The 144179-nt window shown below is 41.7% G+C and overlaps 1 long non-coding RNA gene across 1 annotated transcript; it reads right to left on the reverse strand.

Annotated features, from left to right (window-relative positions):
- Window positions 1–3004: 3004 nt before the first annotated feature.
- Window positions 3005–5751, reverse strand: LOC311041099. Its single transcript, XR_014600347.1, has 4 exons — window positions 5699–5751; window positions 4306–4335; window positions 3415–3475; window positions 3005–3140 (listed from the first exon to the last, which is right to left on the reverse strand). It is a non-coding gene; the product is annotated as an uncharacterized lncRNA (long non-coding RNA).
- Window positions 5752–144179: the final 138428 nt, after the last annotated feature.

Here is a 144179-nt window from a genome sequence, read left to right on the forward strand (position 1 = left end):
AGTTCATCACAGAATGAAATTAAAAAACTAAAAAACCTTTAACATTATCAGTCTTTCATTTTTCATTGATCGCAAAGCGGCTTATTTCTGAACGTTGTGTCAGTGAAGGGAACGCGTTTCAATAACACACAACCAAACAGCACAAGGTCAAGCTCGTCTTCAGGCGAGGTAGAGAGAAGCGCTGTTAAAAAGAAGTTCTGGCCTGCATTGAAGGAGGCATGAGCTTCAGCTTGGGATCTCCCTATAGGCTGACAGAGGGAGAGTAACGCCCAGGATAAAGGATAATTCCTTTTAACAGGTCGTTCATGAAAGTCCTTGTGGTCTTGTTTCCAATGAGAACCTGTGAGCAATTAGGGGTCAAGAGTCTTGCTCAGGGACAAATTTCATTTCATCGACACATATGCTGGCCTGGCCGGGAATCGAACCTGGGGCAATCAGGGCCTCTGGCTCCCTAGGCGGGCTCACTAACCACTCAGCTATGGCCACCCCTAATTACATAGGCAATTGGGCACTGGGTGAAAAAAAATATGGGTTACAAAATCGTGGGATAAGAATTATAAGAGTAAAAAGAAGTTCTCAGGTTTTGGTCTTGAGTAAAGGTACAGTAGCAATACCGCAGGGTACGAATACTTTCTAAAAGTAAAGACGGATTAGCATCAAAATATACCTAAACTAGCTAAAGTTTGACGACCTTGCGGGCTTATGAAAAGGTTAAAATGTAATTTAGATAGTATGTTACGTAGACCGTTGGTTCTCAAAGTGGGGTCCGGGGACCCCCAGGGGTCCTTGGGGGGGGTTCCCAGCAAAAAGTGTCAATATAGCATCTCAATAATTGTAACCACTTTAACCTTTTTATACTTTGGCTATTCAAAAATAGCAGATCTACAAGCTCATAGTAAAAAAATAAAATATGCAAGCTATTTTTCATATTTGCCAAGTGCACCTTTGGTTTACCAAGCCTAAAAGCCAAACGAAAATATGTAATTTGTATCCATAGTGTTCATTATGTTCAACGACAGAAACACAATGAAATTGTTCATTGCAATTATTTGTGCAATTATGTGTACTTAAACCAGCTAAAGTACTCATTATGCAGAATCATGTCATGTTATTGAACTATAATCATTGATCAATAACCACTTAAGCCCTAGCTTGTACTTATGTCAGCTTGTAGATTGGTTAATAGATAATAATATATATTTTAATAAGATTATAATTTGATTAAATATTAAGCTCTAGTAGTTTGTACTTATGTCAGCTTGTAGATTGGCAAATAGATAATGACAATTTGTTTTTATTAAATATTAATGTATTAAGCCCTATACTGTACTTCTGTCAGCTTGCAGGTTGGCTAATAGGTAGTAATATTTTGTATACGATTATAATTTGATTAAATATTAATAATCTAAATCTGCAAACTAACTAATAACTAATGATTTAAAATATTTGTAGTGGAGTAAAAAAGTACAACGTTTTCGTCTATTGATGTAGTGGAGTACAGGCATAACATATCAAGGAATTGAAATACTCAAGTATAATAACAGCCAGTAGCCTACCTCAAGTACTGTACTCAAGTACAGCAGAGTATAAATACTTAGCTACTTTCCACCACGGGCGCGGAGGTGAAAACAGGCACAAGGTTAAGCCGGTCTTCAAGGCGGCGTTTTGACACTAAGCCAATCACAGCGCTGGATACGGGCGCCCGCGTGGCGCCGGCCTCCGCGGTCGTTTGGCAGAGAGATGATGACTGACAGGCGGAGCCGTCTCGCGGGGCCCCCAGATAAGAGCCGTCTCTTGTCTGTCAAGGTGTCAGAAATGTAGGACACCCAGCCACGCTAATGTGGGCTAGATCAGGGGTCTTCAACAGGGGGACCGGGACCCCTAGGGGGTCCTCAGAGTTACTGCAGGGGGTCTGCCAAATCTTTGTGCAATATGATTTTTTATTTTACCTTAACCACTTGAACCCTAGCATCCCTTTCCTGAGGAGAACTTTAGCCAAAAATAGCAGATCTACAAGCTGACAACTTGTAGATCTGCTATTTTTTTGGCAAAGAGGTATAGGTGTAGAGGGAAAAAAAGACTAGACCACGTAAACAAAAAAATGTTGAATCTGAAACACAATTTTATACAATATCGAGGGGGTCCCTGCTTCATCTCTCTCTCTCTCTCAACTAGGGGGTCCTTGGCCTCAAAACGTTGAAGACCCCCTGGGCTAGATGGTGGGGGCGGAGGGGGAGGATACCAAGCGGGTTCCGGTATGCTGTATGTTTTGTAATAATAATAATAATAAAAATGTACAATGTAACTTGTATCTAACGTTTTCAAATAATTATTGTGGGAGTAAAAAGTACAATATTTGTAAAAGCATTGAAAATTGGAAATACTCCAGTAAAGTAAACCTCAAAATTTGACTCAAGCGCAGTACTTGAGTAAATGTACACCACTGGCAGTGGTGGAAAGTAACGAAGTACATTTACTTAAGTACTGTACTTAAGTACAATTTTGAGGTATTTGTACTTTACTTGAGTATTTCCAATTTCCAATACTTTTACTTCAACTCCACTACATCTCAGAGGCAAATATTGTACTTTTACTCCACTACAATTATTTGAAAACTTTAGTCACTAGTTACTTTTCAGATATAAATTATGATATAATTAAACATACATTAACCACTCTAACCCTATTTTATACACAGGCTATTTGAAAATAGCAGATCTACAAGCTCACAACGCGTCGCATCGCGACGCGTTGTGAACTTGTAGATCTGCTATTTTCAAATATTTAGTACTTTTACTTTTGGTACTTTAAGTACATTTTGATGCCAACACTTTTTTACTTTTACTCAAGTACATTTTGAATTCTTGACTTTTACTTTTACTGGACTTTTATATTGCAGTATTGGTACTTTTACTTAAGTAGAGAATTTGAGTACTTTTTCCACCACTGACCACTGGCTACAGGTTGCATGAAACAAAAAAAACACACACATGGGTTCCCGAGGCACCAGGTTGCATGAGATGACTTTTATTTGAGGCTCACAGATTAATATTACAGACAACATGGTGCTGCATTATTAATGACTATGATGATGACAGGAGGATTTGGAGGCTGATCCTCCCAGTGTCTTCGTCAAGGAGCTGCGGAAGAGGCGCGCGCGCGCACACACACACACACACACACACACACACACACACACACACACACACACACACACACACACACACACACACACACACACACACACACACACACACACACACACCATTTACTCACTTCAACACTTTACGTCAAGGATTCAACAGTTGATATTATTCAAGAGAGCATATTGTAATGTGTATTAGAAACAAAGCATCTAAATAAAGCATCAAATGCCATAGAACTGTTGGTATATATTATGTTTTTAAAACATACATTATTTAGGCATTACACATCTGGTTTTGAGGTTGATCTTCCCAGTGTCTTTATCAAGGAGCTGTGGAAGAAGCGCACACACACACACACACACACACACACACACACACACACACACACACACACACACACACACACACACACACACACACACACACACACACACACACACACACACACACACACACACACACACACACAAACACACGTTTATATTAATTCTATAACGTCTTCCTTTACATGATGGAAAATGTCCGAAATCTATACACATCTTTTCATCAAAGTGATTTTATGGAATAAATGTCCACTTGGTTTCTACTTAAGGTTGAATTAAATTGAAGAAGGGTGATTATGTCCAGTTTTCAACCTGTTGAAACCAGTGTTAATTTTGTTGACTACGTTTTTTCACTGACAAAAACGAAATAAAAACTAAGCTATGATGACTAAAACTAAGACTAGATATATAATTTCGTCAACAAATAAAAACTAGACTAAAATGTTTGGGAGGGACTATAGCGGAGAAGAGTTCTGGTAGAAGTAAAAGAGAAGCCATTTCATGTTTGGTTGTGCTCGGGTGTTGCACTCAACTCAAATAGCAGATCTACACGCTCACAACGCGTCGCAGCGCAACACGATGAGCTTGTAGATCAGCTATTTTCAGCATGCAACCAAGTGTAAAATCAGGCCTCGACACCATCAAGGCCTGCAAAAAAATACAGTTTTTGTCGACAAAATAAACTGTAGATTTAGTCGACTAAAACCAGACTAAGACTAAAACATGTCAGATGACTAAAATATGACTAAAACGCGTTTTTATTCAGAAGACTATGACTAAACTAAATCAAAATTTGCTGTAAAAATGAACACTGGTTGAAACACATGTGTACTTACAGTTAGCCTCCCAGCAAACAGCAGCCAACACTGAAACATACACAACACAGTGATATGTCAAATATTAAAAAGATGTAAATACAAAATAAATAACAGCAGTCACAAACACAAAATGAAGATTAGTTTTAAATCAATCAATAGGCAGACGATGTCACTTGTTCCATCCTGTAAGTAGATGCATAAATAAAACAGAAAAGTGTGCTCCTCGGAGCACAGGAGCCAGTTGCACCACCTCACACTAAGTTAAAACTTAGCCTAGTTATAGCTTAAATGGCTTTTAAAAAAAAGCTATTTAACCCATTTAGCCGGGAAAGTGTCTCTGTCATTTTTAGATTTATTTGGCTATTCAAAAATAGCAGATATACAAGCTCATAGCGCGGCACCGAGTGCCGCGCTATGAGCTTGTAGATCTGCTATTTTTAGTTTTTTACATGGGGTGCCAGTTTTTTTTTTAAGACAGAGTACACTGAGTGCCAGGATTTTTAACCATTTTTGATGAGCCGAGATACAGGCTTTTGAAGTCATAAGTTAACCAGGAAGTGGATTGGAGTCTAAATCTTCGGAAAATGATATCTCCTGGTGCTGTGAAGAACAAAACAAAAAAAATATTTATTTTTTTTCAAAAAAAAAAATATATTTTTTTTTTTTTTCCAAAATCCATGATTGTATTCCCTATGTGTTAAAATGTGTGCAAATCTTTAAATATATATATATATATATATATATATATATATATATTTAAAATATATATTCAAAGATTTGCACTCATTTTCACGATTTTTCAAAAATTAGCAGATCTACAAGCTCATAGCGCGGCACTCGGTGCCGCGCTATGAGCTTGTATATCTGCTATTTTTGAATAGCCAAAGAAATCTAAAATGACAGAGACACTTTCCCAGATTGAATATGTTTAAGCTATAACTAGGCTAAGTTTGAACTTAGCCTGAGGTGGTGCAACTGGCTCCCGGGTGTCTGCCAGGCCGGGTTGCCTGTCCAGGGCCCACAAATCTTGGAACGTTTTAAAAATTTAACGTGTACATCTTGATCACATGACCCCAGAGATAATGTTTACCAATTTGTGTGAGATTTGAAAACAATCTGTAGGAGCAGTATCAAAACGTGTGTGTTTTGAAGAAAACACAAAATGGCGGAGAATGTAATCTGGCACTAATGGCCCGGGAATATATTATGGAGAGTGAGGATCAAAGGAATACAGGGGAATATAAATAAATAGTAGATAAACATGACTTTTTTTTTTTTTTTGCCTAAGTAAACATTTTTTTTTTTACCTAAGTACATTTTTAATTTCTTATTTCCTGAAATCCTTAAAAATTATGCTGTGAGGCTGTGAGGCTACGTTACTGTAAATACGCTTTGAAGAGTCTATACTTACCGATGAGGACACACAGGAGTCGGAGGTTGGTCATGTTGTCAGATCGAAGATGATCAACCGATGTGCATCCTGCTTCAACCCATGCTCTTATATAGCCCTGGTTATGGTAAATACAGTTCACATTCACTCATGCAATACTGTTTGATCATCATCAATCATTTTTCATTGTCAACATAGTGTCAATGTGTGGCCGGATATGGTCTGTTTGCATATAGGAGTGGGCAGGGTGTACAGGACGCTACTGTCACCTTGCGTGATCTTTTATTCAAAATCATGCCAAGATGTTTGTTGATTTTCCCTCATCTTTCAACCCCGCCTGTTTGTTTATGAACTCTGTAAACGACTTTGGTGTTGACCCTAGTTGTGTTGATTGGATCCTCTCCAATAGATGACGGTGGGGCTGAATGAGAGCATGTCATGTGAGCTCTGTTCATCTACTGCTGCACCCTAGGGCTGTGTTCTGTAATTACTCATTTGTATTATATCTCTGCTGTCCGGCAGGAACCAGCTAACTCCAAAATGTTAATTTTTAAGGAAATTAAAAAAACAAAACTGAAAAAAAAAAACACAAACAAAAGTGGAGTTAGAAGGTTTTGTTCATCATTGATAAGAACAGCTGAATGGACCTCCAAGCTCACAATGAGGTTGGAGGTCAAAAGGGGGTGGAGGCTGGAGTCAGCAAAACCAGCTAACTCCACCCCCCCTTTGGTGGAGTTAGCTGGTTTAGCAGAAAGTTTGAGGATCCAATGGAGTTAGCTGCTTTTGTCAAAAGCACTTTTTAGCACTTTTTAATACTTTTCATTTTACTGAATACTTTTTTTTTTCTTTTTTTTTTTCTTTCAATATTTTTGGGGCGGTGTAACCGACCCCTATAAGTCAGGTTTGGACACTGACCAATCCTGCACCGTGATTGGCCAATAGTCTACAACGCAGTCTACAACGCTAACCCTTCCACAGTCAATGCAAATCTATACTTTTGCAAAGTCAGCCAATCACATTACAGCTAGTGTCATCACCACTAGCTGTAATGTGATTGGCTGACTTTGCAAATTCAGGACTGTGATTGGCTAGCGAAACACATGACACATGTGCAGCCCTATGAATAGCAGTATGGACTTAAAAAAAAACATAATTATGCGAAACACAAAAAAAAACATAATTATGTTTTTTTTTAAGTGAGTCATGTTGTGATGACCACACACCGCCCACTTCACACTGGGTGTGATTTTTTGGGCGGTGTAGCCGCCCCCTATAAGTGAGTTTTGGACACCGACCAAAAGATTTGTATACCCCCTAACCCTTCCATTGTTTATGCAAATCGATACTTTTGCAAAGTCAGCCAATCACGTTACAGCTAGTGTCATCACCACTAACTGTAATGTGATTGGCTGACTTTGCAAATTCAGGACTGTGATTGGCTAGCGAAACACATGACACATGTGCAGCCCTATGAATAGCAGTATGGACTTTAAAAAAAGTCATTTATCCTTTTTTTAAAGTGAGTCATGTTGTGATGACCACACACCGCCCACTTCACACTGGGTGTGATTTTTGGGGCGGTGTAGCCGCCCCCTATAAGTGAGTTTTGGACACCGACCAAAAAATTTGTGTACCCCCTAACCCTTCCATTGTTAATGCAAATCGATACTGTTTTCATATCAGCCAATCACATTACAGCTAGTGTCATCACCACTAACTGTAATGTGATTGGCTGACTTTGCAAATTCAGGACTGTGATTGGCTAGCGAAACACATGACACATGTGCAGCCCTATGAATAGCAGTATGGACTTTAAAAAAAGTAATTTATCCTTTTTTTTAAGTGAGTCATGTTGTGATGACCACACACCGCCCACTTCACACAGGGTGTGATTTTTTACCAACAAATGAACTTCTCGGGGACGCGCTTGACGACCAGCTGGCAGCCGTCCAGATTAATCATGACCCTACACCTGTGATCCGCACGTTTGAGGAATTTACACCAACCTTTGTGAATTGCACGTTAGTTTTAGCTTACAGAAAATACACCATCCTTTAGGAACTTGATGTACACCTTATTTACGACCATCAGCTTAGTGAATCCGGGCCCCCCTCTCTCCCTCTCCATCTCTCTGTATGTGTTTGATCTAAAAAGCATTATTTTACACTTTGGCTATTCAAAAATAGCAGATATACAATACAAGCTCATAGCGCCGCGCGAACATTTTGCCGCTCAAATCTTTGCTTCTGGGGGGGTCCCTGAAACCAAATATTTTGAGATGGGGGTCGGTGGCCAAATACATATCATTTTGGGGGTCCTTGACATTAAAAAGTTTGAGCACCACTGATATAGAAACATACGACCTTTTTTTCAGAATACTGCTGGGATTTAGAAGACATTTGTAGAATCGGCTTCAGGTCTCAATGGGTTAAACAATGAATTGAGTGGTGGTGGTGTGGGTTGATAGCTGACCTCCAGACGGCCATTTCCTCACATGAATGGGCCAGGAGACCAGGGATGGGGGACAATGACAAACATACCGTAGATGAGGGACATGAATAGGGCCAGGATGGAGAAGAAGGACAATGACAAAAGTACTGCAGAGATGCAGGGACATGCGGGGAACGGAGCAAACACTGGAATACACAATCAGCAGCAACATAATAGCGCTTTGATGAACAAAACACTTCTAAAGTATACACATGCTTCTCAAGGATGTGCTCCTCAAGGGTTTGTCTCATAGACCGTAGGAAAAAAATATGGACAGCGTCATGCCATTGGTTTCTACAGACCGTAAACGAAGGCTATTTTAGCAGCGATTTGAAATCCGCCATCTTTCTATATCCGGTTGATATCCGGGCCAAAAGGGAAATTAATGCTATTGGCCGAAACCGCAGCGAGGGCGGGTCTTCAATCGGTAGAACTAGTAGAAACCCTAGAAAAATACCTTACTTTATCATTGTTGGGGCGGTGTAGCCGCCCCCTATAAGTGAGTTTTGGACACCGACCAAAACATTTGTGTACCCTCTAACCCTTCCATTGTTAATGCATATCGATACTTTTTTCATATCAGCCAATCACATTACAGCTAGTGTCATCACCACTAACTGTAATGTGATTGGCTGACTTTGCAAATTCAGGACTGTGATTGGCTAGCGAAACACATGACACATGTGCAGCCCTGTGAATAGCAGTATGGCCTTTAAAAAAAGTCATTTATCCTTTTTTTAAAGTGAGTCATGTTGTGATGACCACACACCGCCCACTTCACACTGGGTGTGATTTTTTTTTAAATAAGTGGGATCATAATTTACTAAATGCACATCATGGTGATTGAAAGAAGACTTTAAACTAGTGACTGGAAGCATATATGTATGACAATGTTTATTAACTAAGGTAATAAAATCAAGTGTAAAGTTTGGCCAAAACCCCATCCGCTTATATGAACTGTCACACTTTTAGGAAGTAACCTTGGTTTGAAGACAAACCAAGGGGCCAGCATCCGGATTATTGTAAATTCAGGGGGTGTCAGAGTAGCCCTGCCTGAAGGTAACAAATATGCAGGTTTCAATTTTCAGCTGGGTTGTGTTATGCACATTTCCAACAAAAAAAATGTAAACACTAAGAAGTAACCTTACAAGGCACAATTAAGTCAAAAGCGTACCTTGTTCATAGGATAAGGATAGGATAATTCCTTTTAACAGGTCGTTCATGAAAGTCCTTGCGGTCTTGTTTCCAATGAGAACCTGTGAGCAATTAGGGGTTAAGAGTCTTGCTCAGGGACACATTTCATTTCATCGACACATATGCTGGCCTGGCCGGGAATCGAACCTGCGGCAACCAGGGCCTCTGGCTCCCTAGGCGGACTCACTAACCACTCAGCTATGGCCGCCCCTTCAGGAGAACACTTGAACCAGTGCACATGAAGGAGATGAAGTGAGACTGTAATTGCTCTTGTCCTAATTGAACGGTATATCTATGGAGGCTTGTGATCCAGTACTGTACATGAGTAGGAACGGGGTTAGTCTATATGGGGAGAAGGAGTCGCTGCTGAAATTGCTTCCATAATCTCGGAATGGTTAATGGAATAACTGTCCCCCGTCATACGTCCTAATCATATGAATTGATCATAATTGTGTGATTAAGTGTCTTCATTCTCGGTGAAAGTTGTCACTCGGCACTTCAGATGAGCGCTGGCTTCTCCCTAATAGCCATGTCGCATTTTCATAGTGTCGCCACGTGTGTCGGGGAGACATCTCCATTGCTCTTCAAGCTTGTATGTGCTTCCTAGTCTATATGGCGGCCACAGTGGCGGCCATTTTGTGTTTCCACTCAAATTCACCCCACTCATTTTTCCCATAGAGATTTCCAATAATATGTATCGTTTTAACCCATTAAGACCTGAGGCCGCTTCTAAACATTTTCAAAATCCTAAAAAAAAAAATCGTGAAAAAATATAAAAAAATACAATTTTCACGATTTTTCAAAAATAGCAGATCTACAAGCTCATAGCGCGGCACTCGGTGCCGCGCTATGAGCTTGTATATCTGCTATTTTTGAATAGCCAAAGACATCTAAAGTGACACAGATGCGTTCCAGGTATCAATGGGTTAAGCCTAGAATCACGCCATCCAGGCTCCTGGTTAACTCCATCTTGTGTTATTTTGTTCTGTGCATTCCTGTTATATTGCGAAGTGGGGGCTGCAACTATGAATTATGTTCTGAGTGATTCCTCTATTGATTACTTTTTTTTGATTAATCAAATATTCAAGACAATTCAAATATATTTTTGTATAATCGACTTAATTGATTTGTCTGATTAACAACTTAAGACTCACGTTATATTGTGTTGTAAAAAAAAAAAAATCTAAAATAGCTGATCTACAAGCTCACAAATGTGTGAGCTCGTATGTCCATTTTTCAATGTACTTCATTGAAAGATCTCAGAGGCAAATATTTCACTTTTTACTTCACTACAATTATATGACAGCGTTAGTTATGTTCCTTAGCATGTATAAAAAAAACGAAGATATACAAGTGCACAACACGTCACATCGCAGTGATGGTCTTTTTCTTTTTTTTCTCTACAGGTATTAAAATGGCTTAAAAGTCCTTAAATTACTCTGTGTTACCCTACTCTGTGTGGAGTTTGCATGTTCTCCCCGTGTCTCCCAGGGTAGTTAATACCCTCACAAAAACATGTAGTAATCCTGGTCGCTATACCGCCTCCCCCATGACAGCCGGGGCGCCTGATGGAGGGGAAGGGAACTGGTTGGAATAACGTGTTCCTTCCACACGCTACGTCCTACCAGGGAAACTCCCCCCTGTCAGGTGACAAGAAGGTCAGTTGGCTCTCATGCATTGAAGGAAGCATGAGCTCGGCCCTGGCCTCCCCAGGCTGTGGGGGACTGGTGTAGCGCTGGTGTAGGGCTGGTGTAGCGCCCAGGATCACTCAGGAAATTGGCACCGGGTGAAAAAAAGGGTTACAAAAATCGCGGGATAAAAAATGTAAATTAAAAAAAAAAAAAAGTCCTTAAATTGTCACTTCACTGTCATTTGGTGAACCCCCCAAAATCATGTGGGGACCCCTCTGGGGATCCAGACTCACAGGTTGAGAACCACCGAGTTAAACAACAACATTTGAATAGACTCTGTCTTACTTTGCTGCTGTACCATTATGGATTCATCCTAAACTATCCCCCAAAAATAAATGGAGAACTTATTCTGTCTCCCTGTTTCCCTCTTGGCTGTGTCAGAAAATCGCTCAACTGTCCCGTTTATTTCCACAACGGACAGACAGCTACCATGCATGTCGCTCAACTTCCCCTTGACAGACCGGAAACTTTTCCAGCTCCATATTCCATAGTGGAAGTGTTCTATGCTAAACTTTTATACTTGGACGTTCTCATTTGAATTCATCAATTATTACAGTTGCAGCAGCTTTTCATTTAGTCCATATAGAAGCCTGTTTCATTGCTGAGAGCTGGCTGATGTCACGTGTTAAATGGAGGCAGCACACAGGTGTTTCTGGTTAATCCTTTAGGCCGGGAACGCATCTGTGTAATTTTTTGTCTTTGGCTATTCAAAAATAGCAGATCTACAAGCTCGTAGTGTGGCACCGAGTGCCGCGCTATGAGCTTGTATATCTGTTATTTTTGAAAAATCTTTGAATAATGTATACAGTATATATATTTTAAAGCCAACATTTGTAACTCAAATCTTTGGTTCTGGGGGGTCCCTGGAACAAAACATTTTGAGATGGGGGGTCCGTGGCCAAATACATTTTGGGGGTCCTTGACATGAAAATGTTTGAGAACAACTGATATTATAGCAACATAAGTAAAACAAAAGAGAAAAAAAACTATTAGGATTTAGAAGACATTTGTAGAATCCCCAGAAGAAAATATGTTCGCTTTGAAAAATATACATTCAAAGATTTGCACACATTTTCATCATTAAAAAAAATAGCAGATCTACAGTAGAAGCTCGTAGCGCGGCACATCTGCTGTTTTTGAATAGCCAAAAGACATCTAAAAATGACACACAGATGCACACTGAGACCCTCTATATACTTATAAATTACAATGCTGGTGCATTCTTTTTCAATCTACACCAAAAAACGCTTGTAGATCGGCTATTTTTGGCGAACGTTCCCCCAAGAATAGGGATACTGGGGTTCAAGTGGTTAAACGTCGAGTTATTTTCAATCTCCTAATGGAATTAATTTAAAATCCTAATCCTAATGAAACAGAATGATATTCTCTCAGGTTTTCCTCGTGACATGCTGTATTTTAGGGGGAAATGTTTGCATCTTTACGTACCTTAATAAGACATATATGTAAGATGCTGTAAAATAACGTAATGTAATTCATGCGGGTGCGGTGGATGAAAACGTTATTTACAGGGGTGCCCTCAGACAAAAATGTTTGAGAACCACTGTATAAGTATCTTTAGTATGTTTACTTGTTTTGTCATTTTTGATAGTGTTTGGTTGATTTGGTTGTTGTCTTTTTTTTTAAGATATTTTCTTGCCTTTTTTTCTGCCTTTAGAATACAGTAGACTTACAGGAAATGGGGAGTGACGCGCAGCAAAGGTCATCGCGAACGGGATTCGAACCCCCGACACGCTGTCAGGCTTGCATTAGCAGCCCAGGTGGCCGTACCGCTATGCCAGCCGTCCTGGCCTGGTTGTTGTTTTCTGCGTGTGTATGCATTGTATCATTGTGTTTAGGACCCCTTCAAAAACAAGATGCTACACCTCACGGGGTTTTTCCTAATGAAGAATTTCAATCATCATCTCCATACACCATGCATTTCTTAGATTTGTCCTTATAAGGTCCTTCAAACGTTTTTTTTTAAACGGTTTAGCCTAAATAACCACTCAGAGAAAGAATGGTCGACACAAGGATGCAACCATTACACTAATTCAAAGGCACCACTCTCTTCACACTGGGTGTGATTTTTTTTTTAGCTGCAATGAAACAAACACTCAGGGGGGTGCCGTTTTCAGTGAAGGCATTTCATTCTTTTTTGGTAAGCTTTCGCTACACTGCAGGGATATCTTTACCCAAACACGCTAAATCTTTCCCCACAATGTGCCTGACCTCATTGAATTTACATGAATCATTAGGAGGATGAGCGACGACGAGACAAAATCATTACGATAATCACGGCGGCGAGGGCGGCGACGACGAGGGTGGCCTTCATGACCGTCTTCTTGTCGGCCTCCGCACGCACCAGCTTGAGGCACTCCGCCTTGGCGTGCTCGTCTTCGCCGTCGCCAATCCGGTCGATGTCGTCGTCACCACCGTTTTGTTCCTGCTGCACCTGTCGGCCCGGGGCGGCGTTGGTGCATGGGGCTGTTGCAGATGTGCTGGGGCTCTTCGACGTGGCGACTCCGGTCACGTTGGGCACACTCTGGTCCTCCACCCGCAGGCTTTCCATGCGTGAGGTCAACACCTGGTCTCCTCCTTCTCCGCCGTGTGAGGAGGAGGACTGTCGTGCGGCGGGAGCGTTCGCCGCCTCGTAGAAGCGCCTCTCGGCGTCATCGTAGAGATGCTTGTCGAACCATACTTTCTCCGCGGCGAGGCCCTGCGGTCCACTCATGTTGGTATGACGTGTAAAGTTCGGAAAAGTCGATGGGTTTGGTTGTCCAAGGACGCCGATGACTTGATCTCCCTTTAATGCAGCAAATAGATCACCAGCAAGATCACAGTCCAGCCAGGGTCTGAAAATCTACCGCGCTACACAGCAGACAATCTGTTCAGTGTTGAAAACGAATTTCCCGGCGGAAGTCGCTACAGCCAGATGCATATGTCGGTAAAAACCTGCTAAATGAATGTTGAGTTCGTTTGATTCATTTTAAAGGACATGGTTGTAATGACGGCCTTGTGATGTCATTGCGTTGTGATGTCATTATGTTGTGATGTCATTGCGTTGACATGTCAGCATTAACACGTTAACCCTGACCTTCCTGTTTTGGGGCGTGTCATTATATATTTTTTTTTTATAACACTTTTTTATTGGGGATAATTCAGTAGTGTTACAGTAATCATTGCATACACAATCATTGCGTATAGTCACCCCCATTGTTTTCTTTTTTTTTAACACATAACAAGACAAGCCAAAAGACAACATGCAATCCCCCCCAAACAAAAAACAACAAATAAGCAACAAAAAAAAAAAAACAACGACGTAACTGAGATTAAGTACTACAAAAAATAAAAGTGCAAGCAAGGTCATGGGTCACATCATGGGTCACAGCCATTGTCATTGTGTCACATACACCCAACGGAGATACACCGAAATCCACTGACCGCTATACTTGCTGCCTACGGAGCTTTCTACTCTCGAGAGGTCTGATTATTAAAGTATTCAATGAAAGGTCTCCATGATTCATAGAAGCCTTCAGTGGTTCCTCTAAGAGAGAATTTAATTTTTTCTAGGCTTAAAAAGTACATCACATCGTTTAGCCAAATTGAGTGAGAGGGTGGCTTTGGAGATTTCCAAGCTAGTAGTATTCTTCTTCTTGCCAAGAGAGTTGCAAAGGCAATAATATCTAACTTTCGATTCGAAAATTGTAAGGAATTTGCTGGTGTGCCAAATATAGCTAGCAGTGGACAGGGTTGCAGTGCAGTTTCTAAGACCTCCGAAAGGGTGTCAAACACAAGTGACCAGAACAGTTGTAAGTGTGGGCAGGACCAGTACATGTGTGTAAGGTGTGCTTGTGTCTGAGCACAGCGGTCACATTTTGAGTCGGCATCAGGGTACATTTCAGCCACCCTGGCTTTACTAAGATGAGATCTATGTACTACTTTCAGTTGGATTAGGCTGAGCCGTGCACAGGAGGTAGTTGCGTTCACTCTATACAACGCATCAGCCCACCACTTATTTGTCAGCTCCATCCTCAATTCTCTCTCCCATTTGCTTTTTAATCGTTGTGTATTAACTTCAGTTAACGATGAAATAAATGTATAGCTCTCTGAGATGAATCCACTCTCCGTTGGTGAGATCAGGAGCAGTTTTTCCCACTTCTGATTATTAGGAAGGTGTGGGAATGAACCAAATGTATCTTTTACAAATTGACGGATCTGCAAAAATCTAAAGAAGTTATCACGGGACAGATTGAATTCAGAACATAGAGACGGAAAGCTATGAAATATATTATCCATGTACAGATCCTTAAAGCACCTAAGTCCAGCATCATACCACCTATTAAATGACGAGTCTATGGTAGAAGGAGTAAATAAGTGGTTCATTTTAATGGGAGCCTGTATAGATGGTAAGGTAAATTTAAAGTGACGTCGAAATTGTATCCAAATTTTTAGGGTTGACAAAACTATAGGGTTAAGTGAGTAACGGGAGGGAGATAAAGGAAGAGATGAGTAAACTAGGGCTGGTAGTGAGGCTACCTGACATGATTGAAGTTCCAGGGAGCACCAGTCTATGTCCGGTGCATGTAGCCAGTAATTTATTTTATGAGTATTAGCTCCCCAGTAGTAGTTTAAAAAGTTAGGAAGGGCTAAACCTCCGTCAATCTTCCTTCTTTGTAAGATTTTTTTACTAATTCTAGGGGTTTTATTGTTCCAGATGAAGCTAGTTATGAGTTGGTCTATAGTTTTAAAGAAGGATTTAGGCAGAAATATTGGAAGACACTGGACTAGGTACAGAAACTTAGGAAAGATAGTCATCTTTACGCATTGCACTCTTCCCGCCAGTGATAGAGGCAGGTTGTTCCAACGTTGAAAGTCAGATTTTATATTCGCTATCAATGGTACAAAATTGGCTTCATGAAGAAGTGATAATTTTGGTGTGATGTTAATTCCTAGGTAATTGAAACCAGCGTGTGATAGTTGGAAGGTGGTATCTTTTTGTTGAATTTGTTGATCCGAGGTGTTAATGGGGAAGCATATACTCTTCTTCAGATTTAATTTGTAGCCGGAAAACGAGCCAAATTCCTTTAGTATAGCTTCAGCGGCCGGGATTGATTGTATTGGGTTTTTAATGTAAAGTAAAAGATCATCTGCGTACAAGGAGGTCTTGTATTCTTTCCCGTTTCGAGTAATACCTTGGATCATTTGAGAATCTTTTAGCGCAATGGCTAGTGGTTGGATTGCAACAGCGAAGAGTAACCCTGATAGCGGGCAACCTTGGCGCGTGCCTCTAGCTAGGCGGAAGAAGGAAGAGTGCGATGCGTTTGTGTTTACACTTGCGAGTGGATTTGAATATAACAGCTGAATCCATGACACAAATGTTTCACCAAAGCCAAATCTACGTAAAACAGAGAAAAGGTAAGGCCATTCTACACGATCGAACGCTTTCTCTGCGTCCAGTGATATAACGACCTCTGGAGGGAGAAGCGCGTTCGATGTGTAGATGATGTTCAACAGCTTTCTAATGTTAAAGAACAGGTGGCGGCCTTTAATAAAGCCTGTTTGGTCTGGTGTGACTATCTGGGCGATGACAGACTCTAAGCGTTGGGCTAAAACCTTCGCCAATATTTTTTGTTCCTGGTTTAGAAGTGAGATAGGGCGATATGAGCCACATTCAGTGGGTTCTTTGTCTTTTTTTAGCAAAAGAGTTATAGTAGCTTGTGTGAGTGTTAGCGGTAGAGACTTGTTTTTAAGTGATTCATTAAAAACGTTTAGCAGAATGGGGGCCAACTTGTCAATAAATGTTTTGTAAAAGTCAGTTGTAAAGCCGTCTGGGCCTGGAGCCTTGCCATTAGACAATGATTTAATTGCTGTAACAATCTCTTTAAGCTCTATCGGTTTCTCCAGATTGTTTTTACCCTCCACGTTAATAGTTGGAAAATTAAGATCGTCTAAAAAAGACTTCATATTTGTTTCATTAACTTCTTGTGCTGTATATAGGGTCGAGTAATAGGATTTGAACACATCATTTATTTTTTGGGGGTCCAAAATAGTTTGATTAGACTCATCTTTAATTTGGTGGATTAATCGTGAGGCTGCTTGTCGTTTAAGCTGATGTGCAAGTAGCCTGCTGGCTTTGTCTCCATATTCATATGTTAAGCCGTGAGATTGTAATAGCATTCTCTCTGCATTCGTGGTAGAGAGAATGTTAAACTCTGATTGAAGACTAATCCTTTTATTAAAAAGTTGTTGAGATGGGTCTATAGCACATTGTCTGTCAATTGTTGATATTGCTTCTGTGAGTTCTTTAAAACGTTTATTTTTTCTTTTCTTTTCATGGGATGAATAAGAAATTATTTCACCGCGTAAAACCACCTTTAACGTCTCCCACAGAAGTGATTCAGAGACCGAATCAGATTTATTTTCAGCCAGAAAGTTGTCAATAGAACTAGATATTTTTTTACAGAAATCCTCATTTCTAAGCAGCAAAGCATCCAGGCGCCAGGGAGGGCGTGTTTTAATGTTTAGAGGAAATGAGATGTCTAGCTGAAGTGGTGCATGATCGGAGATTGTTATCGCCAGATAGTCTACTGATGTCACATAATTAAGAAAATATTTGTCTATAAAAAAGTAGTCAATACGGGAGAAAGCTTGATGGACATTTGAAAAAAATGAAAAGCTTTTAGTCTGAGGGTTTAGTGACCTCCAGGGGTCAACACATCCACTGTCTTCCATAAATGTTGATAGGGATTTGGACATTTTTAAAACAGATAGGCTTTTAGGGTTTGAACGGTCCAGCAAAGGGTTGATCGTTAGGTTCAGATCTCCTCCAAAGATGAGTTTGTGAGTGTTTAAATCTGGAAGGCTAGATAAAAGTCTATTCATAAAGTCTAAGTCATCCCAGTTAGGGGCGTAGACATTAACTAGCAGGACTGGAGTTTGGAACAGTATTCCTGACACAATTATGTATCTTCCATTTACATCTGCTTTTATTTCTGAAACTGTGAATTGGATTTGATTATTTATTAAAATCGCCACTCCTCTGGCTCTTGAATCGAATTTTGAATGGAAGATTTGGTTACTCCATTTGTTTTTAAGTCTTTTATGATCTTCATTTTTTAAATGGGTTTCTTGTAGGAATATAATATCTGCTTTTAAGGTTTTGATATGATTAAGCACTCTACATCGTTTTACTGGACTGTTCAAACCCCTTACATTCCAGCTAAGCATCCTCACAGAACAGTCAGGACTGTTCATCTGGTTGTTTTTCTTATGAGCCATAGATTATGTTGAAAAAGGGATATAAGAACAAGAAAGTAAGCAGCCATGATATTGTACCTGACACTGTATAAGATTCAATGAACATGATTATTGAGAAAACTGGACCCATGATGTGACCCACGCACAAAGAAACAAAACAAAAACCCCTAATGACAAAAAAGACAAAAACGAACTGAAATACTAAGTTCCCTTGAAAAACAAAAATGGGGAACTGCAGCTTACAATTGTTATACCACCGGTGCATTATCCTAACTCTGACTAGGACGGTGGATCTCTCATTAAATGAGTTATAATAACTGTTTTCAAGCTCGGATACACTCATTTCACATAAAAGTGAGTAGAAATAAATGCAACTATTTGTGGGCACGCTGAGGCACAGGCAAATAGGGGGGGGGGGGGGGGGGAGTGAAATCAATACATTTAAATTAAAGTATTTAAGAAAAAAAACGATCAACCGCTCACAGAGACTCTAAGTCAAATTTACGTTGCTTAACTTTAACCCGTGTAATGAGAAAAGTAAGTAATGTCTATATCGAATGGATGGGTAAAGTTTACCTTATAATGCCAAACTACTGTCTGTATGCATCTTTGCTTTCGTTTCGCAGTGCACCAACAAATAGAATTAAAGTAAAAATAATCATCTGAAATTTGCTATCTTTCTTGTCTAATAGGCAGGTGCGCTATACACTCATTACCCAACTCTTGAATTATAATACACATAGCATCGGGTACTATGGGTTTGGCAAGGGAGTTTCAGAACTCTTGAAATAATATAGATAATGACTCGGTCAACATTTCGACTATAATGCACATTAGATTTAGCATTGGTTTCCTTTAATGCAAAAGAAAAGAAGATGTCCATGTCAGATGGATGGGTACAGTTTGCCTTATAATGCCAAGCTGCTGTCTGTGTGCATTTTTGCTTCCATTTCGCAGTGTAATAAGAAATAAGAGTAAAGTAAAAATAATAATCTATAGTTTGCTGTCTTTCTTATCTAATAGGCAGCTGTCTTGTACACTCTTACCCAACTCTTAAATTGTAATACACATAGCATCGGATTCAATGAGTTTGGCACCTGAAATATTATAGAAAATGTCTCAGTCAGCGTTTTGATCATAATACAATTTAGATTTAACATTTATTCCCTTTAATGCAAAAAAAAGAAAAAGAAAAAGAAAAAGAAAAGGGAGAAGATAAAGCAACAGAGAGGGAGGAAAAGAGAAAAGAACAAATGTAACCATCAACATCATCATTTACAATGCAAGAGAAAGGGAGTGTGTGTGTGTGTGTGTGTGTGTGTGTGTGTGTGTGTGTGTGTGTGTGTGTGTATAGTACGCGTGCAAACTGGCAGCTCTGCACAGGCGTATGGTATCAGAACAGTTAAGGCAGTCCTCTATGCATGGATACACTATCACTCTATGGCTGATCTCTTTAGTTTTGCAAGTATACTGTTGCATAATCATTTACACCATGTGAGTACAACATCTTCATTGGGAGATATAACAGACACTAATATATATATACACACAGTTTCAGACTTATTCCTTTCACGTGTGCATCACCCCAATGGACATTGCGCGCGCACAAGTGTGTGCGTGTGTGTATGTGTATGTGTGTGTGTGTGTGTGTGTGTGTGTGTGTCTCTCTCTCTCGCTCGCTACGAGGCTCTGTGTGACTGCTGCGGGCGGTGTCACGAGGTCTAATGTCTTCACCGTTTGTCATACATTGTCAGTATAATTGTCCGTATATCTTAGATTGTCATAGAAATAGGGCGAATGTAAAGGCATCTTCATTAAGAAAGTAACAGATAGTCAATTGTCCGTGTAGTTGCGCTCTGCCTTTTTTTTCCCCCTTGTGTGATCTTCGTTCCATTGAGCGCTCGGTGTGTGCGTGTGCACGTTGCGCGCTTGCATGTGTGCGCAGCGCGTGCTTGTGTGCGCAGCGCGTGCATGCATGCGCAGCACAGGAGGCGAGTGCAATTGTATTCTTTGCGGTGCGTTATGTTTAAGAGAAAAATAATAAAAAATAAAAAGAAGAATGGCTAGTAAACTTAGATAGGTTATCTCCATAATAAGTGTCTCAGTCATATAATATGTATGCCGTGCATAATCACAAATAGTTTGTCATATCGCCTGGTCCTCTGTGTGTTTGTAAGTCACTCACCCCAGTGTAGGTTGTAAAATGTTTGTGCCTCGTCGGCCGTGTTGAAGAAATAAACCTGATCATCTTTCTTTATCCTTAATCGACACGGGTGGAGTAGCCTGAATGCAGCATTCTTTTTGTAGAGGTTGGCCATGACGGCGGAGAATGCTGAGCGTCTTCTGGACAGGCTGGCGCTGATGTCGTTGAAGAATCGAAGCGTATTGCCGCGGTAGGTCAGGTCCTGGTTTTTTTTGGTCATTACGAGCTCCTTCTGCTGGAAGTAGTGGAATCGGACGATGAACGCGCGGGGTCCTCTGTTTGTCCCTTCGTCGTCGTTCAGTCTTCCAAGTCGGTGTGCTCGGTCCAAAGATAATGGTGGTGAGAAGAAGGCCTCCCCAAAGAGCTCATTGAACAAAGAGGTCATGAATTTCACCGGGTCTGATCCTTCTGTCTTCTCAGGAATATTGATTACTTTCATATTTGAGCGGCGTGATTGATTTTCCAATATATCCACCTTATTCAGGAGTATTTCATGTTGCGATTGTAGCAAATTGTAACTCGTTTCCAAACTAACAACCCTGTCGCTTTGGTCTGAGAGAGTCACCTCCATCTCAGAAATGCGCGCGTTCTGTGCGCAAATAGTTGACTGGATGGATTCCAGAGTAACGTTCATCGGGGCAAGGGCAGTGGTTAATGCCGTATCCAACAGGGTTGTAATAGTTGTGGACAAATCATTTTGAATCGCCGCTCGAAGGTTTTCCAGATCTTTAGGTAGCGTGCCTGAGGCAGAGGCTGCTTCAACTGGCGTTTGCTTTGTTTGGTGCGGCACGGCGGCCATTGCTGAGTCTGGCGTCGGCGTGGCACGTTCACTTCGAGGAATGTTTTTAGGTGCTATGTCCTTTTTGACCGACCTGGTTGTTGCTGGCCTGGCCGGGCTGGCCATGGAAAGGTCAGTTTGTATTTGGTGCCGATAGGAATGCAAGCTTAAACTGAGCGTAATGAGCAAGAAATTGAACAAACTTAGTAAAGTTCTGAGAGAGCCACCGACGCACGTCTCCTCCTCTCACATGCTCAACCGGAAGTGTTGGGGGCGTGTCATTATAGGCAAAAAATATTGTAGGCAATATAATATGCCAGGGACCCCCATAAGAGAAGATTTGTTACGACTCAAGCAGTGATTCTCAACCATTTTGATTGCAAGGACCCCCCGTTTGAAATGCATGCATTAGGCTACAGACCCCCATGTAATGGCGTTTATATCTCTGGGACCCCAATTTATATTTTAAATCAAATTAATTTAACTCGTGAGAGTGTACAAATGGCACGTAAGAGACGTAACATAGGAATTTTCGTAAACGCCGGCACGTTCAAAATATGGGCGTAAACTGCTTAGTGAATCGTGCACGATTGTTTTTACTGGTTGTCTTTACTCATTCAGAGGTTACCATAAGTAACCACTGTGTTTCTCCTTTTTTACGGGGCCAGGCTTCCAGCATGGACCCGTATTGTTATTCTGATTATTCCGTTTCTTCTTCTGCCACTTTTGGCAGTTCTGGCTGAACCGTGCAGTCGCTTTTTATGAAACTCGGCCATATGATAGATGGTCATGAAAAACGATCAAGAAATAATTCTCACAATCTTTCGTCAAAAGGTGGCGCTATAGCACTCAATTGAAAAATGCCAACTTTGAACAGGTACAACTCATGCCCTGTTTCACCTACAGCCATGAAACTTCTCTGCACACATGCGTCTCCTCATGCTGAACAACTTTCACACTCTGACTTTTGACCTCTGACCTTTAGATCTCCCACCATTTTGAATTATATGAAAAACAGTTAAAACCTATCTCCTCCTGGGATTTTTGAGTAATCTGCACGAAACTTTTTACACATGAACTTTGGACCTATGCCAAAAAACGTTTGCAAAATATTTTCCATAAGTGAAAAAATGAAGCTTTAATGAGCCAATGAATATTGCAGTTTTATGACAATTATTCATCTGCCCCTAACACATACATGCAGACTTACCATTCTTTGAAACTTTGCAGAAATGTAAAGGGCCATTCCAAATATCACTGAAACCAATCTTACTCCAATTGGTCAAACGGGGGCGCTATAGCAATTTTTTGAAAATGCAAACTTTAAACAGGCAAAAGTCGTGCCTCGTTTGGCCGACAGCCATTAGACCTGCTTACACATGTGCCTTGACTAATGAGGAACACATCTATCACGTTGACCAGTAAGCACCGCCCTTAGATTGTCCGCAATCTTGAGCAGTTTGAAAAACACTTAAACCCAGGATTTTTCAGCTATTTGCGTGAAACTGTATCATCTGTGTGATCTCCTTTCACAGGTTCTTGTCTGTTGGTGGCTTCTCGCTTAAATGTGTGCCCCACAACCTGAAGGTCACCAGTTCAAGCCTCACTTGGTGCAGACTTCATCTAAGTTGCATTTCACACAACATGACTATCAATGAATACATCTGCAATTGTTAAAGATAACATGAAATACTTAATTGAATGTTTTTTACATACAGCTGATCTACAATCTCACAACTTTTCAGATAGCAATGAGAGTATGTTTTTTCAATGTATAACATACTTCATTGTGAAAATAGCCGATGTACAATCTGACAACTTTTAATGGTTTGTGAGCTTGTAAATCGGCTACTTTCACTAGTTTTGCTTCTGAGGAGATGTACAATTTCTTCATTGGTAAATGGTTTGTGAACGAGTGATCTTAGTGTTAGTGAAACAGGGGCTTGGGTCATGACAGAAGGCAAGAGTTTGTGATCCTCAACAGACAATATCGGCCTGGACAAAGCTATAGCACTATAGGTAGTGTTGCAGCTACCTAAGAGTGCCTCACGACCGCAAGGTTGCTGGTTCAAGCCTCACTTGATGCACACTCATTTAAGTTGAATTGCAAAAAACATGACTCAATCTATTCCGTTTCCATGGCTCTCTCTCTCTTCAATCTATTCCGTTTCCATGTCTTTCTCTTCAATCTATTCCGTTTCCATGTCTCTGTCTCTTCAATCTATTCCGTTTCCATCTCTCTCTCTCTCTCTCTCTCTCTCTCTCTCTCTCTCTCTCTCTCTCTCTCTCTCTCTCTCTCTCTCTCTCTCTCTCTCTCTCTCTCTCTCTCTCTCTCTCTCTCTCTCTCTCTCTCTCTCTCTCTCTCTCTCTCTCTCTCTCTCTCTCTCTCTCTCTCTCTCTCTCTCTCTCTCTCTCTCTCTCTCAGGGGCGGCCATAGCTGAGTGGTTAGTGAGCCCGCCTAGGGAGCCAGAGGCTCTGGTTGCCCCAGGTACGATTCCAGGCCAGGTCAGCAAATGTGTCGATGAAATTTGTCATCGACACAAGCAAGACTCTTAACCCCTAATTGCTCACAGGCCCTCATTGGAAACAAGACCGCAAGGACTTTCATGAACTGACCTGTTAAAGGAATTATCATTTCTCTTTCTCTCTCCTGGCCCCGTATTATCGCTGCTTGCAGCTATATTTTTGTCTTGCATTTCTTGTCCATTTGTTTGCTATATGCAATATTTGTTTAAGTTTAAAACAACAACGTATTACAGACCTATGATTTAGCCAAACATCCAGCCCTCCAAGATTCAACCCATTAACCCATTGAGACCTGAAGCCGATTCTACATGTCTCCTAAATCTATGGTATGTTTCTATATCAGTGGTGCCCAATCTTTTTCATGCCAAGACCCCCAAAATGATATGTATTTGGCCGTGGACCCCCATCAAAATATGTTGTTCCAGGGACCCCCAGAAACAAAGATTTGAGTTTTAAAATGTTTGCTTTAAAAATATATATATTCAAAGACTTTCACACATTTTCACGATTTTTCAAAAATAGCAGATCTACAAGCTCGCGCAGCACTCGGTGCCGCGCTATGAGCTTGTATATCTGCTATTTTTGAATAGCCCAAAGTGTAAAAATCATGATTTTTTAGCTCAAATCAAAAAATGACACAGTTCCAGGTCTTAATGGGTTAAAGGAGGAAAGTAGACAGAGGTCATGATGCAAACATTTGGTCATAAGTAGTAATGTTCATTCCCACATGTCCCATATGACTCACTGGATTGATTCTGAGCTGCCTGGAGGTACGGTAGCAGTAGCCTGCGCTGTACTGACTGTGGTGGAACAAAGTACTCACATTTTGTTTTACTTAAGTAAAAGTAGCATTACCACCATGTGAAAATATTCCATTACAAGTAAAAGGCCTGTATTCAAAATGTTACAGTATAAAAGTATTGACATCAATATATTCCTGCAGAACCAAAGAATAAAAGTATATGATATAGTAGTTATAATAATGCATGATCATAATGCCCGTCTATACTTGTTCATATAGTCTTGTTTTTAACCCATTGAGACCTGAAGCCGATTCTACATGTCTCCTAAATCCCAACAGTATTCTGAAAAACGTATGTTTCTATATCAGTGGTGCTCAAACTTTTTCATGTCAAGGACCCCCAAAATGATATGTATTTGGCCGCAGACCCCCATCAAAATATTTTGTTGCAGGGACCCCCAGAAGCAAAGATTTGAGTTAACAATGTTCGCTTTAAAAATATATATATTCAAAGATGTGCACATATTTTCACGATTTTTCAAAAATAGCAGATCTACAAGCTCATAGCGCGGCACTCGGTGCCGCGCTATGAGCTTGTATATCTGCTATTTTTGAATAGCCCAAAGTGTAAAATAATGCTTTTTTAGCTCAAATCTAAAAATGAGACAGTTCCAGGTCTTAATGGGTTAAACAAGACTATGAAGCAAAGAATCAACAGGGTTTGGTGATTGACTACATCGCAAAATTTTAGCGTGTGCAGATTTATGAAATCTTTATCGTTGAGCTAATAGAGCCTGCCTGCTTGTTTGGGGGATAAATTGAATCTTCACCATCAGGTTAAAAATGTATGTCAGATCCTGTGTCTAGGCAAAGACATGACCTTTGACACGATATAAATGTCTCAATAGAAGAGCAGGGAGACCAAATACAACCATGTGTACCTCTCAGATGTAATGGAGTAGAAGTAAAGAGTGTCAAAATATGGAAATGCTCCTGTAGAGTAAAAGTACCGCAAAATTGTATGGTACAGTGCTTGAGTAAATGTACTCAGTTACTCTCCACCACCAGCGCTTCCTCTTCATTTGACCACATAGCCTGCACACACACACCTCCCCCTCTCGCCTCATGTATAATTCAGCGCGAGTGCGCTCCTTGACACAGCGCAATTAATTAGTCTTTTTGTTCATTAAAGGCACGGCTTTTAGAAGACCGTCGTGTTTTATTTCTGTTTTAATTACGCGGCGGTTTTGGCAGGTTTCTATTTTCAAGATGTATGGGAAGGCCTCCGTTCCAATTAGAAGGAGATATGCTTTGCTTATCCCATTAAAACCGGGAAAGTCATGTTACATTTTTGCTATATATAGCACATTGGTTGGCTATTTAAAAATAGCAGACATACAAGCTCATAGTGCGGCACCGAGTGCCGCACTATGAGCTTGTAGATCTGCTATTTTAGAAAAATCGTGAAAATATGTGCAAATCTTTGAATATATATATATATTTTCGAAGCGAGCATTTTTAACTCAAATCTTTGCCTCTGGCGGTCCCTGGAAGAAAATATTTTGAGATAGGGGTCGACGGCCAAATACATATCATTTTGGATGTCCTTGACATGAAAAAGTTTGAGTATAGTTTTTTTTTTTTTTTTAGAAAACTGTTGGGATTTAAAAGACCTAAGTTTTAGAATCGGCATCAGGTCTTAATGGGTTATTCATCCGATGGGGGGAGGGAAGGGGGCGGGGGGATCAACGGTGGCTTTGAAAAGGGGGTCTATGGTTGTTCCTCAGTTCAGGTTTCATATGCCTTTTCATCCCTCATCTATTTTAATAACTTATGTAATGATCGTCAATACCTTACCACATGAAATGAAAAAGATGTTTTTTTTCCACACTCCTAGAGCATCGTCAAAATGATATAATTAACAATAGATACCCAATAAAATTGTGTATGTATGTGTGTGTGTATATATATATATATATATATATATATATATATATAGAGAGAGAGAGAGAGAGAGAGAGAGAGAGAGAGAGAGACAGAGAGAGAGAGGGTATTTGTACTGCATTTTTGTCAAAGTTCCTAAAAGTCCAATCCCAATGACTTCCTGTCAAACAAAAACGTAACGCGTGATTAGTTGATTACAGCGCGGTATAACTGTGAGAGTGACGACACTTAAGGTCCTTACACACCGGGGCGATTTTTTCGTGCGAATAATGCGTTTTTTTTAAAAAACCTTATAAAGTCAATGGCTCCGTACATGGAGCGAAAAAGCGAAGCGAAAAAGCGTCTTTTAATTATTCGGAACGAGTCCGAATTTTGCGTATATTCGCTATATTCGCCGGTATGTAAGGACCTTTAGCGTTGACTCCCATGGTAAGAACGGGATGCGGAAATGCTCTGTCTATCTCAATGAGGAAGTTCCAATGTTTGGAACTATACGGCCCATGGCGCCCCGCTTTGCGGCGAGATCAAAGTGTGACGCAACTCTCTCTCTTGTATGGCTCTGGGTGATTACTCCAGCAAGCCCTTATGAATAATGACGAGTCAAGATTTCCGTTACCTGTGCAATTCCTCCATGCAGCTGATAATCAGTATGGAGACACTGTTGGGCTGCTATATACTCTGTTCTGAATGAAGATGACGGCCAGACAGTGCGCCGCAAACGTTTCCGTTTTAGACTTAAACAGTACGCTGACAAGGTCAGAGAGAGACAGAAGGATGAGGCTGGCCTGGCAGGGCATTGCGTCAGGCGCCCGGAACCAGTGGCAAGCAAACTAACACTGTGGTAGCATGGTGCACCGCTGGCCTAGCGGTTAAGGCGCATACCACATACAGTATATACTGTAGGCTCTAATGCAGCGATAGACACATATATATATATATATATATATATATATATATATATATATATATATATATACACACACACACACACACACACACACACACACACACACACACACACACTCAAGTACTGTTACTTCAGTACAGTTTTGAGGCATTTTTACTTTACTGGAGTATTTCCAATGTTCAGTACTTTTACTTCTACTCCACTACAGAGGCAAATATTGTACTGTAACTCTACTGCAATTATTTGAAAACTTTATTTACTAGTTACTTGTAGATTTGTATTATTATTATTATTATTATTATTATTACAAAACATATGTTAACCACTTCAGCCCCTATGCATACTTACTTAGGCCATTTGAAAATAGCCAATCTACAAGCTCATAAAGTAACGCATTGTGGGCTTGTAGGTCTGCTATTTTCAAAGCATTTGTATACTGTTGGAAACTTGTGAAATGGGACATTCTGCATAATGAATATTTCAGTACTTAAGTATTATTTCAATGGAAATACTTTTGTACTTTTACCCAAGTCAATTTTGAATTCCGGACTTTTACTTGTAACAGAGTATTTATACACTGCAGTATTGATACTTTTACTTAAGTAAAACATGTGAGTACTTGTTTCCACCACTGTGAACATGCCATGGTTGTATGTATGTATATATGTATGTATGTATCATCCATGTGATGATTAGCATATGGTACATAATGCGAGGCTGATGCTGTTAATTAAGGGGCTCATCGTTTGGTTCAAGAAGGAATATAATAGTGCATCATTCTTTAGTCATTAATGGAACCAATTAACAGCAGAAATAAATAGTTTTATGTGTTCTTATTTTTTTCACAGGTGTTACCAATTAATAGTCATTAAGGCTTTGTTCCATTCAAGTCAAACAGAGTCAGGGTGCTGCTATTGTGCTTGTTGACTCATAGATAGAAATAGGCAGAGGCATCATAGGCCAGTGGGGCCGGGCCGCACGTCAACAACACCTCCATATTATTTAGGGCAGCCATAACTCCACTGCAAGTGAGTTTTATAGACGTAGCTCAGACTAAAACTCTTTTTCCCCCAGTTTCTTTTTCCTGTTTTATAACCATTGCCATCTATGTCAGTGGTTCTCAAACTTTTTCATGTCAAGGACCCCTAAATTGATACAGTACGTACTTGTCGAACCTGGGGCGACAGTGGCTCAGGTAGAGTTGCCGGTAGAGCGGCCGGATGGCGACCGTGAGGTTCCCAGTTCGATCCCGGCCTCCCCCCAGAGTTAGTGTGGAAGTGTCCTTGAGCAAGACGCTGAACCCCTAATTGCTCCCGATGAGCAGGTTGGTGCCTTGCATGGTTGACTCCTCCATCGGTGTGTGCATGTGTGTGTGAATGAATGGGTGAATGTAATGCACAATCTATGTAAAGCGCTTTGGATAAAAGCGCTATATAAATGCACCATTTACCATTTAGTCCATAGACTCCCATCTGAAAATGTGTTGTGCCAGGGGCCCCCAGAAGAGAAGATGTTTCCTGTCTCGCTCTACTGTATACTATCAATAAAGGCCCCAAAAAAAGAAAGAGGCGCACCACCTACGTAGACACACTGCGACACGACGCGACAGCGGAGCTAACAACACTGCAGGGCTCAAGAAAGACCCTAATGCTAGACAGGAGGGTGTGGAGGGCATGCCATTCAGGAGGGGGGGGGGGGGGGGGGGGGGGTTCGGTTTCGGGACAGCCAGATCGTGCAATCTGCCTCCCCGGCCCGGCATTGACTTGTTCCGCCAGTGCACTCTCGCATTGCAAACAGTACACTAAAAAAATGTGTCGGAAAACATTTGAGGTGAGAAATGGACAACGCAGCTTCATTTAAGATCCCATCGATCCCATATAGCGGAGCAGCTAAGTGCTACGATCTTTCAATTTATGATAAAAGCGTGAAAATTGGCATGAGCAGTCTCCACGGGTCACTTGACAAGAAAATTGTCCGAGGCAGTTGTAATTTCAAGATGGCGGCCATTTTTCAAGATGGCCGACACCTTAGTGGGCAGGTAAGTGATATGATGGTTTATTTGGTGATACAAGCATGAAAATTGGCATGAGCAGTCTCTGTGGGTCACTTGACAATAGACCACCCACAGCTACTTGAATTTCCAAGATGGCGGCCATTTTTCAAGATGGCCAACACTTTAGTGGAGCAATTAAGTTATATAATGGTTTATTTGGTGATACAAGCATGAAAATTGGCATGAGCAGTCTCTGTGGGTCACTTGACAATAGGCCACCCACAGCTACTTGAAATTTCAAGATGGCGGCCATTTGTCAAGATGGCCAACACTTTAGTGGAGCAATTAAGTTATATAATGGTTTATTTGTTGATACAGGCATTACAATTGGCATGAGCAGTTTCTAAGGGTTGCTTGACAAGAAAACACTCACATCCACTTGAAATTTCTATTTTCAAGATGGCCGCCCCCTGGATCCTCAAAAGATACATTTTCTCATAGAAATGTATGTTTTTTTTTCATTAAGGACAATTATACGATTATTGTTATTATGCTAAAGAACAACTTTTAACACATCACAATACAGTTGTGTTGATTTGATGATCATAGATAGATTAGATAAGAGTGAATATCTGCACTACCAGGGCACACTGGTGATATATCACTGCTGTTAAACTCAGAGTGGGGTTCAATGTCAGCTAATTGAAAGTTAGTACCCCAAATGCTGTCTAATTTACCCCAAAACAATTAGATAGCCGCACCTGAATTGACAGGTTGTGCCAGCGCGGGAGAGCCGAGCCAAGGTTAATGGGGTTTTAGTTAACCGGATGGTGTACAGATCGCACAGGATTTAAATGGCATTGGATGAACGATCGGACTAGGTGTAGGGTTAAGGCACGAACTTAGTTGTATCCCATACATCAAAGTGCTTGGTAAAAGGTGGTAAAAGGATAAACCCTCGGCCTCTGCCTATGCTGCAGACATGGCAGAAGCCATCATAACAGTTGAGAAAACTAACTGGGACAGATGTTTCATTTGTCAGCAGGTAATGCACAATCTATGTAAAGCGCTTTGGATAAAAGCGCTATATAAATGCACCATTTACCATTTAGTCCATAGACTCCCATCTGAAAATGTGTTGTGCCAGGGGCCCCCAGAAGAGAAGATGTTTCCTGTCTCGCTCTACTGTATACTATCAATAAAGGCCCCAAAAAAAGAAAGAGGCGCACCACCTACGTAGACACACTGCGACACGACGCGACAGCGGAGCTAACAACACTGCAGGGCTCAAGAAAGACCCTAATGCTAGACAGGAGGGTGTGGAGGGCATGCCATTCAGGAGGGGGGGGGGGGGGGGGGGGGGTTCGGTTTCGGGACAGCCAGATCGTGCAATCTGCCTCCCCGGCCCGGCATTGACTTGTTCCGCCAGTGCACTCTCGCATTGCAAACAGTACACTAAAAAAATGTGTCGGAAAACATTTGAGGTGAGAAATGGACAACGCAGCTTCATTTAAGATCCCATCGATCCCATATAGCGGAGCAGCTAAGTGCTACGATCTTTCAATTTATGATAAAAGCGTGAAAATTGGCATGAGCAGTCTCCACGGGTCACTTGACAAGAAAATTGTCCGAGGCAGTTGTAATTTCAAGATGGCGGCCATTTTTCAAGATGGCCGACACCTTAGTGGGCAGGTAAGTGATATGATGGTTTATTTGGTGATACAAGCATGAAAATTGGCATGAGCAGTCTCTGTGGGTCACTTGACAATAGACCACCCACTACCAGGGCACACTGGTGATATATCACTGCTGTTAAACTCAGAGTGGGGTTCAATGTCAGCTAATTGAAAGTTAGTACCCCAAATGCTGTCTAATTTACCCCAAAACAATTAGATAGCCGCACCTGAATTGACAGGTTGTGCCAGCGCGGGAGAGCCGAGCCAAGGTTAATGGGGTTTTAGTTAACCGGATGGTGTACAGATCGCACAGGATTTAAATGGCATTGGATGAACGATCGGACTAGGTGTAGGGTTAAGGCACGAACTTAGTTGTATCCCATACATCAAAGTGCTTGGTAAAAGGTGGTAAAAGGATAAACCCTCGGCCTCTGCCTATGCTGCAGACATGGCAGAAGCCATCATAACAGTTGAGAAAACTAACTGGGACAGATGTTTCATTTGTCAGCAGGTCACCAAGGAAAAACTCATTCAGCCGAGTTTATTCAACAGAGAGCACGATCGTACTGGTTATGATACCATTGCAAGAAATGTTCCATTATTTCATAAGATCAATGCTCTATATCTTACTTAGTCTAACCCGACTAGATGAAGGTGATGGCATAGAAAGCACATTGACAAGAAACAGAGCAACATATAATTTAAGCTGTAAACTTAGGTTCAACATCACAGAGCTGGAAAGGGCCCAAAAGAGAGCATCTACATCTTGATCTCTTTGCCAGAAAGCAAAGACATTATGACTTGATCCCACCAACTCAAGCAGCACTCAAAGAGCATGCCAAACGTGCTTCTTATGAGGCTGGATACGTGTGGGGACAGGCATTGAAGCGACATCCACAAATGCCGAGCCATATGACTGGGGATGGGTGGAACAGGACGAGAAGTGGAAAGTCTTCTGGACTCCACTTCCACCTATTGCGGAGAGTTGTTGGGAGTTGACCAAATGTGGGTGCACCAAGGCATGTACTGGAAGGTGTACAGTAAGTGCTTCAGATATGGACTCAGTTGCACATGCCTATATAGTTGCCCCTGCTAGAACCTATTTGCATGTTTATTTTGCCAGAGTTATTCCCCGTTGTCCTCTGTGTTTTCAAGTGTAAGCCTATGGCTCGGCTTCCCCTCGCCACATCAGTGCATCATGTTTTACTTTGTCACCAGTCTATTAGTGTGTAATTTTCAGTTGTTACTTTGTAACATTGCTTCCACTGCCTTCCACTGCCATATGTAACGGTGAAGCATATTTTCAGTTTAGTTCCTTAGTATAGTTTGTCATGGTTCCGTGGCTACTGCCATTCAGTATTAGCCATTGCTCAATTATAATTTTGGAGCACTGTCCGTTCAGCACCACAACTGTGCTAATCAGCACCACAACTGTGCTCATTTATTAGTCATATTTTTTGTTTCCCCATTTCTTAGTATTTATTTGACACATGTAATGGCTGTTAGTTAAAAAATAAAAAATAAATCTGCCCTTGTGACTGTTACCTTGTCGTGGTAAGGGAGCTTGTGTACCTCAGTGAACCCTGAGAGCTATGCCGGTGGGAGGCAACTCCTGACAGGTTTTACCAAACTGGACTGGTCGTGGGCGAGTAGTCAGACAAAACACAGTCAAACAACCTCTCTTGACAGAGCTTTTTGAGGAACCCAATATATTTCTATGAGAAAAGGTATCATTTAAAGATCCACATGGCGGGCGGCAGTCATCTTGAAATTTCAAGCGGTGGTTGTGGGGTTTCTTGTCAAATGACCTTTTGAGACGGCTCATGGCAATTTTCATGCTTGTATCTTAAGCTTAACTGCTCCACTAAGGTGGTGGCCATCTTGAAAAATGGCCGCCATCTTGAAATTTCAAGTAGCCGTGGGTGGCTTATTGTCAAGTGACCCACAGAGACTGCTCATGCCAATATTCATGCTTGTATCACCAAATGAACCATTATATAACTTAAATGCTCCACTAAAGTGTTGGCCATCTTGAAAAATGGCCGCCATGTTGAAATGTGAAGTAGCTGTGGGTGGCCTATTGTCAAGTGACCCACAGAGACTATTCATGCCAATTTTCATGCTTGTATCACCAAATAAACCATCATATCACTTAACTGCTCACTAAGGTATCGGCCATCTTGAAAAATGGCCGCCATCTTGAAATTACAACTGCCTCGGACAATTTTCTTGTCAAGTGACCCATGGAGACTGCTCATGCCAATTTTCACGCTTTTATCATCAACTGAAAGATTCTGCCAATAAAAAGCATTTAGCCGCTCCACTAATAGCCCGCGGGGGTTGGGATGGTCGGCGGAGACTGTGATTGGCTGAGACACAACCGGACTCCGTTTAAACCTGAAAACTTCACAATAAAGGTAGCAAAAAAAAAGACTAATTGGACTGGACTGTAAGGGCAATCTAGTATTCATCCTTGAACAACCATGGCATGTTCATGTAATGTATCATCCATGTGATAATTGGCATTATGCTACATACTTCGAGGGTGATACTGTTAATTAAGGGGCTCATTCTTTAGTCATTAACGGAACCAATTAACAGCAGCCATATTGATATAAATAGTTCTGTTATGTTTTTTTTGCACAGGTGTTACCAATTCATACTAATTAAGGTTTTGTTCCGTTCAGGTCAAACAGAGTCAGGGTGCTGCTATTGTGCTTGTTGACTCATAGACAGAAATAGTCAGACGCTTCATAGGCCAGAGGGGCCGGGCCGCACGTCAACAACACCTCCGCATTACGTAGGGCAACTTGCCATAACTCCACTGACTCCAAGAAATATGCTGAGTTTTGTAGAAGTTGCTGAAAGAATAAAACTTTTTTTCCCTGTTTTATAACCATAACTGTTATCTATGTCAGTGGTTCTTAATGTTTTTCGTGCCAAGGACCCTAACATTTTTTATGTATTTGTCTGTGGACCCCACCATCTGAAAAGGTTGTGCAGGAACCCAGTGGCGTGCACAGACATTTTGAGGGGCAGGTGCTCAAGTAAATTATACTTTATTTTGTTTACTTGGTCTGCTCTTTTTTCCCTCTACGCCTATACCTCTTTGCCAAAAATAGCCGATCTACAAGCCCACAACGCCTCGCAGCATTGTGGGCTAAAGTTCTCCTCAGAAAAGGGATGCTAGGTTTCGAGTGGTTATGGTAAAATGAAAAATCATATCACAAAGATTTGGCGGACCCCCTGTAGTAACTCTGAGGACCCCCTGGGGGTCCCGGACCCCCTGTTGAAGACCCCTGCTGTAAACTGAAAAAAGGGCAAAAGGGCACTTCTGGTCAAGAGGGCAAAGGGCAGGTGCTCTAGCGCCACCTAGAGTCTATCTGTGCACGTCCCTGCAGGAACCCCTAGAAGATATAGCCCTCACACCGCCGATCCCACCAATATGTCTGAGTCAGGGTCTCGGTAGCCTCGGAAACCCATGGCTTTTTTTTTGTTACAAAATAAATGGTCTCGGTGGAGTAGAAGTAAAAGTACTGAAAGCTGGAACTACTCCAGTAAAGTAAATATACCTCAACATTGTACATAAGTACAGTACTTGAGTAAATGTACTTAGTTACTTTACACCACTGTGTGAAAACTAGTATCATTGGCAACACCTGCCAAATGCTATTTATGTCAGTATGGCTGCTGTGGAAAAGGGTCTATTCTGTCAATACTTCATGATGGTTTGGCAGGTGCATTGATGAAGCACAAATTCCGTGCCTAAAATTGGACCCCTAGAGCCATCCTTTGAACACTCTCTCTCCATCCCTCTCTCTATCTCCCTCTCCCTCTCTCTCTCTCTCTCTCTCTCTCTCTCTCTCTCTGTAGAAAGAGATAAACATCACAGGAGGCATCAATACCAGTGGATACACATGCAGTGCAGGCACATATAATTTAACCCTTTAAGACCGGGAACACATGTAATTTTAAGATTTCTTTGGCTATTCAAAAATAGCAGATATACAAGCTCATAGCGCGGCACCGAGTGCCATGCTATGAGCTTGTAGATCTGCTATTTTTGAAAAACAATCGTGAAAATGTGTGCAAATCTTTGAATATATATACATTTTTTAAATCACTCAAGTATTGCTTCTGGGGGTCCCTTGAACAAGATATTTTGAGATATGGGGGGGGGGGGCGGGGGGGGGGGGGGGACTAATGCATATAATTCTGGGGGTCCTTGACATGAAAAAAGTTTGAGAACCACTGATATTATAGCAACACAACTTGTTTTCAAAAAAGAAAATGTTAGGATTTAGAAGACATTTGTAGAATCCCCCAGAGGAAAAAATGTGAGTTAAAAATGTTCACTTAAAAAAAAAAATATATATATATATATATATATATATACTCCCTGGCACGATTTAAAAAAAAAAGCAGATCTACAAGCTCATAGCACGGCACTCGGTGCCGCGCTATGAGCTTGTAGATCTGCTTTTTTTTATTGCCCAAAGAAATGTAAAAATGACACACAGATGCATTCCCGGTCTTAACGGGTTAAAGATGAAAAGAGTGACTCAGAGAGGTAGGCACCGCTTCAATCCAGGAATGTGTGGATGATCTATTTATATTATTAACAATTCTGGCTCCAGTCCAAACCTTTTGAGAGAATAAAAGCACCTGAGAACAGCACGGCTGAGAACAGCATTCTAATTACTGGTTGTTGTTTTTTTTACTGAATTGCTATGATGCCTTTCTCCAAAACATATCCATTTGAACACTTGATAGTTGTACAGTATATATTTGCATTGACTTCATATGAATTACAAAGTACATAGTATTGCCGTCTGTGGGTTGTATGTATACTGAAGCAATTAAGAGTATTGAACAAGAGCGTGTGACTAAATTATAACTATATATAGCTTAAGTGGTTAACAGAATTAAACAAGTGTGTGTGTGTGTGTGTGTGTGTGTGTGTGTGTGTGTGTGTGTGTGTGTGTGTGTGTGTGTGTGTGTGTGTGTGTGTGTGTGTGTGTGTGTGTGTGTGTGTGTGTGTGTGTGACACGTTGTAAGCTTGTAGATCAGCTATTTCTGCAATTTCTACATGTATAAAAGTATTAATTATGTCAATAATTTCAGTTATTTGTTTCAGTTAATCTGAAATCTTTGATCACGAGGCTTAAAAGGCTTCATATGTCCCAATGTTCAATGGCCAAACACACAATTAAATCATTAATCGCAATTATTTTAGTGACAATTAATGGTCAACTTAAATTTGTAATCGTGACCTATATGTGTGTGTGTGCATGCACGCACATTTTAGGTGGCTTAGCTTTTGTTAGATGTAAGATGGGGGGGGGGGGGGGGACTTCAAGGAAAATAAAGATTGGGAATCCCTGGTTCAGAGGAGGATGTTGCAAGGGGGGAAAAAAAGGATTTGAAACAAAGTTGAGAGCGATGCTCTGTGATGCTGATGAAATCCTCAAGCCTGAGAGAACTGAAAGGCTCGCTGAATAACATTCACTGCCTTACAACGGTAAACATGTTTGTGGTTTTCCTGTTCGACGAGAATTTCACTTTCCCACTTCTAACTTGCAATGCCTCAACCTTCAATACGCCGCGTTCACACCGGCAGATATACAAGGCTACGAGCCGCCATTACTTTTCAATGGAAGCCAGCGGAATGAAGACACAAAGCAACACCCGACGTTTGTAGCTGCTACAAAATCGAATCCCACGTCGAGCTGGTGTCAACTCCAGACACAAAGCTATACACAGCGACAAAAGCGACAAAAGCTACAAAAGCGTTGTTTAACCATTTCCACTCACTTTCGCTCACAACACATGTCCTGCCTGTAATGGGGGAGAATCTAATGTATTTCTGTCTGCTATAGTTCCATGTTCTTTTAACGGTAACTGGAAGGCTCGCCCCAAAACACACTCGCCTCAATTTATTTTTCACAGACCAGCGGTTCTTGTATTCTTGTATTTGTTTTACTGAGGATAACGTTAGAAATAATTTTAGGGTCAAGCCATAGTTTTACTGAGGTTAGGAATAAGGTTAGGTTTAGACATAGTTTTACTGAGGTTAAGTTTAGGAATAAGGTTAGGTTTAGACATAGTTTTACTGAGGTTAAGTTTAGGAATAAGGTTAGGTTTAGGCATAGTTTTACTGAGGTTAGGAATAAGGTTAGGTTTAGACATAGTTTTACTGAGGTTAAGTTTAGGAATAAGGTTAGGTTTAGACATAGTTTTACTGAGGTTAAGGTTAGGAATAAGGTTAGGTTTAGACATAGTTTTACTGAGGTTAAGGTTAGGAATAAGGTTAGGTTTTGGCACTGTTTTACTGAGGTTAAGTTCAGGAATAAGGTTAGGTTTAGACATAGTTTTACTGAGGTTAAGTTTAGGAATAAGGTTAGGTTTAGGCATAGTTTTACTGAGGTTAAGTTTAGGAATAAGGTTAGGTTTAGGCATGGTTTTACTGAGGTTAAGTTTAGGAATAAGGTTAGGTTTAGGCATAGTTTTACTGAGGTTAAGTTTAGGAATAAGGTTAGGTTTAGGCATAGTTTTACTGAGGTTAAGTTTAGGAATAAGGTTAGGTTTTGGCACTGTTTTACTGAGGTTAAGTTTAGGAATAAGGTTAGGTTTAGGCATAGTTTTACTGAGGTTAAGTTTAGGAATAAGGTTAGGTTTAGGCATAGTTTTACTGAGGTTAAGTTTAGGAATAAGGTTAGGTTTTGGCACTGTTTTACTGAGGTTAAGTTTAGGAATAAGGTTAGGTTTAGGCATAGTTTTACTGAGGTTAAGTTTAGGAATAAGGTTAGGTTTAGGCATAGTTTTACTGAGGTTAAGTTTAGGAATAAGGTTAGGTTTAGGCATGGTTTTACTGAGGTTAAGTTTAGGAATAAGGTTAGGTTCAGGCATAGTTTTACTGAGGTTAAGTTTAGGAATAAGGTTAGGTTTAGGCATGGTTTTACTGGGGTCATGTTTAGGAATACCAGGTGAATACTGCCCCCCGGGGCGACTGTGTTTTGGAGCGAGGGGTTTGGTATTTATTTTTATCCCCAGGCACTTGATGACGTCAACAAGCTTGTTGTGCAACAATTAAACAGACTCTATGGCCATATGGGCATGGCCATATGGCGATATACTGATAACATCATCAAGGATGTCCATATATGGGCACGAAAGGGACACAGACAGACAGAAAGACATTTACAACGGGTACTCTGACCATGGGTATAACAGGTATTGCATAACAGGGTGGGGCATGCATTCTCTATGTCCAGCGTTCTCGAGTAGGCCGGTGCCCAATGGGTACTGTTCTAGTTAAGAGTTAGATTATGTAGCCTACTAGCCCAGTGGAACTCAAACTAATCCAGGAACCCCCAAAAGCAAAGATTTGAGTTAAAAAAATGTTGCTTTAAAATAATAATAACATATACATTAAAAGATTAGCAAAAGTTTTCCCAATTTATCAAAAAATAGCAGATCTACAAGCTCATAGCACGGCCCTCGGAAAACTGAAAAAAGCAGGTCGCCCTCAGGTCTGAATGGATTTATTTTCACGTATACTGTAGATAGATAATTAGATAAGATACATTATTTTTGTTTTCTTATCTGAAAGGAATGCAAGAGCTTGCAGTGATTTAGCAAAACATCAGTTCTGTTCCAATGGCTTCGTTCAATTGTTCTGAGAGCAGAGACACGTGTCAAATCAATTGAAAAAAGCCGCCGCGTGATGACAGAAGCACGGCTCCACAGACAACATCCCATGTCTGTTGTCTTGTGGAGGGTTTTGTCAGTGGGACACCAGTTTTCTGCATGAGAGCTGTAGCAGCCCCCCGAGGCATTCCGACAAAACTACCGGCGCTAACCAAATTATTTTCTGCTCAGCTGGTACAGCGGGTTGACGGGCCACCTCCCGTTGGTTCAACAGACAGGCTTGTCAGCTGTCATGGGCCATGTGTGGGTCTGGGGCTCTCTGTGGGTTTTTTGACTCACAGCTTCTGCATCAAAACAGAATATTGTCTCTGTTGGGTGGAAACCTCACACGTCCAAAACTGTTACTTTTCAGTAGTGATGCACGATGTTATCGGTAGCATATCGATATTGACCAATATTTAATTAAAAATGCAATATCGGTATTGAACCGATGTCAAAATAATTCAGGTTATTTTGACCGATTTTTTTTTCACCAATATTGACCGATATTTCGCCAATATTGACGCAATAATAATGTGACTGTTAGTGGTTTTGAACATTTTTTATTAAAAAAATCACACCCTGTGTGAAGGTAGCGGCGCCTTTGATACATTTTGTCATCGATATGTGTTTATAATGTGTTTATAGCCACGTGTCACGTGAAGCTTGACCAATCACTTTGTTGACATGTCTGACCAATCAGAGCGTTGACGGTGAACACGGACAAAGTCAGGTATAGAGCGGCTAGCGCCGCTAAAAATGAGTAATGGCCTCAATATGCATATAGTATATAATATATATATATATATATATATATATATATATATATATATATATATATATATATATATATATATATATATATATATATAGGCTATACAAGGTATATATAAAATATATCGTTATCGGCCAATTTGACCCTGCATGTAATTGGATATCGGCCAAAAATTCAATATTGTGCATCTCTACTTTTCAGGATTCAAATTCAACAGCATCAAAAGCAGCAGATTTACAAGCTCGAGAGCTTGTAAATCTGCTGCCACTTTTGATGCTTTCGTGTGATACTGTAGTATGATCAAGTAGGGCGTTCATTTACGAAAATACACAAAAAGTAAAAATATGGAGATAAGGGACAGATCTATTTTTAAAGAAGGGTACCCCTGGAGAAAATGTATGTGCCCTGATCTAAAATGCCATGACCCTCCCTTTGACTAAAAAAGAAAATCAATGACCCTCCCCAAGTGATTAAAAAAAAAAGATTAACCCTCCCCGCCTATAGAGTGTCACGATATATTGTCCCACGATATTTTAACTAAAGATGATGGCCAATGTTGATGATACATGAGAAAAGAACATTAATAACGTATCATATCGATACCATATGCCCAAAATCATGTATGTATCGTGAAATTAGTGTTATCTTGTCACCCCTAACCCTCCCCATCAAATACAACAACATGACATTTAAAACTGATAATATGTCAGATGTTTCATGTGTTGCTTTCCACATTGATTAGAACATTACTGTAGTCAGTCTTGCTAAATGCACAGTGTAGTGTCTGTAGTGGTAGCAGAATGGACAGTGTTCTAAACGTACATGTGGGAAACCCATTGAATCCCATAATTATTAACTACGGTGACTATACTGTTGCCTACATCATAGGTTTTCAACTGGTGGTCCGTGGAGGTATTGCATGTGGTCCCTGACCATGCATTTAGTAATGTAGGAAAGTGAAGATTTGTATTATATTTTATTTTATCGATGGTGGATACTGTTAATGTGCGTGACAACAGAAAGGAAATTCAACTCAAGGATGACAGTTTTACACACGCACACAGCATAGTGTGTATTTAAGGGATGTTTTAGTAGGCTACCGCAAGGTAAATACAGGCTTTTATTTGATGTATGATGACGCATCAATGTTGTCAGTTACTTGGAAGTCGGACATCCGAGTCAGACATCCGACTTCCAAGTACCTGACAACATTGATGCGTCATCATACATCAAATAAAAGCCTGTATTTACCTTGATGTACTCCGACTTCCAAGTAATTGACAACATTGATGCGTCATCATACATCAAATAAAAGCCTGTATTTACCTTGATGAACTAAAACCTCCCTTAAATACTTCCACAGTAATGGAAGTTAGAATTTCAAGGGAAACTGTACCGGTTTACCTGGTTGAGTCATCATTAGTAGGAAATGTGCCCATATCAATCGCATGTGCTTGCTTGTACTTGTGCAATTCGAAAATGGCCCCTCTTAACAATTAGGCTATCAATTATGGCCTGATGTTTTACTTGTGGAGCTAGGCTGGCATATATGCACGACTGTCCATATAGATCCAAATTAATCACATGCACAGAATTACTTCAAATGATTATGAATATCCAGTTATAAATTGGTTATTGTAACCTACCTGGTGTATTTAATTCTATGAGCAACACAAACACTTAAAAGAGGATATCTCTGTGTTGGAAATTGGGATAATGCATCTCTCTAATATGCCTAACATTGAAGTGTTGCTTAATTGTTCAACCACCATCGTTCAGACGCTGAATAGATTTGACTGGGTCGTTCACACTTGCTGTGCGTTGATAGCTTGTTAACGACCGTCATTGATTCTAAATAGACCAAGGTGTTACAGGATTTGAATCCTTTTTATCATTTGAAATAGAGAGGGGTCATTGACCACTGTTCTGCTGTAGGCTACTAGAAATGTATATAAAAACGGACTATTTTATCAATTCAAAATTGCATGACCCTCCCTTGGATTCAAAGTAAAATTAGCTGACCCTCCCTTGTACTAAAATTAGAAAGGCATGACCCTCCCCTATTTTCCTCCAGGGACCCCCTTGTGTAAATTTCGACTGGTCCCTAAGAGTTTTCTGCCCGACAGCAACAACATGGCGAATGTTCAGGATTCTGAGGGTTTGGAGGAAGAAGCTGTTGGGACAGCCTGCTGGTGGTGCTTGACATATAATACCATTTTGAACCCATGACCATCATTGTGACCTGGACCTTAAGAAGTGAACCATGTGCCTCAGTTTGGTGGAGATCAGCCCGTATCTTAGTTCCTAGTTCAGGGGTCTTCTGCATACACGTAATACTGTATGTTAGGTTTGTTCACTGTTGAGTGAGAAAACAATGTTGCACATTAAGCTAATCATCTGGGGACCCCCAGAATAATTTGGGGAGCCCCAGAGTTTGGGAAGCCACTGCCCTAGAGGTCCTGGAATCGCTGTTAACACATTGAGTGCCAGGTACTATGCATCCAAATCATGCGTTTTTTACTGTGTTTTGACGATCGTTGGACAGCCGCGGAAGCCACAACGTGCATCCGGATGTAAACAAAAAGTGTCCGGGGGATGGGGGAGGGTCCCGTCTATCCACTGGAACAACATTTTTTACTATCGCAATCGCCCTAAATGCCTGGTTTTCACCCACAAAATAAAGAATCAGAGCTAGAAGTGTTTTTCTCCAAATCCTATCACTGGGGCAGACGGAAGTGACGTTTTTTGGGATGACGTCACATCCGTCGATTCCTTCTAGCACAGTCGAGGGATCATTCCTAGGTTGCGTTAGAGCGCCCTCTTGTGGAATTAATAAATAATAATAATGGAAAAGACACTCGACGGTTGCATTTCAGACGACGTAGATCTACGTCGTTGGCACCTACTGTAATGTGTTAAAGACCCACGCTTTATAGTTCATGACTCTAGCAGTGGACCTGAACGTTTGACCCAATTTCTCAGAGAAGTGAACCATGTGTCCGTCTGCAGGGCAGCCTAATGATCCTTCCACTCAGTTTGGTGGAGACACACCGTCTCTCTTCCAAGCTCTTTACTTCATGACTCAATAGCGTATATATATATATATATATACGCTCATATCAAGGTCCATTATTTATTCTGCATTTGAGCCACGGACCACCGTTTGATGAGATTTAGACTCTAAGACCCAACACGTAAGAATATGTCCATTTGGTTACCAACTCTTCCATCATTTAGCTGGGGGACCACCTGGAACCTGCACAAGGACCCACATGTACATGTGGTCACATGTGGTACATGTGGTTACTTGTTGAGAAGCACTGCTCTATAGCAGTGGTCGCAGGAGGGCCGGTGGTTAGCCACAGGCCAACAGGCTGCTGACTTTCTCTCTCCTTACATCTCACTAATGACTGCTGCCCACGCACCTGGAACGGCTCTATCACCACCAGGGCCGTGTACACTCCATCTGTTCAAATGTTATCTTATAGTGCTGAAAAGCTGTCTGGCTTTATTTAAGTCACCGGCACTCTGCTATTTCGATTTTGAGACAAGTTTGTTTTTTGGGGGCGGTGTAACCGCCCCCTATAAGTGCGTTTTGGACACTGACCAATCCTGCACCGTGATTGGCCAATAGTCTACAACGCAGTCTACACCCCTAACCTTGCCATTGTTAATGCAAATCGATACTTTTGCAAAGTCAGCCAATCACATTACAGCTAGTGTCATCACCACTAGCTGTAATGTGATTGGCTGACTTTGCAAATTCAGGACTGTGATTGGCTAGCGAAACACATGACACATGTGAAGCCCTATGAATAGCAGTATGGACTTTAAAAAAAGGAATTTGTCCTTTTTTTTAAGTGAGTCATGTTGTGATGACCACACACCGCCCACTTCACACTGGGTGTTTTTTTGTTTTGTTTCCGATTCTTCAAAATGTCTTCTAAATCCTAATCTCTCAAGAACAGATTCAGAGCTGCGCTACTGAATCTGTCGGGAGCCCCGTTCAGAACGCGTGCGCGTTAGCTTACAAGTGGGCGTGCCTTCAGATCATGAAGCAGGCCGCGCTTTACCCAATCAAATGTAGTGGGCGGGATTTACATCTGTGCGCTCGCTTCCCACTGGAAACAAACCCAAACTCATTTAACAACAGCGTCCTCGGAGCCGACAAAACCACGGAAAGTTAGTAACATTTTTAACTTGCTCTTTCATCATAGAAACAAGTGGGCTTAAACCAAAACGATCCACGTTCTTTGGGAGAAATGGTGTTAGTGGGAATGAAAACATAGGCGCACCACCGGAAGTGGAGGGCTGAGGGCATGTCCAAACCCCGGTTTCCAGTGAGCATAGGTCTAGTTAATCCCCCACCCAGAGGCAAATGCAAAGGTGAAAAACGCTGGGGACACTGTTTTTCCTTTTTATTTGACGATGGGTTCCCAGATTGTCTAAATCCTAACATCAAAAGCTGATGTTACCATATCAGTGGTTCTCAAACTTTTTCAAGTCAAGGACCTCCAAAATTATACATATTTGGCCACAGACCCCCATCTGAAAATATTTTGTTCCAGGGCCAAAAACATCATCATTTTGGTGGTCTTTGACATGGAAAGGTTGGAGCACCACTGATATAGCAAACGTAGTGTTAGACTTAGGATTTAGAAAAATAAACATTTATATGTATTTGGCCGCAGACCCCCATCTCAAAATGTTTGGTTCCAGCAAAGCTTTGAGTTAAAAATGTCCGCTTTGAAAATATATATTCAAAGATTTGCACACATTTTCAAGATTTTTCAAAAAATAGCATAACTACAAGCTCAGAGCGCATCACTCTGTGCTGCGCTATGAGCTTGTAGATCTGCTATTTTTGAATAGCCAAACAAATCTTAAAATGACATATAACCACTTGAACCCTATAGGCTATACTTATTGACCGGGGTCTTCCGGGGGGTCTGTTGTGTTTTTTTTCCTCTACACCAAATCTCTTTGTTGAATAACCAATCTACTGTACAAGCTCACATCTGCTATTTTCACCAAATGTTGGGCTACTATGACAACATGACACGCCCAGAAGAGGGATGCATATAGGGTTCATGTGGTTCAAAAAGGCACTGCATGAATAATGCATTACAGATACTTAACATTGATCATCAGCTGAGGATGAGTCAGTCAGTGTCAGATGGGGAAGGAGAGAAGAGTTACAGCCGAACCTCCTATATGGTACTGTTTCTCAACATCCGGTCCAGGGACCACCAAGGGGTCAAAAAATTGACCATTTTTGGGGGGTCTGTAACTCTGAGAGTGTACAAAATGGATCCAAATGGACCCTTATGTACGATCTCTGAGTTAAATAAACACAGAGGATCTACAGTATATGTGTAGATCGGAGTCCCAGAAAAAAAAGGGAAACAAATCTGATCAAATGGGTTCTGTAGCATAATGCAGGTTAATATTTAAAAAAGAAGACGCACTTAAAGCTCCACTATGTAACTTTCCTCGTCTACCCCAGATTTGAACCCAGTGTCCTGTGCTGACATTTTTACCATTGAGCTAATAGAGCCTGCTTGGGGGGGGGGGGGGGGGGGGGGGGGGGGGGATAATCTTGACTTCAAGTAAATATTTGTGTCAGATCCTGTGTCTGGTGCGACAAGCCCTTTGACACAATCTAAATGTCTCAATAGAAGAGCAGGGAGACCAAATACAACCACCCCAACTGTATATAAGTTATGCATGGAATAATTGATAATAAATTACATTTTTAATGGTTTTAATGCTGTCAATTATCCTGCTTTTTACACGACTACTTAATAAATAAATTAATAAATTGACCCAAAGTACCAACAAAACGAAGCATTTCCTTGCTTACAGTAATGAAAGTATTCAATTAATTTATGCCAGGTGCGGCCGTCCTTCCAGCGCAACGCGGCTTTCCTCGGAAAACAGGTGGTTGTTCAAAGAGAATCAATGTTTGGTTAATAATGCATTGTCTATTTCTCGCTTCAAATGTTTTCAAAAACATTCTTTTCGAGCGATGTTTTGCTGTAAATGACAGTGTGCATTTGTTTACACGGCTGTCAAAATCGAGCAGCGCAAGCAGGTGCTCCGAGGCTTTGATTAGACAGCGGCATGTCATTGAGTTCATCGGTCATTATCCACAATTGTTACACGGCTTGGTTGAATGCTTGATTCTGAATCGCTGAATTCAGCGGTGTGTGTTATTTCTGGATGATGACCGATGAGCTCTATAACAGACCTCTGTATAATCAAAGACTCAGAGCACCTGCTCATATCAATCTGCGCTGCATGATTTTATGCCGTATCCAACATGACAGCCATGGGAAACAAACACGCAATGTCATTTACAACTAAACGTTGCTCTCAAGAATTGTTTTTGAAAACATTTGAAGCGATACATAGACAATGCAGAAACCAAAATTGTATTCTATTTGAGTGTAAGCGCATAAGCGCAACACTTATGGAATACTTTCTTACTTTTGGGTCAATTTATTGAAGTAGCCATGTAATAAGCGGGATAGTTGATGGGTCTCCGGTTATTATTGATAAATAAATCCCAACAGGGATATATATATATATATTGTGGAGTATCGCCACAATGCCGCCTGTCAGGTAAGCACCACACCAGGGAGAGGCCATGGGACAGAGACAGAGGGAGACCTCGCAGGGAGCGCACCAGCCTGGGCAGCGTCATAGAAGGGCGTTACCTGCCACTCACCATCATGAATCAGCCCCAACTGAGCGCAGCTGCGACGACAGGTTAGGTGTGGCACCAATCTACAAAAGTGGCTACTCTGTCTCAGTCTGGCATTGGCTCTCCTGGTGAATGGACGGGTGCTACAGGCGGTAAGGCAATTCTCCACTATTCCTGCACATTACTGAATGTTTATGAATTGTAGTGTTAAAGGACGCTCTCTGTTTACTCCTAGGCAACCTGTGGGAGTTAATCACACATACCTGAGCACAATGCATGGATACTGAGCGATGACGCTGTGGCGCACGGATCCAAACAAAGAGACATTGTGATGCATGAAAATACCCCGACCCGGGGTGAATTTTGAGTTGGACTTTATTATTTGAAGTTACATGAAAAGTAATACCAAGGGCCTGCGGGTCATATATCTGAAAAGGTGTCAAATAAATACCCTTAAGTGGGCTTGTACCCTGCATTTTGTGTTTGGCTTTGATCAGTTCCCCACATTTGGTGGAGAATACGGGTATTCTGATCCACGCCAAACCCAAAAAAAAAAAAAAAAAAACATGGAGCAGGCCAACGCACTTACGGCCCTGTTGAGGAGCCAAACGGATTTGCAGACAGCGGTACAAAAATTAATTGACAGAATTAGCCGTGATGTGGCTAGCACACGCGCCCCTAGAGAAGTACTCACTAAATTGACACCAGAAGATGATATTGAAGCGTACCTGGAGGTGTTTGAGCGCACCGCAGCCCGAGAGAGGTGGCCAGTCGGAGACTGGGCCTCACTCTTGGCCCCATTCCTCACCGGCGAGGCCCAGCGTGTGTGCCGGGACTTAACCCTCGCCGATGCCAGAGATTACAGGAAACTGAAGGACGCCATCCTCGCCACCCAGGGCTACAGCCTCCCAGCTCGAGCGCAGCGCTACCACAGCTGGGCCTACAACTCGGCCTTTCCACCCCGACCGCAGGTGGCGGCTCTACTGCGCAGCGCCCATAGCTGGCTTACCACCGGGGGAGATCCACCTATCATCGACCGCTTAGTGATCGACCGATGCATACGTTCGTTGCTGCCTGACGCCCGCAGATACGCCTCCCAAGTGAGTCCGAGTTCACTGGAGGCACTCGTGGCCCTCTTGGAGAACCACCAAGTGAGCGTGGACATGATGAGGACCACGCGCACCGAAGCCGCCAAGGGCCCTGGAGAGGAGAAGCCCGGCCGCGACCGTCGAAGATCGACGCCACCGAACCCACCTGCCGCCCGGACCGAGGCCGCGGTGGCCGAAGGGCCCACCCGAGGCCCACATCAACGTCGCTGCTATGTTTGTGGACAGGCGGACCACATATCCTGGTCGTGTCCCGAGAGAGAGCGCGACGTTTCCATGGGGACAGCAGCCAGCTCCGACAGCGCGCGGCCCTGTCTGCACACCGGTACCAGCCCTCACCGCCAGACGCGCCTGCCCGTGAAGATTGGCAGAACCGACACGCACGCCCTGCTCGATTCCGGCAGCGCGGTGACTCTCGTACGAGCAGACCTGGCCGGAAAGCTCAGCTCCACCACCGTTCCAGTAACCTGTGTCCATGGCGATGTGCGTCACTATCCGGTGACACAGCTCCGCGTCCAGACGCCCCGGGGGGACGCAGTGGTGCCAGCCGGGGTCGTGCCCAACCTGCCCGTGCCACTGCTGATCGGCGCCGACTGCGTCCTCTTCGCCCGGTACTGGGACCCCGGCCTACTACGCGGCACAGCCCGCCACCGTCGCCGACGCGCCCCGCGCCCGGCGCCTCCAGGCGCGCTCCACGCCTGCCCCGCGTTCCGCGCCGCCACGCCGGCCGGCCTGAGTGACAGCTCCCCGGCAGGGGATGGGGGAGACGAGAGAGACGCGAGAGATGAGAGAGACGAGAGAGGTGAGAGAGACGAGAGAGACGAGAGAGACGAGAGAGATGAGAGGAGAGGAAAAGACCAGAGACGGGAGGTGGAGGACACACAGGCCACGTCAAGCCAGGGGGCCGCGGGCCCCGCTGATGTTGCGGACCCCTTCGCCGAATTCCCCGGCGTCGAAGCTCTCGAACCACCCCGGGCTGGGGGGTTCGCCACGGCGCAGTGGACCGACCCGAATCTGGACATGGCGCGCCGGAACGTGGCCGCCATCGACGGAAAGAAATGTGAGGGGGTGAGTGCATTGAATCCCCCATTCTTCCTTGTAAAGAAAGACTTGTTATATCGGGGTGTGTTGGACAAGGGGGGGGACCTAGTCGAGCAACTACTGGTACCAAGAGAATATGTGTCACGGGTGTTATATTTAGGACACACGCACCAACTAGGAGCGCACTTAGGAATACAGAAGACATACGAGCGCATATTGGCCCGCTTCTACTGGCCCGGGGTTAAGCGGGCAGTAGAAGACTTTTGCAAGGGTTGCTCTGAATGTCAAAAGACCGCTCCACGGCCCACGTTTCATAATCCTCTGGTACCAATGCCGATAATCGAAGTGCCATTTTCACGCCTTGCCATGGACATTGTGGGCCCATTGCCAAAATCCAGTCGCGGTCACCGCTATATCTTAGTGATACTAGACTATGCCACTCGATATCCCGAGGCCATTCCCCTGCGGGCGGCCTCGGCTAAAGCGGTGGCCCACGAGTTGTTGATGCTGTTTAGTCGGGTGGGCATAGCAGAGGAAGTACTAACGGATCAAGGCACCTGTTTCATGTCCCGAGTAATGTCACAACTGTATAAATGGCTGAAAGTGAAGCGCATTCGCACCTCCGTCTACCACCCCCAGACGGACGGTTTAGTCGAGAGGTTTAATCAAACTTTAAAAAAAATGCTGAAAAAACTAACTGATGTGGACGGGAAAGACTGGGACCAGTTGATTCCGTATGTGCTTTTTGCCATCAGAGAGGTACCACAATCGTCCACGGGGTTCTCACCATTTGAGCTGGTGTATGGCCGGAGGCCCCGTGGCCTATTGGACATCGCCAAGGAAACCTGGGAGCGCCAGCCTTCTCCCCACCGCAGTGTGGTGGAACACGTGGAGCGTCTCCAGGCCCGGGCGAAGACCATATGGCCCCTGGTACGAGAGCATATGGAAAAAGCGCAACGGGACCAGGCTCGCATATACAATCGAGGCGCCACGCTCCGCGAGTTCCAGGTGGGAGAGAAGGTCCTGGTGTTGGTCCCCAGCTCGGAGTGCAAATTCCTGGCGAAGTGGCAGGGACCATACGAGGTCGTGGAGAAGATGGGGCCCGTGGACTATCGGGTGAGCCAGCCCGGCAGACGAAAAGGCTACCAAATCTACCATGTCAACATCTTGAAGAAGTGGATCTCAGCCCCCCGACTACCGCTGCCCGCGCTGATGACCACCGTGCCCGCGCAGACGTTGCCCCCGGTGCCCACAGGAGAAGACCTCGTCCCAGCCCAGACACAGGACATCAAGGACCTGCTGGGGCGGAACCGGGACATCTTCTCCGAACTCCCCGGCCGAACCACGCTCATCAGGCACGATATACGCACGGACCCTGGGAAAATAGTGCGCCAGCGGCCGTATCGAATCCCTGAAGCCAGACGAATTGCCATTAAAGAAGAGGTGGCAAAGATGCTAGAGTTGGGAGTTATCGAGGAGTCCTACAGTCCATGGTCCAGCCCGATCGTGATAGTGCCGAAGCCAGACGGGACGCTGCGCTTCTGTAATGACTTTCGAAAATTGAATGACGTCTCCGCCTTTGACGCATACCCGATGCCCCGAGTGGATGAACTGATCGAGCGCCTGGGCCCGGCCCGGTTCGTCAGCACGCTGGACCTGACCAAGGGCTACTGGCAGGTGCCGCTGACGGAACGGGCCAAGGCGAAGACAGCGTTCTCCACGCCCGACGGGCTGTTCCAATACACGGTGCTGCCGTTCGGAGTCCATGGCGCGCCCGCCACTTTCCAACGGCTGATGGACCGTGTACTCCGCCCCCACCGAGACTACGCTGCCGCTTACCTGGACGACATCGTGATCCACAGCCCGAGCTGGAGCCTTCATCTGCAGCACCTCCACGCCATCCTCGGGGCGCTCAGACGAGCCGGGCTGACGGCCAACGCCAAAAAATGCCGCATCGGCCTGACGGAGACCGACTACTTGGGTTTCACGATCGGACGAGGGTGTGTGCGGCCCCAGACGCGTAAAGTGGAGCGGATTCGGGAATGGCCCCAGCCCAGGACAAAAAAGCAAGTAAAATCATTCCTTGGCCTCATGGCTTATTATCAAAAATTTGTAAAAAACTACTCTACTATTGCAGCCCCACTGTATGATCTGACATGTCAAAAGCGCCCCAACCACATTGTCTGGACGGCCGAGACGGAGGCCGCGTTCCAGACCTTGAAGAGCGCGCTCTGTGAGGAGCCAGTGCTAAAAGCCCCCGACTTCAGCCGGCCCTTCGTCCTCCACACAGACGCGTCGGGCACCGGGTTGGGGGCGGTCCTCGCACAGGTATTTGATGGCGAGGAGCATCCAATTACCTACGTGAGCAGAAAGTTACTAGACCATGAGAAAAATTATGCAACAGTAGAAAAAGAGTGTTTAGCGGTGAAATGGGCTATTCACCACCTACGTTATTACCTGTGGGGCCGTACCTTTACCCTCATTACAGATCATGCACCCCTAAAATGGATGGCCACCAACAAGGACCGGAACGCCAGAGTGACGCGGTGGTTCCTGGAGCTACAAGACTATTGTTTCAAGGTGGAGCACCGGCCCGGGAAGGACATTCCACACGCAGACGCCCTGTCCCGCATGTATGAAGTAGAGGAGCTGGAAGCCCCCGGACCAAGCGGCGGGCTTAGGGGGGGGATATGTGGAGTATCGCCACAATGCCGCCTGTCAGGTAAGCACCACACCAGGGAGAGGCCATGGGACAGAGACAGAGGGAGACCTCGCAGGGAGCGCACCAGCCTGGGCAGCGTCATAGAAGGGCGTTACCTGCCACTCACCATCATGAATCAGCCCCAACTGAGCGCAGCTGCGACGACAGGTTAGGTGTGGCACCAATCTACAAAAGTGGCTACTCTGTCTCAGTCTGGCATTGGCTCTCCTGGTGAATGGACGGGTGCTACAGGCGGTAAGGCAATTCTCCACTATTCCTGCACATTACTGAATGTTTATGAATTGTAGTGTTAAAGGACGCTCTCTGTTTACTCCTAGGCAACCTGTGGGAGTTAATCACACATACCTGAGCACAATGCATGGATACTGAGCGATGACGCTGTGGCGCACGGATCCAAACAAAGAGACATTGTGATGCATGAAAATACCCCGACCCGGGGTGAATTTTGAGTTGGACTTTATTATTTGAAGTTACATGAAAAGTAATACCAAGGGCCTGCGGGTCATATATCTGAAAAGGTGTCAAATAAATACCCTTAAGTGGGCTTGTACCCTGCATTTTGTGTTTGGCTTTGATCAGTTCCCCACAATATACATACATACGTACGCGCGCGCGCGCGCACACACACACACACACACACACACACACACACACACACACACACACACACACACACACACACACACACACACACACACACACACACACACACACACACACACACACACACACACACACACACACACACATATATATATAATGCCGCTATAACCACTTTCACTTCAAGAACAAGATTCTAAAATAGCAAAAAGCAGCCAATCTCCATGCGTTGATGTATGGCAAAGTAGGGTATCAATTTATAGAACAGAAACATAACAAATTTGAATATGGAGATACAAGGTTTCTGCCCGACCGCGACGATATTGAAACCTTGATTATAGGAAACAAAGGTTGAGAATCATAACGGCAACCATGGAGCAAATCCCTGGGGGAAACTCCCATGCCAATATGCTCAGCGTGGCGCTTGGTTGCCCCTCCCTCGGGCACTGCTGTTGTGTCAAAGGCAGCATAAAAGGGTTTTAGGCTCCATCGCCCCGCCAGGCTATTTCGCCCTCGTTAATTGTAACTTAACCCATTGAGACCTGAAGCCGATTCTACATGTCTCCTAAATCCCAACAGTTATCTGAAAAACGTATGTTTCTATATCAGTGGTGCTCAATCTTTTTCATGTCAAGGACCCCCAAAACTATATGTATTTGGCCGCGGACCCCCATCAAAATATTTTGTTCCAGGGACCCCCTGAAGCAAAGATTTGAGTTAAAAATGTTCGCTTTAAAAATATATATATTCAAAGATTTGCGCACATTTTCACACATTTTCAAAAATAGCAGATCTACAATCTCGTAGCGCGGCACTCGGTGCCGCGCTATGAGCTTGTATATCTGCTATTTTTGAATAGCCCAAAGTGTAAAATAATGCTTTTTAGCTCAAATCTAAAAATGACACAGTTCCAGGTCTCAATGGGTTAAGTGACATTAAACGCGAGCAACTGAAACTGCTCAGGTGGCGCTATCTATCGCCGGGTAGAATTAGCTGCTTCACGGGGCTGCTTTTAATTATTTGTACAGTCATTAGGTGTTGATGAACACCCCTAAACATCTGTGTCGGGGTGGCTCGCGGAGCCTCGGCGGCTCGTGTCAGACAAGTCTCAGTGGAGCTCAGGAGGGGTTTACAGTTAAGTCAACAAACAAATTACCCTGACGCAGCTAGTGCGGCGGGAAAGTAACTAAGTACGTGTACGCAAGTAACTGTGCTTATAAAGGATGACTTCACTCCATTTTCAACCTATCGTCATATAAATGGTCCTATAACGACTAAATTGGGGAGAAAAAGGGGTAACAAAAAATTGGCTACTCTAAATAAAAATTATAAATGATAAAAAAAATGGATGAAGTCGTCCTTTAAGTACAATTTTGAGGTGTTTATTTACTTTATTGGAGTATTTCCATTTTTCAATATTTACACTTAGCTTTATACTTTTTTACCTCACAATTATTTTGAAAATGTTGGTTCCAAGTTACTTTGTAGATTTACATATTATTATTATTATTATTATTATTACAAAGCATACATCAACAATTAAGCCCTACTTTATACTTCATATATACTTTATACTTAAAAAAATCGATCTACAAGCTCACGATCCATCGGTATGCGACGATTTTCACAACTGTTGTACGACACACTTTGTATGATGAAGTAGGACATTAATTTATCCCCCGAAAAAAAAAACATAGACCATAAATTGTTGAAATATGGAGATATGAGGTTTATGCCCGACAGAAACGATATATCTTTTTCTTATTCTTTTTGTGTGGCTGGGGGGGGGGGGAGAAAGTCCACAGATATTATGTTTTAATTAGGGCTGGGACTCGATTAAAAAAAATTATCTAATTAATTAGAGGCTTTGTAATTAATTAATCTAAATTAATCGCATGTTTAATAGCATATCAATATTTGACCTGAGAAGCAATTTCTTTTCAGTTAAAACAGATTTTGGTATATGAGTGAATCAATGAGTGAATACATAAGCTTAAGCAACAAAAAATAGTTCTGCACACAACCGTGTTTTTATCCACACTTCCATCAGAGAGTTTTTTAAATCTAAATTTCCCATCCACTGGGCCAAGCAAAGCAGTCTGATCGGCTTCTTGTCCCATTGCGTGCACTGGGGTGTGTTGGCTGTTGGTTGGTGCACTGGTATGATCGGGACACCTGAAACTCGTCCAGTGAGAAGGTTCTGTGGTGCATAAACTAAGCGCGATTAAAATGCGATACATTTTTTTAATCGCGTTAACTTTCTGTAATTAATTAATCTAAATTAATCAGTTAAAGTCCCAGCCCTAGTTTTAATATTAAATTAGTGTCATTGAAGCCTCAGAGCCTGTTTATTGTCCATGGAAATAATACAATCTGTTCTTTTCTCCCTAAAATAAATAATTGTATTACTGTGAAATAATAACTACTAATTTGTATCGGTATGTCAAAGCTCCTGAATGATTGTTTTGTTTACCTCTGTAAGCCACAAGCTGCAATGCAGCCATTAAACATTTGTTCTTTTTGTTGGGTGAGGTACTTTTTTTTACTTTAGTTAGACTATCAATTAGTCACCGCATGGAGACTTGACTTCATGGATATTTTTTTGTTTTTGTCTCATTCCTAAGACAATAATTTGATGACCAGCAGCGGTTCCGGTAGGAGACACAAAGAGTCTCCTTTGTATCTCCTACCGGAAACCGCTGCCTACCGGTCCGCTGGTCATCAATTTTTTTTTTTTTTTTGGGGTGAACTATTCTTTAAGTAGTTAAAGGTAGGGTAAGTGATATTTTTTTGTTAAAACAAAAAGTATTTTGTTAAAAGGTTAAAGCACTATATTCTGATAGTAATCATTGCTATAAAGTGTTTGTTCAGTAACAGATTTCTCCCCGTCTCTCCAGCTCTTTAATAAACAGAAAATACATTTTCCGGTAGGTGTCAAAATCTCAGCCAATCAGGACCCATTTTTAAGCTTAATTTTTATTTTTATAGTTCCAGTTGCAATTTTGCCTGCTCATTTCTTAGTGTCATCACTTCCAATTTCACTTGTTTAATCTGTATCCTGATTGAGTTCTCTGTCCTGATTGGATAAAATTGGAAATGAAACTGAAACTGAAACAAAAATGCATTTTCTGTTTTATAAAGAGCTGGAGAAACAAGGAGACTCATTCTACTGAACAAACACTCTTTAGCAATGAGTACTATCACAATATAGAGCTATTTAACACTTGTTTTAACCAAAGAAAATCCCTTACCCTACCTTTAAATGTCTGAAAATAACCATTGATATGAATCCAACAGATTAATAGAAAAGACAATGATGATAGTGCTGTCAACCTCTGATGCCATCAATTAAATCTATGTCTAAGTTTAATCTGCAACATCATTTTATACAATATGCAGTAGTGGGGTTTCCCTGCTTCCTCTCTCTCTCTCTCTCTCTCTCAGCTAATGGGTCCTTGGCCTGAAAGAAAAACGTTGTAGACCCCTGGTCAAGTGCCCACTTTAAGCCATTGCTTCTGATCTGTGGTCATATTTACATATATATACATGCACCTGCATTAGCATGCGTGTCACGCAGTGTCCAGCGGCCATACATACCTCTCATTAAAATGCAACCCCCACCAGAAAACACATTGAAATTGAATTAGATGGCTCTCTCCCCCACACAAAAAATGCAAATTGCTGCGATTGTCATTTCATTTTGCAGTCCATATCCTCTCAAAAGAAGAATGGACCAGGAAATGGCGCTGTGCTGCCACAATATAGTCCACATTGGACTATAGCAGTCCTTTTCAACCCTTTTCATACCAAGGAGGTCCATTATTTATTGGGCATTTGAGCCACGGACCACGGAGATTTAGACTCAGACCCAAAATATTTAATATTTTGTTATCATTGAATTGATGTTGGTACCATAGGATAGAAAACAGGCAAACGTTGGATCAAAATAACAATTCTTCTACCTTCTCTAATTGTGTAGACTTCTTGTAAATTAAGTAATACAGATGTTTAACGATCATTTAACTCTTGAGAGCGTAACATGAAACCAAATGGACCCTTACGGGTCACTGACAAGCACCTGGTCTGGCTTCCCTTCGCTTTTTTTATTTGGAATATTATCGCCGTCGGGTGGAAATCCTTTTTAGGTCCAAAACCGTTATTTGTCAGGAAAATAACCAACGTTCCAATGCATCCAATGTAGTTATGATTTAATCACAAGCTATTGCTAATAATTTTACATTGGTTCAGTAGTTATAAAAAACACAGAATCACGGAAACTTTGACTTAAAAAATAAATTCATCATGTGTACATAAACTACAGAATTGTTGCTATACTCTTGTGTGTCGCTGCAGTATGACTAAGCAGGACGTCAATGTACGCCAGAAATAGCAGATCTACAAGCTCGCGAGAGCTCACTTTTTTGGCTAATGTTCTGCCCCAGAATAGGGGTGCTGCTGGGGTGTTCAAGTGGTTAAAGGACGACGACTTCACCCATTGTCAACCTATCATTGGTCCTCACTAATAATCATGATAAAATGGTACTGCTTTTTTTCCACTTGGTTTGTGTCTCATAGGAGGGCTGTGATTTAAAATACATATATTTAGATTTGTATTAACGCAAGAACAATGGCTTCCATTATAGCATGCTATCTTTCCGGGAATAGAAAGCCTGCTGTTTCTATGAGCTTGGATTCCCCATCGACGATGTCACTGGTAGGCATGGGTTTCTGAACTGTCCGCAGCCCTCCTCTGAGACAAAGACAGAGTAGACAATGTTTATCCCATATTATCATGAGCATTAGTGAGAACCAATTATATGAAGACGTGTTGAGAATGGGTGAAGTCCTCCTTTAATGTGTGGTTAACCCATTAAGACCTGGAACTGTGTCATTTTTAGATTTGAGCTAAAAAGCATTATTTTACACTTTGGGCTATTCAAAAATAGCAGATATACAAGCTCATAGCGCGGCACCGAGTGCATCGCTATGAGCTTGTATATCTGGTATTTTTGAAAATTCGTGAAAATGTGTGCAAATCTTTGAATACATATATTTTTAAAGCGAACATTTTTAACTCAAATCTTTGCTTCTGGGGGGTCCCTGGAACAAAACATTTTGATGGGGGTCCGCGGCTAAATACATATCATTTTGGGGGTCCTTGACATGAAAAAGATTGAGCACCACTGATATAGAAACATACGTTTTTAAGAATACTGTTGGGATTTAGGAGACATGTAGAATCGGCTTCAGGTCTCAATGGGTTAATAAAGCCGAGTTAGTTGTCTCCCAAACAGCCGGCGCTGCCTGCCACATGAAAGCGGTGCGCGCCGAGGCGCTGTGCATCACGGACACACAGACAGGTTGGACTTACATCAAAGGCGAAACCACGGACACATCCATGCTCTTTTGAACAGCAGCACGCAATTAACCCATTAAGACCTGGAACTGTGTCAGTTTTAGATTTGAGCGAAAAAGCATTATTTTACACTTTGGGCTATTCAAAAATAGCAGATATACAAGCTCGTACCGCGGCACCGAGTGCCGCGCTACGAGCTTGTAGATCTGCTATTTTTGAAAAATCGTGAAAATGTGCGCAAATCTTTGAATATATATATTTTTACAGCGAACATTTTTAACTCAAATCTTTGCTTCTGGGGGTCCCTGGAACAACATATTTTGATGGGGGTCCGCGGCTAAATACATATAATTTTGGGGGTCCTTGGCATGAAAAAGATTGAACACCACTGATACAGAAACATACGTTTTCAGAAAACTGTTGAGATTTAGGAGACACGTAGAATCGGCTTCAAGTCTCAATGGGTTAAAACCAAGCTATCTGTGGACTTTCATTCTAGTGCTTTTTTTCATAAATAAATGAATCCCTCACTGCCAGCAAATGTTCTATTTTCTTACCTTTTCAAGTAGTCACAGGATATTTATTTCCAGTATGACCGATCCCCTGATCGTTGCTAATCACGGGGGCTTTCACTGTGCTTCCGCAAAATAAATTAATAAATGTCATCGCAACCCCCCGTTTGCTTGTTATAGGCCGTTGAAAATAGCATGTCTCCCCAAAAATACATTGGGTAAAACACAGCAGGCGAGATACAGGCGATTTCCCAAATACATTAACCAGGAAGTGTGTGATGCAGTAAATCTTGGGATCACGTGATCTCCCTGGTTCTGCGTGCATCTGGGGATGAAACGCTCACTCGTGCGATAGCGAAGAGCGCCATCTAGTGGAAACACCACCAAAAAAAAAGAGTTAATCTGCTCATTTCTATGAAGCATGCCGATTCTACGAATGCCTTCTAAATCCTAACAGTTTTCTGTTCTGTTTATGTTAACCCATTAAGACCTGGGACGCATCTGTGTCACTTTTAGATTTGAGCTAAAAAAGCATTACTTTACACTTTGGCTATTCAAAAATAGCAGATCTACAAGCGCACAGTGCGGCACCAAGTGCCGCGCTACGAGCTTGTAGATCTGCTATTTTTTTGAGAAATCGAGAAGATTTGTGCAAATCTTTGAATATAGTATATTCTTTCAAGCGAACATTTGTAACTCAAATCTTTGCTTCTGGGGGGTCCCTGGAACAACACATTTTGAGATGGGGGTCCTTGGCCAAATACATATACATTTTGGGGTCCTTGACATGAAACAGTTTGAGAACCACTGACATGGTAACATATTTTTTTTTCAAAAAACATTAAGGATTTAGAAGACATTTTGTACTATTGGCCTCAGGTCTTAATTGGTTAATATATGATATATATATATATATACACGCATACATATATAGCTCAAATCTAAAATGACACAGATCCTGTCTCAGTTGTAATGGGTTTAAATAAAAAAGTACATAAAAAGTTGAAACATGGAGATACAAGGTTGTCTTCCAGACAGTGACGGCGATATTGAAGAACATATTATATAAACCCCGCCCCGCCCCCCCCCCAACAAAAAAAAGAAAGTCTAGACAATAAAGGCGAGCGGCTGTGTGTGAACGCAGGGGGATGAAAGAGAGAAGAGAGAGAAGAGAGAGAAGAGAGAGGAAGTCTAGGGAAAACTGCAAAGTTATGTTTCTGACTCGAGGGAACGCCTGAAAGCCACGCTCCACTAAGCTCCTGCTTTTTCTGTTAAGTCATTGAGACCGGGAACGCATCTGTGTGTCATTTTAAGATTTCTTTGGCTATTCAAAAATAAGAGCTTGTAGATCTGCTATTTTTTTTTTGAAAAATCGTGTATCCAATCTACAAATGTCTTCTAAATCCTAACCGTGCTTTTGAAAATAAAACGCATGTGGTTCTCAAACGTTTTCATGTCAACGGCCCCCAAAAATGATATGTATTTGGCCGCGGACCCCCATTTCAAAATGTGTTGTTCCAGGGACCCCCCAGAAGCAAAGCTTTGAGTTAAAAATGGTGGTTTTAAAAAATCTATATACATTCAAAGATTTGCACACATTTTCACGATTTCTCAAAAAAATAGCAGATCTACAAGTTCATAGTGCGGCACTCGGTGCCGCGCTATGAACTTGTATATCTGCTATTTTTTAATAGCCCAAAGTATATTTATATGGATAAAGTGGTTACACAGATGCGTTCCCGGCGGTTTGAATGGGTTAATTAGTCATGCAGCGCCGGTAGACAACCTTCATTCATGGACCCACACGTGGCAGAAAGAGACAGAAAAAGATATAATATTAATAAAAAAAAAGCTAAGTTTGATCCTGATCAGCTTGCCAGGTGTTACATGAGACATGCAGACAGATAAAGCATTGTGAAGAAAAGGTCCTGAGGCCCATTCTACCAAATGCCTTCTAAATCAGTACTTCTCAAACTTTTCCGTGCCAAAGACCCCCCTCAATGATATTATTTTTAGCCGCGAGGATCCCCCCCATCTTTTTTTTCCCGAATAATACTAGTAATACTTTCAAAATGTTTCTAACAAGACATGACACGTCATGTATACCAGCTAGCTGCATGCTTTGTTTTGCCCCGATCCAATCTTTTTTTTTCTCTCTTCTCTCTGTGACCGTGTGTGCGTGTGCGTGTGTGTGTGTGTGTGTGTGTGTGTGTGTGTGTGTGTGTGTGTGTGTGTGTGTGTGTGTGTGCGTGTGTGTGTGTGTGCGTGCGTGCGTGCGTGCGTGTGTTCGTTCCGTGTATGCGCGGCTTGTTTTCATAGACCTGGTTGCTTATTTCTCTCGAAGAATCTGGCGACACTGTTATGATTTATGATACCATTAGCATGAGAGGACGAGATTTGCCGTTCAGAGTATGGGATGTCTCCCCATTGGCTTAAAGGACAGCCAACGATCGAAAACATGTCGAGAATATGTTAACTAGTGCTCTCTCTCTTCAGAGACCAAAAAAACATATGTTGCTCAATATATATATATACATACATACACACATACACACACACACACACACACACACACACACACACACACACACATACACACATACACACACACACACACACACACACACACACACACACACACACACACACACACACACACACACACACACACACACACAGATTCTGTCCTGGTTTGAATGGCTTTAAGTTTGATTCTGGTCAGCTTGCCAGGTGTTACAGATCAGCTTGTCTTGATGAAAACGACCTGATTATTAAGACAGGTAGATAGACCTTATGGCTGAGGTTTTGTCAAAAGGGATCAGATGTCAGTAATGGATGAGTCATATACCCCTCGTACCTAAAAAATACCTCGTGATGAAACACAACGCAACTGGCAACTGATTCCAGGTATCTCTTTCACGTGGATTTAGTTAACGCGTTAAATCCGGGAACACATCTGTGTCATTTTAGATTTCTTTGGCTATTCAAAAATAGCAGATCTACAAGCTCATAGCACGGGACCCGAGAGCTTGTAGATCTGCTATTTAAAAAAAATCCCTGGCACAAAAATATTTTTGAGATGCGGGGGTTCGCAGCCAAATACATATTACGGGGTCCTTGCAATGTTGATTTTGACAGCAAATGTTGATTTAGTTTTATAGTCATAGTCTTTTGAATAAACTTCTGTTTAGTTTTGGACACATTTTAGTCATCTGCAATGTTTCACTTTTAGTCAAGTTTTAGTCGACTAAATGCCATGAGATTTCAGTCGACTAAATCTACAGTTGATTTAGTGAGTCGACTAAAATAGACTTGTGGCCGTTATGGCATCGAAATGACTGTATTTCACTTAGCTGCATGCCAAACATAGCATATCTACAAGCTCACAACACAATCGCATTGTGAGCTTGTAGATCTGCTATTTTCGGTCTGTGACACCCGCAAGCACCCATGATGACTCGTCTTTTAGTTCTACTGAATCTCTTCTCCGCTAGTCCCTCACAAACATTGTAGTCTAGTTTTTATTTGTTGACGAAATGTGTTTTTCGTCATAGTTTTAGTCGACAAAATCAACACTGGGTCCTTGACAGGAAAAGGTTTCAGAACCACTGTTCTAGACGCCTCGGCTCTTACAGTATAGGTGCCATGCAGTAAAAAAGACAAAAGGGGAAAAAGAGAGCCTCTGTCCCCAACCTGCCGTCCCTTCAGGATGTGTCCTACTAAGTGTTCTGTCCACTGTGTGACAGGCTGACCCTCAGGGGGGTCAAGGTGGGGCCACTGAGTGAGCAGCGCGGGTCGGGGGGGGAGGGCAGCCAACAGGCACACAAACAGCCTCTCTGCTCTTATCTCTGAGAGGCAAAGCAACGTGGACAGCCTGGTGTTAAGTAACTAAGTACATTTACTCAAGTACTGTACTTAAGTACAATTTTGAGGTGCTTTTACTTTACCGGAGTATTTTCCAAATGTCAATACTTTTTACTTCTACTCCATTGCATCTCAGAGGCAAATATTGTACTTTTACTCCACTGCAATTATTTGAGAACTTTAGTTACTAGTTTAGCCCTATTTTATACCTAGGCTATTTGAAAATGGCCGATCTACAAGCTCACAACGCGTCGCGATGCGACGCGTTGTGAGCTTGTAGATCTGCTATTTTCAAACATTTTAGTACTTTTACTTGTGGTACTTTAAGTACATTTTGATACCAATATTTTTGTACTTTGAAGTACATGTTTAATTCCGGACTTTTACTTGTAACAGAGTACTTCCGCGGTATTGATACATTTACTTAAAGGAGCATTTCACCCCTGGAAGAACTTACAGTCACTCAATGTTAATAATATTTGTAGTAGATAACGGTAGCAAAATTTGAAATTTGCACCCTATGGCCAGAAAAATATAGAAGTCTGTGTGTTTGACTGGGGTTTGACTGGACTGCTGCATTACTACAATGACCATAATGCTTTGGGGCACTGCCCTTCCTTGTGGGGAGGGGAGGCTGCGTGGGGGTGTGGTCTACATTGTAGTCAGGAAGTAAGGTGAGATAAAGAGACTATGAGTCAAATGTCCCTTTAAGTAAAACATTTTGAGTACTTTTTTCCACCACTGGTCAAGGTGGAGCCACTGAGTGAGCAGCGCAGGTCGGGGAGGGCAGCCAACAGGCACACAAACAGCCTCTCTGCTCTTACTGTATATCTCTGAGAGGCAAAGCGATGTGGACAGCCTGAGTCACACATGCAGCCAACACAATGCTGAGGGTGATTCATAGCTGCTTTGAAGTGAGGGCAGTGGCAGAGGAATGGAAAAAGAATATTTGAAGAAAAGTACAAAAGTATTGGCACGGAATATCTTCAAGGAGAATGTGACATCACTGCATTGAATTTGCATGGATAATGTGACATCACTGCATTGAAAGCAGAGCCATATAAGGAGAGTTGCGTCATCGGGCCAGTCTTCTACAGAGCCTTTCTATTGGTTGAATAGAGTGACAAATATATATATATATATATATATATATATATATATATATTCATTTGGTTCTAAAGGTGGGGTCCGGGGACCCCCAAGGAGTCCTTGGTTATTGTGACACTGTCCACAGCCCTCCTCTGAGACACAGACAAGGTAGACACAAAATGGTACAACCATATTATCATGAGCATTTAGTGAGGACCAATTATGAAGATGGAAATGGCTGAAGTCGTCCTTTAATCCTCTTGTGCTGTGAGAGTCCATGGCTCAGCCCCACACACACACGCACACACACACACATGCACACACACACCAACGAAATCTGCCGCAAATGTCAAGTGATACAGGGGGGTAGGCAAGGTGAGCTAGCACGGTGCAAATTAACCAGATTTATCTCCTCTGTGTGGATGTGGTGAGCCTGTGACTCCAGTTCAATCAATCACACTTGTCGGGGACTTATAACGCCGTTTGGTAGCAAGCCGTTACATCACTAATCCGCCGGTACAAGGGGCGAGGCTTCAAGAGCCGCAAATTGGAAGTTGCAAGAACAATGGTCTCCCCCCCCCCCCATCGTCTCAGGTGAGATTGCTTCTCAGCCGTCTCTTCATTAGGAGGGGCAATAGCTTTGGTCTTCACTGAGAGCAGACAGCCAATACCCTTCTGTTAAACCCATTGAGACCTGAAGCCGATTCTACATGTCTCCTAAAGCTCAACAGTAGGCTATTCTGAAAAACGTATAGTTTCTATATCAGTGGTGCTCAATCTTTTTCGTGTCAAAATGATATGTATTTGGCTGCGGACCCCCATCAAAATATTTTGTTCCAGGGACCCCCCAGAACTAAGCAAAGATTTGAGTTAAAATTTTCGCTTTAGAAATATATATATATTCAAGGATTTGCACACATTTTCACGATTTTTCAAAAATAGCAGATCTACAAGCTCATAGCGCGGCACTCGGTGCCGCGCTATGAGCTTGTATATCTGATATTTTTGAATAGCCCAAAGTGTAAAATAATGCTTTTGAGCTCAAATCTAAAAATGACACAGTTCCAGGTCTTAATGGGTTAAGACTTTTATATCCGGGGGAGGGGGGTATACATTAAACCCTGACTGACTGACTGACTGACAGACGGACTGACGGACTGTCTGGCACCACATTACCAGCATGGCATTACAACCAGCTTGCAGTGGAGGTAAGTAAAGTACATTTACTCAAGTACTCTGTACTTTAGTATAATTTTGAAGTTATTTTTGTTTGATTGACAGGAACAATACAAAAAACAACGTATCAAGTGCTCCGAACCAATAATACATAGTTTTTTTCTATTGTACATTTTTATTTTGATTTTATTTTAAATTTGAATATGAATTTTCATATTTGAATATACATATCTCCCCCATATTCGAGGAATATTCGAAATTCGAAAATGAATTTACCAGCCCTAACAGTGACTGCACCTGTTTCATGTAACACTATGTTTATTTTCTCCGCCAGGCTGAAAGGCATGGCGAGAGAGTATGTTTTACCCTCCGTCCGTCCTTCCGTCCGTCCGTGTGTGTGTCCTGTCTGCGTGTTACCAGCTAATCTCCGGCACCGCTGGCCCGGTCGCTGCGAAACTGTGCACACACACTCCCTGGATGCCAATTCAGAACCTCTGCCTCAAATTTCTCACATGGGCCTGTTATAGCGCCACCAGGAGGCCGATTTGTGCAAAACCCATTTTTTCACATTACTCCTACAGTTTTTAACCAAACGTCATGCACATCGATACACAGTATCTCTATAGTCATGTGATCAACCCTGATCTGTCCGATTTCCCATATTCCATCCTCATTGGTTAAGGTTGCCATCCAAAGTTTGCAGGATTGGTCCGTTTTGAACAAAAAGCCTCAAATCCTGAACGCAGCTTGCGATTTCCGTGAAATTTCACATAGAATGAATTTCACAAACACATTCCCACTAGGCCAAGGAAGAAATTCCACCCTTTTTCACATTGGCCTGTTATAGCGCCACCAGCAGGTCTAATTTAGCAAAACACATTTTTGGAACAAAATGCCTCAAATCATGAATGCAGTGTCCGATTGAAGAATTAATGGCACTCTTTTCACATTGGCCTATTATAGCGCCACCAGGAGGCCACAATATCGTACCTGACCTGGCGGAGACCTGTGCTCCGAGGAGCACTTTCTCTAGTTTGCATCTGTGACATTGTAATGTGATTCAAATGTTTGTTATTGTTTCTCATTATGTATGTATTTTATATGTTGTTATCGGGGCGTCCTTGAAAAAGAGAGCTTGCTCTCAATGGGCTTCCCTGAATGAATAAAGGAAAAAGAAAGAAAGAAAGAAAGAAAGAAAGAAAGAAAGAAAGAAATCGATGGGGAATTCAAGCTAATAGAAACTGCAGGCTTTATATTCCTGGAAAGTTATATAATGCTATAATGGCAGGCATTGTTAATGAAAATCTAAATCTAAATCTGCCTAACGATGCAGTCACTTGCAGGCGGATTTCTGCCCTATATATGTGTGAGAGACACAGAACCAAGTAGAAAAAAATGGTGCCATATTATCATAGGCATTAGTGAGGACCAATTAGCTTGAGAATGGGTGAGGTTGTCCTACAAAGACTTCAAGGGCTTCCCATGCAACTGCACCGTAGCTCGCCAAAATTATCTGAAAATCTATGAAAAACAGAAAACACTTTCTGGTTTCAAAAACCGTGTGAATAGGCACCAACCACCAACACCAACCCCCCATCCCCCCCACACACACACTTTTCTGAAAGCAAACCGTCATTTAACCCGTTTAGACCGGGAAAGAATCTGTCTTTTTTTTTTTTTCTTTGGCTTTTCAAAAATAGCAGATATACAAGCTCATAGCGCGGCACCGAGTGCCGCGCTTTGAGCTTGTAGATCTGCTATTTTTGAAAAACCCATATATATATATATATATTATATATATTCAAAGATTACACAAATGTCTTCTAAATCTGTGTATTTTTCTATATCAGTGGTTCTCAAACTTTTTCATGTCAAGGACCACCCACAAAAATACGTATTTGGCCACGGACCCCCATCTCAAAATATCTTTAGCCCCAGGGACCACCATGAAGCAAAGATTTGAGTTACAAATGTTCCCTTTAAAAAAAAAACATATATATATATATATATATATATTCAAAGATTTGCAAAAAAATAGACATAGATAGATTTTTCAAAAATAAATAGCCCAAATAAATCTTAAAAAATTACACAGATGCGCGTTCCCGGTCTTAAAGGGTTAAAAAGCATCCACCACCTTCCCAGATCAATGGACGAAATGTACAAAACTGGAGCCGAGCGGAGCTTTTCAAAAAAACACTTTGATCAGAACGCGCTGTCTGTCGATCAGCCAGGGGAATGAGGAATGGCTCTCATCCACGGCGCCTTTTTTGGCTTTCCGCCTGGCAGATCTCCCCCCTCTCCCCTACCCTACCCCTCCCCTCCCCTCCTCTCCTCTGCTATGTGGCCTCCGAGAGCCGTGTGAAATAATAGAGCCTTTATACTTTATATATTTATACTGTTTTTCACAAGATCCAGTCAGCTCAGCCCCTTTGCACAGAAACGCTTCTTTTTATTTTATCCCATTAACACCGGGGAAGGCACATCTGTGTCATTTTTAGATTTCTTCGGGCTATTCAAAACATAGCAGATATACAAGCTCATAGCATGGTACCGAGTGCTAAAGTCAACATTTGTAACTCAAATCTTTGCTTTTGGGGGATTCTACAAATGTCTTCTAAATCCTATAACAGTTTTTATTTTATTTATGTTGCTTGGTTCTCAAACTTTTCCATGTCAGGGACCCCCAAAATGATATGTATTTAGCCGTGGAACCCCATCTCAAAATACGTTGTTTCAGGGACCCCCCAGAAGCAAAGATTTGAGTTAAAAATGTTCGCTTTAAAAGAATATATATTAAAAGATTTGCACCCATTTTTTTTTATACTTTGGCTATTTTAGAAAAATCATGAAAATGTGCACAAATATAGATTTTTTTTGTTTTGTTTAAAGCGAACATTTGTAACTCAAATCTTTGATTCTGGGGGTCCCTGGAACACAATATTTTGAGATGGGGGTCCGCGGCAAAATGCATATAATTTTGGGGGTCCCTTGACATGAGAAGGTTTGAGAACCGCTGATATAGCAACATAGGTTTTTTTTTTCCAGGAAACTGTTAGGATTTAGAAGACCTCTGCAGGTCTTAATGGGTTAACATCAAGGAGGATCAAGCTGGCATATTCTCTTTGCTTTTTTTTTTACATCAAAGTATAAAGTGGAGCAGGGCGGGAGGGAAAGGAGGTAAAATGATCACATCTGTACTTCACTTCACGTGCCGATTAGCGCCTCGGTTTTTTCCCCCGCACGTACAGCCTTGTGTTCCGTGTCCGTATGGTCCGTGTATTATTGTGTTCATTTCTATAGGAACCTCCGTGATCTCTGATGTTTAAATCAGTCTGAACACACAGATCTGTGACAGATACGATCCGATCACTTGCAAAATGCAGTGTGAATCTTCTCACACATACAGTAGCATACTGCTTCACAACCTGCGTCACAGACAGATCTGACAACTTTTGAAACCTATAGAGTTTCTTTACAAACAGACGTTAAAAACACTTGACCGAAAGCCCAATCGTTACCACCATTGCCTATCAGTGGCGTGCACAGACATTTTGAGCGGCAGGTGCTCAAGTAAATTATACTTTTTTTTGTTTACTTGGTCTGCTCTTTTTCCCCTCTACACCTATACCTCTTTGCCAAAAATAGCCGATCTACAAGCTCACAACGCCTCGCAGCGCGAGGCGTTGTGAGCTTGTAGATCGGCTATTTTTGGCTAAAGTTCTCCTCAGAAAAGGGATGCTAGGTTTCGAGTGGTTATGGTAAAAAGAAAAATCATATCACATAAAGATTTGGCGGACCCCCTGTAGTAACTCTGAGGACCCCCTAGGGGTCCCGGACCCCCTGTTGAAGACCCCTTTTTTCTTTTTTTCAAAAGGGCACTTCTGGTCAAGAGGGCAAAGGGCAGGTGCTCTAGCACCACCTAGAGTCTATCTGTGCACGTCCCTGTTGCCTATTATGGTTCAAAAGCCCCCCATCACTGGAATATAGTCGCCCTACCGAAGTTAGAGAGACCACCAACTATTTCACCTTCAAGTTCAACCTTAAGAGATGGCTTAAAGCAAACCAAAATGTGTAATTATGGGTAATTATCAGCTCTATTTGTCACTGGTGTCATGTCTCATATGTTATTGTAATTGTTCTGTCTCCTGTACTATGTCTACTTGTCTTGTCTTGTACTGTATTGATAGTTATATCACCACTTTTTAACAGCCTGCTCAGGGACTACAGATGAAAATTATAGCTTTTGGCTACCTCTGGCTCAGTTACATGGATGTGAAAACTGACATGTTGATTAATGTGCACTGTCGCTGGCAGATAAATAAAATTGATGGACTCACAACTTCGTTACCAAACACGCACGCACGCACGCACGCACGCACGCACGCACGCACGCACGCACGCACGCACGCACGCACGCACGCACGCACACACACACACACACACACACACACACACACACACACACACACACACACACACACACACACACACACACACACACACACACACACACACACACACACACACACACTTCACCATGGTCAAGTGCAATATCCGGTGGTTGGTTTCCTGTTCCCTAACGTCTTACTTTAGATGTATTGTATGTATTATGGATGATGTTATCTTTGACAGCAGACTGTCATGACTTCATTGTATAACGCTGCTGTATTCATATGATGATGCTGCTATTTGCACTAAACAAAATGATGTTGTATTCAGAATACAATGTCAATAAAACATCTCATCTTACACAGCTTATCTTCCACGGCAGAAACCACACAACACATCATCAGCCCTCAATTCCACAGAAACAGTCACACATGTTTCATTGTAAACTCCAAGAAGGAAAGATAGAGCCGACAGACAGACAGACAAAGAAAGAAAGAAAGAAAGAAAGAAAAATAGGAATAATGGCCATGAGGTATAGACAGAGGTGTTGCCACCAAGCCAGCCAGCTTGTCACAACCTTCAACACCAGCAGACAGACAGCATGTAGATCAGTGGTTCTCAACCTGTGGGTCAGGACCACCAGGGCGGTCCCCACGTGATTTTAGCGGGGTCCCAAGATGACAGTAAAGTGAAACGTTTAGGACTTAAGACCAGTTTAATACTTAAAACAAATATTTATAAGAAAGAGGCAAACATTGTGAGAATAGCAGAGCTACAAGCTCACAACGCCTGAGCTGGTAGATTGGATATTTTCACAATATTTATCTGTGGAACCGATTCAAACTAAATGTAATGCTTTAACTCAGGGGTGATGCAACTTTGATGATGGAGAGGGCCACTGTATTTCCACACTCACTCCAGAGGTCCACATTGCATATACGGGTTATTGTCACACAAAAGTAGCAAAAATAGCAGATCTACAAGCTCGAAACGTTTTGAGCTTGTAGATCTGCTATTTTTGCTACTTTTTGAATTTGAATCCTGATATTTTTTTTGCTATTTTTTAATTTGAATCCTGAAAAGTAACGTTTTTATTTCATTTCAAATGCATTTAGTGATACGTATGTTAACTTTATGAACTTAAATACAAATACATTGGACATTAAAAAGACAATATAATTTTAATACTAGTCATTAATATAGACTGAAGTAATTAAAGCGGCTCATGTTTGCATGATTGGAATTGTAAAAGCAGAAATCAATAATATATCAGTATTCTGAATATTAACCTGCGGGCCGCATTAAGTGAAGGTGGGGGCCGCATGTGGCCCCCGGGCCGCCAGTTGCCCATGTATGCCTTAACTCCTACATTCTCCTGCAAGTGCTCGTCAGCGTGGGGGGTCCAGTTCACATAAGATTCTTTGGGGGGGGGGGGGTCGCAGCTTGAAAAGGTTGAGAACCGCTGATGTAGATCATGTCAGAGCCAAAAAAAAACTCTAGCTTAAACTTGAAAGGAAACTACCTTCAACATCACAAAACAACACGACACCCACTAAAGATTCACATCACTTTTCAATTCCTGAAACAAGCCAGAAAAACGTCAGTGAACATGATACATGCCACCCAGTCACTGGGACATAACATGACAGCAATGCAACACCATGCAACACAATGGTGACAGCAATAGAGCAACAGCCTGAATCATGTCAGTATCCACACAGCCAGACAACACAAGCAGCAGCAGCAAAGAAAAAAAAAAACAAGGTTCTTACCTTGAGCAGTCTTCTTGACTTCATCAGTTGTGTGAGTCAGTGGTTCAATGGAATACAATCTAAAAATTATTACAAATAGTACATTTTACCCATCTCGTTAGGTACTGTATGATTGAATTCTATATTAACAAGATTATTAACAGTACAAGGAGTAGGCCTACAGTCAAAAGTCATACTAAAAGTATAACACAATTTACACGTAAAAATGTTGTTTCCATTGTGGTCCATTGTACGTATGATTAATTTAGTAAATAAATGACTTATATACTGTAAATATTTCGGTTGTTATGTGTCATTATGTGTTGAATAGCCCTGCAGGGGTTGACACTAACGGTTGCCCGACTGCCCGTGGCAAGTAAATAAAACATTCGGGCAAGTGGAGTTTGCTTTCAGGTTGCCCGAGGGGCAAGTGCATTCCGTCTTCATTAAATATGATAGGCTATTTAAGAAGAACAATGATACCTTTTTTACAACTAGCAGTTGCACTCATTCTGGTTTTTCAAAGTGACCGTTGGCACTTGGATTTAACATTAATTTGTTCTACAAGCGCAGATTTTACCGCTCATTTTATAATGGAACATTTACTTTTTGGGCAAGTGGGCATGACCTGTGTGCAAGTAGAACATGTACCTGCCCTACGGGCAAGTGCCTCTGAGACCTTAGTGTCAACCCCTGGCCCTAGGCTTAATACATTACAAATGCGCACCGAACGTGCAAGTTTATGTGCATAAATGACCTCCAGGGTTAGGTGGGGTCCCGAGTCAATGGCCGTATTATTTTGGGGTCGCGGGCTGAAAGGTTTGGGAACCCATGTTCTAGGTGATAACCTTGGTTTTCTTGGCATTTATCGCATAAGACCAACCTTGGCACACTCTGACAGCACTCTGGTCAGGAAGCACCTGTGTCTTCTCTCTACATGATCACATAGAAGGCAGATGTTATCTGTAAAGCCTGGGTCTGCATTCAAACAGGGAACGCATTTGTGTCATTCTAGATTTCTTGGGCAATCAAAAAATAGCAGATATACAAGCTCATAGCGCGGCACCGAGTGCCGCGCTATGAGCTTGTAGATCTGCTATTTTTTTAACAATCTTGAAAATGTGTGCAAATCTTTGAATATACATATTTTTAAAGCAAACATTTGTAACTCAAATCTTTGCTTCTGGGGCGGGGGGGGGTACACGGCCAATGTATTTGGCCGTGGACCCCCATCTCAAAATATGTTGTTCCAGGGACCCCCAGAAGCACAGATCGGAGTTAAAAATGTTCTTTTTTTAAAAGGATATATATGATAAAAGATTTGCATTTACATTAAGCTCTAATGACCATAATGTATGTGATTTATTTTAGGTTTACGTTAGGTTTTAATATTTATGTTTATAAAATACTTTTTACGGGTGTATAAATAGTAGTAGGAAACATGTTTGTATAGTAAAGGACTAGTTTTTTAGCTTAGTTTTAGTCTTTGTAAATCTTCTCAAGGAATGCCTTGAATTATAGGAGCTGAAAAGGTGTAGGCTGTAATAGAGACACACTGCAGATGTAATGGTGGGAATGGTGAGCGCCATAAGGGGTGTGCGTACCGTGGGTGCGCGTGAAAAATGTACCTGCCAGACGCCGTCCTACTCCGTGTCGCCCCCATGACACCACTGCTCTTGTACCTGTGTACATGGCTCTGTATGAAAGAAAGAAAGAAATCAAGAAAGAAAGAAATCAAGAAAATGTATTTTCAAATAGCTACTTAAAAAAAAATCTCAACATTATGTTTGCTGAACTAATGAATTGGATTTAGTATTTTAATTTGCTTCTAACCCTAATTAGATATGGAGCCTCAACAAACTACTGTGCATATGGGTGCACCATTTAGAGTCATACAAATATTTAGAATATTAAAAAATAAGAATAATGCAATTTTAATTATTAATGCAAATTGTCATAATCACTACCAACATGGTAGATTTGTACAGCCGATGTATGTACAGTACATACATACTGTAGGCTGATATGTAGGTACTTGTCCTTAAATGGTCAAATGACAAGGGTTGTATGTCAATCACATTGATAAAATAAAGTCCTTCTTTTCATCATTTGCAGACCTTGAATATGTCCATAAAAGGTACGTCTGTCTGTCTGTCTGTCTGTCTGTCTGTCTCTCCTATCTGTCTGTCTGTCTCTCACTCCCTCCTGTCTGTCTGTCTGTCTGTCTGTCTGTCTGTCACTCTCTCTCCCCTGTCTGTCTGTCTGTCTGTCTCTCACTCTCCCCTGTCAGCCTGTCTGTCTGTCTGTCTGTCTGTCTGCGTCTGCCTGTCTGTCTATCTCTGATCAAACGCAGCTCAGTACAACAACATCACAAACAATTCATCCTCCATTCATCCTGACTTTTCTCTAAGTAAATTAACAACAAGAGTATAAAATTAGACGCAGTTAAAGTGTGTAAATGACAATGTAGCCTACTGGCCCACCATATTAGCTAATTAGCTCACTTGCTCATTTGAAAGGTACTGACGCAGTTTCATTTGTAATGAAGACATAGTGATGTAACTTATCTTTCATGTGTGTCTACTGTCACAGCTATAGGCTACGTGTCATTTAGCAGGTTGCACTCCTTGACAACTCTGTCAACTCTACTCAACATACATATGGTGTAAACGTTACATTAAAGGTTGTTTATTGCACTGTTTTACTTACAAACATAGCGAGTTCAGTTTGTTTGTCTCGCTCGCGTGCAGGTGTGTGTGTGTGTGTGTGTGTGTGTGTGTGTGTGTGTTTGGGAGGGGGGAGGGGGAGGAGGGGGAACTGCAGGATTTAAAGAGCCAGCTGTCCTTTTCTTCTATAACAACTAAGATAAATACTTTTAACCGATTGAACAATGTTTGTAACATTCTGGGAAACAAAAATAATTCAGTCAAAGTAAAATTAGACAACATGTTATATTTAAATATATTTAAATACCGTATATATAAAATAACCCAAATCACCCATCATAGGCAGGTCAATGGAACAGTACTGTATATATATATATATATATATAATTATATATATATTAAAAAAACATAACAACCCTCTCATCCACAGTCACCAGGCTGGGTGTGAAAATGGACCCTCAACTAAACCCTAAAGGCACACATTAGACATTCTGTGTCAGACCTCTCCTTCTCCTTCTTCCACCTCAGGAACATTGCCAAACTCCACCCCACACTCACCCTGCTGCCAGATGCTGAGGAACTGGTCCAGGCCTTTGTCTCCTCCAGGCTGGATTATAAAGCAATGCACTTCTCATCTGGACCCCTATAGCAAGAGCCTCCAGAGGCTCCAGGACTGCTGGGATCCTGATGAGAGTGTGAAAATACCACCATATTATTACACCCACCTCTGTTCACGCCACTGGCTCCCAGTGGTGGAAAAAAGTACTCACATTTGTGTTTACTTAAGTAAAAGTATTAATACTGAAATGGAGAAATACACTGTTACAAGTAAAAGTCCGGAATTAAAAATGTTTTCAAATCTATAAAATGTATACAATTCTTAATTGTAATAGTAATCAAAAACAAAAAAGTAACTTTAATAGTAAAATCTAAAGTTTTCAAATAATTGTAGTGGAGTAAAAGTAATATTTGCCTCTGAGAATTGTACTTAAGTAAATATACTTAGTTACTTTCCACCACTGCATATTATTATGCATAGGCTTCAGTTGAGGGTGTTTTGTGAACATACTTGGCACAGAAATCAATGCTGTAGCTAAGTATGACTTTTAAGCCATTAAGACCGGGAAAGTATCTGTGTTACAGGTACCAGGATATGGCACCTAGTAGCAGATATTACCTGGAAGGAAAACAGGTTAAAGTGGTTTAGAAGAATAGAGGCAGAGAAACATGGTCTGTTTGCACCGAGTCTTCTCTCAGTTATGAGAGGAACTAGCAGCGCATGCTCACTAGACTACCTGGACGTCAAGTTCAGAAGGAAAAACAGGTTAATACCATGGTCTTGCACTGCCACCTATTGACCAAGATTATTATTGTTTTTAGGTGAAAACATAATATTGTAGGGTCAGCATGGAGCCACAACTTCCTCCACTGAGGTAATTAGGTTCTTTGGTGCAGGGGGTTGTTGACCCGACTGTTGAGCCATGGGTCATAGGTTTGACTCTAGCTTCGGCTGATGCAATTGTCAGCCATTACAATATATTGACATAATGTAGGTATAAAAGGAAAATAAAATACATACTCTTCTGAAAGCACAGCGACAAATAAAACGATCACACTTTAGTGGGCATCACATCGTTTTAGATTTATTGGGCTATTCAAAAATAGCGGATATACAAGCTCATAGTAGATGCACATGTAGATCTGCATTTTTTTTTAAATCATGAAAATGTCTGCAAATCTTTGAATATATATTTTTAAAGCGAACATTTGTCAAAAATGTTATTCCAGGGACCTTCAGAAGCAAATATTTGAGTTAAAAATGTTGTTTAAAAAAATATATGTATTCAAAGATTTGTACAAATGTTCAAGATCTTTAAAAAAAAAATAGCTGATCTACAAGCACATACCGCGGCACGCGGTGCTATGAGCTTGTATATGTGCTATTTTGAATAGCCCAAAGTATAAAATAGTTTTTATATAGCTAAAAGCGTTCCCGGTCTTAATGGGTTAATTGGAAAGTAATCATCTCAGAAATGTGATGTTTTTCAGCCACATGCAGGGCTTGCTGTCGTTCTCAATAGAACTGCATTCACAGCATGAGCTTAGAAAGAACAAAGCAAGTCAGGTTACATTTCTCCTGCAGTATCAACTTCAACGTGATTAAACATCAGCCTTGAACATCTGATGCAATTCAGTCATATCCCTAATTCACAGTGAGGGTTTATTTACTGTAGGTAATGTCACACACGTTCTATGAAGGCTGTGTTTGTAATTATGCTCAGAAATCTTCCAGAATATGCTACAAACATGTGTTGAACCTGTGGCGTAAAGACCCTGTGGGGATTTGTGTTCTGATAGTGCATGTACCCCATTTATATGGTTCTGAAAATATTTCATCACTATTCATATGAGATATACACAGTAAAATCCTCAGTGTTCATTTATTCATTTGTAGCTGGGAGAGTGTACAGTACCAGCATTGATCCTTATGGGCTGGTTCTGTGTCCGGGTAGCTCAATCGGTAGAGTTCTCCCCTTTGGACCACAAGGTCATGGGTTCGATCCCGGGTACCGCCAACTCAGTGTACAGTATGAGTGGCTTGGGTATATAGTAAGTTGTGTGGTAAGTACTGAGAGCTGATGGTAGGTTTGGCGCTCCACTGCAGCATTCAATCTCCCAGGTGTCTAGCGCATTGTAATAGGGTCAGACTCCTGCATTATCGGCTGCTACTGACAAAAAGCCTCTCCAGCCTGCCTAATTTCTACCTGAATATATTTATATATACATTATATTGGGTAAAATATAACCAACGTTAGTGGTGGTGTGATAATATTCAACGTTAGCGTGTTCAATTTCATTAATGTATTGTGACATTAAAGAAGTGTGCATTTTTCCCTGAATTTCTTTCAGAAAAAAACTATAGAAAGAACATTGAAATGCATCTAGGATGCACATTGCAATACAAGGCTGTCCATAATCCCTGACCAGCCATTACAATGGTTCCCTTTGCATAAAATAATGATTCATAAAGATATATGATATTTATGATTCCTCTACAACAAGTTGGACATAGATTTACTTAATTATACTGTAGCTACGTACACGTTTAGGTCTCATAAGAATATCATAAGTGGATATTATTTATAATTAATGTGATGTCAATTGACAACATTCCTGAATGTCCTCCAGAGTGACTGAATGGGTGTGGGTTGCACTTTCAAAAAATAATCTATAAAGATGTACAAAACTAGGCTATTTATATTTTTAGCTATATTATGATAACATCAATCAAATGACAAAAGTACAGGCACGTATAAGATATCAGGCAGAATACGGATGCAGCGCTTAGTGAAAACACACCTCGGATGCCTGTAAAAATCCAGTGTGTTTGTGCTTCAGTCACTTATCTGAGGCTGGCTTGTAGTTGGAAACAGCGTTGCCAGATTGTGTGAGATAAATAAGCAACCAGGTCCATGAAAACAAAGCCCAATTATGCGACTAGAGGGCCACTTGAGCACTTATGAGCACTGTATACATCAGCTGTTTGAAAATAGCAGACCTACAAGCTCACACCGTGATGCTTTGTGAGCTTGTAGATCTGCTATTTTCAAAGTTTTGAAAGCAAACTTGAAATGTATTTCTAGGCATCAAATAATTCTCAAAACAATGACCATAAAATTAGACGATACAGAAAATATAAAATATCCTGCAACACTGGGTGCTGAACAGACACACCTCCAAGCCAGCTTGATGATTATGTCAATTATTAGAAGCAGCTGTGCGGTGTGTGCTTGTAATGTCCAGTTTTACACTGTGGAGTCCTGAGTGTCTATAGGAGCCGTGAAGACCACTCAGTTTTTACTGGACAAAGACTGAAATCTGTCACAGCCATGAAGATCAATCAGTTGCCTATATTTGAATCTCAGGTTTAACAGAAAGACAACCAGTTACTTCTACAAGTAACAAGTTGTGTTAATTTCAGGTAACTTTGACAGTTACACGGAAGGACAACAACAAAAGGAATCAAACCCTCAATCTCCTGATTCATAGTCAGGCGTCTTATCCATTGAGCCACGCAATCGTTATATGAAGCTTTTGTATTATTTCTGTAAGAAAGGTAGTTGGCTGAAATGTCCATCAGGCATTATGGCTCTGTGTTTGGTGGCATAATCTTGCTGGATAGTGAAGAGCATATTGGATGTGTATAGAGACAGTTTTTGCCTAACAAAAGAGAGACTTAACATGTTAGAGATGCACCAAATACATTCTAATTAGTACTCTATGGCCCATACGGGGTCGAACCCGTGACCGTGCCGTTATTAGCACCACGCTCTGACCAGCTGAGCTAACGGGCCTGCTGTTTCAATGATTTGTTGCAACTAATTGTTTGCAAAGTGTCTCAGAGGGTTTCAGCATGCAGTCTGAGTGTGTTCTTGATGTTGGCAAATTCAAAGCATCCAGTGCATTCCCGTTTGGTCGAGGCCCAAGGTCAGCTTTGAAGTATATTATAGTAAAAGAGCTCAAGACCCTCCATTTTAGTTGACACAACTAAAAGAGGCATGATTAACTTGGCCAAACCAAACACTATGATGTAGTTTTTACTGGAAAAAGACTGAAATCAGTCACAGCCATGAAGATCAATGAGTTGCCTGAATTTGAAACTCAGGTTTGACGGAGAGCCAAAAAGTTAGTTTTACAGATAGCAAGTTACAATTAATTTCAGTTAACTTTGACAGTCTGACGGTGGGCCAACCACTAATTGACTTGAACCTTCAATTTCCGATTAGAAGTCAGATGCCATATCCATTAGGCCACGTGGTCATTGTGTGTCTATGATGTATTCTCTCTGTCAGAATGTTAGTGGGATGAAAAGGCCATCAGGTTTATAGCTGTGTGTTTGGTGGCATAATGTTGCTGGATAATGCAGTGAAGAGCATATTGATCAGAGCCGTGAAGACCACTCAGTTTTTACTGGACAAAGACTGAAATCTGTCACAGCCATGACGATCAATTTCTGTTAAACCTGAGTTGAAAATTCAGGCAACTGGCCTGAATTTTAAACTCAGGTTTAACAGAAAGCCAACCAGTTACTTCTACAAGTACCAAGATGTGTTCAGTTGAGGTAACTTTGACAGTTACACGGAAGGACAACCATGAAGGGATTTAAACCGTCAATCTCCTGATTCGTAGTCAGACGCCTTATCCATTGGGTCACGCAGTCGCTACATGGAGCATTTGTATTATTTCTTTAAGAATTGTAGTTGGCTGAAATGTCCACTAGGCATTATGGCTCTGTGTTTGGTGGCATAATCTTGCTGGATAGTGAAGAGCATATTGGATGTGCATAGAGACAGTTTTTGCATGTTAGAGATATACACAGATACATTCTAATCAGTACTCTATGGCCCATACGGGGATTCGAACCCTCGACCTTGGCTTTAATAGCACCCAATCTGACCAGCTGAGCTAACAAGCCTGCTTTGTCAATGACCTGTTGCAACCAACAGTTTTGCTTGTAGATCTGCTATTTTTTTTAAATCATGAAAATGTGTGCAAATCTTTGAATATATATTTGTTGCAACTAGCTGTTTGCAAAGTGTCTCAGAGGGTTTCAGCATGCAGTCTGAGTGTTTTCTTGATTTTGGCAAATTCAAAGCATCCAGTGCATTCCCGTTTGGTCGAGGCTCAAGGTCAGCTTTGAAGTATATTATAGTAAAAGAGCTCAAGACCCTCCATTTTAGTTGACACAACTAAAAGAGGCATTATTAACTTGGCCAAATCAAAAACTGTGATGCAGTTTTTACTGAACAAAGAGTGAAATCAGTCACAGCCATGAAGATCAATGAATGGCCTGAATTTGAAACTCAGGTTTGACGGAGAACCAAGCAGTTAGTTCTACAAATAGCAAGTTACAATTAATTTCTGTTAACTTTGACAGTTACATGGTAGGCCAGAGAAACATGGTCTGTTTCCACCGAGTCTTCTCTCAGTTATGAGAGGATCTAGCAGGGCATGCGCACTAGACTACCTAGACGACAAACCCAGAAGGAAAAACAGGTTAATACCATGGTCTTGCACTGCCACCTATTGACCAAGATCATTATTGTTTTTAGGTGAAAAGATAATATTGTAGCGTCCCCATTATTCCATAACTTCCTCCATTGAGGAAGCTAGGTTCTATGGTGTAGGGGGTTGTTGACCGGACTGTTGAGCCATGGGTCATGGGTATGACTCTGGCATGTGGGGGCACTTTTCGGCCGTTATAATATAATGACAGAACCTGGTTTAGTAGGCATCAAATCATTTCAGATTTATTGGGCTATACAAAAATAGGTGATATACAAGCTCATAGCGCGGCAAATCTTTGAATATATATTCAAGAGATATATTCAGATCGAGTGCCGTGCTACGAGCTTGTAGATCTGCTATTTTTTAATTTCCCAAAGAAATCTAAAATGACACAGATGCATTTCCGGTCTTAAAGGGTTAAGCCCCCCCCCCTCCCTTTTCCCCTTGTTATCAGATCATGGATTTATTTATCAGCTGCATTTATCCCTGGTCACTCATACAGGTGTTAGTTACTCTTGCTGATTACGCCTCTGGTCAGATTGAAGCAGTATCTTTTTTTGATGATGTCACATGAACCTATATGGGCCACTGCATCCTGTGTCTCTGTTAAATCTGTGTTTGCCTCACAGCATTGGGCGGCCATAGCTGAATAGGTAGAGTGGTGGCCTCAGAAACAGAAGGTCCCAATGTGTCTAAAAGTGTCCCTAAGCAAGACACTTAACCCCTCACTGCTTCCCTCTGCGCTCAAGTCTGACCACTTGGGAAGCTTGAAGCTTGTTTTATAGTCTCCAGCTCTTTATTAAACAGAAAATACAATGTCAGGTAGGTGACACATTCAGCCAATCAGGAGAGAGATCAGCTTCATTTTTATAGCGTTCCAGTTCCAATTCTGTCTGCTCATTTCTTTGTGTCACCACTTCTAATTTCACTTGTTTAATCTATATCCTGTCTGAGTTCTCCATCCTGATTGGATAAAATTGGCATCCTGACCTGAAAATGCAGTTTGTTCATTAAAGACGTGGAGAGACATTGACTCCTGTTACTGAACAAACACTCTAAAGCAATGATAACTATCAGAACAGAGCCATTTAACACTTATTTTAACTACAGAAAATCACTTACCCTACCTTTAAAGGGGATGATTCAACCAAACATTACATAACACCTTGCAAATAACCAGTTACGCACAGAGCTGATACGTATACATCTGGATACTATACATTAATATTCAGATTGAAGTAATCTTTAGATTAGTATAAAAGGTTTAAGCTATATATAGTGATACAGGATGATGCCTGTATAATACAATGTAACAATTCAATGTGGGTGTTCAAATATAAAATAATAAATACCAACACAATGAGTAGGGCGCAGCAGGGAATCGAACCCCATCCCAGTAAAACCAGGAGCTCCATGCCTGCGCCTGTGTTTTGTGTTTTTTATTTTTTATTTTACGCGAACGACGCGACGCGAACAACGTAACGCAAAACCCCTAGCAGCAGCAAAAGGAATAAAAACATGGTTCTTACCTTAAACACCAATCTTCACTGCATAGAAGCAGCTCTTCACTGCAGCAGCAGCAGCAGCATAAGAGTTCTTACCTTGAACGCCAATCTTCACTGCAAGCAGCTCTTCACTGAACAAGCAGCATAGAGTGCCTACCTTATGTCTTCTTCTGGTGACTTTTCTTGGACTTCATAACCTGAAAATACAGAAGAAAAGTGTTCAGTTGTGTAGGCCTACATGACCATGGTCACATTTAGGAAAACATGAAAGAGTTTAAAACATAAAGCCTCATTTACTCCATTTCAATGTCTTTAATTCACAGACCAGTTCCCCAAACTGAATTATTTTAAACAAAGCTGTTAAATGTTGGTGGTTAATAATAATGGTCAGTTACCTGTTTGCTGGAGTTCCATCTGAACTGAACGGAAGCCTGTCTCACACCTGAGCTCTATTTATACCTAATTAATCACTGCTCACCACGCCTAGAGCAATCACACTTGCGTGCGTGCGTGCGTGCGTGTGTGTAGTCCCAGTTCAAATATAATTATGTTGGGGGGGCATGATTAACTTGGCCAAATCAAATACTGTGATGTAGTTTTTACTGGACAAACAGTGAAATCAGTCATAGCCATGAAGATCAATGAGTTGACTGAATTTGAAACTTAGGTTTGACAGAGAGCCAAGCAATAAGTTCTACAAATAGCAAGTTATAATTAATTTCTGTTACCTTTGACAGTTACACGGTGGACCAACCACTAAGGGACTCGATCTCTCAATCTTCTGATTCAAAGTCAGACACCTTGAAAAGTCCATCAGGGTTTCTAGCTGTGTGTTTGGTGGCATAATGTTGCTGGATAATGCAGTGAAGAGCATATTGATCAGAGCCGTGAAGACCACTCAGATTTTACTGGACAAAGACTGAAATCTGTCACAGCCATGAGGATCAATCAGTTGCCTGAATTTGAAACTCAGGTTTAACAGAAAGGCAACCAGTTACTTCTACAAGTACCAAGTTGTGTTCATTTTAGGTAACTTTGACAGTTACACGGAAGGAAAACCACAAAGGGATTCAAACCCTCAATCTTCTGATTCATAGTCAGGCTTCTTATCCATTCAGCCACGCAGTCGGTATAAGAAGCGTTTGTGTTATTTCTTTAAGAAAGGTAGTTGGCTGAAATGTCCACCAGGCATTATGGCTCTGTGTTTGGTGGCATAATCTTGCTGGATAGTGAAGAGCATATTAGATGTGCATAGAGACAGTTTTTGCCTAACAAAAAAGAGCTTTTGCATGTTAGAGATGCACACGGATAGATTGTAATCAGCACTCTATGGCCCATACGGGGATCAAACTCGCGACCTTGGCGTTACTAGCACCACGCTCTGACCAGCTGAGCTAACAGGCCTGCTTCTTCAATGATTTGTTGCAACTAACTGTTTGCAAAGTGTCTCAGAGGGTTTCAGCATGCAGTCTGAGCGTTTTCTTGATTTTGGCAAATTCAAAGCATCCAGTGCATTCCCGTTTGGTCGAGGCCCAAGGTCAGCTTTGAAGTATATTATAGTAAAAGAGCTCAAGACCCTCCATTTTAGTTGACACAACTAGGCAACGGTAGGCCAGAGAAACATGGTCTGTTTCCACCGAGTCTTCTCTCAGTTATGAGAGGAACTAGCAGGGCATGCTCACTAGACTACCTAGACGACAAACCCAGAAGGAAAAACAGGTTAATACCATGGTCTTGCACTGCCACCTATTGACCAAGATCATTATTGTTTTTAGGTGAAAAGATAATATTGTAGCGTCCCCATTATTCCATAACTTCCTCCATTGAGGAAGCTAGGTTCTATGGCGTAGGGGGTTGTTGACCGGACTGTGGAGCCATGGGTCATGGGTATGACTCTGGCATGGGGGGGTACTTTTCGGCCGTTATAATATAATGACAGAACCTGGTTTAGTAGGCATCAAATCATTTCAGATTTATTGGGCTATACAAAAATAGGTGATATACAAGCTCATAGCGCGGCAAATCTTTGAATATATATTCAAGAGATATATTCAGATCGAGTGCCGTGCTACAAGCTTGTAGATCTGCTATTTTTTAATTTCCCAAAGAAATCTAAAATGACACAGATGCATTTCCGGTCTTAAAGGGTTAAGCCCCCCCCCCCCCCCCCCTCCCTTTTCCCCTTGTTATCAGATCATGGATTTATTTATCAGCTGCATTTATCCCTGGTCACTCATACAGGTGTTAGTTACTCTTGCTGATTACGCCTCTGGTCAGATTGAAGCAGTATCTTTTTTTGATGATGTCACATGAACCTATATGGGCCACTGCATCCTGTGTCTCTATGTTAAATCTGTGTTTGCCTCACAGCATTGGGCGGCCATAGCTGAATAGGTAGAGTGGTGGCCTCAGAAACAGAAGGTCCCAATGTGTCTAAAAGTGTCCCTAAGCAAGACACTTAACCCCTCACTGCTTCCCTCTGCGCTCAAGTCTGACCACTTGGGAAGCTTGAAGCTTGTTTTATGGTCTCCAGCTCTTTATTAAACAGAAAATACAATGTCAGGTAGGTGACACATTCAGCCAATCAGGAGAGAGATCAGCTTCATTTTTATAGCGTTCCAGTTCCAATTCTGTCTGCTCATTTCTTTGTGTCCCCACTTATAATTTCACTTGTTTAATCTATATCCTGTCTGAGTTCTCCATCCTGATTGGATAAAATTGGCATCCTGACCTGAAAATGCAGTTTGTTCATTAAAGACGTGGAGAGACATTGACTCCTGTTACTGAACAAACACTCTAAAGCAATGATAACTATCAGAACAGAGCCATTTAACACTTATTTTAACTACAGAAAATCACTTACCCTACCTTTAAAGGGGATGATTCAACCAAACATTACATAACACCTTGCAAATAACCAGTTACGCACAGAGCTGATACGTATACATCTGGATACTATACATTAATATTCAGATTGAAGTAATCTTTAGATTAGTATAAAAGGTTTAAGCTCTACATAGTGATACAGGATGATGCCTGTATAATACAATGTAACAATTCAATGTGGGTGTTCAAATATAAAATAATAAATACCAACACAATGAGTAGGGCGCAGCAGGGAATCGAACCCCATCCCAGTAAAACCAGGAGCTCCATGCCTGCGCCTGTGTTTTGTGTTTTTTATTTTTTATTTTACGCGAACGACGCGACGCGAACGACGTAACGCAAAACCCCTAGCAGCAGCAAAAGGAATAAAAACATGGTTCTTACCTTAAACACCAATCTTCACTGCATAGAAGCAGCTCTTCACTGCAGCAGCAGCAGCAGCAGCATAAGAGTTCTTACCTTGAACGCCAATCTTCACTGCAAGCAGCTCTTCACTGAACAAGCAGCATAGAGTGCCTACCTTATGTCTTCTTCTGGTGACTTTTCTTGGACTTCATAACCTGACAATACAGAAGAAAAGTGTTCAGTTGTGTAGGCCTACATGACCATGGTCACATTTAGGAAAACATGAAAGAGTTTAAAATATAAAGCCTCATTTACTCCATTTCAATGTCTTTAATTCACAGACCAGTTCCCCAAACTGAATTATTTTAAACAAAGCTGTTAAATGTTGGTGGTTAATAATAATGGTCAGTTACCTGTTTGCTGGAGTTCCATCTGAACTGAACGGAAGCCTGTCTCACACCTGAGCTCTATTTATACCTAATTAATCACTGCTCACCACGCCTAGAGCAATCACACTTGCGTGCGTGCGTGCGTGCGTGCGTGTGTGTAGTCCCAGTTCAAATATAATTATGTTGGGGGGGGCATGATTAACTTGGCCAAATCAAATACTGTGATGTAGTTTTTACTGGACAAACAGTGAAATCAGTCATAGCCATGAAGATCAATGAGTTGACTGAATTTGAAACTTAGGTTTGACAGAGAGCCAAGCAATAAGTTCTACAAATAGCAAGTTATAATTAATTTCTGTTACCTTTGACAGTTACACGGTGGACCAACCACTAAGGGACTTGATCTCTCAATCTTCTGATTCAAAGTCAGACACCTTGAAAAGTCCATCAGGGTTTCTAGCTGTGTGTTTGGTGGCATAATGTTGCTGGATAATGCAGTGAAGAGCATATTGATCAGAGCCGTGAAGACCACTCAGATTTTACTGGACAAAGACTGAAATCTGTCACAGCCATGAGGATCAATCAGTTGCCTGAATTTGAAACTCAGGTTTAACAGAAAGGCAACCAGTTACTTCTACAAGTACCAAGTTGTGTTCATTTTAGGTAACTTTGACAGTTACACGGAAGGAAAACCACAAAGGGATTCAAACCCTCAATCTTCTGATTCATAGTCAGGCTTCTTATCCATTCAGCCACGCAGTCGGTATAAGAAGCGTTTGTGTTATTTCTTTAAGAAAGGTAGTTGGCTGAAATGTCCGGGAGGCATGCGTTAATCCGACAGACCTTTTCTCCGACTATGTGGCATCCGCGTGCGGTTAGGGTTAGGGTGCGGGTTTGGTTCGGGTTTAGTATTGGAAACGTCGGAGCGCTGCGGTGTCGGAGGAATGCGCTGTCGGACTAACGTACTGCACCCAAATGTCCACCAGGCATTATGGCTCTGTGTTTGGTGGCATAATCTTGCTGGATAGTGAAGAGCATATTAGATGTGCATAGAGACAGTTTTTGCCTAACAAAAAAGAGCTTTTGCATGTTAGAGATGCACACGGATAGATTGTAATCAGCACTCTATGGCCCATACGGGGATCAAACTCGCGACCTTGGCGTTACTAGCACCACGCTCTGACCAGCTGAGCTAACAGGCCTGCTTCTTCAATGATTTGTTGCAACTAACTGTTTGCAAAGTGTCTCAGAGGGTTTCAGCATGCAGTCTGAGCGTTTTCTTGATTTTGGCAAATTCAAAGCTTCCAGTGCATTCCCGTTTGGTCGAGGCCCAAGGTCAGCTTTGAAGTATATTATAGTAAAAGAGCTCAAGACCCTCCATTTTAGTTGACACAACTAGGCAACGGTAGGCCAGAGAAACATGGTCTGTTTCCACCGAGTCTTCTCTCAGTTATGAGAGGAACTAGCAGGGCATGCGCACTAGACTACCTAGACGACAAACCCAGAAGGAAAAACAGGTTAATACCATGGTCTTGCACTGCCACCTATTGACCAAGATCATTATTGTTTTTAGGTGAAAAGATAATATTGTAGCGTCCCCATTATTCCATAACTTCCTCCATTGAGGAAGCTAGGTTCTATGGCGTAGGGGGTTGTTGACCGGACTGTGGAGCCATGGGTCATGGGTATGACTCTGGCATGGGGGGGTACTTTTCGGCCGTTATAATATAATGACAGAACCTGGTTTAGTAGGCATCAAATCATTTCAGATTTATTGGGCTATACAAAAATAGGTGATATACAAGCTCATAGCGCGGCAAATCTTTGAATATATATTCAAGAGATATATTCAGATCGAGTGCCGTGCTACAAGCTTGTAGATCTGCTATTTTTTAATTTCCCAAAGAAATCTAAAATGACACAGATGCATTTCCGGTCTTAAAGGGTTAAGCCCCCCCCCCCCCCCCCTCCCTTTTCCCCTTGTTATCAGATCATGGATTTATTTATCAGCTGCATTTATCCCTGGTCACTCATACAGGTGTTAGTTACTCTTGCTGATTACGCCTCTGGTCAGATTGAAGCAGTATCTTTTTTTGATGATGTCACATGAACCTATATGGGCCACTGCATCCTGTGTCTCTATGTTAAATCTGTGTTTGCCTCACAGCATTGGGCGGCCATAGCTGAATAGGTAGAGTGGTGGCCTCAGAAACAGAAGGTCCCAATGTGTCTAAAAGTGTCCCTAAGCAAGACACTTAACCCCTCACTGCTTCCCTCTGCGCTCAAGTCTGACCACTTGGGAAGCTTGAAGCTTGTTTTATGGTCTCCAGCTCTTTATTAAACAGAAAATACAATGTCAGGTAGGTGACACATTCAGCCAATCAGGAGAGAGATCAGCTTCATTTTTATAGCGTTCCAGTTCCAATTCTGTCTGCTCATTTCTTTGTGTCCCCACTTATAATTTCACTTGTTTAATCTATATCCTGTCTGAGTTCTCCATCCTGATTGGATAAAATTGGCATCCTGACCTGAAAATGCAGTTTGTTCATTAAAGACGTGGAGAGACATTGACTCCTGTTACTGAACAAACACTCTAAAGCAATGATAACTATCAGAACAGAGCCATTTAACACTTATTTTAACTACAGAAAATCACTTACCCTACCTTTAAAGGGGATGATTCAACCAAACATTACATAACACCTTGCAAATAACCAGTTACGCACAGAGCTGATACGTATACATCTGGATACTATACATTAATATTCAGATTGAAGTAATCTTTAGATTAGTATAAAAGGTTTAAGCTCTACATAGTGATACAGGATGATGCCTGTATAATACAATGTAACAATTCAATGTGGGTGTTCAAATATAAAATAATAAATACCAACACAATGAGTAGGGCGCAGCAGGGAATCGAACCCCATCCCAGTAAAACCAGGAGCTCCATGCCTGCGCCTGTGTTTTGTGTTTTTTATTTTTTATTTTACGCGAACGACGCGACGCGAACGACGTAACGCAAAACCCCTAGCAGCAGCAAAAGGAATAAAAACATGGTTCTTACCTTAAACACCAATCTTCACTGCATAGAAGCAGCTCTTCACTGCAGCAGCAGCAGCAGCATAAGAGTTCTTACCTTGAACGCCAATCTTCACTGCAAGCAGCTCTTCACTGAACAAGCAGCATAGAGTGCCTACCTTATGTCTTCTTCTGGTGACTTTTCTTGGACTTCATAACCTGAAAATACAGAAGAAAAGTGTTCAGTTGTGTAGGCCTACATGACCATGGTCACATTTAGGAAAACATGAAAGAGTTTAAAATATAAAGCCTCATTTACTCCATTTCAATGTCTTTAATTCCTAGACCAGTTCCCCAAACTGAATTATTTTAAACAAAGCTGTTAAATGTTGGTGGTTAATAATAATGGTCAGTTACCTGTTTGCTGGAGTTCCATCTGAACTGAACGGAAGCCTGTCTCACACCTGAGCTCTATTTATACCTAATTAATCACTGCTCACCACGCCTAGAGCAATCACACTTGCGTGCGTGCGTGCGTGCGTGTGTGTAGTCCCAGTTCAAATATAATTATGTTGGGGGGGGCATGATTAACTTGGCCAAATCAAATACTGTGATGTAGTTTTTACTGGACAAACAGTGAAATCAGTCATAGCCATGAAGATCAATGAGTTGACTGAATTTGAAACTTAGGTTTGACAGAGAGCCAAGCAATAAGTTCTACAAATAGCAAGTTATAATTAATTTCTGTTACCTTTGACAGTTACACGGTGGACCAACCACTAAGGGACTCGATCTCTCAATCTTCTGATTCAAAGTCAGACACCTTGAAAAGTCCATCAGGGTTTCTAGCTGTGTGTTTGGTGGCATAATGTTGCTGGATAATGCAGTGAAGAGCATATTGATCAGAGCCGTGAAGACCACTCAGATTTTACTGGACAAAGACTGAAATCTGTCACAGCCATGAGGATCAATCAGTTGCCTGAATTTGAAACTCAGGTTTAACAGAAAGGCAACCAGTTACTTCTACAAGTACCAAGTTGTGTTCATTTTAGGTAACTTTGACAGTTACACGGAAGGAAAACCACAAAGGGATTCGAACCCTCAATCTTCTGATTCATAGTCAGGCTTCTTATACATTCAGCCACGCAGTCGGTATAAGAAGCTTTTGTGTTATTTCTTTAAGAAAGGTAGTTGGCTGAAATGTCCACCAGGCATTATGGCTCTGTGTTTGGTGGCATAATCTTGCTGGATAGTGAAGAGCATATTAGATGTGCATAGAGACAGTTTTTGCCTAACAAAAAAGAGCTTTTGCATGTTAGAGATGCACACGGATAGATTGTAATCAGCACTCTATGGCCCATACGGGGATCAAACTCGCGACCTTGGCGTTACTAGCACCACGCTCTGACCAGCTGAGCTAACAGGCCTGCTTCTTCAATGATTTGTTGCAACTAACTGTTTGCAAAGTGTCTCAGAGGGTTTCAGCATGCAGTCTGAGCGTTTTCTTGATTTTGGCAAATTCAAAGCATCCAGTGCATTCCCGTTTGGTCGAGGCCCAAGGTCAGCTTTGAAGTATATTATAGTAAAAGAGCTCAAGACCCTCCATTTTAGTTGACACAACTAGGCAACGGTAGGCCAGAGAAACATGGTCTGTTTCCACCGAGTCTTCTCTCAGTTATGAGAGGAACTAGCAGGGCATGCGCACTAGACTACCTAGACGACAAACCCAGAAGGAAAAACAGGTTAATACCATGGTCTTGCACTGCCACCTATTGACCAAGATCATTATTGTTTTTAGGTGAAAAGATAATATTGTAGCGTCCCCATTATTCCATAACTTCCTCCATTGAGGAAGCTAGGTTCTATGGCGTAGGGGGTTGTTGACCGGACTGTGGAGCCATGGGTCATGGGTATGACTCTGGCATGGGGGGGTACTTTTCGGCCGTTATAATATAATGACAGAACCTGGTTTAGTAGGCATCAAATCATTCCAGATTTATTGGGCTATACAAAAATAGGTGATATACAAGCTCATAGCGCGGCAAATCTTTGAATATATATTCAAGAGATATATTCAGATCGAGTGCCGTGCTACGAGCTTGTAGATCTGCTATTTTTTAATTTCCCAAAGAAATCTAAAATGACACAGATGCATTTCCGGTCTTAAAGGGTTAAGCCCCCCCCCCCCTCCCTTTTCCCCTTGTTATCAGATCATGGATTTATTTATCAGCTGCATTTATCCCTGGTCACTCATACAGGTGTTAGTTACTCTTGCTGATTACGCCTCTGGTCAGATTGAAGCAGTATCTTTTTTTGATGATGTCACATGAACCTATATGGGCCACTGCATCCTGTGTCTCTATGTTAAATCTGTGTTTGCCTCACAGCATTGGGCGGCCATAGCTGAATAGGTAGAGTGGTGGCCTCAGAAACAGAAGGTCCCAATGTGTCTAAAAGTGTCCCTAAGCAAGACACTTAACCCCTCACTGCTTCCCTCTGCGCTCAAGTCTGACCACTTAGGAAGCTTGAAGCTTGTTTTATGGTCTCCAGCTCTTTATTAAACAGAAAATACAATGTCAGGTAGGTGACACATTCAGCCAATCAGGAGAGAGATCAGCTTCATTTTTATGGCGTTCCAGTTCCAATTCTGTCTGCTCATTTCTTTGTGTCCCCACTTATAATTTCACTTGTTTAATCTATATCCTGTCTGAGTTCTCCATCCTGATTGGATAAAATTGGCATCCTGACCTGAAAATGCAGTTTGTTCATTAAAGACGTGGAGAGACATTGACTCCTGTTACTGAACAAACACTCTAAAGCAATGATAACTATCAGAACAGAGCCATTTAACACTTATTTTAACTACAGAAAATCACTTACCCTACCTTTAAAGGGGATGATTCAACCAAACATTACATAACACCTTGCAAATAACCAGTTACGCACAGAGCTGATACGTATACATCTGGATACTATACATTAATATTCAGATTGAAGTAATCTTTAGATTAGTATAAAAGGTTTAAGCTCTATATAGTGATACAGGATGATGCCTGTATAATACAACGTAATTCAAATTGGGTGTTCAAATATAAAATAATAAATGCCAACACAATGAGTAGGGCGCAGCAGGGAATCGAACCCCATCCCAGTAAAACCAGGAGCTCCATGCCTGCGCCTGTGTTATGTGTTTTTTATTTTACGCGAACGACGCGACGCGAACGACGTAACGCAAAACCCCTAGCAGCAGCAAAAGGAATAAAAACATGGTTCTTACCTTAAACACCAATCTTCACTGCATAGAAGCAGCTCTTCACTACTGCAGCAGCAGCAGCATAAGAGTTCTTACCTTGAACGCCAATCTTCACTGCAAGCAGCTCTTCACTGAACAAGCAGCATAGAGTGCCTACCTTATGTCTTCTTCTGGTGACTTTTCTTGGACTTCATAACCTGAAAATACAGAAGAAAAGTGTTCAGTTGTGTCGGCCTACATGACCATGGTCACATTTAGGAAAACATGAAAGAGTTTAAAATATAAAGCCTCATTTAGTCCATTTCAATGTCATTAATTCACAGACCAGTTCCCCAAACTGAATTATTTTAAACAAAGCTGTTAAATGTTGGTGGTTAATAATAATGGTCAGTTACCTGTTTGCTGGAGTTCCATCTGAACTGAACGGAAGCCTGTCTCACACCTGAGCTCTATTTATACCTAATTAATCACTGCTCACCACGCCTAGAGCAATCACACTTGCGTGCGTGCGTGTGTGTAGTCCCAGTTCAAATATAATTATGTTGGGGGGGGGCATGATTAACTTGGCCAAATCAAATACTGTGATGTAGTTTTTACTGGACAAACAGTGAAATCAGTCATAGCCATGAAGATCAATGAGTTGACTGAATTTGAAACTTAGGTTTGACAGAGAGCCAAGCAATAAGTTCTACAAATAGCAAGTTATAATTCATTTCTGTTACCTTTGACAGTTACACGGTGGGCCAACCACTAAGGGACTCGATCTCTCAATCTTCTGATTCAAAGTCAGACACCTTGAAAAGTCCATCAGGGTTTCTAGCTGTGTGTTTGGTGGCATAATGTTGCTGGATAATGCAGTGAAGAGCATATTGATCAGAGCCGTGAAGACCACTCAGATTGTACTGGACAAAGACTGAAATCTGTCACAGCCATGAGGATCAATCAGTTGCCTGAATTTGAAACTCAGGTTTAACAGAAAGGCAACCAGTTACTTCTACAAGTACCAAGTTGTGTTCATTTTAAGTAACTTTAACAGTTACACGGAAGGAAAACCACAAAGGGATTCGAACCCTCAATCTTCTGATTCATAGTCAGGCTTCTTATCCATTCAGCCACGCAGTCAGTAAAAGAAGTGTTTGTGTTATTTCTTTAAGAAAGGTAGTTGGCTGAAATGTCCACCAGGCATTATGGCTCTGTGTTTGGTGGCATAATCTTGCTGGATAATGGAGAGCATATTAGATGTGCATAGAGACAGTTTTTGCCTAACAAAAGAGAGCTTTTGCATGTTAGAGATGCACACGGATACATTGTAATCAGTACTCTATGGCACATACGGGGATCAAACTCGCGACCTTTGCGTTACTAGCACCATGCTCTGACCAGCTGAGCTAACAGGCCTGCTTCTTCAATGATTTGTTGCAACTAACTGTTTGCAAAGTGTCTCAGAGGGTTTCAGCATGCAGTCTGAGCGTTTTCTTGATTTTGGCAAATTCAAAGCATCCAGTGCATTCCCGTTTGGTCGAGGCCCAAGGTCAGCTTTGAAGTATATTATAGTAAAAGAGCTCAAGACCCTCCATTTTAGTTGACACAACTAGGCAACGGTAGGCCAGAGAAACATGGTCTGTTTCCACCGAGTCTTCTCTCAGTTATGAGAGGAACTAGCAGGGCATGCGCACTAGACTACCTAGACGACAAACCCAGAAGGAAAAACAGGTTAATACCATGGTCTTGCACTGCCACCTATTGACCAAGATCATTATTGTTTTTAGGTGAAAAGATAATATTGTAGCGTCCCCATTATTCCATAACTTCCTCCATTGAGGAAGCTAGGTTCTATGGCGTAGGGGGTTGTTGACCGGACTGTGGAGCCATGGGTCATGGGTATGACTCTGGCATGGGGGGGTACTTTTCGGCCGTTATAATATAATGACAGAACCTGGTTTAGTAGGCATCAAATCATTTCAGATTTATTGGGCTATACAAAAATAGGTGATATACAAGCTCATAGCGCGGCAAATCTTTGAATATATATTCAAGAGATATATTCAGATCGAGTGCCGTGCTACAAGCTTGTAGATCTGCTATTTTTTAATTTCCCAAAGAAATCTAAAATGACACAGATGCATTTCCGGTCTTAAAGGGTTAAGCACCCCCCCCCCCCTCCCTTTTCCCCTTGTTATCAGATCATGGATTTATTTATCCGCTGCATTTATCCCTGGTCACTCATACAGGTGTTAGTTACTCTTGCTGATTACGCCTCTGGTCAGATTGAAGCAGTATCTTTTTTTGATGATGTCACATGAACCTATATGGGCCACTGCATCCTGTGTCTCTATGTTAAATCTGTGTTTGCCTCACAGCATTGGGCGGCCATAGCTGAATAGGTAGAGTGGTGGCCTCAGAAACAGAAGGTCCCAATGTGTCTAAAAGTGTCCCTAAGCAAGACACTTAACCCCTCACTGCTTCCCTCTGCGCTCAAGTCTGACCACTTGGGAAGCTTGAAGCTTGTTTTATGGTCTCCAGCTCTTTATTAAACAGAAAATACAATGTCAGGTAGGTGACACATTCAGCCAATCAGGAGAGAGATCAGCTTCATTTTTATAGCGTTCCAGTTCCAATTCTGTCTGCTCATTTCTTTGTGTCCCCACTTATAATTTCACTTGTTTAATCTATATCCTGTCTGAGTTCTCCATCCTGATTGGATAAAATTGGCATCCTGACCTGAAAATGCAGTTTGTTCATTAAAGACGTGGAGAGACATTGACTCCTGTTACTGAACAAACACTCTAAAGCAATGATAACTATCAGAACAGAGCCATTTAACACTTATTTTAACTACAGAAAATCACTTACCCTACCTTTAAAGGGGATGATTCAACCAAACATTACATAACACCTTGCAAATAACCAGTTACGCACAGAGCTGATACGTATACATCTGGATACTATACATTAATATTCAGATTGAAGTAATCTTTAGATTAGTATAAAAGGTTTAAGCTCTACATAGTGATACAGGATGATGCCTGTATAATACAATGTAACAATTCAATGTGGGTGTTCAAATATAAAATAATAAATACCAACACAATGAGTAGGGCGCAGCAGGGAATCGAACCCCATCCCAGTAAAACCAGGAGCTCCATGCCTGCGCCTGTGTTTTGTGTTTTTTATTTTTTATTTTACGCGAACGACGCGACGCGAACGACGTAACGCAAAACCCCTAGCAGCAGCAAAAGGAATAAAAACATGGTTCTTACCTTAAACACCAATCTTCACTGCATAGAAGCAGCTCTTCACTGCAGCAGCAGCAGCAGCATAAGAGTTCTTACCTTGAACGCCAATCTTCACTGCAAGCAGCTCTTCACTGAACAAGCAGCATAGAGTGCCTACCTTATGTCTTCTTCTGGTGACTTTTCTTGGACTTCATAACCTGAAAATACAGAAGAAAAGTGTTCAGTTGTGTAGGCCTACATGACCATGGTCACATTTAGGAAAACATGAAAGAGTTTAAAATATAAAGCCTCATTTACTCCATTTCAATGTCTTTAATTCACAGACCAGTTCCCCAAACTGAATTATTTTAAACAAAGCTGTTAAATGTTGGTGGTTAATAATAATGGTCAGTTACCTGTTTGCTGGAGTTCCATCTGAACTGAACGGAAGCCTGTCTCACACCTGAGCTCTATTTATACCTAATTAATCACTGCTCACCACGCCTAGAGCAATCACACTTGCGTGCGTGCGTGCGTGCGTGTGTGTAGTCCCAGTTCAAATATAATTATGTTGGGGGGGGCATGATTAACTTGGCCAAATCAAATACTGTGATGTAGTTTTTACTGGACAAACAGTGAAATCAGTCATAGCCATGAAGATCAATGAGTTGACTGAATTTGAAACTTAGGTTTGACAGAGAGCCAAGCAATAAGTTCTACAAATAGCAAGTTATAATTAATTTCTGTTACCTTTGACAGTTACACGGTGGACCAACCACTAAGGGACTCGATCTCTCAATCTTCTGATTCAAAGTCAGACACCTTGAAAAGTCCATCAGGGTTTCTAGCTGTGTGTTTGGTGGCATAATGTTGCTGGATAATGCAGTGAAGAGCATATTGATCAGAGCCGTGAAGACCACTCAGATTTTACTGGACAAAGACTGAAATCTGTCACAGCCATGAGGATCAATCAGTTGCCTGAATTTGAAACTCAGGTTTAACAGAAAGGCAACCAGTTACTTCTACAAGTACCAAGTTGTGTTCATTTTAGGTAACTTTGACAGTTACACGGAAGGAAAACCACAAAGGGATTCGAACCCTCAATCTTCTGATTCATAGTCAGGCTTCTTATACATTCAGCCACGCAGTCGGTATAAGAAGCTTTTGTGTTATTTCTTTAAGAAAGGTAGTTGGCTGAAATGTCCACCAGGCATTATGGCTCTGTGTTTGGTGGCATAATCTTGCTGGATAGTGAAGAGCATATTAGATGTGCATAGAGACAGTTTTTGCCTAACAAAAAAGAGCTTTTGCATGTTAGAGATGCACACGGATAGATTGTAATCAGCACTCTATGGCCCATACGGGGATCAAACTCGCGACCTTGGCGTTACTAGCACCACGCTCTGACCAGCTGAGCTAACAGGCCTGCTTCTTCAATGATTTGTTGCAACTAACTGTTTGCAAAGTGTCTCAGAGGGTTTCAGCATGCAGTCTGAGCGTTTTCTTGATTTTGGCAAATTCAAAGCATCCAGTGCATTCCCGTTTGGTCGAGGCCCAAGGTCAGCTTTGAAGTATATTATAGTAAAAGAGCTCAAGACCCTCCATTTTAGTTGACACAACTAGGCAACGGTAGGCCAGAGAAACATGGTCTGTTTCCACCGAGTCTTCTCTCAGTTATGAGAGGAACTAGCAGGGCATGCGCACTAGACTACCTAGACGACAAACCCAGAAGGAAAAACAGGTTAATACCATGGTCTTGCACTGCCACCTATTGACCAAGATCATTATTGTTTTTAGGTGAAAAGATAATATTGTAGCGTCCCCATTATTCCATAACTTCCTCCATTGAGGAAGCTAGGTTCTATGGCGTAGGGGGTTGTTGACCGGACTGTGGAGCCATGGGTCATGGGTATGACTCTGGCATGGGGGGGTACTTTTCGGCCGTTATAATATAATGACAGAACCTGGTTTAGTAGGCATCAAATCATTTCAGATTTATTGGGCTATACAAAAATAGGTGATATACAAGCTCATAGCGCGGCAAATCTTTGAATATATATTCAAGAGATATATTCAGATCGAGTGCCGTGCTACGAGCTTGTAGATCTGCTATTTTTTAATTTCCCAAAGAAATCTAAAATGACACAGATGCATTTCCGGTCTTAAAGGGTTAAGCCCCCCCCCCCCTCCCTTTTCCCCTTGTTATCAGATCATGGATTTATTTATCAGCTGCATTTATCCCTGGTCACTCATACAGGTGTTAGTTACTCTTGCTGATTACGCCTCTGGTCAGATTGAAGCAGTATCTTTTTTTGATGATGTCACATGAACCTATATGGGCCACTGCATCCTGTGTCTCTATGTTAAATCTGTGTTTGCCTCACAGCATTGGGCGGCCATAGCTGAATAGGTAGAGTGGTGGCCTCAGAAACAGAAGGTCCCAATGTGTCTAAAAGTGTCCCTAAGCAAGACACTTAACCCCTCACTGCTTCCCTCTGCGCTCAAGTCTGACCACTTAGGAAGCTTGAAGCTTGTTTTATGGTCTCCAGCTCTTTATTAAACAGAAAATACAATGTCAGGTAGGTGACACATTCAGCCAATCAGGAGAGAGATCAGCTTCATTTTTATGGCGTTCCAGTTCCAATTCTGTCTGCTCATTTCTTTGTGTCCCCACTTATAATTTCACTTGTTTAATCTATATCCTGTCTGAGTTCTCCATCCTGATTGGATAAAATTGGCATCCTGACCTGAAAATGCAGTTTGTTCATTAAAGACGTGGAGAGACATTGACTCCTGTTACTGAACAAACACTCTAAAGCAATGATAACTATCAGAACAGAGCCATTTAACACTTATTTTAACTACAGAAAATCACTTACCCTACCTTTAAAGGGGATGATTCAACCAAACATTACATAACACCTTGCAAATAACCAGTTACGCACAGAGCTGATACGTATACATCTGGATACTATACATTAATATTCAGATTGAAGTAATCTTTAGATTAGTATAAAAGGTTTAAGCTCTATATAGTGATACAGGATGATGCCTGTATAATACAACGTAATTCAAATTGGGTGTTCAAATATAAAATAATAAATGCCAACACAATGAGTAGGGCGCAGCAGGGAATCGAACCCCATCCCAGTAAAACCAGGAGCTCCATGCCTGCGCCTGTGTTATGTGTTTTTTATTTTACGCGAACGACGCGACGCGAACGACGTAACGCAAAACCCCTAGCAGCAGCAAAAGGAATAAAAACATGGTTCTTACCTTAAACACCAATCTTCACTGCATAGAAGCAGCTCTTCACTACTGCAGCAGCAGCAGCATAAGAGTTCTTACCTTGAACGCCAATCTTCACTGCAAGCAGCTCTTCACTGAACAAGCAGCATAGAGTGCCTACCTTATGTCTTCTTCTGGTGACTTTTCTTGGACTTCATAACCTGAAAATACAGAAGAAAAGTGTTCAGTTGTGTCGGCCTACATGACCATGGTCACATTTAGGAAAACATGAAAGAGTTTAAAATATAAAGCCTCATTTAGTCCATTTCAATGTCATTAATTCACAGACCAGTTCCCCAAACTGAATTATTTTAAACAAAGCTGTTAAATGTTGGTGGTTAATAATAATGGTCAGTTACCTGTTTGCTGGAGTTCCATCTGAACTGAACGGAAGCCTGTCTCACACCTGAGCTCTATTTATACCTAATTAATCACTGCTCACCACGCCTAGAGCAATCACACTTGCGTGCGTGCGTGTGTGTAGTCCCAGTTCAAATATAATTATGTTGGGGGGGGGCATGATTAACTTGGCCAAATCAAATACTGTGATGTAGTTTTTTCTGGACAAACAGTGAAATCAGTCATAGCCATGAAGATCAATGAGTTGACTGAATTTGAAACTTAGGTTTGACAGAGAGCCAAGCAATAAGTTCTACAAATAGCAAGTTATAATTCATTTCTGTTACCTTTGACAGTTACACGGTGGGCCAACCACTAAGGGACTCGATCTCTCAATCTTCTGATTCAAAGTCAGACACCTTGAAAAGTCCATCAGGGTTTCTAGCTGTGTGTTTGGTGGCATAATGTTGCTGGATAATGCAGTGAAGAGCATATTGATCAGAGCCGTGAAGACCACTCAGATTGTACTGGACAAAGACTGAAATCTGTCACAGCCATGAGGATCAATCAGTTGCCTGAATTTGAAACTCAGGTTTAACAGAAAGGCAACCAGTTACTTCTACAAGTACCAAGTTGTGTTCATTTTAAGTAACTTTAACAGTTACACGGAAGGAAAACCACAAAGGGATTCGAACCCTCAATCTTCTGATTCATAGTCAGGCTTCTTATCCATTCAGCCACGCAGTCAGTAAAAGAAGTGTTTGTGTTATTTCTTTAAGAAAGGTAGTTGGCTGAAATGTCCACCAGGCATTATGGCTCTGTGTTTGGTGGCATAATCTTGCTGGATAATGGAGAGCATATTAGATGTGCATAGAGACAGTTTTTGCCTAACAAAAGAGAGCTTTTGCATGTTAGAGATGCACACGGATACATTGTAATCAGTACTCTATGGCACATACGGGGATCAAACTCGCGACCTTTGCGTTACTAGCACCATGCTCTGACCAGCTGAGCTAACAGGCCTGCTTCTTCAATGATTTGTTGCAACTAACTGTTTGCAAAGTGTCTCAGAGGGTTTCAGCATGCAGTCTGAGCGTTTTCTTGATTTTGGCAAATTCAAAGCATCCAGTGCATTCCCGTTTGGTCGAGGCCCAAGGTCAGCTTTGAAGTATATTATAGTAAAAGAGCTCAAGATCCTCCATTTTAGTTGACACAACTAGGCAACGGTAGGCCAGAGAAACATGGTCTGTTTCCACCGAGTCTTCTCTCAGTTATGAGAGGAACTAGCAAGGCATGCGCACTAGACTACCTAGACGACAAACCCAGAAGGAAAAACAGGTTAATACCATGGTCTTGCACTGCCACCTATTGACCAAGATCATTATTGTTTTTAGGTGAAAAGATAATATTGTAGCGTCCCCATTATTCCATACCTTCCTCCATTGAGGAAGCTAGGTTCTATGGTGTAGGGGGTTGTTGACCGGACTGTTGAGCCATGGGTCATGGGTATGACTCTGGCATGGGGGGGCACTTTTCGGCCGTTATAATATAATGACAGAACCTGGTTTAGTAGGCATCAAATCATTTCAGATTTATTGGGCTATACAAAAATAGGTGATATACAAGCTCATAGCGCGGCAAATCTTTGAATATATATTCAAGAGATATATTCAGATCGAGTGCCGTGCTACGAGCTTGTAGATCTGCTATTTTTTAATTTCCCAAAGAAATCTAAAATGACACAGATGCATTTCCGGTCTTAAAGGGTTAGGCCCCCCCCCCTCCCTTTTCCCCTTCTTATCAGATCATGGATTTATTTATCAGCTGCATTTATCCCTGGTCACTCATACAGGTGTTAGTTACTCTTGCTGATTACGCCTCTGGTCAGATTGAAGCAGTATCTTTTTTTGATGATGTCACATGAACCTATATGGGCCACTGCATCCTGTGTCTCTATGTTAAATCTGTGTTTGCCTCACAGCATTGGGCGGCCATAGCTGAATAGGTAGAGTGGTGGCCTCAGAAACAGAAGGTCCCAATGTGTCTAAAAGTGTCCCTAAGCAAGACACTTAACCCCTCACTGCTTCCCTCTGCGCTCAAGTCTGACCACTTGGGAAGCTTGAAGCTTGTTTTATAGTCTCCAGCTCTTTATTAAACAGAAAATACAATGTCAGGTAGGTGACACATTCAGCCAATCAGGAGAGAGATCAGCTTCATTTTTTATAGCGTTCCAGTTCCAATTCTGTCTGCTCATTTCGTTGTGTCACCACTTCTAATTTCACTTGTTTAATCTATATCCTGTCTGAGTTCTCCATCCTGATTGGATAAAATTGGCATCCTGACCTGAAAATGCAGTTTGTTCATTAAAGACGTGGAGAGACATTGACTCCTGTTACTGAACAAACACTCTAAAGCAATGATAACTATCAGAACAGAGCCATTTAACACTTATTTTAACTACAGAAAATCACTTACCCTACCTTTAAAGGGGATGATTCAACCAAACATTACATAACACCTTGCAAATAACCAGTTACGCACAGAGCTGATACGTATACATCTGGATACTATACATTAATATTCAGATTGAAGTAATCTTTAGATTAGTATAAAAGGTTTAAGCTCTATATAGTGATACAGGATGATGCCTGCATAATACAATGTAACAATTCAATGTGGGTGTTCAAATATAAAATAATAAATGCCAACACAATGAGTAGGGCGCAGCAGGGAATCGAACCCCATCCCAGTAAAACCAGGAGCTCCATGCCTGCGCCTGTGTTTTGTGTTTTTTATTTTTTATTTTACGCGAACGACGCGACGCGAACGACGTAACGCAAAACCCCTAGCAGCAGCAAAAGGAATAAAAACATGGTTCTTACCTTAAACACCAATCTTCACTGCATAGAAGCAGCTCTTCACTGCAGCAGCAGCAGCATAAGAGTTCTTACCTTGAACGCCAATCTTCACTGCAAGCAGCTCTTCACTGAACAAGCAGCATAGAGTGCCTACCTTATGTCTTCTTCTGGTGACTTTTCTTGGACTTCATAACCTGAAAATACAGAAGAAAAGTGTTCAGTTGTGTAGGCCTACATGACCATGGTCACATTTAGGAAAACATGAAAGAGTTTAAAATATAAAGCCTCATTTAGTCCATTTCAATGTCATTAATTCACAGACCAGTTCCCCAAACTGAATTATTTTAAACAAAGCTTTTAAATGTTGGTGGTTAATAATAATGGTCAGTTACCTGTTTGCTGGAGTTCCATCTGAACTGAACGGAAGCCTGTCTCACACCTGAGCTCCATTTATACCTAATTAATCACTGCTCACCACGCCTAGAGCAATCACACTGCGTGCGTGTGTGTAGTCCCAGTTCAAATATAATTATGTTGGGGGGGCATGATTAACTTGGCCAAATCAAATACTGTGATGTAGTTTTTACTGGACAAACAGTGAAATCAGTCATAGCCATGAAGATCAATGAGTTGACTGAATTTGAAACTTAGGTTTGACAGAGAGCCAAGCAATAAGTTCTACAAATAGCAAGTTATAATTAATTTCTGTTACCTTTGACAGTTACACGGTGGACCAACCACTAAGGGACTCGATCTCTCAATCTTCTGATTCAAAGTCAGACACCTTGAAAAGTCCATCAGGGTTTCTAGCTGTGTGTTTGGTGGCATAATGTTGCTGGATAATGCAGTGAAGAGCATATTGATCAGAGCCGTGAAGACCACTCAGATTTTACTGGACAAAGACTGAAATCTGTCACAGCCATGAGGATCAATCAGTTGCCTGAATTTGAAACTCAGGTTTAACAGAAAGGCAACCAGTTACTTCTACAAGTACCAAGTTGTGTTCATTTTAGGTAACTTTGACAGTTACACGGAAGGAAAACCACAAAGGGATTCGAAACCTCAATCTTCTGATTCATAGTCAGGCTTCTTATCCATTCAGCCACGCAGTCGGTATAAGAAGCTTTTGTGTTATTTCTTTAAGAAAGGTAGTTGGCTGAAATGTCCACCAGGCATTATGGCTCTGTGTTTGGTGGCATAATCTTGCTGGATAGTGAAGAGCATATTAGATGTGCATAGAGACAGTTTTTGCCTAACAAAAAAGAGCTTTTGCATGTTAGAGATGCACACGGATACATTGTAATCAGTATTCTATGGCCCATACGGGGATCAAACTTGCGACCTTGGCGTTACTAGCACCACGCTCTGACCAGCTGAGCTAACAGGCTTGCTTCTTCAATGATTTGTTGCAACTAACTTTTTGCAAAGTGTCTCAGAGGGTTTCAGCATGCAGTCTGAGCGTTTTCTTGATTTTGGCAAATTCAAAGCATCCAGTGCATTCCCGTTTGGTCGAGGCCCAAGGTCAGCTTTGAAGTATATTATAGTAAAAGAGCTCAAGACCCTCCATTTTAGTTGACACAACTAGGCAACGGTAGGCCAGAGAAACATGGTCTGTTTCCACCAAGTCTTCTCTCAGTTATGAGAGGAACTAGCAGGACATGCGCACTAGACTACCTAGACGACAAACCCAGAAGGAAAAACAGGTTAATACCATGGTCTTGCACTGCCACCTATTGACCAAGATCATTATTGTTTTTAGGTGAAAAGATAATATTGTAGCGTCCCCATTATTCCATAACTTCCTCCATTGAGGAAGCTAGGTTCTATGGCGTAGGGGGTTGTTGACCGGACTGTGGAGCCATGGGTCATGGGTATGACTCTGGCATGGGGGGGTACTTTTCGGCCGTTATAATATAATGACAGAACCTGGTTTAGTAGGCATCAAATCATTTCAGATGTATTGGGCTATACAAAAATAGGTGATATACAAGCTCATAGCGCGGCAAATCTTTGAATATATATTCAAGAGATATATTCAGATCGAGTGCCGTGCTACGAGCTTGTAGATCTGCTATTTTTTAATTTCCCAAAGAAATCTAAAATGACACAGATGCATTTCCGGTCTTAAAGGGTTAAGCCCCCCCCCCCTCCCTTTTCCCCTTGTTATCAGATCATGGATTTATTTATCAGCTGCATTTATCCCTGGTCACTCATACAGGTGTTAGTTACTCTTGCTGATTACGCCTCTGGTCAGATTGAAGCAGTATCTTTTTTTGATGATGTCACATGAACCTATATGGGCCACTGCATCCTGTGTCTCTATGTTAAATCTGTGTTTGCCTCACAGCATTGGGCGGCCATAGCTGAATAGGTAGAGTGGTGGCCTCAGAAACAGAAGGTCCCAATGTGTCTAAAAGTGTCCCTAAGCAAGACACTTAACCCCTCACTGCTTCCCTCTGCGCTCAAGTCTGACCACTTGGGAAGCTTGAAGCTTGTTTTATAGTCTCCAGCTCTTTATTAAACAGAAAATACAATGTCAGGTAGGTGACACATTCAGCCAATCAGGAGAGAGATCAGCTTCATTTTTATAGCGTTCCAGTTCCAATTCTGTCTGCTCATTTCTTTGTGTCACCACTTCTAATTTCACTTGTTTAATCTATATCCTGTCTGAGTTCTCCATCCTAATTGGATAAAATTGGCATCCTGACCTGAAAATGCAGTTTGTTCATTAAAGACGTGGAGAGACATTGACTCCTGTTACTGAACAAACACTCTAAAGCAATGATAACTATCAGAACAGAGCCATTTAACACTTATTTTAACTACAGAAAATCACTTACCCTACCTTTAAAGGGGATGATTCAACCAAACATTACATAACACCTTGCAAATAACCAGTTACGCACAGAGCTGATACGTATACATCTGGATACTATACATTAATATTCAGATTGAAGTAATCTTTAGATTAGTATAAAAGGTTTAAGCTCTATATAGTGATACAGGATGATGCTTGTATAATACAATGTAACAATTCAATGTGGGTGTTCAAATATAAAATAATAAATGCCAACACAATGAGTAGGGCGCAGCAGGGAATCGAACCCCATCCCAGTAAAACCAGGAGCTCCATGCCTGCGCCTGTGTTTTGTGTTTTTTATTTTTTATTTTACGCGAACGACGCGACGCGAACGACGTAACGCAAAACCCCTAGCAGCAGCAAAAGGAATAAAAACATGGTTCTTACCTTAAACACCAATCTTCACTGCATGGAAGCAGCTCTTCAACTGCAGCAGCAACAGCATAAGAGTTCTTACCTTGAACGCCAATCTTCACTGCAAGCAGCTCTTCACTGAACAAGCAGCATAGACTGCCTACCTTATGTCTTCTTCTGGTGACTTTTCTTGGACTTCATAACCTGAAAATACAGAAGAAAAGTGTTCAGTTGTGTAGGCCTACATGACCATGGTCACATTTAGGAAAACATGAAAGAGTTTAAAATATAAAGCCTCATTTTGTCCATTTCAATGTCATTAATTCACAGACCAGTTCCCCAAACTGAATTATTTTAAACAAAGCTGTTAAATGTTGGTGGTTAATAATAATGGTCAGTTACCTGTTTGCTGGAGTTCCATCTGAACTGAACGGAAGCCTGTCTCACACCTGAGCTCTATTTATACCTAATTAATCACTGCTCACCACGCCAAGAGCAATCACACTGCGTGCGTGCGTGCGTGCGTGCGTGTGTGTAGTCCCAGTTCAAATATAATTATGTTGGGGGGGCATGATTAACTTGGCCAAATCAAATACTGTGATGTAGTTTTTACTGGACAAACAGTGAAATCAGTCATAGCCATGAAGATCAATGAGTTGACTGAATTTGAAACTTAGGTTTGACAGAGAGCCAAGCAATAAGTTCTACAAATAGCAAGTTATAATTAATTTCTGTTACCTTTGACAGTTACACGGTGGGCCAACCACTAAGGGACTCGATCTCTCAATCTTCTGATTCAAAGTCAGACACCTTGAAAAGTCCATCAGGGTTTCTAGCTGTGTGTTTGGCAGCATAATGTTGCTGGATAATGCAGTGAAGAGCATATTGATCAGAGCCGTGAAGACCACTCAGATTTTACTGGACAAAGACTGAAATCTGTCACAGCCATGAGGATCAATCAGTTGCCTGAATTTGAAACTCAGGTTTAACAGAAAGCCAACCAGTTACTTCTACAAGTACCAAGTTGTGTTCATTTTAGGTAACTTTGACAGTTACACGGAAGGAAAACCACAAAGGGATTCAAACCCTCAATCTTCTGATTCATGGTCAGGCTTCTTATCCATTCAGCCACGCAGTCGGTATAAGAAGCATTTGTGTTATTTCTTTAAGAAAGGTAGTTGGCTGAAATGTCCACCAGGCATTATGGCTCTGTGTTTGGTGGCATAATATTGCTGGATAGTGAAGAGCATATTAGATGTGCATAGAGACAGTTTTTGCCTAACAAAAGAGAGCTTTTGCATGTTAGAGATGCACGCGGATACATTGTAATCAGTACTCTATGGCCCATACGGGGATCAAACTTGTGACCTTGGCGTTACTAGCACCACGCTCTGACCAGCTGAGCTAACAGGCCTGCTTCTTCAATGATTTGTTGCAACTAACTGTTTGCAAAGTGTCTCAGAGGGTTTCAGCATGCAGTCTGAGCGTTTTCTTGATTTTGGCAAATTCAAAGCATCCAGTGCATTCCCGTTTGGTCGAGGCCCAAGGTCAGCTTTGAAGTATATTATAGTAAAAGAGCTCAAGACCCTCCATTTTAGTTGACACAACTAGGCAACGGTAGGCCAGAGAAACATGGTCTGTTTCCACCGAGTCTTCTCTCAGTTATGAGAGGAACTAGCAGGGCATGCGCACTAGACCATAGATATAGAAACCTAGATACCTCATTGGCCTCTGCAGTTCATTGGAGCGACCTGTATCGCAATACCCTTGTATTGCTTCCGCCCCTGGTCCAAGGAAGTTTTTCCCTATTCGTGTGTGTCACAGAAGGGGGCGTTCAGTAGGCCTCTGATTGGCCTACCGAACGTCCCCTTCTGTGACGCACGCGACTGAGGGCGGAAGCTGGTGCGCGCCCGAGATACAGATGCCTCAGAGCCAGAGGAGGCGTCTACCTTTATATGTCTATGCACTAGACTACCTAGACGACAAACCCAGAAGGAAAAACAGGTTAATACCATGGTCTTGCACTGCCACCTATTGACCAAGATCATTATTGTTTTTAGGTGAAAAGATAATATTGTAGCGTCCCCATTATTCCATAACTTCCTCCATTGAGGAAGCTAGGTTCTATGGCGTAGGGGGTTGTTGACCGGACTGTGGAGCCATGGGTCATGGGTATGACTCTGGCATGGGGGGGTACTTTTCGGCCGTTATAATATAATGACAGAACCTGGTTTAGTAGGCATCAAATCATTTCAGATGTATTGGGCTATACAAAAATAGGTGATATACAAGCTCATAGCGCGGCAAATCTTTGAATATATATTCAAGAGATATATTCAGATCGAGTGCCGTGCTACGAGCTTGTAGATCTGCTATTTTTTAATTTCCCAAAGAAATCTAAAATGACACAGATGCATTTCCGGTCTTAAAGGGTTAAGCCCCCCCCCCTCCCTTTTCCCCTTGTTATCAGATCATGGATTTATTTATCAGCTGCATTTATCCCTGGTCACTCATACAGGTGTTAGTTACTCTTGCTGATTACGCCTCTGGTCAGATTGAAGCAGTATCTTTTTTTGATGATGTCACATGAACCTATATGGGCCACTGCATCCTGTGTCTCTATGTTAAATCTGTGTTTGCCTCACAGCATTGGGCGGCCATAGCTGAATAGGTAGAGTGGTGGCCTCAGAAACAGAAGGTCCCAATGTGTCTAAAAGTGTCCCTAAGCAAGACACTTAACCCCTCACTGCTTCCCTCTGCGCTCATGTCTGACCACTTGGGAATCTTGAAGCTTGTTTTATAGTCTCCAGCTCTTTATTAAACAGAAAATACAATGTCAGGTAGGTGACACATTCAGCCAATCAGGAGAGAGATCAGCTTCATTTTTATAGCGTTCCAGTTCCAATTCTGTCTGCTCATTTCTTTGTGTCACCACTTCTAATTTCACTTGTTTAATCTATATCCTGTCTGAGTTCTCCATCCTGATTGGATAAAATTGGCATCCTGACCTGAAAATGCAGTTTGTTCATTAAAGACGTGGAGAGACATTGACTCCTGTTACTGAACAAACACTCTAAAGCAATGATAACTATCAGAACAGAGCCATTTAACACTTATTTTAACTACAGAAAATCACTTACCCTACCTTTAAAGGGGATGATTCAACCAAACATTACATAACACCTTGCAAATAACCAGTTACGCACAGAGCTGATACGTATACATCTGGATACTATACATTAATATTCAGATTGAAGTAATCTTTAGATTAGTATAAAAGGTTTAAGCTCTATATAGTGATACAGGATGATGCCTGTATAATACAATGTAACAATTCAATGTGGGTGTTCAAATATAAAATAATAAATGCCAACACAATGAGTAGGGCGCAGCAGGGAATCGAACCCCATCCCAGTAAAACCAGGAGCTCCATGCCTGCGCCTGTGTTTTGTGTTTTTTATATTTTATTTAACGCGAACGACGCGACGCGAACCACGTAACGCAAAACCCCTAGCAGCAGCAAAAGGAATAAAAACATGGTTCTTACCTTAAACACCAATCTTCACTGCATAGAAGCAGCTCTTCACTGCAGCAGCAGCAGCATAAGAGTTCTTACCTTGAACGCCAATCTTCACTGCAAGCAGCTCTTCACTGAACAAGCAGCATAGAGTGCCTACCTTATGTCTTCTTCTGGTGACTTTTCTTGGACTTCATAACCTGAAAATACAGAAGAAAAGTGTTCAGTTGTGTAGGCCTACATGACCATGGTCACATTTAGGAAAACATGAAAGAGTTTAAAATATAAAGCCTCATTTAGTCCATTTCAATGTCATTAATTCACAGACCAGTTCCCCAAACTGAATTATTTTAAACAAAGCTGTTAAATGTTGGTGGTTAATAATAATGGTCAGTTACCTGTTTGCTGGAGTTCCATCTGAACTGAACGGAAGCCTGTCTCACACCTGAGCTCTATTTATACCTAATTAATCACTGCTCACCACGCCTAGAGCAATCACACTTGCGTGCGTGCGTGCGTGCGTGCGTGCGTGCGTGTGTGTAGTCCCAGTTCAAATATAATTATGTTGGGGGGGGCATGATTAACTTGGCCAAATCAAATACTGTGATGTAGTTTTTACTGGACAAACAGTGAAATCAGTCATAGCCATGAAGATCAATGAGTTGACTGAATTTGAAACTTAGGTTTGACAGAGAGCCAAGCAATAAGTTCTACAAATAGCAAGTTATAATTAATTTCTGTTACCTTTGACAGTTACACGGTGGACCAACCACTAAGGGACTCGATCTCTCAATCTTCTGATTCAAAGTCAGACACCTTGAAAAGTCCATCAGGGTTTCTAGCTGTGTGTTTGGTGGCATAATGTTGCTGGATAATGCAGTGAAGAGCATATTGATCAGAGCCGTGAAGACCACTCAGATTTTACTGGACAAAGACTGAAATCTGTCACAGCCATGAGGATCAATCAGTTGCCTGAATTTGAAACTCAGGTTTAACAGAAAGGCAACCAGTTACTTCTACAAGTACCAAGTTGTGTTCATTTTAGGTAACTTTGACAGTTACACGGAAGGAAAACCACAAAGGGATTCGAACCCTCAATCTTCTGATTCATAGTCAGGCTTCTTATCCATTCAGCCACGCAGTCGGTATAAGAAGCTTTTGTGTTATTTCTTTAAGAAAGGTAGTTGGCTGAAATGTCCACCAGGCATTATGGCTCTGTGTTTGGTGGCATAATCTTGCTGGATAGTGAAGAGCATATTAGATGTGCATAGAGACAGTTTTTGCCTAACAAAAAAGAGCTTTTGCATGTTAGAGATGCACACGGATAGATTGTAATCAGCACTCTATGGCCCATACGGGGATCAAACTCGCGACCTTGGCGTTACTAGCACCACGCTCTGACCAGCTGAGCTAACAGGCCTGCTTCTTCAATGATTTGTTGCAACTAACTGTTTGCAAAGTGTCTCAGAGGGTTTCAGCATGCAGTCTGAGCGTTTTCTTGATTTTGGCAAATTCAAAGCATCCAGTGCATTCCCGTTTGGTCGAGGCCCAAGGTCAGCTTTGAAGTATATTATAGTAAAAGAGCTCAAGACCCTCCATTTTAGTTGACACAACTAGGCAACGGTAGGCCAGAGAAACATGGTCTGTTTCCACCGAGTCTTCTCTCAGTTATGAGAGGAACTAGCAGGGCATGCGCACTAGACTACCTAGACGACAAACCCAGAAGGAAAAACAGGTTAATACCATGGTCTTGCACTGCCACCTATTGACCAAGATCATTATTGTTTTTAGGTGAAAAGATAATATTGTAGCGTCCCCATTATTCCATAACTTCCTCCATTGAGGAAGCTAGGTTCTATGGCGTAGGGGGTTGTTGACCGGACTGTGGAGCTATGGGTCATGGGTATGACTCTGGCATGGGGGGGTACTTTTCGGCCGTTATAATATAATGACAGAACCTGGTTTAGTAGGCATCAAATCATTTCAGATTTATTGGGCTATACAAAAATAGGTGATATACAAGCTCATAGCGCGGCAAATCTTTGAATGTATATTCAAGAGATATATTCAGATCGAGTGCCGTGCTACGAGCTTGTAGATCTGCTATTTTTTAATTTCCCAAAGAAATCTAAAATGACACAGATGCATTTCCGGTCTTAAAGGGTTAAGCCCCCCCCCCCCCCTCCCTTTTCCCCTTGTTATCAGATCATGGATTTATTTATCAGCTGCATTTATCCCTGGTCACTCATACAGGTGTTAGTTACTCTTGCTGATTACGCCTCTGGTCAGATTGAAGCAGTATCTTTTTTTGATGATGTCACATGAACCTATATGGGCCACTGCATCCTGTGTCTCTATGTTAAATCTGTGTTTGCCTCACAGCATTGGGCGGCCATAGCTGAATAGGTAGAGTGGTGGCCTCAGAAACAGAAGGTCCCAATGTGTCTAAAAGTGTCCCTAAGCAAGACACTTAACCCCTCACTGCTTCCCTCTGCGCTCAAGTCTGACCACTTAGGAAGCTTGAAGCTTGTTTTATGGTCTCCAGCTCTTTATTAAACAGAAAATACAATGTCAGGTAGGTGACACATTCAGCCAATCAGGAGAGAGATCAGCTTCATTTTTATGGCGTTCCAGTTCCAATTCTGTCTGCTCATTTCTTTGTGTCCCCACTTATAATTTCACTTGTTTAATCTATATCCTGTCTGAGTTCTCCATCCTGATTGGATAAAATTGGCATCCTGACCTGAAAATGCAGTTTGTTCATTAAAGACGTGGAGAGACATTGACTCCTGTTACTGAACAAACACTCTAACGCAATGATAACTATCAGAACAGAGCCATTTAACACTTATTTTAACTACAGAAAATCACTTACCCTACCTTTAAAGGGGATGATTCAACCAAACATTACATAACACCTTGCAAATAACCAGTTACGCACAGAGCTGATACGTATACATCTGGATACTATACATTAATATTCAGATTGAAGTAATCTTTACATTAGTATAAAAGGTTTAAGCTCTATATAGTGATACAGGATGATGCCTGTATAATACAATGTAACAATTCAATGTGGGTGTTCAAATATAAAATAATAAATGCCAACACAATGAGTAGGGCGCAGCAGGGAATCGAACCCCATCCCAGTAAAACCAGGAGCTCCATGCCTGCGCCTGTGTTTTGTGTTTTTTATATTTTATTTAACGCGAACGACGCGACGCGAACGACGTAACGCAAAACCCCTAGCAGCAGCAAAAGGAATAAAAACATGGTTCTTACCTTAAACACCAATCTTCACTGCATAGAAGCAGCTCTTCACTGCAGCAGCAGCAGCATAAGAGTTCTTACCTTGAACGCCAATCTTCACTGCAAGCAGCTCTTCACTGAACAAGCAGCATAGAGTGCCTACCTTATGTCTTCTTCTGGTGACTTTTCTTGGACTTCATAACCTGGAAATACAGAAGAAAAGTGTTCAGTTGTGTAGGCCTACATGACCATGGTCACATTTAGGAAAACATGAAAGAGTTTAAAATATAAAGCCTCATTTAGTCCATTTCAATGTCATTAATTCACAGACCAGTTCCCCAAACTGAATTATTTTAAACAAAGCTGTTAAATGTTGGTGGTTAATAATAATGGTCAGTTACCTGTTTGCTGGAGTTCCATCTGAACTGAACGGAAGCCTGTCTCACACCTGAGCTCTATTTATACCTAATTAATCACTGCTCACCACGCCTAGAGCAATCACACTTGCGTGCGTGCGTGCGTGCGTGCGTGTGTGTAGTCCCAGTTCAAATATAATTATGTTGGGGGGGGGCATGATTAACTTGGCCAAATCAAATACTGTGATGTAGTTTTTACTGGACAAACAGTGAAATCAGTCATAGCCATGAAGATCAATGAGTTGACTGAATTTGAAACTTAGGTTTGACAGAGAGCCAAGCAATAAGTTCTACAAATAGCAAGTTATAATTAATTTCTGTTACCTTTGACAGTTACACGGTGGACCAACCACTAAGGGACTCGATCTCTCAATCTTCTGATTCAAAGTCAGACACCTTGAAAAGTCCATCAGGGTTTCTAGCTGTGTGTTTGGTGGCATAATGTTGCTGGATAATGCAGTGAAGAGCATATTGATCAGAGCCGTGAAGACCACTCAGATTTTACTGGACAAAGACTGAAATCTGTCACAGCCATGAGGATCAATCAGTTGCCTGAATTTGAAACTCAGGTTTAACAGAAAGGCAACCAGTTACTTCTACAAGTACCAAGTTGTGTTCATTTTAGGTAACTTTGACAGTTACACGGAAGGAAAACCACAAAGGGATTCGAACCCTCAATCTTCTGATTCATAGTGTTATGTATTTGAGCCCTGGCACTACTGTTATATTGGCAGCTCACTGTTCCTTTAAGAGAGGTTGTTACGTCATCATTGGCGGACCGTGTCTGTATTGCAAAGCGCGCTGAATAAGTAAACAATGGATAAACTCTCTAACACTGTTTGACTCATTATTATACTGTTTATGTAAGTGGACATACATAACAGAACTGGCGACGAAGTTATACGGACTCTTAACGTGCAACAAATGGACTATTAAAAAAAAAAAAAAAAAAAAAAAGACGAAGAAAAAAGAAACCTGTGGATACTGCGCGACGAACGGCGCTATTGATAAACGGATCAAGGTAAAATAAGTGGATTAAAACTCCGCGAAAATGGCTGGACTTGTGGGACATATGGACAGTTTTGATAGTACAGCTGAAGATTGGATATCCTACATGGAAAGAGTTGAACAGTATTGTGTGGCTAACGAAATAGCGGAGGACAGACGAGTTGCTGTGCTATTAAGTGTTATGGGAGCTAAAACGTACAACTTGCTCCGCAGTCTCATTGCCCCCATCAAACCAGCTGCCAAAACCTTTACTGAAATCACAGAAATTCTAAAGAAGCATTTGAATCCAACGCCATTGCTGATAGCAGAACGTTTTCGATTTCACAAAAGAAATCAATCACAGTCTGAGACCATATCGGAGTACATTGCAGAGCTCCGGAGGCTAACAGAGCATTGTCAGTTTGGGGAAGGGCTATCGGACGCTCTGAGAGACAGATTTGTATGCGGGATGCACAACGAAGGCATCCAGAAACGTCTTCTGACTGAAGACAAACTAACACTAGCTCGTGCATTGGAAATAGCCATATCAATGGAAACAGCAACAAAGGATGCAAGTGAGTTACAAGGCAAACACAATGAAGCAAGATCAGTGCACAAGTTCCAAACAAACCAACGCAATGAGAAAACACAGCCTTGCTTCAGATGTGGAAAAAAGTCACATGACCCTGCAGATTGTTGGTTCAAGGATAAAGACTGCAGGCAGTGCAACAGAAGAGGACACATACAGAAAATGTGCAAATCAAGGTACAGTGATAGACAAGGGAAGAGAACAGGAAAGGGCAGCCAAAAAGTGCATGAAGTAACAGAGACAGACTCAGAGGATTCAAATGAAGAGAATTTGGCCTGTCTTGATTTATACTCCACAGAAGATGATGACAGTGAAGTCATATGGCTGACACCTAAAGTTAATGGAGTGCCATTCAAAATGGAACTGGATACTGGATCTGCACTGTCTATCATATCCTTACAAGACTACAAGGAGCATTTCCCTAAACTGAAACTGAAACACACCAGTGTGAGACTGAAAACATACACAGGTGAGCGGATCACTCCACTGGGAAAACTGAAGGTGAAAGTGACATATGAGGGCCAAATGCGCAACCTTGAGTTGTATGTACTTAAGTATGGAGGTGTGCCATTATTCGGACGACAGTGGTTGAGGCACATCCGTCTGAACTGGCATGACATAAAGGCGATGCAAATCGCCACCAAGGAGAAAAATCTGTGTGCAGACGTGCAACTGACACAGATAATGGATAAACATGCTGAAGTGTTCAGAGAGGGCATTGGTACCCTAAAACACATCAAGGCACGGATTGAGCTTGAGAACGATGCAACGCCAAAATTTCACAAGGCTCGTCCTGTCCCATATGCCTTACGCCCCAAAGTGGAAGCCGAGCTCCAACACCTAGTGGACCAAGGAATATTATCCAAGGTGGATTGGGCTGAGTGGGCAACGCCTATAGTACCTGTGGGCAAAAAGACAACTGACAAAGTAAGGATTTGTGGGGATTTTAAAGTGACATTGAATCCTGTAATACATGCAGAGCAGTACCCACTCCCACGTATAGATGATATTTTCGCATCCTTGTCACACGGTGAGCGTTTCTCAAAAATTGACCTTGCACAGGCCTATCTACAAATGGAAATGGAAGAGTCTTCACAGAAATATCTGACCATAAATACGCACAAGGGCCTGTACCAGTATAGTAGACTAGTGTTTGGCATTACTAGTGCCCCAGCAATTTGGCAGCGGGCCATGGACCAGGTGTTGCAAGGAATACCTGGCACTCAGTGTTACTTAGATGACATTATTGTGACTGGCCCAGATACTACCACTCATTTAGCAAACCTAGAGGCTGTTCTAACAAGGCTGGAGGAATATGGCCTGAGAGCTAATAGGAAGAAATGTGAGTTCTTCCAAGCCTCCATTGAGTACTGCGGACACAAAATTGACAGACATGGCCTTCACAAGACACAGGACAAGATTGATGCCATTCTGAATGCTCCACAGCCTGAGAATGTGAGCCAATGTCGCTCATTTCTAGGTTTAATTAACTACTATCATCGCTTCTTGCCAAATCTCTCAACTGTGTTACACCCACTGAATGCACTGCTGCAAAAGGACACCAAATGGAGGTGGACCAGGGAGTGTGCACAGGCGTTCACAGCAGCAAAGAAACTGATAACCTCCGATGAAGTGTTGACGCACTATGACCCATGCCTTCCTCTGCGCCTGGCTTGCGATGCGTCACCATATGGCATAGGGGCTGTATTATCACATAGGATGCCTGATGGCTCAGAGAGACCAATTGCTTTTGCTTCTCGGTCCTTAACATCTGCTGAATGCAATTATGCACAAATTGACAGAGAAGCTTTGAGCTTGGTATGGGGTGTGAAAAAGTTTAATCAGTACCTCTATGGACAACGTTTCACTTTGATTACTGATCACCAGCCCCTAGTATCCATCTTTAGTCCCCAAAAAGGTGTTCCCGCCATGGCAGCGGCACGCATACAGAGATGGGCTTTATTCTTAGGAGCGCACACGTACACAATTGAATATAAAAGTACTAAGCTCCATGGAAATGCTGATGGACTGTCCCGGCTTCCACAAGTGAAGTCTGAAAAAGCTACTGATCCTGCTGTCGTGCTACACATGTCACAGATAGAACCTCTGCCTGTTACTAGTGCGCAGGTACAAAGAGAGACAAGAAATGACCCTGTTCTAGCTAAGGTCTATGATTTGACAGTGAATGGATGGCCAGCACACGGGGATGCCCAACTTCCGGAGTACGCTAAACGACAACATCAACTCTCTGTGTGCCAAGGTTGCATTATGTGGGGGTCCCGTGTTGTTGTACCTCCAAAGCTACGTTCGAAAGTGCTTGCATCATTGCATGAAGGACACCTTGGTGTAGTTAAAATGAAAAGCCTTGCCAGAAGTTATGTATGGTGGCCTGGCATGGATAGCCAAATTGAAGACCTTGCCAAGTCATGCACAGGTTGTCAACAGACCCATCGACAACCCCAGCCAGCACCTGTCCACACGTGGGAATGGCCTTCCACCCCCTGGCAACGCATACATGTTGATTATGCTGGGCCGTTTTTGGATCACATGTTTTTTATTGTTGTCGACGCCCATTCAAAGTGGCCTGAAATCTTTATAGTTAAGAAAGCGACTGCTGCTAAGACAATAAACCTCCTGCGAATGCTTTTTGCTCGTGCAGGCTTGCCCCTGCACCTGGTGAGTGACAATGCCAGCTTGTTCATGGGGCAGGAGTTCCAATGTTTCCTCAAGGGCAATGGCATTAAACATATCACGTCGGCCCCTCACCACCCAGCCACAAATGGGTTGGCAGAACGTTTTATTCAAACTTTCAAACAGTCAATGAAAGCCAGTAAGAAGGAGGAAGTGCTGCAACAGAAGGTAGCCAACTTTCTTCTGGCATACAGGAACACTGCACATGCCACCACAGGACAGACACCTGCAATGCTGTTCCTGGGAAGACCCTTGAGGTCACGCTTAGATTTGCTAAAACCAGACATTCGTAAACACGTTCAAGAAAAACAGTGTTCCCCCAGTCAGCTGCAAAGGAAGATGAGAACCTTTGACGTTGGACAGAAAGTCCTGGCCAGAGACTATCGCAGTCCCACCCGGAAATGGATGTCTGGTGAGATACTGTCACAGACAGGACCCTTGTCGTACACTGTTGGTGTGGAGCCCAACTTGATCTGGCGCCGACACGTCGACCAACTTCTAGATGCATCCACCAGAGAAGTCACCACTGAGCCAGCGGGTTCAGATAATCCTCAGGACGCTGATGACAGCTTCATGCCACCAGCATGTGGCACTGTTCACAATGACACTCAAGAGACTGTGGACATTACTCTTCAGAGTGTGGCTGACCCTGAATCCCCAGTACGCCGCTACCCTGAAAGAGACCGTAGACCCCCTCAGAGGTTTGAGTTATAGTTAACACTTTATGGACAACAAGACCCTGGAACTTTAACACACACACACACACACACACACACACACACACCACACACCACACGCACTCACACACACACACGATGACTATTGGACCGATTGTCAAAGAAAAGAAACAAAAAGTCAAGTTTTGAATTCTGTATCACATTTCATAATTGTTTGTTATGGTGCCTTAATTTCTGTTTTGCTAAGATTGATTTAGAGTACATAAAAATTAGAAGGGAGGAATTGTTATGTATTTGAGCCCTGGCACTACTGTTATATTGGCAGCTCACTGTTCCTTTAAGAGAGGTTGTTACGTCATCATTGGCGGACCGTGTCTGTATTGCAAAGCGCGCTGAATAAGTAAACAATGGATAAACTCTCTAACACTGTTTGACTCATTATTATACTGTTTATGTAAGTGGACATACATAACACATAGTCAGGCTTCTTATCCATTCAGCCACGCAGTCGGTATAAGAAGCTTTTGTGTTATTTCTTTAAGAAAGGTAGTTGGCTGAAATGTCCACCAGGCATTATGGCTCTGTGTTTGGTGGCATAATCTTGCTGGATAGTGAAGAGCATATTAGATGTGCATAGAGACAGTTTTTGCCTAACAAAAAAGAGCTTTTGCATGTTAGAGATGCACACGGATAGATTGTAATCAGCACTCTATGGCCCATACGGGGATCAAACTCACGACCTTGGCGTTACTAGCACCACGCTCTGACCAGCTGAGCTAACAGGCCTGCTTCTTCAATGATTTGTTGCAACTAACTGTTTGCAAAGTGTCTCAGAGGGTTTCAGCATGCAGTCTGAGCGTTTTCTTGATTTTGGCAAATTCAAAGCATCCAGTGCATTCCCGTTTGGTCGAGGCCCAAGGTCAGCTTTGAAGTATATTATAGTAAAAGAGCTCAAGACCCTCCATTTTAGTTGACACAACTAGGCAACGGTAGGCCAGAGAAACATGGTCTGTTTCCACCGAGTCTTCTCTCAGTTATGAGAGGAACTAGCAGGGCATGCGCACTAGACTACCTAGACGACAAACCCAGAAGGAAAAACAGGTTAATACCATGGTCTTGCACTGCCACCTATTGACCAAGATCATTATTGTTTTTAGGTGAAAAGATAATATTGTAGCGTCCCCATTATTCCATAACTTCCTCCATTGAGGAAGCTAGGTTCTATGGCGTAGGGGGTTGTTGACCGGACTGTGGAGCTATGGGTCATGGGTATGACTCTGGCATGGGGGGGTACTTTTCGGCCGTTATAATATAATGACAGAACCTGGTTTAGTAGGCATCAAATCATTTCAGATTTATTGGGCTATACAAAAATAGGTGATATACAAGCTCATAGCGCGGCAAATCTTTGAATATATATTCAAGAGATATATTCAGATCGAGTGCCGTGCTACGAGCTTGTAGATCTGCTATTTTTTAATTTCCCAAAGAAATCTAAAATGACACAGATGCATTTCCGGTCTTAAAGGGTTAAGCCCCCCCCCCCCTCCCTTTTCCCCTTGTTATCAGATCATGGATTTATTTATCAGCTGCATTTATCCCTGGTCACTCATACAGGTGTTAGTTACTCTTGCTGATTACGCCTCTGGTCAGATTGAAGCAGTATCTTTTTTTGATGATGTCACATGAACCTATATGGGCCACTGCATCCTGTGTCTCTATGTTAAATCTGTGTTTGCCTCACAGCATTGGGCGGCCATAGCTGAATAGGTAGAGTGGTGGCCTCAGAAACAGAAGGTCCCAATGGCCCTCATTTATCAACGCAGCGTATAAACCGCCGTATATTTTCCATATATTCGGCCGTACACCAACGTCGAAGTCACATTTATCAACGCATCCTACACAGCTGATCCGAGCTTATACTTGGTCCCAGCGTTGATAAATGTCACGGCTGAAACGAGCGTCATTTAAATAACACGCCCTTTAAAAAATCTCAAAACGCCCCGATTTTACGACATGAAGACGAACCAGAATACGACCAAAGACATGAAAAGCCAATAAGAATCGCCTCGCCACACACGCACACGCACACGCCCTCTCTGTCTCCACACACACACACACACACACACACACACACACACACACTCCGTACCGTAGCGGTACAATATAATTGTCACGTTACGCTTGTAGCCTACATGAATGACATATGATGATACCAATTACATCGCCATGAATGGAATACGTTTGTATATTTATTTACCCCATACCGAGCAGTGCCCGTTCAAGTTACACTAAAGCATTCATGTAGTAGGCTATATTCCCCATGAGACTCGGGCGGTCTGCAGACTGCAGTGATCCCGTGCCGCCCACGTTAATAAGAGATTGGAGCGTCGGGTTTATATCCTTAACCCAGCCAGGTTGTAGTCTTCATAACTCTCTATGACATAACTCCATAACATAGGACAAGCTACTGTAAGTTTGAATACCTCACTGTCCATGAAAAGGTGCCGTCCCGGCCGCGGGACTCCCGGCGCAAAAGCGCTCGTATATTTTTGAAAATAGCAGATCTACAAGCTCACAACGCGTCGCGATGCAATGCTGGCTTGTGAGCTTGTAGATCTGCTATTTTCAATACAGACAGATCTACAATCTTATCTGAATCACTGTTAAAGCAGTTTGTTTAAATTACTTTATAAAATGATATATTTTCACAGCGATTATTTATTAGTGTAGATATACACATTTAGGAGTGGATTATGTGTCCAGATGCTTGTCAGACAGTCAGACAATGGTGCTCCGCAGGTCTAGAATGGAATAAACGGGTGCAGCCAACGTCAACAACTGGTCTCGACCAGACGTGAGATCTCAGCGTACCGTAGGATAAAGCCCACGTCAGGATATATTGATAAATGCCGAAAATTGCGGTGATTACGCCGTACGCCCATTATTTGGTCTACACCGCGTTGATAAATGAGGGCAACTCCCAATGTGTCTAAAAGTGTCCCTAAGCAAGACACTTAACCCCTCACTGCTTCCCTCTGCGCTCAAGTCTGACCACTTGGGAAGCTTGAAGCTTGTTTTATGGTCTCCAGCTCTTTATTAAACAGAAAATACAATGTCAGGTAGGTGACACATTCAGCCAATCAGGAGAGAGATCAGCTTCATTTTTATAGCGTTCCAGTTCCAATTCTGTCTGCTCATTTCTTTGTGTCCCCACTTATAATTTCACTTGTTTAATCTATATCCTGTCTGAGTTCTCCATCCTGATTGGATAAAATTGGCATCCTGACCTGAAAATGCAGTTTGTTCATTAAAGACGTGGAGAGACATTGACTCCTGTTACTGAACAAACACTCTAAAGCAATGATAACTATCAGAACAGAGCCATTTAACACTTATTTTAACTACAGAAAATCACTTACCCTACCTTTAAAGGGGATGATTCAACCAAACATTACATAACACCTTGCAAATAACCAGTTACGCACAGAGCTGATACGTATACATCTGGATACTATACATTAATATTCAGATTGAAGTAATCTTTAGATTAGTATAAAAGGTTTAAGCTCTACATAGTGATACAGGATGATGCCTGTATAATACAATGTAACAATTCAATGTGGGTGTTCAAATATAAAATAATAAATACCAACACAATGAGTAGGGCGCAGCAGGGAATCGAACCCCATCCCAGTAAAACCAGGAGCTCCATGCCTGCGCCTGTGTTTTGTGTTTTTTATTTTTTATTTTACGCGAACGACGCGACGCGAACGACGTAACGCAAAACCCCTAGCAGCAGCAAAAGGAATAAAAACATGGTTCTTACCTTAAACACCAATCTTCACTGCATAGAAGCAGCTCTTCACTGCAGCAGCAGCAGCAGCAGCATAAGAGTTCTTACCTTGAACGCCAATCTTCACTGCAAGCAGCTCTTCACTGAACAAGCAGCATAGAGTGCCTACCTTATGTCTTCTTCTGGTGACTTTTCTTGGACTTCATAACCTGACAATACAGAAGAAAAGTGTTCAGTTGTGTAGGCCTACATGACCATGGTCACATTTAGGAAAACATGAAAGAGTTTAAAATATAAAGCCTCATTTACTCCATTTCAATGTCTTTAATTCACAGACCAGTTCCCCAAACTGAATTATTTTAAACAAAGCTGTTAAATGTTGGTGGTTAATAATAATGGTCAGTTACCTGTTTGCTGGAGTTCCATCTGAACTGAACGGAAGCCTGTCTCACACCTGAGCTCTATTTATACCTAATTAATCACTGCTCACCACGCCTAGAGCAATCACACTTGCGTGCGTGCGTGCGTGCGTGCGTGTGTGTAGTCCCAGTTCAAATATAATTATGTTGGGGGGGGCATGATTAACTTGGCCAAATCAAATACTGTGATGTAGTTTTTACTGGACAAACAGTGAAATCAGTCATAGCCATGAAGATCAATGAGTTGACTGAATTTGAAACTTAGGTTTGACAGAGAGCCAAGCAATAAGTTCTACAAATAGCAAGTTATAATTAATTTCTGTTACCTTTGACAGTTACACGGTGGACCAACCACTAAGGGACTCGATCTCTCAATCTTCTGATTCAAAGTCAGACACCTTGAAAAGTCCATCAGGGTTTCTAGCTGTGTGTTTGGTGGCATAATGTTGCTGGATAATGCAGTGAAGAGCATATTGATCAGAGCCGTGAAGACCACTCAGATTTTACTGGACAAAGACTGAAATCTGTCACAGCCATGAGGATCAATCAGTTGCCTGAATTTGAAACTCAGGTTTAACAGAAAGGCAACCAGTTACTTCTACAAGTACCAAGTTGTGTTCATTTTAGGTAACTTTGACAGTTACACGGAAGGAAAACCACAAAGGGATTCGAACCCTCAATCTTCTGATTCATAGTCAGGCTTCTTATACATTCAGCCACGCAGTCGGTATAAGAAGCTTTTGTGTTATTTATTTAAGAAAGGTAGTTGGCTGAAATGTCCACCAGGCATTATGGCTCTGTGTTTGGTGGCATAATCTTGCTGGATAGTGAAGAGCATATTAGATGTGCATAGAGACAGTTTTTGCCTAACAAAAAAGAGCTTTTGCATGTTAGAGATGCACACGGATAGATTGTAATCAGCACTCTATGGCCCATACGGGGATCAAACTCGCGACCTTGGCGTTACTAGCACCACGCTCTGACCAGCTGAGCTAACAGGCCTGCTTCTTCAATGATTTGTTGCAACTAACTGTTTGCAAAGTGTCTCAGAGGGTTTCAGCATGCAGTCTGAGCGTTTTCTTGATTTTGGCAAATTCAAAGCATCCAGTGCATTCCCGTTTGGTCGAGGCCCAAGGTCAGCTTTGAAGTATATTATAGTAAAAGAGCTCAAGACCCTCCATTTTAGTTGACACAACTAGGCAACGGTAGGCCAGAGAAACATGGTCTGTTTCCACCGAGTCTTCTCTCAGTTATGAGAGGAACTAGCAGGGCATGCGCACTAGACTACCTAGACGACAAACCCAGAAGGAAAAACAGGTTAATACCATGGTCTTGCACTGCCACCTATTGACCAAGATCATTATTGTTTTTAGGTGAAAAGATAATATTGTAGCGTCCCCATTATTCCATAACTTCCTCCATTGAGGAAGCTAGGTTCTATGGCGTAGGGGGTTGTTGACCGGACTGTGGAGCTATGGGTCATGGGTATGACTCTGGCATGGGGGGGTACTTTTCGGCCGTTATAATATAATGACAGAACCTGGTTTAGTAGGCATCAAATCATTTCAGATTTATTGGGCTATACAAAAATAGGTGATATACAAGCTCATAGCGCGGCAAATCTTTGAATATATATTCAAGAGATATATTCAGATCGAGTGCCGTGCTACGAGCTTGTAGATCTGCTATTTTTTAATTTCCCAAAGAAATCTAAAATGACACAGATGCATTTCCGGTCTTAAAGGGTTAAGCCCCCCCCCCCCTCCCTTTTCCCCTTGTTATCAGATCATGGATTTATTTATCAGCTGCATTTATCCCTGGTCACTCATACAGGTGTTAGTTACTCTTGCTGATTACGCCTCTGGTCAGATTGAAGCAGTATCTTTTTTTGATGATGTCACATGAACCTATATGGGCCACTGCATCCTGTGTCTCTATGTTAAATCTGTGTTTGCCTCACAGCATTGGGCGGCCATAGCTGAATAGGTAGAGTGGTGGCCTCAGAAACAGAAGGTCCCAATGTGTCTAAAAGTGTCCCTAAGCAAGACACTTAACCCCTCACTGCTTCCCTCTGCGCTCAAGTCTGACCACTTAGGAAGCTTGAAGCTTGTTTTATGGTCTCCAGCTCTTTATTAAACAGAAAATACAATGTCAGGTAGGTGACACATTCAGCCAATCAGGAGAGAGATCAGCTTCATTTTTATGGCGTTCCAGTTCCAATTCTGTCTGCTCATTTCTTTGTGTCCCCACTTATAATTTCACTTGTTTAATCTATATCCTGTCTGAGTTCTCCATCCTGATTGGATAAAATTGGCATCCTGACCTGAAAATGCAGTTTGTTCATTAAAGACGTGGAGAGACATTGACTCCTGTTACTGAACAAACACTCTAAAGCAATGATAACTATCAGAACAGAGCCATTTAACACTTATTTTAACTACAGAAAATCACTTACCCTACCTTTAAAGGGGATGATTCAACCAAACATTACATAACACCTTGCAAATAACCAGTTACGCACAGAGCTGATACGTATACATCTGGATACTATACATTAATATTCAGATTGAAGTAATCTTTAGATTAGTATAAAAGGTTTAAGCTCTATATAGTGATACAGGATGATGCCTGTATAATACAACGTAATTCAATGTGGGTGTTCAAATATAAAATAATAAATGCCAACACAATGAGTAGGGCGCAGCAGGGAATCGAACCCCATCCCAGTAAAACCAGGAGCTCCATGCCTGCGCCTGTGTTATGTGTTTTTTATTTTACGCGAACGACGCGACGCGAACGACGTAACGCAAAACCCCTAGCAGCAGCAAAAGGAATAAAAACATGGGTCTTACCTTAAACACCAATCTTCACTGCATAGAAGCAGCTCTTCACTACTGCAGCGGCAGCAGCATAAGAGTTCTTACCTTGAACGCCAATCTTCACTGCAAGCAGCTCTTCACTGAACAAGCAGCATAGAGTGCCTACCTTATGTCTTCTTCTGGTGACTTTTCTTGGACTTCATAACCTGAAAATACAGAAGAAAAGTGTTCAGTTGTGTCGGCCTACATGACCATGGTCACATTTAGGAAAACATGAAAGAGTTTAAAATATAAAGCCTCATTTAGTCCATTTCAATGTCATTAATTCACAGACCAGTTCCCCAAACTGAATTATTTTAAACAAAGCTGTTAAATGTTGGTGGTTAATAATAATGGTCAGTTACCTGTTTGCTGGAGTTCCATCTGAACTGAACGGAAGCCTGTCTCACACCTGAGCTCTATTTATACCTAATTAATCACTGCTCACCACGCCTAGAGCAATCACACTTGCGTGCGTGCGTGTGTGTAGTCCCAGTTCAAATATAATTATGTTGGGGGGGGGCATGATTAACTTGGCCAAATCAAATACTGTGATGTAGTTTTTACTGGACAAACAGTGAAATCAGTCATAGCCATGAAGATCAATGAGTTGACTGAATTTGAAACTTAGGTTTGACAGAGAGCCAAGCAATAAGTTCTACAAATAGCAAGTTATAATTCATTTCTGTTACCTTTGACAGTTACACGGTGGGCCAACCACTAAGGGACTCGATCTCTCAATCTTCTGATTCAAAGTCAGACACCTTGAAAAGTCCATCAGGGTTTCTAGCTGTGTGTTTGGTGGCATAATGTTGCTGGATAATGCAGTGAAGAGCATATTGATCAGAGCCGTGAAGACCACTCAGATTGTACTGGACAAAGACTGAAATCTGTCACAGCCATGAGGATCAATCAGTTGCCTGAATTTGAAACTCAGGTTTAACAGAAAGGCAACCAGTTACTTCTACAAGTACCAAGTTGTGTTCATTTTAAGTAACTTTAACAGTTACACGGAAGGAAAACCACAAAGGGATTCGAACCCTCAATCTTCTGATTCATAGTCAGGCTTCTTATCCATTCAGCCACGCAGTCAGTAAAAGAAGTGTTTGTGTTATTTCTTTAAGAAAGGTAGTTGGCTGAAATGTCCACCAGGCATTATGGCTCTGTGTTTGGTGGCATAATCTTGCTGGATAATGGAGAGCATATTAGATGTGCATAGAGACAGTTTTTGCCTAACAAAAGAGAGCTTTTGCATGTTAGAGATGCACACGGATACATTGTAATCAGTACTCTATGGCACATACGGGGATCAAACTCGCGACCTTTGCGTTACTAGCACCATGCTCTGACCAGCTGAGCTAACAGGCCTGCTTCTTCAATGATTTGTTGCAACTAACTGTTTGCAAAGTGTCTCAGAGGGTTTCAGCATGCAGTCTGAGCGTTTTCTTGATTTTGGCAAATTCAAAGCATCCAGTGCATTCCCGTTTGGTCGAGGCCCAAGGTCAGCTTTGAAGTATATTATAGTAAAAGAGCTCAAGATCCTCCATTTTAGTTGACACAACTAGGCAACGGTAGGCCAGAGAAACATGGTCTGTTTCCACCGAGTCTTCTCTCAGTTATGAGAGGAACTAGCAAGGCATGCGCACTAGACTACCTAGACGACAAACCCAGAAGGAAAAACAGGTTAATACCATGGTCTTGCACTGCCACCTATTGACCAAGATCATTATTGTTTTTAGGTGAAAAGATAATATTGTAGCGTCCCCATTATTCCATACCTTCCTCCATTGAGGAAGCTAGGTTCTATGGTGTAGGGGGTTGTTGACCGGACTGTTGAGCCATGGGTCATGGGTATGACTCTGGCATGGGGGGGCACTTTTCGGCCGTTATAATATAATGACAGAACCTGGTTTAGTAGGCATCAAATCATTTCAGATTTATTGGGCTATACAAAAATAGGTGATATACAAGCTCATAGCGCGGCAAATCTTTGAATATATATTCAAGAGATATATTCAGATCGAGTGCCGTGCTACGAGCTTGTAGATCTGCTATTTTTTAATTTCCCAAAGAAATCTAAAATGACACAGATGCATTTCCGGTCTTAAAGGGTTAGGCCCCCCCCCCTCCCTTTTCCCCTTCTTATCAGATCATGGATTTATTTATCAGCTGCATTTATCCCTGGTCACTCATACAGGTGTTAGTTACTCTTGCTGATTACGCCTCTGGTCAGATTGAAGCAGTATCTTTTTTTGATGATGTCACATGAACCTATATGGGCCACTGCATCCTGTGTCTCTATGTTAAATCTGTGTTTGCCTCACAGCATTGGGCGGCCATAGCTGAATAGGTAGAGTGGTGGCCTCAGAAACAGAAGGTCCCAATGTGTCTAAAAGTGTCCCTAAGCAAGACACTTAACCCCTCACTGCTTCCCTCTGCGCTCAAGTCTGACCACTTGGGAAGCTTGAAGCTTGTTTTATAGTCTCCAGCTCTTTATTAAACAGAAAATACAATGTCAGGTAGGTGACACATTCAGCCAATCAGGAGAGAGATCAGCTTCATTTTTTATAGCGTTCCAGTTCCAATTCTGTCTGCTCATTTCGTTGTGTCACCACTTCTAATTTCACTTGTTTAATCTATATCCTGTCTGAGTTCTCCATCCTGATTGGATAAAATTGGCATCCTGACCTGAAAATGCAGTTTGTTCATTAAAGACGTGGAGAGACATTGACTCCTGTTACTGAACAAACACTCTAAAGCAATGATAACTATCAGAACAGAGCCATTTAACACTTATTTTAACTACAGAAAATCACTTACCCTACCTTTAAAGGGGATGATTCAACCAAACATTACATAACACCTTGCAAATAACCAGTTACGCACAGAGCTGATACGTATACATCTGGATACTATACATTAATATTCAGATTGAAGTAATCTTTAGATTAGTATAAAAGGTTTAAGCTCTATATAGTGATACAGGATGATGCCTGTATAATACAATGTAACAATTCAATGTGGGTGTTCAAATATAAAATAATAAATGCCAACACAATGAGTAGGGCGCAGCAGGGAATCGAACCCCATCCCAGTAAAACCAGGAGCTCCATGCCTGCGCCTGTGTTTTGTGTTTTTTATTTTTTATTTTACGCGAACGACGCGACGCGAACGACGTAACGCAAAACCCCTAGCAGCAGCAAAAGGAATAAAAACATGGTTCTTACCTTAAACACCAATCTTCACTGCATAGAAGCAGCTCTTCACTGCAGCAGCAGCAGCATAAGAGTTCTTACCTTGAACGCCAATCTTCACTGCAAGCAGCTCTTCACTGAACAAGCAGCATAGACTGCCTACCTTATGTCTTCTTCTGGTGACTTTTCTTGGACTTCATAACCTGAAAATACAGAAGAAAAGTGTTCAGTTGTGTAGGCCTACATGACCATGGTCACATTTAGGAAAACATGAAAGAGTTTAAAATATAAAGCCTCATTTTGTCCATTTCAATGTCATTAATTCACAGACCAGTTCCCCAAACTGAATTATTTTAAACAAAGCTGTTAAATGTTGGTGGTTAATAATAATGGTCAGTTACCTGTTTGCTGGAGTTCCATCTGAACTGAACGGAAGCCTGTCTCACACCTGAGCTCTATTTATACCTAATTAATCACTGCTCACCACGCCTAGAGCAATCACACTGCGTGCGTGCGTGCGTGCGTGCGTGCGTGTGTGTAGTCCCAGTTCAAATATAATTATGTTGGGGGGGCATGATTAACTTGGCCAAATCAAATACTGTGATGTAGTTTTTACTGGACAAACAGTGAAATCAGTCATAGCCATGAAGATCAATGAGTTGACTGAATTTGAAACTTAGGTTTGACAGAGAGCCAAGCAATAAGTTCTACAAATAGCAAGTTATAATTAATTTCTGTTACCTTTGACAGTTACACGGTGGGCCAACCACTAAGGGACTCGATCTCTCAATCTTCTGATTCAAAGTCAGACACCTTGAAAAGTCCATCAGGGTTTCTAGCTGTGTGTTTGGCAGCATAATGTTGCTGGATAATGCAGTGAAGAGCATATTGATCAGAGCCGTGAAGACCACTCAGATTTTACTGGACAAAGACTGAAATCTGTCACAGCCATGAGGATCAATCAGTTGCCTGAATTTGAAACTCAGGTTTAACAGAAAGCCAACCAGTTACTTCTACAAGTACCAAGTTGTGTTCATTTTAGGTAACTTTGACAGTTACACGGAAGGAAAACCACAAAGGGATTCAAACCCTCAATCTTCTGATTCATGGTCAGGCTTCTTATCCATTCAGCCACGCAGTCGGTATAAGAAGCATTTGTGTTATTTCTTTAAGAAAGGTAGTTGGCTGAAATGTCCACCAGGCATTATGGCTCTGTGTTTGGTGGCATAATATTGCTGGATAGTGAAGAGCATATTAGATGTGCATAGAGACAGTTTTTGCCTAACAAAAGAGAGCTTTTGCATGTTAGAGATGCACGCGGATACATTGTAATCAGTACTCTATGGCCCATACGGGGATCAAACTTGTGACCTTGGCGTTACTAGCACCACGCTCTGACCAGCTGAGCTAACAGGCCTGCTTCTTCAATGATTTGTTGCAACTAACTGTTTGCAAAGTGTCTCAGAGGGTTTCAGCATGCAGTCTGAGCGTTTTCTTGATTTTGGCAAATTCAAAGCATCCAGTGCATTCCCGTTTGGTCGAGGCCCAAGGTCAGCTTTGAAGTATATTATAGTAAAAGAGCTCAAGACCCTCCATTTTAGTTGACACAACTAGGCAACGGTAGGCCAGAGAAACATGGTCTGTTTCCACCGAGTCTTCTCTCAGTTATGAGAGGAACTAGCAGGGCATGCGCACTAGACCATAGATATAGAAACCTAGATACCTCATTGGCCTCTGCAGTTCATTGGAGCGACCTGTATCGCAATACCCTTGTATTGCTTCCGCCCCTGGTCCAAGGAAGTTTTTCCCTATTCGTGTGTGTCACAGAAGGGGGCGTTCAGTAGGCCTCTGATTGGCCTACCGAACGTCCCCTTCTGTGACGCACGCGACTGAGGGCGGAAGCTGGTGCGCGCCCGAGATACAGATGCCTCAGAGCCAGAGGAGGCGTCTACCTTTATATGTCTATGCACTAGACTACCTAGACGACAAACCCAGAAGGAAAAACAGGTTAATACCATGGTCTTGCACTGCCACCTATTGACCAAGATCATTATTGTTTTTAGGTGAAAAGATAATATTGTAGCGTCCCCATTATTCCATAACTTCCTCCATTGAGGAAGCTAGGTTCTATGGCGTAGGGGGTTGTTGACCGGACTGTGGAGCCATGGGTCATGGGTATGACTCTGGCATGGGGGGGTACTTTTCGGCCGTTATAATATAATGACAGAACCTGGTTTAGTAGGCATCAAATCATTTCAGATGTATTGGGCTATACAAAAATAGGTGATATACAAGCTCATAGCGCGGCAAATCTTTGAATATATATTCAAGAGATATATTCAGATCGAGTGCCGTGCTACGAGCTTGTAGATCTGCTATTTTTTAATTTCCCAAAGAAATCTAAAATGACACAGATGCATTTCCGGTCTTAAAGGGTTAAGCCCCCCCCCCTCCCTTTTCCCCTTGTTATCAGATCATGGATTTATTTATCAGCTGCATTTATCCCTGGTCACTCATACAGGTGTTAGTTACTCTTGCTGATTACGCCTCTGGTCAGATTGAAGCAGTATCTTTTTTTGATGATGTCACATGAACCTATATGGGCCACTGCATCCTGTGTCTCTATGTTAAATCTGTGTTTGCCTCACAGCATTGGGCGGCCATAGCTGAATAGGTAGAGTGGTGGCCTCAGAAACAGAAGGTCCCAATGTGTCTAAAAGTGTCCCTAAGCAAGACACTTAACCCCTCACTGCTTTCCTCTGCGCTCATGTCTGACCACTTGGGAATCTTGAAGCTTGTTTTATAGTCTCCAGCTCTTTATTAAACAGAAAATACAATGTCAGGTAGGTGACACATTCAGCCAATCAGGAGAGAGATCAGCTTCATTTTTATAGCGTTCCAGTTCCAATTCTGTCTGCTCATTTCTTTGTGTCACCACTTCTAATTTCACTTGTTTAATCTATATCCTGTCTGAGTTCTCCATCCTGATTGGATAAAATTGGCATCCTGACCTGAAAATGCAGTTTGTTCATTAAAGACGTGGAGAGACATTGACTCCTGTTACTGAACAAACACTCTAAAGCAATGATAACTATCAGAACAGAGCCATTTAACACTTATTTTAACTACAGAAAATCACTTACCCTACCTTTAAAGGGGATGATTCAACCAAACATTACATAACACCTTGCAAATAACCAGTTACGCACAGAGCTGATACGTATACATCTGGATACTATACATTAATATTCAGATTGAAGTAATCTTTAGATTAGTATAAAAGGTTTAAGCTCTATATAGTGATACAGGATGATGCCTGTATAATACAATGTAACAATTCAATGTGGGTGTTCAAATATAAAATAATAAATGCCAACACAATGAGTAGGGCGCAGCAGGGAATCGAACCCCATCCCAGTAAAACCAGGAGCTCCATGCCTGCGCCTGTGTTTTGTGTTTTTTATATTTTATTTAACGCGAACGACGCGACGCGAACGACGTAACGCAAAAGCCCTAGCAGCAGCAAAAGGAATAAAAACATGGTTCTTACCTTAAACACCAATCTTCACTGCATAGAAGCAGCTCTTCACTGCAGCAGCAGCAGCATAAGAGTTCTTACCTTGAACGCCAATCTTCACTGCAAGCAGCTCTTCACTGAACAAGCAGCATAGAGTGCCTACCTTATGTCTTCTTCTGGTGACTTTTCTTGGACTTCATAACCTGAAAATACAGAAGAAAAGTGTTCAGTTGTGTAGGCCTACATGACCATGGTCACATTTAGGAAAACATGAAAGAGTTTAAAATATAAAGCCTCATTTAGTCCATTTCAATGTCATTAATTCACAGACCAGTTCCCCAAACTGAATTATTTTAAACAAAGCTGTTAAATGTTGGTGGTTAATAATAATGGTCAGTTACCTGTTTGCTGGAGTTCCATCTGAACTGAACGGAAGCCTGTCTCACACCTGAGCTCTATTTATACCTAATTAATCACTGCTCACCACGCCTAGAGCAATCACACTTGCGTGCGTGCGTGCGTGCGTGCGTGTGTGTAGTCCCAGTTCAAATATAATTATGTTGGGGGGGGCATGATTAACTTGGCCAAATCAAATACTGTGATGTAGTTTTTACTGGACAAACAGTGAAATCAGTCATAGCCATGAAGATCAATGAGTTGACTGAATTTGAAACTTAGGTTTGACAGAGAGCCAAGCAATAAGTTCTACAAATAGCAAGTTATAATTAATTTCTGTTACCTTTGACAGTTACACGGTGGACCAACCACTAAGGGACTCGATCTCTCAATCTTCTGATTCAAAGTCAGACACCTTGAAAAGTCCATCAGGGTTTCTAGCTGTGTGTTTGGTGGCATAATGTTGCTGGATAATGCAGTGAAGAGCATATTGATCAGAGCCGTGAAGACCACTCAGATTTTACTGGACAAAGACTGAAATCTGTCACAGCCATGAGGATCAATCAGTTGCCTGAATTTGAAACTCAGGTTTAACAGAAAGGCAACCAGTTACTTCTACAAGTACCAAGTTGTGTTCATTTTAGGTAACTTTGACAGTTACACGGAAGGAAAACCACAAAGGGATTCGAACCCTCAATCTTCTGATTCATAGTCAGGCTTCTTATCCATTCAGCCACGCAGTCGGTATAAGAAGCTTTTGTGTTATTTCTTTAAGAAAGGTAGTTGGCTGAAATGTCCACCAGGCATTATGGCTCTGTGTTTGGTGGCATAATCTTGCTGGATAGTGAAGAGCATATTAGATGTGCATAGAGACAGTTTTTGCCTAACAAAAAAGAGCTTTTGCATGTTAGAGATGCACACGGATAGATTGTAATCAGCACTCTATGGCCCATACGGGGATCAAACTCGCGACCTTGGCGTTACTAGCACCACGCTCTGACCAGCTGAGCTAACAGGCCTGCTTCTTCAATGATTTGTTGCAACTAACTGTTTGCAAAGTGTCTCAGAGGGTTTCAGCATGCAGTCTGAGCGTTTTCTTGATTTTGGCAAATTCAAAGCATCCAGTGCATTCCCGTTTGGTCGAGGCCCAAGGTCAGCTTTGAAGTATATTATAGTAAAAGAGCTCAAGACCCTCCATTTTAGTTGACACAACTAGGCAACGGTAGGCCAGAGAAACATGGTCTGTTTCCACCGAGTCTTCTCTCAGTTATGAGAGGAACTAGCAGGGCATGCGCACTAGACTACCTAGACGACAAACCCAGAAGGAAAAACAGGTTAATACCATGGTCTTGCACTGCCACCTATTGACCAAGATCATTATTGTTTTTAGGTGAAAAGATAATATTGTAGCGTCCCCATTATTCCATAACTTCCTCCATTGAGGAAGCTAGGTTCTATGGCGTAGGGGGTTGTTGACCGGACTGTGGAGCTATGGGTCATGGGTATGACTCTGGCATGGGGGGGTACTTTTCGGCCGTTATAATATAATGACAGAACCTGGTTTAGTAGGCATCAAATCATTTCAGATTTATTGGGCTATACAAAAATAGGTGATATACAAGCTCATAGCGCGGCAAATCTTTGAATGTATATTCAAGAGATATATTCAGATCGAGTGCCGTGCTACGAGCTTGTAGATCTGCTATTTTTTAATTTCCCAAAGAAATCTAAAATGACACAGATGCATTTCCGGTCTTAAAGGGTTAAGCCCCCCCCCCCCTCCCTTTTCCCCTTGTTATCAGATCATGGATTTATTTATCAGCTGCATTTATCCCTGGTCACTCATACAGGTGTTAGTTACTCTTGCTGATTACGCCTCTGGTCAGATTGAAGCAGTATCTTTTTTTGATGATGTCACATGAACCTATATGGGCCACTGCATCCTGTGTCTCTATGTTAAATCTGTGTTTGCCTCACAGCATTGGGCGGCCATAGCTGAATAGGTAGAGTGGTGGCCTCAGAAACAGAAGGTCCCAATGTGTCTAAAAGTGTCCCTAAGCAAGACACTTAACCCCTCACTGCTTCCCTCTGCGCTCAAGTCTGACCACTTAGGAAGCTTGAAGCTTGTTTTATGGTCTCCAGCTCTTTATTAAACAGAAAATACAATGTCAGGTAGGTGACACATTCAGCCAATCAGGAGAGAGATCAGCTTCATTTTTATGGCGTTCCAGTTCCAATTCTGTCTGCTCATTTCTTTGTGTCCCCACTTATAATTTCACTTGTTTAATCTATATCCTGTCTGAGTTCTCCATCCTGATTGGATAAAATTGGCATCCTGACCTGAAAATGCAGTTTGTTCATTAAAGACGTGGAGAGACATTGACTCCTGTTACTGAACAAACACTCTAAAGCAATGATAACTATCAGAACAGAGCCATTTAACACTTATTTTAACTACAGAAAATCACTTACCCTACCTTTAAAGGGGATGATTCAACCAAACATTACATAACACCTTATAAATAACCAGTTACGCACAGAGCTGATACGTATACATCTGGATACTATACATTAATATTCAGATTGAAGTAATCTTTAGATTAGTATAAAAGGTTTAAGCTCTATATAGTGATACAGGATGATGCCTGTATAATACAACGTAACAATTCAATGTGGGTGTTCAAATATAAAATAATAAATGCCAACACAATGAGTAGGGCGCAGCAGGGAATCGAACCCCATCCCAGTAAAACCAGGAGCTCCATGCCTGCGCCTGTGTTTTGTGTTTTTTATTTTACGCGAACGACGCGACGCGAACGACGTAACGCAAAAGCCCTAGCAGCAGCAAAAGGAATAAAAACATGGTTCTTACCTTAAACACCAATCTTCACTGCATAGAAGCAGCTCTTCACTACTGCAGCAGCAGCAGCATAAGAGTTCTTACCTTGAACGCCAATCTTCACTGCAAGCAGCTCTTCACTGAACAAGCAGCATAGAGTGCCTACCTTATGTCTTCTTCTGGTGACTTTTCTTGGACTTCATAACCTGAAAATACAGAAGAAAAGTGTTCAGTTGTGTAGGCCTACATGACCATGGTCACATTTAGGAAAACATGAAAGAGTTTAAAATATAAAGCCTCATTTAGTCCATTTCAATGTCATTAATTCACAGACCAGTTCCCCAAACTGAATTATTTTAAACAAAGCTGTTAAATGTTGGTGGTTAATAATAATGGTCAGTTACCTGTTTGCTGGAGTTCCATCTGAACTGAACGGAAGCCTGTCTCACACCTGAGCTCTATTTATACCTAATTAATCACTGCTCACCACGCCTAGAGCAATCACACTTGCGTGCGTGCGTGTGTGTAGTCCCAGTTCAAATATAATTATGTTGGGGGGGGGCATGATTAACTTGGCCAAATCAAATACTGTGATGTAGTTTTTACTGGACAAACAGTGAAATCAGTCATAGCCATGAAGATCAATGAGTTGACTGAATTTGAAACTTAGGTTTGACAGAGAGCCAAGCAATAAGTTCTACAAATAGCAAGTTATAATTCATTTCTGTTACCTTTGACAGTTACACGGTGGGCCAACCACTAAGGGACTCGATCTCTCAATCTTCTGATTCAAAGTCAGACACCTTGAAAAGTCCATTAGGGTTTCTAGCTGTGTGTTTGGCGGCATAATGTTGCTGGATAATGCAGTGAAGAGCATATTGATCAGAGCCGTGAAGACCACTCAGATTTTACTGGACAAAGACTGAAATCTGTCACAGCCATGAGGATCAATCAGTTGCCTGAATTTGAAACTCAGGTTTAACAGAAAGCCAACCAGTTACTTCTACAAGTACCAAGTTGTGTTCATTTTAAGTAACTTTGACAGTTACACGGAAGGAAAACCACAAAGGGATTCAAACCCTCAATCTTCTGATTCATAGTCAGGCTTCTTATCCATTCAGCCACGCAGTCGGTATAAGAAGTGTTTGTGTTATTTCTTTAAGAAAGGTAGTTGGCTGAAATGTCCACCAGGCATTATGGCTCTGTGTTTGGTGGCATAATCTTGTTGGATAATGAAGAGCATATTAGATGTGCATAGAGACAGTTTTTGCCTAACAAAAGAGAGATTTTGCATGTTAGACATGCACACGGATACATTATAATCAGTACTCTATGGCCCATACGGGGATCAAACTCGCGACCTTGGCGTTACTAGCACCACGCTCTGACCAGCTGAGCTAACAGGCCTGCTTCTTCAATGATTTGTTGCAACTAACTGTTTGCAAAGTGTCTCAGAGGGTTTCAGCATGCAGTCTGAGCGTTTTCTTGATTTTGGCAAATTCAAAGCATCCAGTGCATTCCCGTTTGGTCGAGGCCCAAGGTCAGCTTTGAAGTATATTATAGTAAAAGAGCTCAAGACCCTCCATTTTAGTTGACACAACTAGGCAACGGTAGGCCAGAGAAACATGATCTGTTTCCACCGAGTCTTCTCTCAGTTATGAGAGGAACTAGCAGGGCATGCGCACTAGACTACCTAGACGACAAACCCAGAAGGAAAAACAGGTTAATACCATGGTCTTGTACTGCCACCTATTGACCAAGATCATTATTGTTTTTAGGTGAAAAGATAATATTGTAGCGTCCCCATTATTCCATAACTTCCTCCATTGAGGAAGCTAGGTTCTATGGCGTAGGGGGTTGTTGACCGGACTGTTGAGCCATGGGTCATGGGTATGACTCTGGCATGGGGGGGTACTTTTCGGCCGTTATAATATAATGACAGAACCTGGTTTAGTAGGCATCAAATCATTTCAGATTTATTGGGCTATACAAAAATAGGTGATATACAAGCTCATAGCGCGGCAAATCTTTGAATATATATTCAAGAGATATATTCAGATCGAGTGCCGTGCTACGAGCTTGTAGATCTGCTATTTTTTAATTTCCCAAAGAAATCTAAAATGACACAGATGCATTTCCGGTCTTAAAGGGTTAGCCCCCCCCCCGCCCTTTTCCCCTTGTTATCAGATCATGAATTTATTTATCAGCTGCATTTATCCCTGGTCACTCATACAGGTGTTAGTTACTCTTGCTGATTACGCCTCTGGTCAGATTGAAGCATTATCTTTTTTTTGATGATGTCACATGAACCTATATGGGCCACTGCATCCTGTGTCTCTATGTTAAATCTGTGTTTGCCTCACAGCATTGGGCGGCCATAGCTGAATAGGTAGAGTGGTGGCCTCAGAAACAGAAGGTCCCAATGTGTCTAAAAGTGTCCCTAAGCAAGACACTTAACCCCTCACTGCTTCCCTCTGCGCTCAAGTCTGACCACTTGGGAAGCTTGAAGCTTGTTTTATAGTCTCCAGCTCTTTATTAAACAGAAAATACAATGTCAGGTAGGTGACACATTCAGCCAATCAGGAAAGAGATCAACTTCATTTTTATAGCGTTCCAGTTCCAATTCTGTCTGCTCATTTCTTTGTGTCACCACTTCTAATTTCACTTGTTTAATCTATATCCTGTCTGAGTTCTCCATCCTGATTGGATAAAATTGGCATCCTGACCTGAAAATGCAGTTTGTTCATTAAAGACGTGGAGAGACATTGACTCCTGTTACTGAACAAACACTATAAAGCAATGATATCAGAACAGAGCCATTTAACACTTATTTTAACTACAGAAAATCACTTACCCTACCTTTAAAGGGGATGATTCAACCAAACATTACATAACACCTTGCAAATAACCAGTTACGCACAGAGCTGATACGTATACATCTGGATACTATACATTAATATTCAGATTGAAGTAATCTTTACATTAGTATAAAAGGTTTAAGCTCTATATAGTGATACAGGATGATGCCTGTATAATACAATGTAACAATTCAATGTGGGTGTTCAAATATAAAATAATAAATGCCAACACAATGAGTAGGGCGCAGCAGGGAATCGAACCCCATCCCAGTAAAACCAGGAGCTCCATGCCTGCGCCTGTGTTTTGTGTTTTTTATTTTTTATTTTACGCGAACGACGCGACGCGAACGACGCGACGCGAACGACGTAACGCAAAACCCCTAGCAGCAGCAAAAGGAATAAAAACATGGTTCTTACCTTAAACACCAATCTTCACTGCATAGAAGCAGCTCTTCACTGCAGCAGCAGCAGCATAAGAGTTCTTACCTTGAACGCCAATCTTCACTGCAAGCAGCTCTTCACTGAACAAGCAGCATAGAGTGCCTACCTTATGTCTTCTTCTGGTGACTTTACTTGGACTTCATAACCTGACAATACAGAAGAAAAGTGTTCAGTTGTGTAGGCCTACATGACCATGGTCACATTTAGGAAAACATGAAAGAGTTTAAAATATAAAGCCTCATTTAGTCCATTTCAATGTCATTAATTCACAGACCAGTTCCCCAAACTGAATTATTTTAAACAAAGCTGTTAAATGTTGGTGGTTAATAATAATGGTCAGTTACCTGTTTGCTGGAGTTCCATCTGAACTGAACGGAAGCCTGTCTCACACCTGAGCTCTATTTATACCTAATTAATCACTGCTCACCACGCCTAGAGCAATCACACTTGCGTGCGTGCGTGCGTGCGTGTGTATAGTCCCAGTTCAAATATAATTATGTTGGGGGGGGGGGCATGATTAACTTGGCCAAATCAAATACTGTGATGTAGTTTTTACTGGACAAACAGTGAAATCAGTCATAGCCATGAAGATCAATGAGTTGACTGAATTTGAAACTTAGGTTTGACAGAGAGCCAAGCAATAAGTTCTACAAATAGCAAGTTATAATTAATTTTTGTTACCTTTGACAGTTACACGGTGGGCCAACCACTAAGGGACTCGATCTCTCAATCTTCTGATTCAAAGTCAGACACCTTGAAAAGTCCATCAGGGTTTCTAGCTGTGTGTTTGGCGGCATAATGTTGCTGGATAATGCAGTGAAGAGCATATTGATCAGAGCCGTGAAGACCACTCAGATTTTACTGGACAAAGACTGAAATCTGTCACAGCCATGAGGATCAATCAGTTGCCTGAATTTGAAACTCAGGTTTAACAGAAAGCCAACCAGTTACTTCTACAAGTACCAAGTTGTGTTCATTTTAAGTAACTTTGACAGTTACACGGAAGGAAAACCACAAAGGGATTCGAACCCTCAATCTTCTGATTTATAGTCAGGCTTCTTATCCATTCAGCCACGCAGTCGGTATAAGAAGCGTTTGTGTTATTTCTTTAAGAAAGGTAGTTGGCTGAAATGTCCACCAGGCATTATGGCTCTGTGTTTGGTGGCATAATCTTGCTGGATAATGAAGAGCATATTAGATGTGCATAGAGACAGTTTTTGCCTAACAAAAGAGAGCTTTTGCATGTTAGAGATGCACACGGATACATTGTAATCAGTACTCTATGGCCCATACGGGGATCAAACTCACGACCTTGGCGTTACTAGCACCACGCTCTGACCAGCTGAGCTAACAGGCCTGCTTCTTCAATGATTTGTTGCAACTAACTGTTTGCAAAGTGTCTCAGAGGGTTTCAGCATGCAGTCTGAGCGTTTTCTTGATTTTGGCTAATTCAAAGCATCCAGTGCATTCCCGTTTGGTCGAGGCCCAAGGTCAGCTTTGAAGTATATTATAGTAAAAGAGCTCAAGACCCTCCATTTTAGTTGACACAACTAGGCAACGGTAGGCCAGAGAAACATGGTCTGTTTCCACCGAGTCTTCTCTCAGTTATGAGAGGAACTAGCAGGGCATGCGCACTAGACTACCTAGACGACAAACCCAGAAGGAAAAACAGGTTAATACCATGGTCTTGCACTGCCACCTATTGACCAAGATCATTATTGTTTTTAGGTGAAAAGATAATATTGTAGCGTCCCGATTATTCCATAACTTCCTCCATTGAGGAAGCTAGGTTCTATGGCGTAGGGGGTTGTTGACCGGACTGTTGAGCCATGGGTCATGGGTATGACTCTGGCATGGGGGGGTACTTTTCGGCCGTTATAATATAATGACAGAACCTGGTTTAGTAGGCATCAAATCATTTCAGATTTATTGGGCTATACAAAAATAGGTGATATACAAGCTCATAGCGCGGCAAATCTTTGAATATATATTCAAGAGATATATTCAGATCGAGTGCCGTGCTACGAGCTTGTAGATCTGCTATTTTTTAATTTCCCAAAGAAATCTAAAATGACACAGATGCATTTCCGGTCTTAAAGGGTTAAGCCCCCCCCCCCCCCCCCCCTCCCTTTTCCCCTTGTTATCAGATCATGGATTTATTTATCAGCTGCATTTATCCCTGGTCACTCATAAAGGTTTTAGTTACTCTTGCTGATTACGCCTCTGGTCAGATTGAAGCAGTATCTTTTTTTGATGATGTCACATGAACCTATATGGGCCACTGCATCCTGTGTCTATGTTAAATCTGTGTTTGCCTCACAGCATTGGGCGGCCATAGCTGAATAGGTAGAGTGGTGGCCTCAGAAACAGAAGGTCCCAATGTGTCTAAAAGTGTCCCTAAGCAAGACACTTAACCCCTCACTGCTTCCCTCTGCGCTCAAGTCTGACCACTTGGGAAGCTTGAAGCTTGTTTTATAGTCTCCAGCTCTTTATTAAACAGAAAATACAATGTCAGGTAGGTGAAACATTCAGCCAATCAGGAGAGAGATCAGCTTCATTTTTATAGCGTTCCAGTTCCAATTCTGTCTGCTCATTTCTTTGTGTCACCACTTCTAATTTCACTTGTTTAATCTATATCCTGTCTGAGTTCTCCATCCTGATTGGATAAAATTGGCATCCTGACCTGAAAATGCAGTTTGTTCATTAAAGACGTGGAGAGACATTGACTCCTGTTACTGAACAAACACTCTAAAGCAATGATAACCATCAGAACAGAGCCATTTAACACTTATTTTAACTACAGAAAATCACTTACCCTACCTTTAAAGGGGATGATTTAACCAAACATTACAGAACACCTTGCAAATAACCAGTTACGCACAGAGCTGATACGTATACATCTGGACAACTACACAATAATATTCAGATTGAAGTAATCTTTAGATTAGTTAAAAGGTTTAAGCTCTATATAGTGATACAGGATGATGCCTGTATAATACAATGTAACAATTCAATGTGGGTGTTCAAATATAAAATAATAAATGCCAACACAATGAGTAGGGCGCAGCAGGGAATCGAACCCCGTCCCAGTAAAACCAGGAGCTCCATGCCTGCGCCTTTGTTTTGTGTTTTTATTTTACGCGAACGACGCGACGCGAACGACGTAACGCAAAACCCCTAGCAGCAGCAAAAGGAATAAAAACATGGTTCTTACCTTAAACACCAATCTTCACTGCATAGAAGCAGCTCTTCACTGCAGCAGCAGCAGCATAAGAGTTCTTACCTTGAACGCCAATCTTCACTGCAAGCAGCTCTTCACTGAACAAGCAGCATAGAGTGCCTACCTTATGTCTTCTTCTGGTGACTTTACTTGGACTTCATAACCTGAAAATACAGAAGAAAAGTGTTCAGTTGTGTAGGCCTACATGACCATGGTCACATTTAGGAAAACATGAAAGAGTTTAAAATATAAAGCCTCATTTAGTCCATTTCAATGTCATTAATTCACAGACCAGTTCCCCAAACTGAATTATTTTAAACAAAGCTGTTAAATGTTGGTGGTTAATAATAATGGTCAGTTACCTGTTTGCTGGAGTTCCATCTGAACTGAACGGAAGCCTGTCTCACACCTGAGCTCTATTTATACCTAATTAATCACTGCTCACCACGCCTAGAGCAATCACACTTGCGTGCGTGCGTGCGTGCGTGTGTATAGTCCCAGTTCAAATATAATTATGTTGGGGGGGGGGCATGATTAACTTGGCCAAATCAAATACTGTGATGTAGTTTTTACTGGACAAACAGTGAAATCAGTCATAGCCATGAAGATCAATGAGTTGACTGAATTTGAAACTTAGGTTTGACAGAGAGCCAAGCAATAAGTTCTACAAATAGCAAGTTATAATTAATTTTTGTTACCTTTGACAGTTACACGGTGGGCCAACCACTAAGGGACTCGATCTCTCAATCTTCTGATTCAAAGTCAGACACCTTGAAAAGTCCATCAGGGTTTCTAGCTGTGTGTTTGGCGGCATAATGTTGCTGGATAATGCAGTGAAGAGCATATTGATCAGAGCCGTGAAGACCACTCAGATTTTACTGGACAAAGACTGAAATCTGTCACAGCCATGAGGATCAATCAGTTGCCTGAATTTGAAACTCAGGTTTAACAGAAAGCCAACCAGTTACTTCTACAAGTACCAAGTTGTGTTCATTTTAAGTAACTTTGACAGTTACACGGAAGGAAAACCACAAAGGGATTCGAACCCTCAATCTTCTGATTTATAGTCAGGCTTCTTATCCATTCAGCCACGCAGTCGGTATAAGAAGCGTTTGTGTTATTTCTTTAAGAAAGGTAGTTGGCTGAAATGTCCACCAGGCATTATGGCTCTGTGTTTGGTGGCATAATCTTGCTGGATAATGAAGAGCATATTAGATGTGCATAGAGACAGTTTTTGCCTAACAAAAGAGAGCTTTTGCATGTTAGAGATGCACACGGATACATTGTAATCAGTACTCTATGGCCCATACGGGGATCAAACTCACGACCTTGGCGTTACTAGCACCACGCTCTGACCAGCTGAGCTAACAGGCCTGCTTCTTCAATGATTTGTTGCAACTAACTGTTTGCAAAGTGTCTCAGAGGGTTTCAGCATGCAGTCTGAGCGTTTTCTTGATTTTGGCTAATTCAAAGCATCCAGTGCATTCCCGTTTGGTCGAGGCCCAAGGTCAGCTTTGAAGTATATTATAGTAAAAGAGCTCAAGACCCTCCATTTTAGTTGACACAACTAGGCAACGGTAGGCCAGAGAAACATGGTCTGTTTCCACCGAGTCTTCTCTCAGTTATGAGAGGAACTAGCAGGGCATGCGCACTAGACTACCTAGACGACAAACCCAGAAGGAAAAACAGGTTAATACCATGGTCTTGCACTGCCACCTATTGACCAAGATCATTATTGTTTTTAGGTGAAAAGATAATATTGTAGCGTCCCCATTATTCCATAACTTCCTCCATTGAGGAAGCTAGGTTCTATGGCGTAGGGGGTTGTTGACCGGACTGTTGAGCCATGGGTCATGGGTATGACTCTGGCATGGGGGGGTACTTTTCGGCCGTTATAATATAATGACAGAACCTGGTTTAGTAGGCATCAAATCATTTCAGATTTATTGGGCTATACAAAAATAGGTGATATACAAGCTCATAGCGCGGCAAATCTTTGAATATATATTCAAGAGATATATTCAGATCGAGTGCCGTGCTACGAGCTTGTAGATCTGCTATTTTTTAATTTCCCAAAGAAATCTAAAATGACACAGATGCATTTCCGGTCTTAAAGGGTTAAGCCCCCCCCCCCCCTCCCTTTTCCCCTTGTTATCAGATCATGGATTTATTTATCAGCTGCATTTATCCCTGGTCACTCATACAGGTTTTAGTTACTCTTGCTGATTACGCCTCTGGTCAGATTGAAGCAGTATCTTTTTTTGATGATGTCACATGAACCTATATGGGCCACTGCATCCTGTGTCTATGTTAAATCTGTGTTTGCCTCACAGCATTGGGCGGCCATAGCTGAATAGGTAGAGTGGTGGCCTCAGAAACAGAAGGTCCCAATGTGTCTAAAAGTGTCCCTAAGCAAGACACTTAACCCCTCACTGCTTCCCTCTGCGCTCAAGTCTGACCACTTGGGAAGCTTGAAGCTTGTTTTATAGTCTCCAGCTCTTTATTAAACAGAAAATACAATGTCAGGTAGGTGAAACATTCAGCCAATCAGGAGAGAGATCAGCTTCATTTTTATAGCGTTCCAGTTCCAATTCTGTCTGCTCATTTCTTTGTGTCACCACTTCTAATTTCACTTGTTTAATCTATATCCTGTCTGAGTTCTCCATCCTCATTGGATAAAATTGGCATCCTGACCTGAAAATGCAGTTTGTTCATTAAAGACGTGGAGAGACATTGACTCCTGTTACTGAACAAACACTCTAAAGCAATGATAACCATCAGAACAGAGCCATTTAACACTTATTTTAACTACAGAAAATCACTTACCCTACCTTTAAAGGGGATGATTTAACCAAACATTACAGAACACCTTGCAAATAACCAGTTACGCACAGAGCTGATACGTATACATCTGGACAACTACACAATAATATTCAGATTGAAGTAATCTTTAGATTAGTTAAAAGGTTTAAGCTCTATATAGTGATACAGGATGATGCCTGTATAATACAATGTAACAATTCAATGTGGGTGTTCAAATATAAAATAATAAATGCCAACACAATGAGTAGGGCGCAGCAGGGAATCGAACCCCGTCCCAGTAAAACCAGGAGCTCCATGCCTGCGCCTTTGTTTTGTGTTTTTATTTTACGCGAACGACGCGACGCGAACGACGTAACGCAAAACCCCTAGCAGCAGCAAAAGGAATAAAAACATGGTTCTTAACTTAAACACCAATCTTCACTGCATAGAAGCAGCTCTTCACTGCAGCTGCAGCAGCATAAGAGTTCTTACCTTGAACGCCAATTTTCACTGCAAGCAGCTCTTCACTGAACAAGCAGCATAGAGTGCCTACCTTATGTCTTCTTCTGGTGACTTTTTTCTTGGACTTCATATCCTGAAAAGGCAGAAGAAAAGCGTTCAGTTGTGTAGGCCTACATCACCATGGTCAAATTTAGGAAAACATACATGCACCCTTGTGGATGCCAGCCACACCCACACTTCTAATTACCAGTGGTGGAAAAATAACTAAAATGTTTCACTTAAGTAAAAGTATAAATTCTGCAATATAGAAATACTTTTATAAGTAAGTGTGGAATTCAAAATGTACTTGAGTAAAAGTACAATTGTATTGGCATCAAAATGTACTTAAAGTACCAGAAGTGAAATAACTCATTATGCAGAATATGCCATTTCAGTTTTCAAATGTATAAAAATCTTTAGAAAATAGCAGATCTACAAACATGGGCCATTGTGGATAGCCTTGTCCCCCCCCAATTATAACCAAATGGACCCTTACCGGTCTAACTCTGAGAGTGTACACATTGTAACCAAATGGACCCTTGCATTGGTACACTGGTCTAAAAGGAACCAAATGGACCGCAACAGGTCCATTTGGTTCCAGTTGTACACTGTCAAGAGTTGAAATGTAAAGGTTTAACAACCATTGATTTAGATGACACTATGAGCCATTGGAACAGAGTGTAGATTGAAAGAGTTTAAAATATAAAGCCTCATTTAGTCCATTTCAATGTCATTAATTCACAGACCAGTTCCCCAAACTGAATTATTTTAAACAAAGCTGTTAAATGTTGGTGGTTAATAATAATGGTCAGTTACCTGTTTGCTGGAGTTCCATCTGAACTGAACCAAAGCCTGTCTCACACCTGAGCTCTATTTATACCTAATTAATCACCAGAGGTGGGACCAAGTCCCTATGTTGCAAGTCCAAGTCGAGTCTCAAGTCTTTGCTCTCAAGTCCCGAGTCAAGTCCAAGTCAACACAGCCAAGTCCCAAGTCAAGTCCAAGTCCTCAGCTTTTTGTTTCGAGTCCCACACAAGTCCTTAGCATTTTGGTTCGAGTCCCACACAAGTCCTAACCTTTTGTTTCAAGTCCCAAACAAGTCCTAACCTTTTGTTTCGAGTCCCAAACAAGTCCTAACCTTTTGTTTCGAGTCCCAAACAAGTCACATTTTTTATTCAAGATATGTAAAGATTTACATAAATCATGAGCATTTTTCACAATTTGCATTTGTTTTAAAACATGGGTTCTTCCAGGCCAACAGAACGCAGATACTGTACTTTTAATATCCTCCTTGAGGACAGGGTTTAAAAGGGCCCTTTTTAATGAATATAATGTAATTTTGTACAATCTGTATGGTAGAGTATGTTACTACAATATAACTTATACAATCAGGGTGGTTGTATTTTGTCTCCCTGCTCTTCTATTGAGACATTTAGATAATGTCAAAGGCCATGTCTCACCTAGACACAGGATCTGACACAAATTCAGTGTATCCTCTGATCAAGCAGGCAGGCTCTATTATCACGATGGTGAAATTTCAGCACTTGCACTGGAAACCGCGTTCAAATCCGGGGTAGAAGAGGAAATGTATATAGCGCTGAAGTGGTCAATGTATGTTTTGTATTAATAACCAAAATCTACAAAGTAATTGGTACCTAAAATTTTCAAATAATTGTAGTGGAGTAAAAGTAGGCTAATATCTGCCTCTCATATGTAGTTGAGTAGAAGTAGGTAGCTGATATATTGCACTTTTACCTAGCGCTAGGTATACTCTTGGTTGCTTGTTTTTGCAGAAAATGCACTTAAGACTTCTGGTGATTAGTAGTTTCGTTCCCTACCTATGTTGAATGCACTTACTGTAAGTCGCTTTGGATAAAAGCGTCTGCTAAATAATGTAGAAGTAAAAGTACTGAAAATTGCAAATACTTCAGTAAAGTCAAAAATAAGTCAAAATTGTACTTAAGTAAAGTACTTGAATAAATGTACTTAGTTACTTTCCACCACTGGTTATAGTTTGCACTTAGCACGCAGTAATGTTAATGTGAAGTATAGGTCTTGCCTTGCATACTGCTTTTCTCGTCTTGTCTATCTTTAAAACCGAAAGCTATAACTGCTGGAGTTGACATTTTATTCCACCTGGCTTCAGTTCCAGCAGCGACGGCAGGAGTGAAGCCGGTGTGTTGTTTGTTTGGTAACGTGCAACATGTGGGCCAGTGTTGCCAAGTATCGGGAGAGAAACAAGCGAACCGACTTCCAAAAACAAGCCAAAAACAAACCAAATTTTGTCCAAAGGTTAGGGTAAATAAG

The sequence above is a fragment of the Gymnoscopelus microlampas genome (assembly GCF_963454915.1).
Source record: "Gymnoscopelus microlampas genome assembly, chromosome: 24".
NCBI classification, from domain to species: Eukaryota; Metazoa; Chordata; class Actinopteri; order Myctophiformes; family Myctophidae; genus Gymnoscopelus; species Gymnoscopelus microlampas.